This window comes from Leptosomus discolor, chromosome 17 (genome assembly GCF_034619465.1).
Source record: "Leptosomus discolor isolate bLepDis1 chromosome 17, bLepDis1.hap2, whole genome shotgun sequence".
NCBI classification, from domain to species: domain Eukaryota; kingdom Metazoa; phylum Chordata; class Aves; order Leptosomiformes; family Leptosomidae; genus Leptosomus; species Leptosomus discolor.
Genome location: NC_141407.1, coordinates 17,383,888 through 17,506,683, shown reverse-complemented (window position 1 = coordinate 17,506,683; position 122,796 = coordinate 17,383,888). Strand labels below are relative to the sequence as shown.

General features: G+C 64.5%; 10 protein-coding genes across 10 annotated transcripts; 2 read left to right on the top strand and 8 right to left on the bottom strand.

Annotated features, from left to right (window-relative positions):
- Positions 1-10,547: 10,547 nt before the first annotated feature.
- Positions 10,548-11,423, top strand: SOX12 (SRY-box transcription factor 12). Its single transcript, XM_009960088.2, has one exon. The coding sequence runs from the start codon at positions 10,548-10,550 to the stop codon at positions 11,421-11,423; it is 876 nt and encodes a 291-aa protein (XP_009958390.2).
- Positions 11,424-22,482: 11,059 nt separating this feature from the next.
- TBC1D20 (TBC1 domain family member 20) lies at positions 22,483-31,209 on the bottom strand. Its single transcript, XM_086474809.1, has 8 exons — positions 31,167-31,209; positions 28,526-28,711; positions 27,326-27,406; positions 25,755-25,941; positions 24,845-24,946; positions 23,858-23,999; positions 23,019-23,203; positions 22,483-22,865 (listed from the first exon to the last, which is right to left on the bottom strand). Exons 1-8 carry the CDS (start codon positions 31,207-31,209, stop codon positions 22,610-22,612), a joined length of 1,182 nt encoding a protein of 393 aa, XP_086330935.1. The 3' UTR covers positions 22,483-22,609.
- Positions 31,210-33,707: 2,498 nt separating this feature from the next.
- CSNK2A1 (casein kinase 2 alpha 1) lies at positions 33,708-55,593 on the bottom strand. The gene is made up of 13 exons (XM_086474913.1): positions 55,562-55,593; positions 42,714-42,913; positions 41,544-41,655; positions 40,541-40,642; positions 40,064-40,114; positions 39,261-39,320; positions 38,952-39,035; positions 38,432-38,542; positions 37,517-37,618; positions 36,543-36,643; positions 35,727-35,875; positions 34,447-34,533; positions 33,708-34,009 (listed from the first exon to the last, which is right to left on the bottom strand). Exons 2-13 carry the CDS (start codon positions 42,812-42,814, stop codon positions 33,894-33,896), a joined length of 1,176 nt encoding a protein of 391 aa, XP_086331039.1. The 5' UTR covers positions 42,815-42,913; positions 55,562-55,593; the 3' UTR covers positions 33,708-33,893.
- A 6,960-nt stretch (positions 55,594-62,553) lies between these two features.
- On the bottom strand, positions 62,554-65,121 carry TCF15 (transcription factor 15). Its single transcript, XM_086474835.1, has 2 exons — positions 64,645-65,121; positions 62,554-62,628 (listed from the first exon to the last, which is right to left on the bottom strand). The coding sequence occupies exons 1-2, from the start codon at positions 65,119-65,121 to the stop codon at positions 62,554-62,556; spliced, it is 552 nt and encodes a 183-aa protein (XP_086330961.1).
- Positions 65,122-72,171: 7,050 nt separating this feature from the next.
- On the bottom strand, positions 72,172-72,815 carry SRXN1 (sulfiredoxin 1). The gene is made up of 2 exons (XM_086474851.1): positions 72,561-72,815; positions 72,172-72,398 (listed from the first exon to the last, which is right to left on the bottom strand). The coding sequence occupies exons 1-2, from the start codon at positions 72,813-72,815 to the stop codon at positions 72,195-72,197; spliced, it is 459 nt and encodes a 152-aa protein (XP_086330977.1). The 3' UTR covers positions 72,172-72,194.
- A 3,591-nt stretch (positions 72,816-76,406) lies between these two features.
- SCRT2 (scratch family transcriptional repressor 2) lies at positions 76,407-79,661 on the bottom strand. Its single transcript, XM_086474847.1, has 2 exons — positions 79,538-79,661; positions 76,407-77,113 (listed from the first exon to the last, which is right to left on the bottom strand). The coding sequence occupies exons 1-2, from the start codon at positions 79,659-79,661 to the stop codon at positions 76,407-76,409; spliced, it is 831 nt and encodes a 276-aa protein (XP_086330973.1).
- Positions 79,662-83,762: 4,101 nt separating this feature from the next.
- SLC52A3 (solute carrier family 52 member 3) lies at positions 83,763-85,490 on the bottom strand. The gene is made up of 3 exons (XM_009955011.1): positions 84,463-85,490; positions 84,118-84,241; positions 83,763-83,975 (listed from the first exon to the last, which is right to left on the bottom strand). Exons 1-3 carry the CDS (start codon positions 85,488-85,490, stop codon positions 83,763-83,765), a joined length of 1,365 nt encoding a protein of 454 aa, XP_009953313.1.
- Positions 85,491-93,564: 8,074 nt separating this feature from the next.
- Positions 93,565-94,581, top strand: FAM110A (family with sequence similarity 110 member A). The gene has a single exon (XM_086474617.1). The coding sequence runs from the start codon at positions 93,565-93,567 to the stop codon at positions 94,579-94,581; it is 1,017 nt and encodes a 338-aa protein (XP_086330743.1).
- Positions 94,582-99,091: 4,510 nt separating this feature from the next.
- ANGPT4 (angiopoietin 4) lies at positions 99,092-107,620 on the bottom strand. Its single transcript, XM_086474616.1, has 9 exons — positions 107,300-107,620; positions 102,585-102,740; positions 102,216-102,337; positions 101,690-101,922; positions 101,198-101,313; positions 100,662-100,763; positions 100,411-100,577; positions 99,340-99,470; positions 99,092-99,252 (listed from the first exon to the last, which is right to left on the bottom strand). The coding sequence occupies exons 1-9, from the start codon at positions 107,618-107,620 to the stop codon at positions 99,092-99,094; spliced, it is 1,509 nt and encodes a 502-aa protein (XP_086330742.1).
- A 2,952-nt stretch (positions 107,621-110,572) lies between these two features.
- RSPO4 (R-spondin 4) lies at positions 110,573-117,613 on the bottom strand. Its single transcript, XM_086474849.1, has 5 exons — positions 117,535-117,613; positions 113,968-114,156; positions 113,481-113,624; positions 113,205-113,390; positions 110,573-110,646 (listed from the first exon to the last, which is right to left on the bottom strand). Exons 1-5 carry the CDS (start codon positions 117,611-117,613, stop codon positions 110,573-110,575), a joined length of 672 nt encoding a protein of 223 aa, XP_086330975.1.
- Between the last annotated feature and the right edge of the window lie 5,183 nt (positions 117,614-122,796).

Sequence of the window (122,796 nt, the reverse complement as noted above, 5' to 3'; positions counted from 1 at the left end):
TCGGCTCACCCTTCACCGGCTGCCCCGGCCGCTGACCGCTCTGCCTACGAAAGGCAGCAGCTCCAAGCCTCAGCCGTGCTCCGCGGCTCCATCCTAAACCGTGCTTGTGACCGAGCCCTCTGCAAGGCAGGCTGGGGGCTCGCTGGCCTGCCCAGAGAGGCAGAGCCAGATGTCACCCCCAAGAGGGAGCAGGAACGGAATTAGCCGCCCCTCACTCCATCCCGAAAGACAAACAGCAGCAGGGAAAGCCCGTCGGAGTGGCCAGGTAATTCTGCTTCCTCGCAAAGAGGGGACGAGGCGGCGAGCTGGGCTTGCTCCGAGCTGCGCTCACCCACCTCCGTCTCAGTCCAGGACAAACCGTGCGTCCGGAGCGCCCCCAGCAAAGGGCTGGGAGCTGCTGGTTTCCCCTGAAGCAAGAAGATTTTTGACAAGGGGAAACCAAAATGCGGATGGGAACAGATCCGCAGGGGGTTACAGCTCCTCCGGGCCAGCAGGAACCCTGCGCTCCCGCGCACCCTTACGCTCCCAGGCCGAGCGCAGCTCGTGCCTGATTTTGCTCTCTCGAGAAGTGGAGCCGGTGTCTGGAACCAAAGGGTTAATTAGAAAAAAACCAAAAGGGCTGGTGAAGTCGTGTGAAAAGTTGCAGGGAGGTCAGTGGGAAAGGGCCGAGGGATGGCGGAGAGGGCTCTGGCACGGGCTCCCGCCTGTCAGGGCGGGTAAGCACCAAATGCCTGACTTGTGATGTTACAGAAACTTTCCACTTGGGCCTTCCTGCTATTTTTAACTCTTCTCCCAGCCACCCTCAGTAACCCCAGCCCCACCAGCTGTCAAGGCTAATTAATTCCTTTTTTTATCTTTTTTTTTTGTTTAAAAAAATCAGAAAAAAAACAAGTTGCACTAATCCCCCACGCAGCCGCTCGCCTCCCCCTCCACTGTCTCCTGATGCGTTCCAGGCTTTCCTCCTGCTTCGGCTCGTGCCTCCGCAGCCAGACCTGGCTTCCAGCTGAAAGCCAGGCCCTGGGACGGGGGCTCCAGCCCCTCTCGTCCCCTGCACCGCCACCGCTTTCCTGGGCGAGCACCTGCTCGTCCCGAGGGATGGTATTTTCACGCCAAACAACCCCTGCGCGAGGGGCGGAGGAGCCGAGGGGCCGCCCAGCACCTGCGGGAGGTGGTGATGGGGAATGACTCCGTTCACGGGCGTCTCTGGGCCAAGGACCATGTTTGTGGGCAGCTGCTGTACGTAAATGCGCACCAGCACGCCCTTCTGCGCACCACTGGGGGGTTCAGGCTGCAGCACGCTCGAGATTTAAACACATTCGACCCATTTTTTTCCTCTTCTCAGGTCAGCAGCCCTGCTCAGCGGACGGCACAGAAAGCCGAGGCACCTTGGCCGCTCCAAATCGCTTGTGATTTTTGTGATTTGTCCTCTACCACGGGACAAGGGGCAGCGTCACGCCTTCAGCCGGCCGTGGGTGTAGTGGGAACTACTGGGAACTGTGCTTCGGTCCACAGGCTGGGCCCGTCCGGGTCTGTCCCTGGAGAGGAGAGCCCAGATTCCTGCGGTGGAGCTGGCCGGGCCTGCTCCCCAGCGATGCCTTCACCTTACGCTTTGTAATTCTTCTGACCAGTATCACGCTGGCGAGCGGCAGTGGGGATTACCCACAACCTCCACTCGGGAAGAAACGACCTACCGGAGAACTGGGGCAGGGAAAGAGCAGTGAGAAAGATAACAAAGTTTGGCTTTTTTTGCTGCCAGCCGACGCCACTAATGCTATTTTTTTTTTACATATTAGGGAAGTGGCTGCCTGACTCCGTTCTCCAGAGCGCCAGCGCTATTTCACACAACCAGCACGGCGGCTCTAGACGGGCAAGACCTGCCCTGACAGGGATGCTCCTCGGGAGCCAGCCCCTTCCCTCAGCGTTGTTTCCCAACCACAAAGGGAAAACAGCAATAAAGAGTCCCTGTAGGCACAAGGGCCTTGACGAGCTCTGCTGGTCCTGGCTGTCCCCGGCTGCAGCCACCGATAATCCCCACTGGCGGGCTGCGCAGAGCCCAGAAGAGAGACGGGATGTGACCGAGGATCAGTATCAGAGCTCGCCAAGGTTCCTAACTGCTCTTGGGCAAGACCACGAGCCCCTGCAGCCGCCTTCCCAAGCAGAACCCAACGTGACTGTGGGTTTATACCCCAGGCTGGGGGTAGGTTTAACAGTGACGTCCGGGGAAACGACGGGGGAAGGTTATGAGCGCTCAGTGCCAAAGCCTCTGCAGCCCCAGGCCGCAGAAAAAGGGCCGTGCGTGCCCACGGAGCAGCCTTACTCGGGTCTGCGGAGCAGAAGGTCAGCAAAGATCAGCTTTCTGGGGTCTCTCGCACTCCGGCGCAGCGTCCGGATGCTTCCCTTCAGCTCACCAACCTCCTCCTCCTCCAGGGCCTTAACAATCTGCACGAATGAGTGTTCTCTGAGAGTTCTCTGAGAGTTCTTTACTCCGCAAGCGAAGCAGGAATTCAAGTTTTAGAGATTCGGCAAACAGCGGCGCTAGAAAACGAAGTAAGGGCTTCCTGAAATCCCTGCTGGACCGCTCGTCCTCAGGGCGTGCAACAGCCCCCTGACTCCAGTGGGAACGGAGGGCAACGCACCCCCAAAACCCTCATGAAGGGCAGGGGCTGAGGGGGGCTGGCTCTGCTGCACCGCCCGGGTTCTTCCCCAGCTCGCCCACCTCCTTTCGCCTCGGTATTTCACAGACTGGGGCTGTTTATCACCGTCTGCTTCAGGCCGTCCTGGTGCAGCAGCACCTCGTGTGCGGGTGAAGAGAAGGAACCAGCTGAAGGGCCTCCGCGGGAACCACCAGCACGAGACCCCGCCACTGCCCCTCGGTGAGAAAACGATTTCTGCTCGAACAAGGCTTGGGTTCCAGCTCGAGAAAGAGACTGTCACGGAGGTCACACGGTGGTGATCACAGGACAAGACTGAGGAACTCAAGAGATCCAGTTCGGCTGCCCAGGGCAAGCTTATTGATACTGCTTGGGTGACTGGTGTCACCTGTGCTCACCAGTTCGCCTGTCAAAGGGCACAGCGGCTCTGCATGGGAGCAGGCTGTGAACGGAGTCAGTAATCAACATTCTGTTAGAGCTCTCAAGCTGCTAACCCAGCGCTAAGCACGTCCTGCGAGTAGGAACCGGGCAACAGGAGTTCCCCCTATTCTGGGAAAAGCGACAGCAGTCCCTGCTCTAGTGCCACGTGTCGTTTAATTTCCTCATGAATTTATTACAGACATGTGCGCTGCCACCGCGGTGTCACAGGCAATTAGTGAGGCAGCCACCTAAATAATGTAAGGAAACAGGGACCATAAAAGCAGGGTGAATGTCGGGTCACCGTGCACTCACCTCCTCGTGGCAAACCCTCCGGAGCGAGTCTGGGAATATTTCCACACCTCAGAGCACAGCAGCAACTCAGAAGCACTCCCTCCGTACCCCCCCAGCCCGCCAAATCGCTCCAGGACGGCACCAGGAGGGGGGCAGCACCCTCCCAGCCCACCAAACCGCTCCAGGACGGCACCAGGAGGGGGGCAGCACCCTCCCAGCCTGACAAACCGCTCCAGGACGGCACCAGGAGGGGGGCAGCACCCTCCCAGCCTGACAAACCGCTCCAGGACGGCACCAGGAGGGGGGCAGCACCCTCCCAGCCCGCCAAACCGCTCCAGCAGGGGGGCAGCAACGCTCTGTCACCCTTCGGGGGCTGCCTGCCCCGTGCTGTTGCTGATGGGCGACGCGTGGCAGCCCCCGCCTTGTCTCCCAGCTCCCAGAGATGGATCCCCTCTGCTGGGACATCACACGAACTCCACAAACTTCCACGACTTTCTGGAATAGCACCTCCTCTTCCACCCTCGCCTTCTCTTCCAGCTCCTCCAAGATGGCCTTCCCCGTTTCTTCGGTCTTGTCTGTCTCCTCCTGAGGACGGCAGAAGCGACAGGGGCGTTAGGTGAGGTAACTGCTGCTTTCCTTCCTCCCCTGCCCTCTTCTTCCTCCCTGGCAGCGCTGCGGGGAAGGTCTCAGCACCTGCTGCTGCTGCTTCAGTGTCTCGGTTTGAAAGACAGGTGTCTGCGGAGGAAGGCAGGAGCCTCCCTTGAAATGGAAAGTGCAACCCCCTTCCCTCCAAATTATTATAATTTTGAAATTAACGGGCCTTCAGGCAAAGATATGGGGAATAGGAATAACAGTTCTTTACTAATATATATATATATATATATATATATATATATATAAGACAAGGCAGGGAAAAAACCCCAACCCCCTGGTTTACACTGACAGAGTCAGGAATACAACCTGACCCCCTGTTAGGGGGGCAGTAGCAGTCCGATAAGATGCTGGCTGCAGTCCTCCTGAAGCGATGGATGTAGTTCTGTGGAAGCAGCGATCAGGTAAAAGGGTCTGGTCTTCCTCCGAAGGTCCAGTGGTAGATAGGTAGCTCTTGTCCTCTGGAACTCCAGTGGGGGGAAAAGCTCCTCTGGGAATCCAGTGGAAGAAAGGCTGCTGGGGTGTTGGAGATCTCCGTTTTTATTTAGCATGGACTGCTTGGCTCCTTCCCCCCGGGCGGAGCATCTCACCATGGGATGGGGAGTCGTGAGGCAGTTCCTTGATGGGCCATTAACAGGAGATAGTCCAGGAGCGAGTTATCGATGGGTCAGGCGATAAGGCATTGTTGTGCCCAGTAACAGGAGATAGTCCAGAGGGGGGAGGCAGGGAGCACCGCCCCACCTGGTCTCAACAGCTCCTGAAGATGGTAATGGAATACTTTTTTTTTCCTTTTGGCACATTTTACACTGTAACCCAGGACATTCAGGCTGGGGATGCTGCGCTGCAGGACTGCCTGGGCAGCTCGTTCCGGATAGCGCCCATCGGTGCAGGTCTGCAGGACGCCGGGCTCGTCCTGGAGAACCTCTGCCTTGGAGGTGACTTCATCCAGCTCCTGATGGAGCTCTGGTCGAAAGTCAAGGAGAAAATCTCAACCCAGGGGTCCCGGTGCTTCGCTGCATCACTGAGCTAAGGAGTCCGTCCTGCATTTGCCTGAGCCCTTCTCTCCCCGGAGATGACACACCCCGGGGGAGGCGGGAACGGCCGCCCCGAGCCAAACCACCTTGAGCAGATCCTGCCCCAACGGGACGGTGCAAACAGCCGCCCGGGAGCGATTCTTCCGACCCCCTGGGCGCAGGCTGCGGGTGTCACCGGGCTCTCTCCCTCCTGACGGGGAAGGCCAGCCCTGTGGAGCAAAGGGGATTCCTGCTCCGAAGTGGAATTGTTTGGCATTTGTAAGATCTTGAACCTAACGAGGTGGAAAGCAAAGGCACCACGGCTGCGCAGGCTGCACCCCACAGCAGCGTGAGCAGCTCCCTTCCCAGATTCTTTTCCATCGTTTTTTCCATTTCCTGGCGCTCTGCCCTTGCCGTATCCAGCCGGTTCTGATTCAAAGTCTGCACCGTGGCCTTCGCCCTCCGCACGGGGAGAAATCCAGTCCCGGCTCGTTCCACAGCGCTCTGAAATGTCCCCCTGCCCCATCCCTGACCTCCCCTCATGAGCTCCTGCTTGCATTAGCGGCACAGAGGAACCGTCGCTGGGGCCGGGGCCGGCTCGTGCACGGCAGCTGCTCCGGGGAGCAGCGCGGGGCTTCGGGAGGCAGCTGGGGCCAGGGACGTGATGGAGGGATGGATTTGGGCTGCTCCAGGGGGCACTACTGTGGCTTGGGACAGTTACAGCCAGGGTGCTCTCCTGGCTTTAAAACACAGGCGCAAAACAAGAGCACCCCACAGGATCTTCGGGCGTCAGGGAGCTCCCCCCAGGACCGGGGAGGTTCCAGCCCCACGTGGAGCAGTGGAAGGGGCTGGATGGCGCCTGACCCTTCTCCAGTCCTGACGAGTAACGGGATTCTGCTGCGCTGGGACTGTCAGCCAGCCCTAAAGCCTCACACCGCTGAGCAGGCTCCTGGCTCGCTCGGCAGGGCTGTCACCAGCGCGCGGGACGTCCCTCATCAGCCGGCGGTCGGTCTCTGCCAGGCGGGCACCGCGCTGCTTCAGCTCCTCGATGGCGTTTTTCTTCACATTGCCCAGATTCTACGGGAGTTTGTGGATTAAAGCGTGGCGGGTTCCACCCGTCCCACCTGCCCCAAGTTTTCTTACCGTCGTCTGCCGTCCCTGGGACACTCCTGTCCCACGGCGACAGCGGCCTCGCTGCCGAGGCACTCCGGCTTCCCCCTGCTCCCACGTTCCTTACTACCAGCTGCAGGATCACAGTCTCTCTGAGAACCACCTTTCCCCTGCTAAAAACCTGCGGTCATGTCCTCCACCGCCACCTTCTCTTTGCCAGACGGAGAAAATCTGATCGCGGCAGCCTTTTCTAACAGGTCACGTTCCCTAAATCTCATCCCTCCTGCTGCTACAGTCGGGACTGTCTCTTGGGTTCTCTTCATTTTTCTTGAGAGACAATACCCAGGTTAGATTTCACCAGCATTAAGTAGAGCAGCATAATTACCTCCAGTGTATTAATAAATAAACACGTGCCGTTTTGCAGGAGTGAGTCGGACCATGAGAATTTCCTCCACAAAGGCACCCGGGGTGACTATGGATTTGCTCCCTGCACCCCAGTGCTGGAGATCTGTCACACGTACTGTGGTAATTTTGATCTTTCCCAAGGTTTTAGCTAATTCAGCCTTCTTGAGTGCTAATGTCCTCTGTGTGTTTCTCTGGGGATGACGATGTCTCCGAAGGCAAGGGCGGTTTTTTTACCCAGCATCAACGCGACCGGTGAAACAAACAATCAAAAAGGCCTGTGCTTATTTCACGGTCCTCAGCGCTGTGCATCTACTCTCTCCTCTCATCTGTGGCTGAGAGAAACGTAAATAACAACCGAGAGACTGAACTCAAACCTTCTGCGGCCCCAGCCAAAGCCGCTCGCAGTCACAGGCCGGAGCCAAGCCTACAAAGCTCCCTGCCCTTCTCCAGTTCTCCCTCTTTATTCTCAGCGTTTCCCCACGGGTAATTTTCTTTTTGTGGCTTTTGCTGACCGTCTCCCAGCAGAAAGCGCTGGGTTAATGCAAAGGCAGCCCAGCGGGCAGGGACAGCGGGGCGGTGTGTAAAGGAATCTCTCCCAGCCCGGCTTGTTCTTCCCCCCTTTCTTCTCCTCCTCATCGGTGAGCGGTGGCAAAGTCAACCTGCGGGCTGGCGATTGCCTCTCCTCTGCTTCTGTCTTCTGCCCTTTGCTGTGGTCCTAAACTCAGCACGACAGTAGCACGGAAAAGGTGGGGAGTCAGAGGAGGTTTGTGAGCAGAGACCTCTCTGACCTGACCCACCCTTCTGACTCCTCTCTGCGACTCCTCTGGGGCTGCCACGTGTCCCCTCGTGCCCCTCACCAGCAGCAAGTCTCAGGCCTGCTCGAGAGACGCTGTGAGTGTCACGAAGCCCACGGGAACAGGAGACTTACCGCTCGCCCGACCTCCCTCTCCGGTGCTCGGGCCCAGGCCCGGCGCACCCATCCCCGCGCAGGCCCTGGAAGGAAAAAGCGTCACCCCAGGGAGGAGGCTGAGCCCCCCCGGGGACAAGCCTCCCTGGGTCCACAGTCAGAGCAAAGAGGCAGCGACACCCCCTGGGTTGTGGCACCCTTAGTGAACTCCCACTGTCACCCACCTCCCCTGCCCCTCGGGGACCCCCCTACCCATCCCCTGTGGGGAGCCCCATGTCCCACGGGGAGCCCTCCTGTCTGTCCTCTATGGGGAGACCCCCCGGGCCGCTCCTTTGTCCCATTGGGAGCCCCCCCTGCCCCCCAGGGATCCCTCCCCCGTACCCCATGGCTCGCCCGGGGATTCCCCCCTACCCTGTGGCTCCCCGCCATCCTCCTGCCCCCTGGGGACCCTCCGTACCCCATGGCCCCCCGAGGATCCCCCCGGTACTCCACGCCCCCCCGCCATCCTCCTGCCCCCCGGGGATCCCCCGTACCCCGCATCCCCGTCTGCCGGACCCGGTCGCCATGGCGACAGCAGGCGGGTACGGAAACCGGGCGGGGCCCACGATCACGGGAAAGGGCGCCCCCTGCCGGCTCCGCCCCAGCGCCGCACGGCAGGAGCCCGGGGGCAAAGGGACGGGATCCACCGGGACGGGATCCACCGGGATGGGATCCACCGGGATGGGGTTTGGGCGCCCGGGCCTGGTGGGAGCTGGGCCAGACCGGGCACAGCCCTGCGGGACGGGCCCCGTGGGATAGAGAGTCGGCTGCCTGCGGGGCGGCTGGGGCTGGGAAGGAGCAGAGCGGGGCGAGGGCCGGCCGCCCCGGAGAGCCCGGAGCAAGGCGGCCCCCGGCGCACGGCGGCGGCGGGCACGGAGCAGCCGCCGCACGGCCCCGTTCTGCGCTACGGCCGTTGCCGCGCTAACGCGCACTCACACGGTCCCACCCGCGGGCCCGGGCGCGAAGCCTTGTGTGCCGTGGGGAACGGCCCAGCAAGTGCACGGGGTCATACGGGCCCCTGCGTGGCCGGTGCCGGGCACGGCCTCCCCTCGCACCGGGCGGGAACGGCTTGGGCAGGCGCCGCCCGTAGGCCTCGTGTCAGGCCCAACGCGATGGGGAAGCGGTAGGGGACGGTTGCGTAGTGTTCCCCGGTCCAGCGGGGCTGCGGGGGGGTCGTGGGCAGGGCCCGGGGGCTCAGCCCGGGCCCGCGGGAGGGCAGGCCCCGGGGCAGGCCGCGGTGCCCGGGGTAGGCCGCAGGCGGCGGCGCGGCCCCGGGCCCCCGCTCGGGTCCCTGTTACCACAGCAACTGGCGGCGGCGGCGCAGCCAATGGGGGCGCGCCCTGCGGCGGGCCCCGCGCGCCGCGGCGGCAGCCAATGGGCGCGGTCCCTGGCGGGCAGCCCGCGGTCTCCGGGGCAACAGGGCCGCCGCCGCCTCGCCATTGGTGCCGCCCGCAGCGCCGCGGAGCGGGGTGGGGGGGCGTGGCCTGACCGGGAGGGGCGGGGCCTGGCGGGGCCGGGCCGCGCCGCGCCGCGCCGCGGGGGGACAAGGCCCCACTCGCGGTACCGGGGGGAGCAGCTCGGCCGCCCCGGGCGCAGCCCCCGTCCCCGCTCCCACACTCCGGGAGCCAAGCCCTGGGGAGACGCCGCTCCCCGCCCTCCCGCTCTGACCCTCCGGGAGCCGAGCCCCGGGGAGACGCCGGTGGGGCGGCTTGGGGGGGGGGGGGACGGGACACGCGCCCACGGAGTCACCGGCCTTCCCACACCGAGCGCTGTAGGCCCCAGCAGGACAGCACCGGGGGCTGATCCGGGCCAGGGTTCTGCCAGGCGGGACCGGGGAGAGTGGGCGCCCCTGGAGCCCGGCGGACAGGGAGGGGCGGGGTCCGGGAGCAACGTCCCCGGGGATGCTCGGCGTCCCCGTCGGGCAGAGCCGTGCCCGGGCCGGGGTAACGCTCCCCGGGGGTTGTGAGAGGTGTGGGGACTCCTGGGGGTGCCCACGTGCGGGTACCGGGGACACCGGGGTGCCCAGACCGGGGGAGCAGCGGGTACTGGCAGTAGCTGGAGCATCCCCGGGTGGGTACCGGCGGGCACGGGGAGGTACGGGGGTGCCCAGGCCGAGCAACCGGGACGCTCCTGTGAAGGTACCGGGGGTCACCGGGGGGGTGCTGTGCTGCTCAGGTCAGCTACCGGGGTGCCGCGGTGGCGGTACCGGGGGGTACCGGGGCGTGCCGCCCTGCCATTCTCTCCAGCAACCCCTCTCCGGAGGGCGCCCATTGGCGGAGCTGGATATTCCCCCCCCTCCCCACGGCCAATGGGCCGGGGGGAGGGCGGTGCCTCCCATTGACAGAACCGGCGCGGCGGTGTTTACCGGGGGCGGTGCGGGGGCGGAGCGGCGGCGGCTATAAGAGCGGCACCGGGGGGCGTGCGGCTCCTGGGCTGCCCGCACCGCCCCCGCGCACCCCCCCGACCCGCAACCCGGACCCGCCGCAGCGTCCCCGCACCGCACCCGACAGGAGCATCCACCGATTTAACCGGGGAACCATCCCCGGGACGGTGCGGACCGGGAGCATCCCCGGAGCGAGGCAGGGCGGTGCGGGGCCCCTGCGGCGTCCGGCATCCCCGGGGCCAGTGCGGAGCGTCCCCGGGCCGACGCGGAGCATCCCCGGGCGCGGCGCGGAGCATCCCGGAGCACCCCCGGACCGGTAAGGAGCATCCCGGAGCATCCCCGAACCGGACCGCTGTGGAGCATCCCCGAGGCAGAAACCGCCGCCCCGGCCCGGGATCCCTCCGGAGCATCGCAGCAGCCGCCGCCCCGGCGGAGCCACCCCCGCCGTGCGCCCCCGGTCCCCGGCGCAGCCCCCTCCGCCCCGCCCCGCCGCCGCCGCCGCCACCCGCTCCGCACAATGGGGGCGGCGCGGCGCGGCGCGTAGCGGCGGGCGGGGAGGCGGCGGCGGCGGCGGACGGGGAGGAGGAGGAGGAGGAGGAAGAAGAAGAAGAGGAGGAGGAGGAGGAGGAGGAGGAGGAGGCGGCGGCAGCGGCAGCGGGGGGGTCCCGGTCCCCGGTATGGTGCAGCGCGGTACACGGGGCCGGGGCGCGGAGGCTCGGCGGGAGCCCTGCGCCCCGTTGCCCACCCGTGACGCCGAACCGGCTTGGTGCAAGACGCCGAGCGGGCACATCAAGCGGCCGATGAACGCCTTCATGGTGTGGTCGCAGCACGAGCGCCGCAAGATCATGGACCAGTGGCCCGACATGCACAACGCCGAGATCTCCAAGCGCCTGGGCCGGCGTTGGCAGCTCCTCCACGACTCCGAGAAGATCCCCTTTGTCAAGGAGGCCGAGCGCCTGCGCCTCAAGCACATGGCCGACTACCCCGACTACAAGTACCGGCCTCGGAAAAAGGGCAAAGTGGGCACCGGCACGTCCCGCCCGCGGCTCCCGGTGAAGATCAAGCCCTCCGTGCTGGGCCGCAGGCAGCCCGCCAAGCCACCCGACGCCCCGCAGGAGCCCACGCCGGAGGTGCCCACCGAGGACTGCCCCACGGCGCCCGGTACGGCCGCCCGGCACGCAGCACCCACCGCGGAGCGCAGCCCCCAGGAGCCCCCTGCGCCCCCGAGCCCTGCTGCCGCCTGCCCCGAACCGGGGAGGTCCCCGGAGAGCGGGTCCCCTTCTCCCATGTCCGCTGGGTCCCCTCCCTCCTCCTTCAGCTCCTCCGATGAGGAGCTGGAGGAAGAGCTGCTGGGGGTCCCACCGGGGCGGGCCCCCACCGGTGCCGCCTGCAGTGCCCTGGACTGGTCCGTCTTTGACAAGGACCACGACCTCTTCCCGCGGGGCGGCTCCTCGCACTTCGAGTTCCCGGACTATTGCACGCCCGAGGTGACGGAGATGATCGCGGGGGACTGGCTCATGTCCAGCATCTCGGACTTGGTCTTTACCTACTGAGTCCCGCGCTCTGCAGGTAACGCTCTTTTTGTTTGGGTTGTGTTTTGTTTTTTTTTTTTCCACAATCAGGTCATATAAAAACAAAATAACAACAACAAAAAAAAACACAGAAAAAAAAAAAAAGAACCGAAACCAGCTGTTTACATGCAGGAATCAGGTATTTTGCCTTGAAGCCGCTGGAAGGCAGAGCTCCCTGCTCTACCCCACCCCCCCCGGCACACACCCACTCCTCGTCCATCCGTCTGTCCGGCTCCTGCGTGGCTGCCCGCCGCCGTTATTCGCCCGTGAAACGCGAGCGTTGAACCGGGTTTTCATTGTCAGCGCCCGGCCCCTTCCCCCCGTGGCTCCGGCCACCCCGGTGCTGCCGGCCATGGCCGCTCCCAGCTGCTCCCATCCCCGCCGGCCGCTGCCCCGCGTTCCCTCCGGCTCCCCGGGCAGCGGGAGCGCCCACGCCAGCCCCGGCTCTCTGTGTCCATCCCGCCTTCCCCATCCCTCGGGGAATGGCCGATCCCTTTTGCTTTTCGGCTGCGGTTAAAGCACGGCTTCGATTTTTTTTCTCCTTGTTGCAGCCCTCGGGGAGGGATGGCGGAGCCACGCAGAGCCCTCCCTGCCCGACGCCCTGTTTCGTGGGGGTCCCCGGCTCTGGGGGTTCGGGGTCCCGCCGGACCCGGCTCTTTCCCCGCCGCTCGCTTTGGCGAGAGCGAAGTTGCGCGCACGTGATCCGCACGTGGCCGCGGGAGGCTGGGTCGTTCCTCCCGCCGGGCGGTTGTGCGGAGGAGGCTGTGCCGCGGGGGGAGCCCGGGCCCGGAGCCACCCGGAACCCCAGTGGGGATGAGCCCTTCCCCAAGCAACCAGCCCCTGTTTTAGCCTTGGCCCCCGGTGCCCGTGCAGGACCCGCTCCAGGCTGGCTCGCCTTGGCCGGAGGAGCCGGGTCCCACCGGGCCGTGGCGGGTGATGCTGCCGGCATGGCAGGGAGCAGGCAGGGCAGGGTGGCTGGGGAGGGGATGCTGCGGGAGATCTGCCGGAATCGACCACCCACCCAAACGGGGCCGAGAGCCGCGGCAGCCGACGCCGGTGGGGTGTGGGCGATGTGCTCCTCCACGCAGCACCACGCCGTGCCCCGCTGCCGGCTGTGCCAAGAGCGGGGGCATCCCGGCAGAGCTCTGCCAAGGTGCTTCCCGGCAGGGAAGGTGCTGCCGCAGCGGCTCCTCCAGCCGGGTTTTTCTTTGCTTTTCCTAATGGCTCCTTCCTGCAACGAGCCACCTCCTCCCGCTGCTGCCGGGGAGCACGTGGCTGCAGCGTTGGCTCGGCGGCCGCCGCAGGCTGCGTTTGTGGGGCAGGGGCTGTGCTGGGGTATGGTGGGGACCCCGGCCACCCTGAGCTGCCAGACCAGGGGACGTGGCCGTGGCAGGGGCGAGGCAGGGACCGCTGCTTGAAGCAGCTTCTGAGGTCCCCTGTGGCCCCACTCACAGGGGCTCTGGGTGTGCGGGAGCCCCTCTGACCCTCCATGGGGTGCTGGGGGCAGAGGGGCACCCGCTCTCTGCGGCTCTGCCTCACCATTTTGGCATGGCCGGTTCCTCCGGTCGCAGGCTGCCCCGTGCCGCGGGGCCCGACAGGGCATCCCCCATCCCCAGGGGCCTGGTGTCCCCTCAGGGTGGCTCAGAGTTGGGGGGGGGACACGGACCAGCCTGGTCCCTCTGCCAGAGGTGGCCCTGGCTCAGCTGTGGGGACCGCGGCGCAGGGCGAGAGGTGTGGCCCCAGGTCCTTCGCAGGGATGCTGGCTGTCCCCCAGCCCTGTCCCCGGTGGCCTCGGGGTCCCCTCGAGGTGCCCCCCCGACGGCCAGCCGGCCATCAGCGTTGTAGACGTGTCGGTGTGTAGCGGTAGCTGTGCGTGTGTGTGTGTGTGTCGGCGTTGCGTTAGCCACGGTGTTTCGGTAGCCCCGGTGCGGGTGCCAGCCTGCGGAGGCAGGTGGGCGTCACGCATCAGACACGTGTTCCCCATATAGAGAGCGTCCCCGTCCCTGCCTCCCCCCCACCCCCCCCTCCCACGAGGCCGTTCCCCACCGGACCCAGCCCCATCCCAAGGTGGAAAAGCCAAATAAGCGCCGGGCCAGCCGCGGTGCTGGCAGCCTGCTCTCACCTCGCTGCCGCCGCTGCTGTGGGCAGGGGTGGGGGGGCTCTGCCTTCCCACCCCCGCCCCGGGCAGCCCCATGCCAGGAGCACCCCAAGCCCCCCTCCCATACGTGAGCCGGGTTTGGGGTTCCCGTGGGGTCCAGCGGCCCCCGGGGCTCTCCCACGCACACGGATCTCGCCCAGCACCTCGGTGCCTTCTCAGGGCGTGCGGCCGCCCCGCGCCGGGGCCGGGAACACTCCGGAAAGGCGCCGAGGCTGCTGGCTGCCCGCCCTCCATCCCCATCCATGGGGGAAGCCAAAGCCCCCCCACCCCAAATACCGGCAGGGCACGAGGCCACGGTGAGGGTCTCGCATCATACACGTGCTCTGCCGGTCCCGCAGCTCGGGGCTGCCTCTTCTGTCCCCAGCAGGGACATGGCGGGGCTGGCGGTCCCCTGTGTGCCGTCCATCCCCCGTGGGTTGGGGCCTTCCCTCCACGGACCGTCAGGCGAAACGTTTTCCTCAGGAGCAGGTTCTGGGTCAGCGCCAGAACCGGAGCCAGAGCCGGGGTCCCCCCCCAGGCCCTGGCCACAAGCACAACACCATCCGCTTCGTCCCCATCCCGTCCCCTCATCCCCCTCATCCCGCTCCTGCCCCTTCCTCCAGACTCGCTGGGTGTATCCGTCGGGGGAGAACCGTTGTGGACAGTGGTGGATTATTCTGTGCCGTGTGGTGGTAGTGCTTAGAGACCCCCCCACCCCCCCCCCCAGCGTGCGGCCCCCCTCTCCCGCTGCGCCCCCCCCCCGCCTCCCCGCCGCCCGGTGCTGGCTGGCATGCGTGTGCGAGCGTGTGTGCGTGCGCGTGCGACATCCCGTCATCACTAGAGACAAAGCGAATAATAATAATAATAATAATAATAATAAATGAATAATAAAAATAAACCAAACCTCTCTCAGGAAGAAGCCGCCCCGGCGGCGGCCAAGCGGGCCGGGGGTCCCCGGAGCTGGTGGGGGCCCCGGTGCAGCCTGCGGATGGGCGCCAGCGCTCGGGGTCACCTTCGTAGTGTCGTGTTAGTGAAGGGTTCCTGTATCTGTTGTCTTGGAGAAATAGGCTTTTAGGTGAGGGGCAGCCCCGGACCCCCCCTCCCGGCCCGATCCCGGGGGGGGGGTGCGACATGGCCGGCTCCGGCTCTGTGGAAGCTCGGCCGACGGTTATCCTGACTGTCGTGACTATGGAATAAAGTGTGTTGGTCTGCTGCCCGCGGCTCCGGCTCACTCCTGCGCCGCCTTGCTCCTCCCAGGGGGATGTGGGGTTCCCCAGGGAGATCTGGGTCCTCAGGGAGATCCGGGTTTCCCAGGGGGATGCAGGGTCCCCAGGCGGATGCGGGTCCCCAGGGGGATGTGGAGTTCCAGGGGGATGTGGGGTCCCAGGGGGATGCAGGGTCCCCAGGGAGATCTGGGTTTCCCAGGGGGACGCAGGGTCCCAGGGGGATGTGGAGTCCCAGGAGGATGCGGGTCCCCGGGGGGATGTGGGGTTCCCAGCGGGCAGTATCCAGCCCCCAGGCACGTCAGCGCCCACCCTGGTGCACGGGCTCCCACCCTGCCCCCTGGTTCCCCTGGTTCCCCTGGTCCCACCCGGGCCGTCCCCTGGGGAGGGCTCAGCCTCGGCCCCCAGAGCCGGCAGGACGTCCCCTGGGAGCAGCGCCACAAGTGGGGGGTGGGTGCACGTATGTGCGTGTGGGTGTGCATGTATGTGTGTGTGGGGGTGCACATGTGCATGTGTGTGTGCAAGTATGTGTGTGTGCACATGTATGTGTGGGTGGGTGTGCATGTATGTGTGTGTGTGAGTGCACATGTGCATGTGTGTGTGCATGTATGTGTGTGTGCACATGTATGTGTGGGTGGGTGTGCATGTATGTGTGTGTGTGAGTGCACATGTGCATGTGTGTGTGCATGTATGTGGGTGTGCACATGTATGTGCGTGTGGGTGTGCATGTGTGTGTGTGTGGGTGCACATGTGCATGTGTGTGTGCAAGTATGTGTGTGTGCACATGTATGTGTGGGTGGGTGTGCATGTATGTGTGTGTGCACACATATGTGCGTGTGGGTGCGCATGTACGTGTGTGGGGGGCGCACATGTGCGTGTGTGTGCATGTATGTGTGGGTGCACATGTATGTGCGTGTGGGTGCACATATATGTGTGTGGGTGCACATATGTGGGTGTGGGTGTGCATGTATGTGTGTGTGCACACATATGTGTGTGTGGGTGTGCATGTATGTGGGTGTGTGGGTGCACATGTGCGTGTGTGTGCGTGTATGTGTGAGTGCACATGTATGTGCGTGTGGGTGCACATATATGTGTATGGGTGCGCGTATGTGCGTGTGGGTGTGTGTGTATGTGTGTGGGTGCACATGTGCATGTGTGCATGTGTGTGTGCACATATGTGCGTGTGGGTGTGTGCATGTATATGTGTGTGTGTGCACATGCGCGTGTGTGTACATTTATGCGCATGCGGGTGCACGTATGTGCGTGTGGGTGCACATATATGTGTGTGTGTGTGCGCACACACACATATGTGCATGTGGGTGCACGTGTGTGCGTGCACGTGTGTGCGTGCACATATGTGCGCACGTATGCGCGCGTCTCTGCATCTCCCTGCACGTGTGTGAGCACCCGCTTGGCGTGTGGTGCATGTGCATGTGCGTGTGTGTGTACATGTACGTGTGTGCGTGTGCGCCCCCCGTGCGTGTGTGTGCAGGCTGCACATGTGTGCATGGCCTGTGCGCATGCTGTGGGGATGCACAGCGTGTGCGTACATGTGTGTACATGTGTGTACGTGTGTGTACGTGTGTGTACGTGTGTGTGCACGCCTGTGCTCCACACACGCGTGTGCTCCGCTCGTGCCCGCGCTCCGCGCCCGCGCAGCCCCACGGCTCCTCCCGGGGGGGTCGGGCTGGGGGCGCTGATCCAGCCCCGCAGGAGGGCCCCGGGGGAGTGGGGGTGGGGGGAGACACGGGGGGGGGGGGGGGGCACGCGCCACTTGCGTCACCTCCCCCCCCTCCATCCTCCCGTAGCTGTTACCACGGCAACAAGGGGAGCCCGGAGCATCCCCGGGTACCGCCGGCCCCTCCTGCCGAGATGCTGGGGATCGGGCTGTGCCCCCCCCGGGGGGCAGAGATGGCCAGGGGTGGGGGGGGCCGTGCTGCAGTGCCCCCCCCTCCCCATTTTCGCACGAGCGTGGGGCCGCAGCCGCTCTGGCCCAGCCCCCTGCACCCCCCCGGGGTGCCCCGGCCGCCCTCCCGTAGGCGCGGGGGGCAGCGATGCCCGGGCACGGCGGCAGCCCCCGGCCCGCGGCCCCAGGGTCCTGCCCCCGGGGGGCACCCTCTGGAGCGGGGAGGCCCCTGGGTCTTGGCCCCACCGCGGTCCCGGCTCGCCCCGGTCGTCGCCGCTGCCCTCCCGCCCTCGCCACGGGCCGGGGCCACGCGGTGGCCGGTGCTCGACGCCCGGCGCTGCCCGCGCCGCCACGTCCCCGCGGTGCCACCCGGGTCCCGGCTCTGAGTCACCCGTGGCGGCTGCACGCAGCCTCTCGCCGGCTCCGCAGGCAGCAGCGGCTCCCGGCTCTGCCCGCTCTGCCCGCTCCCCTCCGCCCCGGCACGGTCACCCCACGTCCCAGGGACGGTGCCGGGGCTGCGGTGAAGCCGGCGGGGGTGGTTGCCCACCCGTTGACGGTGCCGTGGGACCCCTCCCGGACACAGCAGAGGGACCGGTGACGGCAGTGGAACGGGAAGGATGTACTAAGGCCTCTGCCCCCCCAGAGGTAAGCGGGGAGCAGGCAGGGCTGGGGGGGGGGGGGGCAGGGGTGAGCCTGTGTGGGGACACATGGGGGGCTTCAGGGTGGGGGCAGCCCGGGGGAGGAGAGCGATGGGCACCAGGGGTGCACTGGGGTGGTCCCCAGTATGAGCCCCCCCCCCCCCTCCCCGCCCCAAACACTGGCAGCACCAGGCTGCCCCCCCCCCCCCGCCCAGACCCCTGTGTGCAAGAAGGGCCCTGCTGCTGCCTGGGGACGCAGGAACGAACTGGTCCCCAGTTCTGGGGATAGCCAGGCTGGGGCAGAGGGGCTGGGGATGTCCTGGGGGGGACAGCCAGTCCCACGGGCAGCGTGTCCCCCGCCCTGCGAGGGCTTTGTTCAGCGCCGCAGCCGGCACTGAAAGGGTCTTGGTACCCCCCCCCCCAGCCCCCGTCATCCTCCTCTGGGGTGACATTCCCGCACCCGTCCCCACGCACTCGCACCCCCTGGCAAGGGCCGAGCAGGCAGCTCCCCCAGCAGTGCCCCATCCCTGGGCAGGCAGCGAGGAGGGGATGTGGTGACCCCCCCCCCCATCCCTGCGATGGGGTGGCGGTGTCCCCGCAAGGCGGCGGCCCCCATGGCCACCCCAAAGGTGGCCACATCCCTCCCCGCCACCGCCCCTCCTTCGCCACCGCCGGCGATTGGGTGGCTGCCGGTGGCCTGATGTCGGGCCTGATCCTGCCAACACGGTGGCGGGGGGCTGCGCTGGGGCTGTGCCGGGGCTGGATGTGGCCCAGGGTGGGGGTTCCCTTCCTCCATCCCGTGTGGAAGCCCCCAGTGGGACAAGGGCAGCGATGCTCTCGGTCACCCCGAGGACGTGGCCTCGGCCTCGCTGTCCGGGCCAGGTCACGGTGGCCAAGACAGATCCCTGCGGGTGAGGAGGGGGGGGAGGGCGGGGGGGCAGCTCTTGGGGTCCCTCTTGGTGCTCCCTGAAACAGGCACTGGGTGCCCCCCGCCCTGCGCCCCAATGCGAGGGCAGGGGCTGACTCAGCCCCGCGGGTGCTGCGGCTGCGGGAGGGGAGAGGCTGTGGGTCTCGGGGTCCCCGTCACCGTCCCCACGGCCTGGCCCAGCCCCCCCCCCGTGCCCCCCCAGGACCGATGCCTGCCCGTGAGCCGGACTGCAGCTGCGGCCGCGGGCCCCGCGTGGCGCAGGGCAGGTGGTACGGGGTCCGCTCCTACCTCCACCTCTTCTACGAGGACTGCACCGGGGCCAGCCCCGACAAGGACGAGGATGGGTCCTCGCCCCACGGAGCCTGGGCCCCCCTCATCTGGAAGGTAAGCGACCCCGAAACCCCTTCCTCCCGCCTCCCCCCTGGAGATGCACCCCCCGCTGCCCGCACCCTGCGCGGGGTGCCGTGGCATTTGGGTGGCCCTGTCCCCAGGTGAGCCTCTCCACGGGGACCCTGTTCCTGCTCGTGGGGGCTGCCGTGCTGGCTGCCGGCTGCCTGGTGCCCCCGAAGCTGGAGGGGATCGGGGAGGAGGAGTTCGTGGTGCTGGACGTGCAGGCGGTGCGGCACAACCACGCGCTGGGGACGTGCCGGCTGGCGGGCACGGCGCTGTGCGCGGCGGCCGGGGTGCTGGGTGCCATCGGGCTCCTCTCCCGTGCGCTGGCCCCGCGTCGCCCCCGGGAAGAGGAGCAGCAGCTCTCGCCCATCCTCTGTGGCAGCCCCTCGCCGTGGTCCCCCACCGCCTTCGCCTCGGCGGGGACGGCAATGCCCTTCGGCGTCTCCCGCGTTCACGGCGTCCAGCCCCGGTGGGACCCCTGAGGCCGGGGAGGTGACGGGCGATGCCCGGCCCAGGGCCCAGCCCTGCTGCAGCCCGGGAGCCGCCGGGTCACCCGGAGCTGGTTCGTGGCGAGCACTGCGGAGCATCCCGCTCTGCCCCGGCAAGGCCGCCACGTCCCACCGGCCCCGCGGCCCCCGCACCGACGCTCAACTCTTGGACTTGATGATCCCAAAGGTCTTTTCCAACCCAAACCCCTCCATGATTTCACGATTCTGTTCCGCAGCCGCCGCTGCTCAGTAAAGACGCGGAGAAACCCCTTGGCCGGCGCCTCGGCGGCTGTTGCTGCGTCTGCGTCAGTTCGGTGCGGAACCAGATCAGAACCATCAACGAAACCATTTGGCCCAGTTTCCCTGTTGGAGGCTGCTAAGGCCGTGGCTGGCGGCTGAGCGCGGCGGGGGGCACCCGGGGGCAGGGGGCAGGGGCGGCGGCACGGCGTTCGGGGTGGATACGGGGCACACGGAGCCGTGGGCCCGCTCCGGCCAGCCCGGCGGAGCCCCGTGCGGCGCTTGCCTTGGCCACCAACATCTCGCCTCCCCTGGGACACCCCTGCGACACCCCTGCCTCCCGCTATCTGCACAGACCGTTTCCCCTCTTTTTGGGTCCGTAAAAGCCACATCACACGCGGCAGCTCTGTGCCGGCGGGCGAGGGACCCCCGTGGGCAGCTAAACCCCTCGGCTGGTGCCGGGCTCACTGTCCCGGCCCGCGGCAGAGCGCCGTGCCAGAGCTGGGCAGCACATCCACGCGCTACCAAAGGCACGTGGCACAAGCCAGGGCGCTCTGGGGGCTCTCCAGGTATCCCCCCGCCACCAAACCTCAGCCCTGCCCACCCCCCACCACCCCGCTGAGCCCCCAGCAGCCCTCCGCACCCTGCGCGTCCCTCCCGAAGGAGCTTCGGCAGAAGAAGCCCCAAGGAACCAAAACCAGCCCCGGTCCGATCCGGTGAGCGCAGCCACCAGCCTCGTGCCACCCAGCAGAGCCCGTTCCCAGCCCGGCTCAGCGGAGCACGTCCCGCTGCTGGGGGGGGGAAGCGGTGACAACTGGGCCCCTGCCGGTGGGCACCGTGCCCGGCCTCTCCTCCCGCAGCTAGGGGTGCCAAGGGGCCAGGAGGTCGGGCTATTTCCAGCCCCGCTCCGCCGCGGACGGCGAGGGCACGTCCCGGAGAGCCGGCGGCACGCGCGGGGCCTGGCGTGGGACCAAGGGCAGGCGGGTGGACGGAGAACAGGGAGCGCCCCTTGGCTCCGCTCCCGCTTCTCTTCCCCCCCAGGGCCGCGGGGTGCGAGGCCGGGCGGGTGGGTGACGGCAGAGCTGGCCCCGGCCACCCTGGGGATGTGCCAGCTCCGGGCCACGGGGTGCCAGGAGAGCAGATCTGGTGCCCGGCGGCCCTGCCGGCACAGGGGAGGGAAGGGAGAGCGGTTAGTGTTTATTTTACAGTCACAGGGTTTGTACAAATCTGCATTTACACTGTACACGTCTCTGTACAGAGGGACTGCAGCGCCCGAAGCGACCGGCTCCTCCCGGGCCCTTCCTCCCCCGGGGACAACGCCAGAACTAAAGTGCATCACGGCCAGAGAGCGGGGGGCAGGGGGGCTCCAGCCATCCCCTCCTTCGGGGCAGCGTACAGAGGGGTCCCAGGACCGCCGGCAGCGCCCCCAGCTCACCCCAGCCTCTCCTGCACCCCCAGTTTCTAAAGTGCTAAGTCCCCCAGCCCTTTGCGCCGCTGCTGCTGCCCCCGGGGGGGGGGGGGGGGGGGGGGGGAGGCGTGAGGGGCCAGAAACGGGCTCTGCCGGGAGAGGGGACACGCGGGCAGCCCCGGGTCTCACCAGCGGCACCGACAGCCCCGGCCCGAACCAGCCGCTGGCACCGGCGAGGGGCAGAGGGACCGTGTCTCGTCACCCTGCCCCTGCGAGAGCGGCTGCTCCAGATTTCGACCTGCCGAGGCCAAGGAAACTCCTCTGCTGGGCTGGGCACAAAGGCATGGCCACCCCCAGGGCAAACCAGAACCTCCCCCGAGGCGGCGGTGAGGCGGCAGGCAGGGGGCGGGGGCAGGAGGGTGCCGAGCTTTGCAGGGCGCGAGCCCCAAACCCCCAACTCTTCAGCCAAGCCCCGGTTTTCAGGCGCGCAGCCCCTGGGCACGACCCTGGGAGGGCGGGGGAGCTGGGGGGGAGCCGTAAGGGACAGGTAAGGGCACTTGCGGGAGGTTGAGCAGCTCAGGGGAGAGGTAGAGGCATAGAGTGTCTATTGGCTTTGTCTCAGTGGGACACCGAGCTGTCTAGAAGGGTTTGCTGCTTAGCTTGGAGGGTCGGGAGCGCTAGGGCCGGTGACAGGACTGGGTGGGGAGACAGGAGCTGCAGAGGGACCGGGGGTGGCCTTTCCAGGGAACTCCCTCACTTGTGTTACTCCGAGGGGCGACGCTGAAGCCTGCTCGGCTCGCGGGGGAGACGTTTGCCGTTTTCTACCTGCTCAAAGCACTTCACACGGTAGAAAAAAAAAAGCCTTTTCTCCGCGTTAGGAGCCTGTTTCCAGAGCTGTGAAACAAGAAAAAAAAAGTCTGCAGCGGGCGCTGACGGTGCGGCTAAGACTTGTGGTGACGTGACGTGGCACATACAGCACGTCCCTCCGGCAGGGCGAGCGGCGCTTCGCCTCGCACCTCGCTCCTGCGACCTGAGACGTGACCGCGCTCCCGCCAGCGGAGCGGCCCAGGAGCTGAGCTCCCTCCGGCCACCCCGCGGGTCTGCTCCGCTCCCCTGCCCGGGACCCTCCTGCAAACAGACCAGGCTGTGAAGATGAGGAAGCGCGAGGAGCCAGCGAGGGTCGCACGCTGGAGAGAAGCTCGTGGCAGGGCGCTGCCGGGGGGGGGGGGTCGTGAGAGGTTTGGCTCTCCTCGGGGGGCGCGGCAGGGGGAAGGGAAGGGTCTGACCACCGGCGGAGCTGCCCGCAGAGGGGAGCGATGCGGAGCCAGGGCTGCCCTGTTCCCGAGGGGGGTGACAGCCCCTCGCCCCCACGCTCCCCCCCACCGCCCGGGCCAAACCCGGCCGTGACGCTCTCCTCCAGGCGAGGCTCTGCCCTCGCTCACCCTAGGGATCCCCACCGGAGACCGCGGGATCGCTCCGGGTCCCCGCAGGGCTCCCCGCTCGTACGGTCACCTGGGCAGAGCCCGGAGAGCCGGACCCGGACTCCGGTTCCTCCCGAGGCGGCGGCAGCGCCCGTCCGCTCACCCCTGCGCGGGGAGGAGCCAACGAGGCGAGCGTGGGTGCGGGGCCCAATCCTGCCGGGCTGGTTCTCTTCAGTCTCTTGTCACGAAGGCCAAAAGCGTCGCAGGACGCAGCAAGAACGAAAAACAAATCTTCAGACAGGTCGTTTCCAGGCACGTCCTGGCATCGAACGTCCCCCCCCTTGGTGCCGGGGAAGGACGCGGCGAGAGGGCAAGCCCTTCCTCTGGCTTCAGGGGAAGATCTGCAGTTCAAACTTGGGGGCCCACTCCAGCGCGCTCCTCACCACGGCCAGGGCAGCTGCTCCCAGCGCCACCGTCAGCCCCATCACCGCCAGCTTGACAAAGCGGTTGGTCCTCGGCTTTGTCAAGGTGGATTTTGTCCGCTCCTCCCCTCGGAACCGCTCCCTGAAGCGCTGCCTCAACACAGTGTCTGGTCTCTGCTGCACCGACGCCAACTCAAAGTCCTTAAAAGTGGAAGCCGCGGTTCTGCAAGGGAAGAAAGGGGTCAAGGAGCGTCCCCCGCCCCCGGCTCGCCCTCGGGACCAGCCCCCCCGCCAGGGAGGAAGATCTTCATGAGGAAGCAAGACCTGGCGAGGGGATGCACAGAACCCGCGGGGACAAGGGCCGCCCTGCGCTCACCGGTCAGCCTGCTGCTGCGCCGCCTCCCGGGCCAGTTCGGAGGGTGGGAACTGGACAAAAAGGTCCCCAGCTCTGCTGATCAGGGTCTCGTAAGGAAGGTCCTGCGGGATTTGGGACAGGAGGTGGTGGACCGAGGCCATGTCGCATTCGCAGTCCAGAACTTCCTGCTCGCGGTACAGCACGATCTGCGGAGAGGAGCGAGAGCACTGAGGACCGCCGGGGGGGAAGCGGGGACGACGCCTTGTCCCTCGCTGGCACTCACTTCAGAGCCAGGAGAGAAAAACATTTCGCTTCCAGCTCAAAGACCTGCCCTTCCTCGAAGGGCTACACCGCAGGGAAGCATTCCCCGTCTGGGAAAAGAAATGCCAAACCCCTCCTGAGACTCTGAGGCCGTGGAAAGTCCCTTCCCGGGTAGTTACGTGTCTTCAGAGCCTGCTGCAGGTCAGAGACACGGGCAGAACCTCAGCAGGGCTTGACTCTGCAGCTTGCCCTCCAACAGGGGTTTGTTTGGACCCCCTCACAGGAGAAAGGGCGGACAGACAGACAGCACAGGGCTGCCCCCAGGCTCCCCAGCACCCAGGCAAGCGCCCAGCAGCGGGGCCAGCACATCAAAGCAAAGGAAAACACCAGGTCACGCTGCCTCCACGGCGCTGAACCAGATCTGGACCAACCCCCTGGCCGCCTCGAGCGCTTCTGGATCCCCTCTGCCATCGCCAAGGGCGTCGCTGGCCTCGGGGTTCCCCTGCAAAGCAGGGGACAGCAGTGGTGGGTGTGCCGGGCCCCCCCCTCTGCAGCCCCAAACTACTCCCAGTGGTTCAGTTAATCTGGCCAGTACCTACCACAGCAGCAAAATAAATGGGCATCAGCGGGTGGCAAGCCAGGAAGAAGTCATATAATCGCACGACGTGCCTGAAGTCGGACAGAACGTGCCCGAACCAGGTGATCAGCCAGCTGAGGGCAAAGATGGTGCCCACCTCCGCACTGCGCAGAGAGAAAGTGCTGTCAGACCGGCAGCCGCTTGGAAACAGCTCCGAAACGCTCCTGGGCGATCCCTGCCCCGCACTGGGAAGGGGGGATAGACCCGGCTGGCGGCAGAGCATTCAGAGCTCAGCCCGCACCCGCGAGCTGCACCTCTGCCACGACCCCAGGGCAAAGGGCCACTCGTCTCGCATCCAGTGGGGTCCACAGTACAGATCCAACTGGTTCAGGAGAACCTGGATGCGTGATGGACCACGTCACTGCCTGGCACGCTGCCCTGAGAACACCCCAACACCCTGGAGGCTCACTAACTCCTGGGAGTTCCCAGTCAAGCTTGGTGCCCAAAGACATCCTGGCCATGAAACGCAACGGGGACACCGGCCCCGAGGAGGACTCTGGACTGAAGCTTCCCAGTTACCTTCCCGCTCCTGACCTGATCTGCCCAGACTACACTCGTGCGTCCCTATCGCCAAACCTGGGAATCGTCCCCAGAACCAGCAACAACCTACAGCGAGGTGACACCGGCCACGAAAGTGGGCACGCGAGGCGGTGGTGGCAGCTGTGTACGACACCGTCCACACCCCCCCCAGCCCTTCCAATGCGGACTGCAGGCCACGGGGGCGGAGATGGCACCACGCAAAGCCCCCCAGGACAGGCAGCCTAGCTCCGTGTCTGCTTGGAAGCAGAGCGCCACGTGGCTGTCAGCTGTCACCGCTAGCTGGGGGTCAGCTGCTGACTCCCTGGGAGGAAGCCACTGTGGTGCTGGGGACACGCTGGTGCAAACAGCCCCGCGAACCAGAGAGCGGCAGGGGGGGGAGCTGGGGGGCTCCGAGGGAACGCCTGCGTACCTCTGCATGAAGTCGTGCACCTCAGGGTTCACCTGGTCGATGATGGGCATCAGGTAATTCAAAATGTGCTTGGTATTGTCCATCGTGGGGTCCATAAAATCCCTGAGGGAAGATTTGAAAGGAGCCTCGTCCAGCAGCCCCGTCAGCGAGCTCTCCCTCCAGGGGGGCAGCCAGCGGGTAAATAAACCTACTTGCAACCAACAGCTTCGCTGGCAGGGTGGCCCCCAGCCCCGAGGGACTCTGTCTGCTTGGGACAGCCCCCTGCCTACCCATCTGGGACACGCAGGGCTGATCCGCAGGGAAAATCCAGACCCAGACAATCACGCTGGTGTCAGCTGACCCTCCTTGTGAGCCGCAAAGCCTTTCCAGCACCCAAAACCTAACTCCCCGTGTCCGGGAGAGGAGGGGGAATCCCTCCAAACCGCCCCCCAGCTGAAGGCTTGTTCTCACGCCAGTGCCCAAACAGGAGAGTCACCCGACGTGGGGCTCGGGGCGCCGGCTGCGCAGACCACCCTCGGGGTGCAAAACCACCCGGGGCTGTTGAGGTGGGAGGCACGGTGCTGAGCCAGCCCTCGGGAGCCGGAGAGGCCCCCGCCAGAGAACGGTGAATAACGCACGTGCCGTTGGCTTTTTCACCATCAAGGGATGCTACAACCCAACGACAGCCCTCAGTGATCCCCCCCCCCCCGCCCCCCCCAGAGCACGGCTCCCTGCGAAGCCACGGGCTATCGTGGGGCCACGCTGCCCTCCCGCAGCACCCCTCCGGGCACGGACACGACGGGCAGCCGGCCCTAACCCCAGGCTCTGCCTTCCAGGCCCCCCTCCCGGGCCAGCCCCACCCGCAGAGGCGTCCCCGCGGCTGGAGGACAGGCAGGCGGCTCCTCTCCCTCCAGCTCAGCCCGCCGAGTACCTGAGATGGTGCGTCGAGAGCTTTTCCACCAGGGCCGTGGCCAGTCTGTCCCCCACCACCAGGAGGAAGGTGACCACGATGTCGTGGTAGCCCTGGTAGTAGTGCAGCTGGGGGTTGCGCTTGAGGACGTGGAGGATAATATCGATGAGCTCCTCCTGCAAACCTTCCCTCTGGTCATCCGGCATCCCTGCGGGGACAGCGCCAGGCACTTACCGACCCGCCTCATCCCCGGGGACGTGGTGGGAGGGGGAGGACGGGGGGTAAAACCAGCAGAAAAAAAACCATCCCAAGCCCTGCTCCTGCCCCGCCAAACTCCCGATGGCCACGCTGAGGCCAGCCAGTTGTGGGGCTGGTTGATTTTGAGGGTGTGAGGGGGTCAGCGGGGAGGACAGGAGCGGGGTTTACTGGTGTCCGCCCAGCGCTGCGAAGAGCGAACTGCACCGCACATCCAGCACCGCTAAGGACATTTTTAATCGTTTTTTTTTTTTTTTTTTTTTTAATTTCCCAGGGGTTCTGGGAAAAAACGAAGACAGGGCCCACTTTCACGGGAACGGTGCCAGCTGCGTCAGACCGCGAGGCCTCCGCCGCCACGACGGGGTGTCGGTCCCCGGCCGACAACGCGTGCTGAGGGACAGGGTGTCACAGGAAAAATCACTGCCCCTGCCACGCGCGGCCGCAGCCCGCTTCTGGCAGCCCTTGTCAACAGATAACGCGCCCAAAGGCCAAGCGGAAAAGTCCCAGCGGCGATCCTGCAGTGGCAGAGCTCTCCTTTCCCCCTGCTTCGCTAACATGCCTAAAAATAGGCAGGAGGCTGCCACCCGAGGGCAAAAAAGCCCGTGCCAGTAGAGCCTTCAGGAATCGGGCGTGCACACGGCCTCTGCGCTCAGGAATCGGAGCGAAATCGACTGTTTACACGCCATAAAAGCGGCAGAAGGGGGAAGCAGGCTCTGGCCAGCGCTAAGGACTGCTCCACAGTCAGAGAGCTGCTGGATTAAAGGTTTTACAAATAGCACAACAAGGCACCAGCCACCCAACAGAACGCAAACGACGGCGGGAACGTTTTGCTCCTAAAGGCTCAGCGTTCAGTTTGGTGCACAAACACCCTCCTGGGACCCTTTTGCCCCAGAAACTGCTCTAACCACGGACAAACCTGCCCCGGAGCTAGACCACGGTCTAAAACAAGCCGAAGCAAACGTCCCCGGTTCCCAAGCGCTCCGCCTCTCCTCATCTCACCCCGCTCCACCGCAGCGAGGGGCGGGCAGGGTCCGGGCCTCTCTGCGCTGCGACTGCTCGGTGGGACCGGCCCACCGAGGGGCTGAGGGGGGCAGGGGGAGGCTTAACGTCGGAAGAGCCGCCTCAAACCCCAGCTGAAGGGGAGCGACAGCCGCAGAACGGCTCTGCTGCTGTAAGCTCAGCGGGACGGGGCTTTCTAGAAGTCAGGCTCTGGGGGAGCAACGCAGCACCGCCTGCTGCGACCCCCCTGAGGGAAGGTCCGAGCCGGGAGGAGCCCCACGGCACAGACCTTCCCCCCCGCCCCCCCGCAGGGTGGGGAGAGGAGAACCCGCTCTCACCTGGTGGGAAACGGCGCAGGGATCGCCGCACGTCCAGTAACACTTGCTGGTAATCTTTGTTGTCCTCTCGCAGCTCCTTTCCTGCGGAGGAGAAAAAGGAACGTGATTACCAGGGGAAGAGAGCCGGGCGGGGGAGCCAGGAGAGAGCCCGCCGCCGGCAGGAGGCCGAGGCCGCACACGCAGGCACGCCACCCCGCCGGACGTCCCCTTTTTCGCACGTCACGCGCCAGCCCTGTCCCCTCACTCGCCCGTTCGGCCACGAACGGCGCTTCAGCGCGAGGAAACGAGGCTGTAACTTCTTTAAACAACAGATTTTAAAATGCCGAAGCTGACGGCGCTCCCAGCCTTCCTGGGAACGTCCCTGCTCTGCAGTTTTGCTGTGCAACTGGTTCAAAGCGCGCTCAGCAGCGGCAAGGCACGATGCAGGGCCGAGAGCACAAAGAATAGTTTATTAAACAGAAATAATTCAGAAGAAAACCCCCACCCACGGGCAGCCCAGACCGTTAAAGCAGAAGAGAAAAGAATCTGCTGGCACACTGAACCACCTCAGCGGCCACGTGAAGTTAAACGTTGCCTTCCAGCAGCTCTGATCACCCAACATAATCCAGCTCCTGGCCGACCGGGGGGATGATGCACACTTCTGAGCGGCCACCGATTCAGGAAAAACAACCCCAAAATCAGTCCCAGGGACGACGACTGTAAATGCTACAAGACTTGGAGCTTCTGCGTGGCTCAGGTTTAAAAACCACCCAGGTACCTCGTCGGGAAGGTCGTTTTCCCTGCTCTGACCAACGCCACGCGCGCTTCACGCAGCCAACTGCTTCACCTACGCCTGGAGGCGCCGCCTCGGAAGCTTTTTGGCCAAGGCAGGGCTCCGCACAGCCACCCCCTCTGGGGGAGCAACGGCTGCAGATGAACCTACATGCGCCAGCAGCTGCTCAGGGCCACACCAGCCGCTTCTGCCGGGAACGCATCCCCACGTCCGTCGCTGGAGATGACACCACGCTCGCGGCACAACCGAAACGCTGGGTTGAGGCGGTCGCCGATTCCCAAATCTGCCGTTTACGGAGCGGGAGGCCCCTTCGCGCACGAGCTTGGTGGGGAAACGGCCGGGCACCAAGCACGTGCTCCAACCCCCGCGACCCTCCCTCTGCCCAGAGGTCACCCAGCCCCTCTCCCAACGCCCGGGCTGTTCCCCACCTGGAAGAGGGGGCAGGTCGTCCGTATTAACGCTCAGCAGCTTGGGCCACACTTTGCAGCGAATCTCGTCCGTCAGGAGCCCCCCCTCGCTGATCGCCATCCGCCTGAGCGCGGCCACGTCGATGGGGTCGCTGTTCAGAGCCTGATAAATTTCCGCCACTTTTCGTTTCTTCCTAGAATCAAAGTCTGTAAGAAAAGCACCAAAAGGTGAGCTCATGGGCGCCGCTGGCACACGGCGGGGGGGGGGGGGGGGGGCGCAGCAACCCGGGCCGGGCGGGGGGGCAAAACCCGCTCGCGGTGCCGTCACAGAGATGGCACGGGACAGTCGGCAGGCACCCTGCCAAGAGGGGCGCGGGACAACCCCCGTGGGTGACCCCCCACCCCGCTGACTGTCCCCACCTCCGCAGGCATGGCAGCAGGGGCACCTCACGGCTGGCGGGACACCCCCACCGCTTCCCTGTCGACCCCGCTGCTCCCCCCGGGGCGGCTCCTCCTGCGGAGGGAGCCCTCGCCCCCCCGCACCCCCCCCCGACGGATCACGGCTCCGGTCAGGACCGCGACAGCCGCGCAAAGCCACCCGGCAACCGCTCTCCGACGCGGCCGCCAGCTCGGGGGTCACGTCCTTCCTCAGGCCAGGACGTTGTGTTCCCACCGACTCCCCGCTCCGGGATGCGGCCGGCCGAGGGAGAAGCCTGAGCATTTCCACCGACAGCACCAGCAAGGATTGCGATTACCCCAGAGTTAACGAGCCGCACGCCGACCGCCTTCTCTCCCGGCACAAACTCGCCGGCTATCGGCACACGTGCGGGTCAGCCAGCGGGAAACCAACCCCGCCGTTTTGCCGAGCACGTGGGCTCGGGGGCAGGCAGGGGATAACCCCCCAAGCACACGGTGCTCTGGTTTCAGAGGGGTTAAACGCCCTTACAGCGGACGGGAGCGCCGAGAAGGGCCAGCATTTCACTCTGCATCGTGGTGTTTGTCACCACCGCCTCACCCGATATCCCACACCCGATATCCCACACCGGATATCCCACACCGGAGGAGTTGCCACTACAGAGGCTTTGCTGAGCAGCCGCGGGGCTGGAGGGCAGGATGAGGCCACGAACGCTGTGGCCTTTACCTAAACGCTTTTCTGACAGATCCAGCTGCTCTCGGGATCCAAACGGGATTCGTTCAACAAGGGAGGTGTTCGGATAGGATTTGGGGCGGGAGGAATTGAAAGGACCCTGATGGAGAAACAGGGGTTTCTCAATGGGGAGCGTATTCCTCCGCCCATGTGGCACCTCCGGCGTTTTGGCACTGCCCAGGCCTTCTCCCCGCTCCGGGAGAGCCGGGTGCCAGCGCCTGGCTGGAAGCTTTCTGCGGCGGCTGAACGGGAGGCGGTGGGACAGCAGCTGCTCAGACACACGGACGCTACGGAGGTCAAGCGGCGGATACTGCCCGAATCCAAAGGACCCTTTTTAAACACTTTTTGGATGAAAACAAGCGGTAACGGCCTAGAACAGATCTCCAACTCCCCTCAAACACCGCGTTCCTGGTAACACTAAAGCTTCTAACGCTCACCCAGTGACCACAAGTTCCTTTTATTTCCTTTCCCGCCCCTTACGCAAGCAAAGTTATTTACACACGAAGAGCAACCAGCTCCGCTCAGCTGGCCGGTCCCGATCCCCTGCGACATGCAGCCACTGGGCTGCCACGTACCGAAGCCTCGGGAAGGAGGAGACAAAGTCTAGGGAAGGAAAAAACCCCTCCTGTTCGCCCACAAAGATCTCGCGGGGCAGCGGGAAGGAAGGAGGGTGTGTTGCGGGCTCCCCTTCTGAGATTTGCTAGCAAACACCCTGATATTGTCCAGGCACAGCAGACAAGAGCTGCAAGTATTAACCCCCCCCCCAACATTTCAAACCCTTTTTTTGTGCCCCAAAACCTCGACTCGCAGCGTCAGCTCTGAAGGAGAGATGGAAACAGGGTTTATCAGGGTGCGGGGGTTTATCGCACCGTAACTCACACCGTCCCGTCCCGATCCACCTCACCGGCTGCGGGGGGGTGGGTTTATGGTTTAATTCCTTCCCGCGGCTGAACGCAGCGCCCGGCACAGCTCTCACCGGCGGCCCCGAGCACGGCCCGAGAGGGACGCTCGGAGCGCGGTTCCACACCGGGAAGCTCCTCCGCGATCCCAACGGCTGGAACAACGCGCAGGCACCGGGCACCGGCACTTACACAACGCTCTTCGTAAGGCCGGGCCAGCCCCGCCGCTGCTGCAGAGCCCCCCCCGCCCCGGTCTCCTCCCCCCCCCCCGCCCCGGTTGCTGCCGTGATGGGCGGCCTGGAAAAGCAAATCCCGGAGAGCTCAAGGGCCCCGGCCCCGGGTCAGCCAGACCGCAGCCCCCGAGCCCGCGGCCTGGCGAGGGAGCCACCGAGGGGGCGGGGGGGCGAGCGAACGGTTCGGGTCCCCGTCGCCCCCCGCCCCGGGACACCCCCCACTCCCCCGGGACCTCCCCGGAGCGGGGCGGCTCCGAACCCCGCCCCGCCGCTAGGGGGCGCCGCCGCGCCTGCAGGGGGCGCTCCAGCCCCCCCCTCACCTGAGAGGAAGCGGCGACCCCCGCCCCACCCCCCCGCCCGGCCCGGCCCGCCCCGGCCCGTACCGTGACCACCGACACCGTTGCGCGGCGGGCTCCGCCGGGCCATGTTCCCGGGCGCTGCGGTGCATACCGGGCCGGAGACCGGACCGGACCGGGGCTCCGCGCTCCCCGCGCCGTCCGGTCCTGGCCCTGGCCCTGGCCCTGGCCCTGGCCCTGGCCGCCCTCCTCCTCCTCCTCCTCCTCCTCCTCCTCCCTCCCCCGCTCCGCTCCCCCCGCCCCTCTCCCGCGGGCGCGCGGGCCGGACGTCACCGCGCCCCCACGCGCAGGCGCAGCTGCTTGAGGCGAAGGACGTGGACCGGAAAAGAGGGAGGGGAAAGCGGCGCAGTTGCGCATGCGCAGAGGGCAGCGCGCAGCACGTGTAGGGGTGCCCCACCCCCCCCCCCCCCCACCCCCCCCCCGGGCCGGTTGTTTCAAGGTTTTTATTAAAATAAACCCCTCGGGCCTCGACGGCAGCTTCTGCCCAGCGCAGGCAGGGGCGGGAACGCGCCCACCCGCGCTGCTGCCGCCTCCTTTAATAAAAAAACGCCTTAAAGCCGCGCCCGGGGGCGTCCCGCGCTGGGAACGGGGGGCGCGAGGGCTCGGCCCGTCCCGGAACGTCCCCCCGCCTTCATGCTCCCTCGTACCACGGCCGAGGGGTCACCGGGACCGTCAGCCATGCGCAGTCCTCTCTTCCATATGGCTGATCCCCGTCCTTAAGCCAGGAGGGAGCAGGAAGCGCCGCGGGGTGCGACCGGCCTCCCTCGCCGGGGGCTGGGGGTCCCGGGGGGCTCCACCGCGGGCGAACACCCCCAGGCTGCAGCGGGGCCACAGCGGGTGCTTCGACGTTACAGCACGTTGAGGTTAAAGGTCAACGCGGCCCAGCTCTCCCCTCGTCCTTTGAAAGGTTAAGTATGACAGGTTTTTCACTCGATGACGTCACAGAGAAGGGCCCCCCGGCGCACGTGGAAAACCTCGTCAGAACGGGGCTGTTCCGGGTTCCGTGTCTCTCTTCAGGGGGTTTAACCCCCACGCTCCACCCCGCCTTGCAAAATGAACCGAATAACGTGGGAGCACGCGGCCATCACCCCCGCCCGGGGCCAGCGAGGGCCAGGCGCCGGGAGGAGGAGGAGCAGGAGCCGAAGCTCCACATGCTGAGGAAGAGGAGGCAGTGCCGGGACAAGCAACCGCCGCCATGGCCTTAGGACGGGAGGTCACTGGGAGGGACGGGGGCTGTTGTGCTCAGAGCTGCACCCCACAAGTCACTGCAGGGCCCCCAACAGCAACACACCCCGAAACCCAAGCCTCGGCTCAGCAGCTCAGCTCCCACCCTCAGGGAAGAGGAGGGGGGTTGGTTCTACGGCAAAACATCCTTCTCCCAAGGGACACTTTGGCTGGTGAGGTTTGTGCTCACCCCCTGAGGGGGACACGGCCTCCCGAGTACATGGGGGGGCTCTGGGCCACGCTTGTGTCCAAGTGTACCCCTGCCCCTGGGAGGCCTCTACACAGGGAACTTAAATCTAACCTCGATAAATAAAACCAAATGTTTATTTACACCAAAGAATTCCAACACTGGATCTTTCACATATGAAGGACAAAGTATATATACACAGCAAGGGGTAGCAGGGCTGTAACAAGGGTGCTTTTCCGTTGTCAATGATAATATTTGTCCACAATTACTGATCTACCATTTCAGGTTAAGTTAACGTCTGCTCACTCCTTCCTCTCAGTGCATATTTACAAGACTGTGAGGTAACTGGTATTCTCACCACATGGCACGTGAGGGAGGGGATGGTGGGTGAAGATGTGATACCGGACTTGGCGCAGTCTGATTTTTCCAGCTTTAAGTAGCCACCAGCTTGAGACCTATATAAACAATTTAAAAAACAAGATACCCAATAACAAACTAATTCCAGAGATCCGAGCCGAGCCAGGGCAGGAGGGACCCTCTGCGAGAAAGGGGCTGATGAGAGCGAGGGCTCGCTCTGCAGGAGCGCCTTCCTCGGGAGGTGGCGAGGAGTCCGGCTGGATCAGCAACTTCATCTTTTAAGACTAAAATTACATGCAAGGGGGGAGCTGGCATTCTGGTCGGCTCTTAAGGAGACAGGACTCGATCCAATTCGGGTTTCGCCCATTACCTGCACTGACTCCTCCTCAGCTTGTACCACCTCTCCCTACTGGAACTGTCTCCTCAGCGCACCCCGGCTGAGCCACGCGCAGGACACGGGGTTACAGCGAGGGGCACTTTAGGAATCCCCCTCCCCTGCCTCATGAAGGCTTGGTTTGGTAGTCTCTGGAGAACAGCACAATCCCCCAAGGTGTGGGCTCGTGGAGGAGTAATGGTGGGAACATGAAGAGAAGAGATTTCCAGCAGGATGCAAGAGCTTGGAAATGCTGTTGATTCACCTTTGTTCTTAAATGAAGAGTATTTTTGGGGGGGTGGGGGTGGGGCGAGGAGGAGGGCGGGGGGGGGGGGGGAAACTGTCCGAGAAATATTCCATCTGTAGGTCTTTTCAGGGAATCCCCTGAGTTACGAAAAGTTCAAGTAAAAAAAGAAAAATCAGCCTATAATAATTTTGTATATAATGACTGAACTACTATAAATCCACAAGCAACAGTTCAGACACGGTGCCTCCAAAGCGTCCACCCCCTCCCTTCCCCCGCCAGGCACGAGCTGCGGCCCGAGGAGAGGCGGAGGGGGAAAACCTCTTCCCCACCTGACCCAGCCCAGGCAGCAGGAGACGGAGCCCATCACTACTGCTGAGCGCCGGCAGCAGCTGGCACCGGCATCCCCAGCGTGGCGGTGGCAGAAATGACGGGGGAGCCTGCTAGAGGTCCGAGGGGGGAAGGTGTTGGCACTGAAGAAATCCCTGGAAGAGAGACAGGGAAGCGGGAATTAGCGCGACCAGCGCAGCGCCAGCCAGGACAGCCCGGGTTCCGCGACGACAGGTCAGTTTGCTGCCGCTTTGTTACGTGGTCAGAGCCGCCCAAAGGCGGCGAGATTCAAGATCTCTGTTCTCTGCGGCCCCCGAGGAGAGCGCAGGGCTGAACACACGGGCGGGCAGAGGTCCGGCAGCATCGCCCTCCTCCCCGCTGCTGCCCAAAAATCCCGACTGCAAAGCGCTTTTGCAAAGGAGACCGGAAAAGCAGGTCGGGCCGCGGCGAGGCCTTGTTTATCGCGCTCCCCCGCCCGCTGCTTGGGGCCCTCCTTGCCCTTGTCGTCCGTCCCAGGAGGCGGCCGGACGCCCCCCCACCTGCAGAACTCGCCCTCCTGGATCCTCCCGTCCCCACCGCCAGCAGAACTGACCTGACATCATACTGGCGCTGCTGACGGGAGTGCTGCCACCCGGCATGGTGGAGGAGCCCATCCGAGCTTGGTCTTTCACGATGGGATCTAGGAAGAGCACACCACCCCCCCTCAGGCGCCGACAGCACACGCAGCGGCGAGCTGCCTGCGCCCAACAGCGTCCCCCATCGCCTGCTGGAGCGCAGACGTTCCCACCGGCCCCGGTGGGGAGCGCCCAAGAGGGCGCCAAGGTAACGTCACCCGTGGAAAGTCGCCCCAGCGACGGGAGCTCGGCAGGGCTGCTCGACAGGAAGAAGGAAATTAAGGTGAAGTTGTTCTGGGCTAAGCAGCTGCCTAATTGCAGGGAGCCAAGCCCAGAAAACGGGTGTAGCAAGCAGAAAGATTGTCACTAATTACCCTCGTCTGTCACGTCTCTATACACATCCCATGGCAGCCTGTGAGTCGTAACGAGCACCACCGGAGCTCGGTGGCCTCTGAGATGTTCCCAACTCACCCACCAGCTCTTTCTTTTCAGCTGCGGGTGAACAACGCCACCACCGGCGCCGAGCCGACCCCCTCCTGCCTCCCCAGCCCCCTGCATCAGAGGAGGGAATCTCAAATTCTGCCCTTCCTCGGGCCGAGCTCGGTGCAACCTGTACCTCTAGTCGGACACAAGCTGATTTTGCTGTTTGTCCGACTCCCACATTCCAAGCTTTCAGCTTCACTTTAGGTTTCACTTCAACGTTCGCCCCAGGCACGAGGCAGATCTATAGTGTTTGTTAACAACACAACTCCCTGGAGCAGCAAGAAAACCCCCTGAGCAAACACCCGTATTTGGCGTCGCTACAGCTATTTCAAAACCTAAATATCAGGATTTGTGAAAACCAGCAAGCATTTAAAAACATCTCCTAGTGAAAGTTCCATTTTTGCTCGCAAAGCCAAAGACCTCAACACGCCGAGGTGCACGTTCAGCCACAAAACGAGTTACGAAGGCTTGTTTCTCAACAACCCAGAGTTTTACCAAGTCACAGGAATCGGCGTGTCCTGCTGAAATCAGCCCCGGTTCAGCGGCAAAGCTCCGTGAACACCGGGCTGCTGACGGGCTGGCTGACAGGGGCACGTAACCCGCCCTTCCCCCGGCGGGGGCAGGTGGCAGCGGCTTTACCTGCCGCGCAGACCAGCGGCCTCAGCGCCAGCGCGGCGATGTGCAAAGACCAGGCTCTTAGCACCCATCCGTGCAGCCCAAAGGAACGGGATTTCCCAGAGGAAGGCCTCTCGGGGCCGCAGCAGCCGATACTCACAGAAGTAGGGGTGTTCCATGGCTTCTCTCGCTGTGAGTCGTGACTGGTGATCGTATCGCAACAGCTTGTCTAGGAAATCCAGAGCTTCTGGACTCACCAGGTGTTGGTTCTCACTGTGAACAAAGCGCTCCCATCGCTTACGGGAGTGTCTGCAGAAAAAGAAACCCAGATCAGGCGAGGTAGAACGCCAAAATCCGCTTTTTTTTTCCCCCAAAAGCAGGAACTGCTGTGACAGAGCGCGGCCGCCGCTCGGTGCGGCAGAGCAGCAGTACACCGTGTCTCCACGCGGCGGCACAGCCACCACAGCCCCGGAAAGCTGGAGGGCTCCAGTTTGGAATGGATTTACAGGCCTAAAAAATTCCAGTTTCTGCTCTTCTCGTACGCCCCCAACATTAGCTCCTTGCAGTTTTGGTGTGTGTCACACAAAATAACTCCATGAGGGGAAAAAAATATGCAAATGCCATCTTCAGCAGCACTTGATTTTCTGCACTGTAATTCTGAGAAACATCGTTTTGGGTTCCCCCCCCCCCCCCCGCCCCGAATACTGGAGAGAGCATTTGCCCGTCATGCTCTACGCTCTGGCGGTTCATTTATTGCCTAGATGACATTTAACAACCTTTCCCCAAGTCCATTTGCAGATAAGGCACCACGGGAAGCACTGGCAAAAGGGATCAAAGGTACACAGTGACAGTTCTCAAGAATCTTGGCTCTGATTTCTCCCATAAGCCTAAGTTTTCGTTTGCTGCAAGGCCCGTTGACAAAGCAGCACTGCCCAGATTTTCACGAGCTTATGAGCTACTGTGGACCTTGGCTCACCTGCCCAAGATGTCATTGAAACGCGGATCCAGTTCGATGTTGTATTTGTCGATGTAGTCATACAGGTCTTCTGTTCCCAGCACCTTGGCTATCCTCACCAGCTGGGGGCAAACAGAAAGATCAGTTGCCGCTGCGGGGGGACGGTAATGCCAGAGCCAGCGTGAAGATAGAGCAGCACATTCCCTTGGGAGCTTGAACTTCATCTCAGGGGTCTGAACCAGCAGCCACAGGGTCATCCCATGGCTCCGACTTCCCCGGCCACGTCCCCTCCCAGGCACCATGAACGTGCCTCTGCTCACAGCTGGAGCCCCAGGCAGCCGCCGGGGGGCTGCACGCCCCGACGCCACTAAAGCCCGAGACCTTGCACCGCTTCCTCCCTTTGCAGCAAGAAACTACATGAAGCCAACAGGGAGTAACTGGTCAGAAAAGCCGAAACTGTTAACTTGCACGGGAAGGGCGAAGTCCCACCCTGGAGGGCTCCAGAAGGAAGGTCTGAGAACAGCAGGTCGCTGTTCTTGAACATCTGCACGTTAGTTCAAGATGCAGAGCACAGGTTAAAGTATTAAAGCTTTGGCCTAAAGGCAGCACATCAAAGATTTGAGAATCTATACAAAACTGTACCAAATCCACGGCTGCTATACAGAGGGGAGGCAGGGTGGACAGTGGCAGGGGCTTTCCACATACCACCACCTCAGGAACGGCCGATCTATGTACCAGAATGCACCAGCCTTGACAGAACTACGGCTAGAACTTTTTCCAGCTATCTACTGAGGAGCTCGTAAGTACAAAGCACTATAAATCTACTTAATTGGTTAGGTAATCTTGCACACTTGAGAAAAGGAACGTGGCTTCCAACCGAGCGAAGAAGCCCTTAGAGAAATGCTGAAATTCCTCTTCGGCTCCCTCGACAGGAGTGTGAGCAGGAAACCTGCACTGCGCCAAGAGAACAGAGACCGTACATGACCAGCTCTCACCTGATCATAGTTGTCATGGCCATGGAAAAACGGCTCCTTTCGGAATATCATACTAGCCAACATGCAACCCAAGCTCCACATATCCAGACTGTAATCATACATCTGTACAAAACCAGAAGGACAATTCAATTTCTCATGAATCAAGCAGAACAGGCTCCCAATACTAACAGGGTCCCCCCCCCTCCCCCCTGCGATAAAACCACGGGCACATTACGCTGGGAACAGACTGAAATGCCTTCATGCCCCTTCCTCACTAGACCACTGTTCAGCTCAGCGTTCCAGTTAGGCAAACTAGGATACAGCAACGAGCAGAACAGCAGGTATCCTATTTCCATCTTTGTCCATAAGGATTCTGAAGACCAGGGCCGCCTTCTGCTTCCACTGCAGCCTTCAACGTTACGAATCGTTGCGAAGGGAAGCGCCACAAGGAGCCACAAAAGGAGGCGACTCCACAGGGCACACGGGCAGGTGAGGAAGGGCCTTCATCCAGAACCAGCCCGCTCTGGAAGTCTCCAGTAACGCTGCTATTCCCAGCCCACAGCATTTCCATACAGAAACCTGCCGTCAGAGCCGGGGATGTTTTTACAGCTTAATTTAGAAGTTCCTGCAGTACTAGCTACTGCCACAGGGGCTTTGTTTCGCTCCTGTACCTTACTGCAAACGCAGCCTTGGTAAAAAAAATACTCAACGTTTGTATTCCAAGATCCAGGATGACAGTTCTGCGGCTCTTCCTCAGGTCCTCAGAATACTCATTAGTCTAATTCAGTGGCTCTACAGCCACTGCTTTCCGTGACACATTTCAGAACGGACTGTCTTTAGCTCCAGGTCTCTAGATATCTGAATTTCTGGTTTGCTACCTTGAAATGGCACAGACTTCCCAGATAAAAGTCAGGGATAAACCCTGGTAATTCTTACCTGATAATCTACAAGGAGTTCTGGTCCTTTGAAATATCTGGAAGCCACTCTGACATTGTACTCTTGGCCAGGGTGATAGAATTCAGCCAAACCCCAGTCTATTAGCCTAAGCTAGAAATGGTAGAAAACAAAGAAAGAAGGCTCAAGGGATGCTCCAGCTCTCCACTGGCTGAATGATGCTACAGGTGAGCTTAGTCTGAAGCTTTGTTTACAAGTCTTCTACTTTTAATGAATTTGAAGTTGATCAGAGTATCTGTTTAGATGTTCTGCCCCAACCCGTATCACTAACGGGACCAAACAAAGCACCTCTCCGTACCAGCCCTGTTCACGGTTACCTGTGACCCATCAAAACTTCAGAAAAGCAGCGTACAGAACTTCAGTTTACATTTCTCCCCACGAAGGAAGCGCAGTCCCCCTCGAAGATGTCTGCTAGTACCGCTACAGAGGAGCGCCCCAAAGGGATGCTAGCTTGCCAAGGGAACAGGAGAACCTCCCCCCGCCCTCCCCCGCCCCACGTCACCTTTCTGTGCTCATGGTCAATCATGACGTTGTGAGGTTTGACATCTCTGTGCATGATTCCCATGCTATGGCAGTAATCTAGGGCCTGCAGGGGATGCACAAAGAAACAGATGCTGGAGTCACAACAGCTTTTCCAGTTCAACCATATCCAGAAGTATTTCCACACGTACCAAGCCTAACTAGAGAGCAAGACTTTACTGTTTAGGGTTACAACCTGGGCTAGACTCGTGGACCACAGAAAACACCTCTACAGCCCCCTCACCAAGGGAGGTCCCAGCAACAACAAACAAACAGCAAAACACCAACTTACCTTCAAAATCTCATACATGTAGAATCGAATATCATAATCTGTTAATGTCTGGTATAATTGCTGTGGGACACAAACACATCGTATCAGTGTTCAACACCCAAGAACAACACCCCATCCCTGCCATTACCAACCACCCAGCCCTGCTCCCCGCTGCCACTGCGGTTCTCCAAACCCATGTGAAGGAACAGGAAAAGTTTCCCAAGTTACTCTGACCCCACACCCGACTGATCAGTCTGTTCCTCCCCCCTTACAAATCACACAGTTCACTTCCAGCTCTGCTCAGACAGTTCTGGCTCCTGTCACTCGCCCACCACCAGCACGATGCACTACGCCCGGGTCTCAAAACGACCGAGGGTGCTCTGCAACATTAAGCAGCTATCGCAGCTGGCACGGCACCTCCTGAGGCAGGTCAGCAGGGAAGGGGACAAAGAAACATTTAAATCCCTTTTCCCAGCAGTATGGAAAGCCACAGAAACAGCTGTCCACATTTAAAGTGGTTCAAGCAAATAGTTACACACTGAACACAAAAATGTTTCCAACAGGCGCTGGTGGTCCACAAGATGACAGATTAATTTGCTCTGAAGGACAGAATCTGGACTCTCATCTTGTAACTTCCGTGGCAAAACGGTACTCAAGGACTAGTTATAAACTTCTGTCCCAAGTGCATTTACCTCTAAAGTCAGTTACTACGTTGGAAGGAAACGATTAAATAACCTGCCCGCTGTGCACTTGCCTTCCCCCAGAAAAGCATTACGAGTGTCTTTCAAATGGAAAACACTCCCAGTTCACACCCCACACTGTACCTTAAAGTCTGTGTTGTTTACATGTTCAAAAACCAAAGCGGGTGTCCGAGACTAAAACAGAGAGAAAAGTGTTCAGCCGTGTTGAGTTGAGATAATACGTTTTCCTTTAGGATAATGAATTAAACCATTTTTACTCCTAAAACTGCTAGAAGCCCCTCTGCCTCAGCCAGCCTGATGATTCCCCTCGGACAGAGAAAGCAGAGCCAAAGCCCGCAGCCCCTGGCAGCGCTGTTTGTAGAATGAATTAACTTGTCTCCGTTCACTGGTATCTCATCCTCACAGAGCGAGGGGCTGGAGGGACCTGTGGGGGAAGGGCCCTCTCAAGGAAGTTAATCAGATTAAAAGCTGATCTGATTAAGCAATTCAAAAGCAGGCTAGAAGAGCAGGGGAAAACAAGCCGCCAGATCAGAGCTGAAGTCAAACACAGCAACTTCACCCATAACCCCAGCGCACCCTTTACGCCCCTCCCGTACTCACCACGGGATCTTTCACTATATCTGCAAGAGTGATTATATTGGGGCCGCCTCGCAAATTCTCTAAGATCTTGATTTCACGCTTGATTTTCTTCTTTTTAACAGGCTGAAGAACAAAAACCCGAAGTGTAAGACAAAGCACTCCAGTAAAGCGAGGCCAACAGCCCAACATCCAGACCACAGAGGTAGGTGACTGCAAGCCAGCAAACCACAGGGGAGCCTTGGCAAGGTAAGTTCACACAGCTCCACCTTGCTGTTACCGAACTGTGCCTCATTCCAGTGGGGGCTCAAACACCTGCAGTCTCCTTTCTAACCGTACAGCCCTGACAGCTACAAACATTGGTGTCACGTGAAGAGGGTTAGGAAGATTTCTTATTGTTTTTAAAGCTGTCTGAACAGGACGTGATAGTCCCAAACTTCTTCACTGGCAGGTGGTAAACGTGTAACTATGAGAAGCCATGAGCTCTCCCAGGGCCACTAAAGGAAGGTATTTCACCAATCAAGGCCGTGGAATAACCAGCATCCAGGAGACCCTGACTCGGCCTGGAAGGAGGTTACATCCAGAATGGCCCATGCAGAGTAGAAATGAGAATTTTAAGGTTAGCAGTCCCTAAATCTCATCAGCGGCTTTAAAGGACAACGATCCCATCAGCTCACAGGCCTCTCGGCACACGACGGCGCGCCAGGGCGCTGGTAGTCAGAGGAGGTGAGAATTTCCTAGTCAGCTGTTGAAGCGTTGCTTAGCTCCAAGTAAAAATGTGTTGCACATCAGGACTTCTCGAAGACAGAGGCTAATTCCTTACAGGCAGAGATCTGACTGAATAACCAGGCGCAGGGCTCCTACTAGGAGGCTCAAGATGATGGCCCATGTCATCGAAATGACACTCCAAAGCCAGACTTCCAGGATTTCAGTTTTAGAACACGGGACTTTTTAGACTAAATGCTGCACTTTCTGGCCTCCCAACCACCTCAAGACAGATATCACCTTTGCCCAACCCCCAGCTCACCTTGAGAATTTTAACAACTACTTTTTCGTTATTTGTAATGTTGATGGCTTCAAATACTTCACTGTATTTGCCTCGGCCTAATTTTCGAACTAGCTGGTAGTCATCTTGATTTCTGTGAAGACAAAAAGTCAAGAGTTCCAAAGAGCTCAGCCGTTTCCATCACAAATTACAAACTGCTCCTTAACACGACATCACTGCCTCACCTTCCAGACGAGGGGGATTAACAAGGGGCTTACGCCTCCTGAACGCAACGACTGAGAATTAGGAAAGAAACAGGAAGCTTCTACTTGCCCAAGTTGGATTCAATCCAGAACTTGTTTCTTCTGCAGTGGGTAACATAAGCCCAGATGCACATTTCAGCCTCAGCAAGCTTGAGCTACCCCTTCTGCTGCTCTCTCTATATTTGGAAGCTACATTTTAACCTGTATAATGCTGTTAAGAAATCCACAAAGCCAGGAAGACCAAAAGCTAAAGTGTGAGCCTGTTTAAAAGCAGACCAGGCACAGGCCAGCGCTCACGCTCGGCAGGCTCTGCCCATTTCAGAAACCAGGAACGGCCACAAAGCCGAGGGCAGAACTTCGTGTGGGCCCTGCAACACAACAGCAGGACGGCAGAGCTGGCATCCCTGCTGTCTGATTCTGGGACAGTTTAGTCATGAGCTCCATTTAGACACCTCCTTCCTTCAAAAAGCAGCAGACGTGCCTTGTCCAGGCACTCAGAGCGCCGAGCAACAAGTCACAAAACAGCAAGTGCCCACTCAAGCCTGCTGAGCCTCTTCACTCGCCCAAGGCGGGAGCGACTTCAGCTGCCTTTTCACTTCTTTTCAGCCCCACACCCCGGGCTGGTTAGGCTGTTTCAGATCAAGGTTTTTTTGTCCTCTGAAAGGACAAGTTTTCTGACTACCTGGCAAAAATTCTTCAAAACCAAACTCTTAAGGGAGCTGCTAAAAACGTTCTTGCACTGCTGGGGATTTAAAAATTTTGACAACAAACACTTTTCTGAAGAGAAGTCGTGCTCCTACCACTTGCCATGCACACTAAACATCGACCAAGGAGCACAAAAAAGCCTAATGCAGCACAGGGGCCTGAACTCCGCCCAGGCCCCACGACACCAGAGCCTGCGGGGATCGACGCCGGTCCAGGGGCATCCACAAGCAGCCCAGAGACCTACCCCCACTCGACGACGTGCGACTCATAGTCCCAGTACTCCCGGGGTCTGTGTGTGTTCACATCCGTGTAAACTCTGGCCCTGCTCGGCACGGGTCCCGACATATCAGACAGGTTGGCAGGCGGGAATGATGAGATGCCTGAGAGCAGAGGCTACCCGAACCGCAAAGCTGGACAGAGGATAGAGGCCTCAGATTCTTCCACCTGCAGACAGAAAATAAACCAGAGGTTAAAAACTCAAGATACCATAAAAATATTGAAGTTAATCATTAAAAGCTGCTGAGGAGGAGAGGCTGGATCCCAGCGACAGGCCTGGGGTCATTTGTCAGAGCTTAGAAACAATTTGCCTGCTCTCCCTCACGCAGGACGGGACCACTTGGCCCTGCGAGCCAACGTAACACCCCCCTACACACACCTTGCAACTTCCAGCGTGTAGTTTCCAACTCAGGGTTGCAAAGATAACCCTCCAAATGCAACGTGCTCTCTATCTGCAGCCTTGCTCCTTCCTTTCAGCTCCAGAGCGAAGGCAACAGCCACTGGCTGAAATCTGTCCCCACCCTGTGCCATCCCACGTCATCAAAACACTTGGTGGACTCGAGGTTGCACAACTATCCCCTCTCGCACTGCACGAACAAATGATGCTGCCAACCCAGCTGACAGGTCACCTGTCCAACCTAAATTAAGAACTTTCTGAAGTTTCAACTTCTAGAAACACCAATCTCCATTTAAATCAGAACTTTGGGATTTACTTGCAATTCGTAGAAGGACTGACACCTCCCATGTGCTCACACAGGAAGGTTTCTGTGCTACGCTGATTCATTCTGTGGAAAGGAAATAAACCCTGAACTGATCCCTCACTACTCTGCCCTTTCTGTCTGCTGGAAAATGCAGGCACCAACCGAAGCATTTCTGCACAAAGCAAGGCTGGTCAGCTCAGGAGCAGGCTCCTGGAGGAGCAGAGAAATCCAGGCACTCTCAGAGCTTCTCAGTTTCAAGCACCCGCTCACCCCTATATTGCTGTACAGGCTTGTCTAAAACAGCTCAGCGGCCTTTCAACACAATCACCCCTGCTGCTTTCCCCACAAAATACAAATTTAAATGTGTTCACCTGAAAGGAATCAGGACCAAAACGTTACATCCCAAGATAAAACTGCTGAAGTCTGGACATCACTCTGGGGATTTTCATACCGCAATTTTTCCCATCTCCACATATTCTGAAGGCGGCTTTTGCTACCCCGTTCAAGCCCTCCCGCACGGACATCTCATCCCACCACCTCACAACAGGCACCTTCTACATAGAACCCTCACTTGAAAGCGAGCAAGACTTGCAGAGCAGGCAGCCGCCGCGCCTCCTCTCCGGGCTGACCCGAGGACAACAGCAGCAGCTCGCGGTCCAACGCAATTAGGTCCCAGCACAGACACCAGCAGTCTCCAGGAGATGCAGGACATCTACAGTGATAAGCTACATCCACCCTAATTAGAGTATCATGAGGAAAACCAGCAGCGAGACAAGGACGGACACTGGGAAGACTTCACAGAGGCCAGCCATGACAAACCATTCAGGGATTAAGCGGCTTGAGGAGGCTCGAAGACTTCACGCCAAACCGAGGCAGCCAGAAGAGTTCTGCCGGGATGGGGCTCCAGGTTTGGTCACAGCTTTCTACAGTCAAAGACATTAAGTTCAACTCTCCAAAAGACAGTGGCATCTGTGTTGGATTACGATGCTTTACCCAAACACAAAAGGAAAATATCGCTGCAAGAGTCTAAAGATGTTTCTCTGGATTCTGCTTGGCCAAAGGATTTCGTAAGCACCTCTGCTTCTTCCTCCTTACAGTGTGATTTTAGCAAAACTACTCTGAAATTTTACCACTGTTCAAAAGTCAAATATAGTCAAAATAACTCAAAAGATTGTTGTAGGTCAAAGACTCTAATTTCTGAATATTTAAGACAACAGTGACTTACTATAATTTCATACCAAAGTATTTTCCTGCCTAAAACAAAAGCAGTGCTTTTGCACCTCTCCCGTCTTTCACCACGAGTGAAAGCTGACACACTCCTAACATTTAAGCACAAGGATCTCTTTGTCAGCTTTCAAAATAACTCGGAAGGAAGGAAGCCGTACCCGAGCATGAAAGAGAATTGTTTGGTGCCCAGCATCGGGCAGAGACTGCCCAGCCCCGTGTAGAGAAAGGCTCGCTCGGCGGCAACACCGTCATCCAAACGAACGTCATGTGTTTATTTGCTGCGCTGATCTGAACCCTCCTCAGCAAACGGGCAGCTGCTGGACTGCAGGAGGGAGCAACAGCCCTTGTTAATCAGAAAGACCAAGAAATCCGCTCAGAACAGCTGGCTCAGGCTACCAGGGTAGGTCAAGACTTGCAGAAGCAAACCCCTGCTCCATCGGCAGCGCCCTGTCGTTTACTGGAGGTCTGCAGCACTCCAGCCTGCTGCAAGGACCACGGGCTACGAAGCTGGGGGAGGACCTGGGGGACACAGGTCCGATGTCCTTCACCGTGGCACACAGCTCGACCAGCAGCTGGTTCCGCGCCCGGAGGCGGGAACGTGCGCGAGGTCTCTTTCTGGCGCGGCCTAAGCTTCCTCAGGGGGCAGGACCTTGGCAGAGCGGGTTATTTTTTGACCCACTGACACACAAACGGTGCTGAAGGCAGCCCCAGGTAGCCAGGGTCGCAGCAGCCAGCCCCGAGGGTAAAAAGGGACACGGCAACTGTCCCAGAGCCCACCACAGAGGTGCGACCGAGGCTCAGCCCAGCAAAGGAAGGATGGGGCACTTCAGCCAGGTGTTCGGCTAATGGAAGAATATGAAGTATTACTAAAAAAAAAATTAAAAATAGTCTATTCCCGCACAGAATGTTAGTCCCCTAACAAAATACACTTTCAGAAGACTGGGCAGCAATCATTTCAGACCTCAAACCCTTGCTGGGGCATGACTCAGACACTGTGAAGTGAGATGTGTCACCCAAAACCATACTGGGCACTGACAGAGCATGCGAGTTTACTGAACGCTTTCAGCACAGTGAAATTTATTAGATTTTGAAGTTTAATCACTGTGGTTTTGTTCCTCCTCATTCCATGTGCTTCTGGCAGGAGGTGCACTGGCTAATTTCCTCTGCCCCGTACTCCCTGTGTAGGAATTAACTGAACCTCTCTCTCTCTCTCAGATGACTTAGCAATTTTAATTTTTAAGCACAACTCGGTATCAACAAAGAACACGTGACTGCCCCACCTCATCCAGCTTCCCAAGATCAGTTTCAGCACAGAAAAGAATAATAAGCAAAAGAAAAATCGATCACATTATCTGAAGACAGATCAAATTTCACAGCGGATATTTTTTCTGACGCAGCTCTAGCACAAGCTGTATGTTGGAACAGGCTGCTCAGAGAAGGGCTTTTTCAGGAAATCATGGACTGTAGTTTCTAAGAATGGCACATAATGCCTGTTTGTGAAGGCAGGTATTATCGTTCTTCATCCAGGAAGAGGAGAGAGTCTGCACAGATAATTTGGTTTTAAAGCAAACAAAGTTACATACACACACAAACCTACCCTGCCTGAGAGCTGCTCACTCTCTCGGCTCAAAACTGCTCAGGAATTTGTATATATTTTGCTTTCACTGTCCTTACAGAGGGATAATTTTGCAGCAGATCCAAGCGCTTTGACAGAAGGGACCGACACAAATAGGGACAAATAATGGGGAGAGCCGCGGTCCGGCACAAGCCAGTTTCGCTTGCAGTTTTAAGGCAGAAAATCTACAGCATGAGCGGTGATTACACCTAGGTGAGATGAGTGTCCTGAGCTTGTTATAAAGGAAGATTCTATTTCTGCAGAATCCAAACAGAACATGTCCTTTATTAATTCCCGCATTAATGACAGAATCATAGAATAATTTATACTGGCAGAGACTGCTAAAAGTAATCTAGTCAAAGTAGATCTAATTAGATCAGGTTGCCATGCCCAGTCCTGAGCATCTCCAAAACCCACAATGCATCTCTGAAAACTTTAATTTCTCTGGCAGAGAAGCGCTTAACGAGGAATCACAACCCGGAGTTTGTAGGCAACACACCAGAGGTCACCGAGAGGAAGACAAAGCTCCCAGTTACGGTCTGGCACGCACTGTTGGATGCCGAGGCTCGCCTGCCCAAGGACAGAAAACAGCACTTCTGTCCCAGCGCCTGCGGGGACCCCCCGCGGTCAGACACGGCCCGACGGCGCTCAGGGGGCAGCTACGGCAAACGGGCACCAAACGGGCACTGCGTGGGAGTTTGGGGCTCGGTTCTCCCCCCTTGGCCTGCCCTTAAAAATGCCCTTTAAGGATCAGCAAACGGGTAACGAGCCAACCTCCTCCACAGCACCCTGACCAAGAGCACCCCACAGGACCCTGCTCACAAAAGCCACCCGAAGAACCCAGCAAACTGCCGGTACTACTGGTAATTACTCCGCAGGAGTGCCCGAGAGCCCCAGTCGAGGGACAGAAACAGTTGTGCTGCCACCATATAGGAATTTTTTAATTGGAAGGTCTATTAATTAAAAGAGATCAGTTCTTAAAAGTTTGAACTATTCTAACAGCAGCCTGGCAAGCCAGACTTTCTGTGCCTGAAGTTCAATAAAACGGTAAAAAGCCTCTCTCAAGGTTCACTTTGATTTTTAAAACATTTTCATTTAAACCACTTTTACAAACCCCCTCCTTTTTAAAAAGGGATTTTATCACCCGTACGATGCACTCCAATCCCAACGGCAACCCCTGCCCCCACGGAGGACTTGGTTTCTTGGGATGTATCCGTGCGTACAGCACCTCTGCCCGATGAGCCTGGGCAGTTCCTACGCCCTCCGTCCTTCCAGGTGGATCCACTCGCAGCAAGTGCCAAAAACACACGGCTAAGAAATCCACGCAAGGGAATTTCTGAGAAACACACCTACCTGGCCTCCAGTAAAACTCACCTCTCTTTCTTAGTCAAGAATACCTGAGGTACCGGGATCTTTTCTTCCCCCTTTGAAATGGAAATGGTTTTGGCACGGCGCTTCTCTCAAGCACACGGTCACTCACCCGGAACCTTAAACCTACGAAGCCGCACCAGTATGACGCAGCGCATGTCCAGACCCCCAGTGAGCTGGAAGCCAAGAGCTCCCCAGAAGCCTGGTGTCCTGAGGAACCTGCAAGTGCTTCCAAGCGATGACCTTTGTGGAGAAGGTTTAGAGTATAAATAATGTCCCCAAGAACACGAGCACCGCTTGACCCTGGCCTCGCTCTGGATTGCTGCGAGCAGCACAGCCTGCCCTCCGCGCCAGCAGCGCACCGCTGCGTAGTTCCAAGTTCACCCAGAGCAGAGCGAACCCAGTGAACTACGTTCAACACCACATAAACACAGTTATTACCGATGACCCGCCTGAACTGAGGGTCAATTAGCAGAAAGCAGTCCCAAAGGAGTAAGGCAGGCCACAAACTGCACCAAGCCAAGCTCAAAGAGCCAAGAAAATATTTCTGTCACTTCATCAACTCCAGACAGACCGTCCCAGACAACCTCATCCTCCTCTCAAGGAGAAAGCGAGCTGCACAGATCAGTCAAACAGGTCTAGAGACTCTCCTCTCACTTCCACTTTCCCCACATAAGCTCATTACCAGCGGCGACTGTGACAGACTGAGACTGTAAACAGGCTAAGACAGCCAGCAGCCAGTTCATTCTGAAAACAGAAAGCCCTCTGCCAGCTGAGAAGAGCAGAATTACAGCAAGCAGCCTGGAATCAAAAGGTTATTCCTCTCTTTCATCCACAACGGCAAGTAGGACATTACCTGTCAGAGTAAACGGTGCAAACCCAGCCTCTGAAATCACGAGTGTATGATGTGCTTTATTAGCGAGAGGAAGCGTTACAATTATCAGACCACACTGATGAAGATTTCCCTCACACAGCCCATTTATCCCTCGCCTGTAGCCTCCCAGGGCAGGAGCACTCATTTCCTCAGTGTTTGGAGAACATCTAGTTCTGGATAGACACCACTGAAATTAAAAGATCAAGACATGCTTAAGCACTACAGTACAGACTACTGTCAGCCAACATTTAAGCAACGCCCAGCTTACCTTTAAAAGAAGACATAATAGTAACCAGCTTTACAAAAAAAAAATACGCTCTATCTCACAAAAGAAATCTGACTCGTGTATTTTCAAGATGCTGGAACTGCAGCCACAGGAGTACGGAACAGATGACCTCCAGAAGTCCCTTGCAACCTATATTTTTCTATGATTTTATAGCTGAAATAGAAACAAGCCTCGATTAACAAACCTGACATTTTACATCCTTTCCTGGAGACCATTTACCTACTAAAGGGACAACTTCAATAAAAAAGCAGATTTTAAAATCTAATTGAGTTAAAAAAATAAAAGCTTAAGTTTGAAATCAAACTTTTCTCTTGGTAGTTTTTTGGAAGAGCAGAGTCTGGTCTAGCTACATTTTTCCACTAAAATTATTTTCCAGATTTCTTTTAAATAGCTGGCTGTGTCCGGCTGCGGAGAAATAACAACTCATGATATATAACGACCTCAACGTCCTCTTAAACGGGAACAGTTGTGGTTAATTCAAAACAAGACACGATCAGTCACCAGGGAAAACAGTTGACAGGTTTAGTTAAACTGGAAGAAACATCTTGGAGTAATTCTGCACTAGCAACGTCCTAAAATCGAGACTGGTTCTGCCTTCATCAGCTTTACCAATTCCTCCCCTGAATCCCGCGTGGTTCTTGCCAAGGAAGAACTCAGCCCTTGTAACGGGGATCACGACCCACACGGCAGGCACAGGACCGACCCCAAAGTGGTCCGACGGCAGCGCTGTATTTCGGGACCACCTCCACAGCCTGGGGGAGAAGGGGCCTCTCCTCCTTCACCAGCGCCAAAAGCAGCGTCTCTCACGCCCGCCGCTCGCCAGGCTGCCCGGGCAGTATCGCCGGGGCCCACGTGCTCCCCTAGCAGTTCTGCCACAGCCAAGGCTTCACTTTTGCTCAGACCTGCAACGGGTAAGTTTTAGCGGAGCTTACACAGGCCCTCCACAGGTCTCCAGCACCCCAGCCCAGCCGGGCAACTGGCCTCTGCAAAACTTGGGCGTTGGCACCAGCACGTGTACCTGGGGCAGAACAGCCGGGATCTTCTCCAGCAGCAGGAAGCTGCCAGTGACGGGAACGCTCCTCGCTCCGTCTCCTAAGGGATTTTGGACACCACAGTCAGCTTGGAAAGCTCTTCTCTTCCACTTCTCCCCCAAATCCATGGGCTCTCCCTTCTGTTTTCAGAGCTAAGCTAGTCCACAGCACACAGAGCAAAGGGAAAGCTCTTCCTACCACAACCACCCAAGACTCACCGGGGATGAGGCCGTGCAGCTGCAGCGGTCAGCGACACCAGCAAGACACCCAAGGCCCAGCAGCCGAGCTTCCCGGGCCGGCGGCTTCTCCTGCCTCCTCCCCCAAGTCAGCAGAGATCCTCAAGGCCAGCGATGAAGACTACTGACACGATCAAATCAAAACGGCTACGAACGTCACCAGGAATTGCCAAATTAACCGGCCAGTACGCACACACCGACGCAGAAACCGATGACAACGCTCTTCCGCTGGCATCTCTTCCCGGCCCGGCCAGTTCAGGGTTCGGGGGTGGGTTTTTTGGAGGCACACCTCTTTAGGTCTGACCTACAGCCAAAGCAAGAGCACTTGCAAGGACTTCAGTGGGAAGCAATTCTTTTTCTTTGAAGAGCATTAACAAAACTAAAGCTCCCACCGCTGGAGCTCTGGACAGGATTTTCCCAGAAATCCATTTCCAAAACTACCCTTTCTGAGGTCCCGGCAACAACCTTCTTCCTGAAGGCTCACATGGGGCAATGTTTCAGCACCACTACAGGCTCCTCACAGCTGACATCAGGTCAACTGGCAGCGTCCTCTGGAAAGTTCTACCCTCCTAATTACTGCCAAGTGACACAGTTGTTTTCCTCGTTAATTAGCACAGAATACCGGCAGGCCAATCGTTCAGCTCCTACGGTTCACCTACAGAGAGCGATTTAGCGAGAACTCAGACAACTCAACTGTACCTACCATCCCTAAAAGTTACATGTTTTTAATTGATCTGATCACACAATTCCTAGAGGCAGGAACAGTTACCAGAGCCAAAGCACAACCCAGCATACAGGGCAGCTAACTATTTTTTCAGGAAATCACCAAAATCAGCTGTTCTCACCAAGTGGGCAATGCACTGCAAACCACCTCTGCCATTCAGCGGGCATCCCGAAGCCTCAGCAAGAGACAACTGGTGCAAACCCCTGCCAGAAAGTACAAGTTCTAACATAATCCTCTAAAAATTCATCATTATTAACATAAGACAAACTTAGCTACCACCATTCCAAAAATCAAATGGAAAAAAACCAGTTTAATTAAACTCCAAAAATCAGTATCTGTTCTACACTGGGCACCCCAACACAGCACACCCAGCGCTGGGTTTATACAGCTACAGCCAGACAGGCAGCTTGCCCACACATTGCAGGTGACGTACGTGTGTTGACCAAGATTTCAGTATTTCACACCAGCGTGTTGGAGATTAACCGAAGCCTGGTGACAGCGTCCATCCCTCGGCATAACCCGGCAGGGACACGAATGCTGGACCCACCCTCACCGTGCCAAACCAACCTGCACCGCTCTCGGCCACATCCAAAGTCAAGAACTCAAGTTTATCCATCTCCACAGCGTTTTTCTTCACACCTTGCAATCACCCAGTGAAGCCACCGCACAGCATTAACTCGTGGCTTAGGACAAGCGTATATTTGTATGCGCATGTGGGACGTAGGCCTGGATGTCACAGGCTCCAAAATAACAAAACTTGTAAGTCTTCATTTGTAAACTCAGTTGAAATGAATCTGGATGCTGCACAACTTCCTCAGCAAGCAAAAAGCCCTCCTTTCTCTTCTGGAGCACGATCTGCAGAAGGTAAGGCTGTAATCTAACAGCCACTGGTAACAGAAAAACCTCTGACAAAGCGTGTGAGAGAAGGACCATTGCAGGAGCTCTTGCTTTTCTACACTGGAAATGAATTTGGTGCGTGTCCACGCTCATCCATTTTCAGAAGGCTAAAAATAAAGATTTACTGACACCTCACGCACGCGGGTGCAAAGACGCGCTGAGAAACTGCCTTCCCTGAGGGCAAGGACCCGGCAGAGGCGCCACCTCCCCTCCCCGGACACGCAGGAGCACTTTGGGGGCACTTCCCAACACGGTGAGACCTCTCCCCGCCAGTGTTCTGGCATATAATTCCGTGTTAACACCACAGAACACACTGGGCTCCCCCTGCACTTAATTAAAAAAAAAAAAGACTATTTTACCCTCTGGTTGCTGCAGAAGGGGCGAGGGCAGGGCCTACTTCCGCAAAACCGGACAGAACAGCTTGATTTTTCTAGGACTCCTGTTAACACTCGAAGACACGACTATCCAGTGGGCAACCTGCAGCCAAATTCCACCTTGGCCCCAAATGATTTTCTACTTCCCTCTAACACACATTTATTTGCCACTCGCTCCAAGTAAACGTCCATAACACAATCCAGCCGTTAGCTTAAGCAGCTGGACAGCCTCCCTGCAAATGGCAATAGTCCTTAAAAATCAGAAATCGGTCAGAAGGACATAACCCAACCCTCACAAATAAACTCCGTGGAAAATTAAAATTATTCAAACCGTAACCTTCCAAATACAAGTCTGTGGGGGTGTTGGCTTGAGCCCACATCAACAATTCCCATTTCTGATCAACCTTGGGTTGACAGAGTTGGCACCTTGATGGCAACGGGGTCCAAAAACCAGCCTGTAAAACCCCTCTGCTTTCAGCAACAGCCCTAATGGCAGATCAGAGAGCTGCAGTCTCCTCTTCAAAGCAGTTTTTCTAGGTCCAAAGGAGAACTCCCTTTTCTCCAACCAGGTTCTGTAAATTCCAGGAAAGACAGCTCTTGGAAGCCCCTGGAAGGAGATACCCGAGCTCAGAAAAATTATCAAAGAGTTGTCTTGCAACCAAACCCAGGTAACGCCTGTAGCTAGATTAAGTCACAGCGGGTCCTTCCTGACCTTAAAACCCCTGGGGTTTATTCTCTCAAGACCCTTATGGGACAATACAATCTATGATGGCATCAACCTCGCCCAGATAGTTTATCGAACAGATACCTCAATGTAATCAATTCAGTAATGGAGGAACAGTGGAGGTGACAGGTCTGGTAACCCAGAAACAAATCCCTGCCTCTCCAGAAATGTGACATGAAATTAATCACACCACCACAATGTCACCCATTTGCTTCTCCTGGCTTCCTTTCCCTGATTCCTCAGAGGACACGAGGAAAGATAAAAAGAGAAAATTAGTTCTGTAAGGAGAAATGCAGAAAAAGAACTGAAGTGGGAGGCATAAGGACACCTGCCATCTAATAAAATTGGGAAAAGTTACATCCCCAGCCCTTTTATCCAAGTAGAAAGTTTCTTCCTCTACAGCTCCACAAATCTGTAACATCCTTTCTTTGACAACTTTGACATCCTTTCTTCCCAAGACTCCTACCACGAACCCATTTCACGTCTCTGTACCTAACCTGCACCACTTGAAAATGCCCCGAATCTCAAATCTTCCCGTGTCCCACCTTCAGGGAACAGTATTTGACTTTCCCCAGTAATCCCCACTCACCGGTTTCCATCCTCATTCTCACGTTTCATCAGCTCCCAAGCAATCGAGCACCATTAACTGCCCCTGCACAAAACTAAACTCCGCTTAATGTCACGAAACATTCCACGATCCAATTCCCTCCGCGTTCGCTAGAAGCTACTGCCAACCTTACCGCCTCTCTTCCGAAGAGCCAGCTGCCCAATGGAACCCGTTTCTCCTCAAGCCACGAAGCCAGGGGCCCTGCCAAACCCAGAGAACCTGTTCTCCATCTCCCACTTGAAGTCTCTCCGCTTTCTCCAGAGGCATCTGAAGAGCTGGACTTCCAGCCATGAGACGCGGGAAAGCAGCCTGCCCTGCGCACGGGGTCAGGCGCTCCTCGGCCGGTGGGAGCCGCCTCCTATTCCAGTTTTCTTTTTCCAGCTACAGACACAGCGTGTGTCTCTGCAGAGGATGTACCAGTGCTGGTATGTCCTGCCCAGGCATGGCGTTGGGCTGTAAGAACTGGAACACTACCCTAGTCCTCATTTTAGGACTAATTAAGGAGCTGATCAAGCTTCATGCTTTCCCCAAACCCTGCCTGAAGTCTTCCCAAGCTCAGCCTCCCCTCTCCCAGCACAAGCTTCACCCTTTCCTACATCATGCTGACATGAACTACGCACAGGACGAGCAACTTCTCTGCACCTCCCCAGGCTACACGCAGGATCTGCGCTGGCAGAGTCGCACCCAACACCCCGGTCGATCGGCAATGCCGTGTGAACGCCAGCTCTGCTTGAACCTGGATATTCTGAGCAACTATTAGGTTTTTGAAAAGAGAGCAAATGCGTTCAAAGAGCAAATCAAATCTGCCCCAAGCAGAAACGCTGCTGCCTCCACGTGCCTCTCTCTCAAAAGACGCTGTCGCACCCGGTCACCTCCGCCGGGCGCTCACCCCCAGAGCGAGCCGCTCTCCCCAGGGGGTTTTGGAGCCCGCACGGGGAGCACCCAGCGCAGCCACCCCCAAAGTCACACACGCAGCACCCACTTCCACAGCCCGGCGTCGATGGTCAGTGCGGGAGCAGCTCTCCAAGACCCCGACCCGGTGGCAGTTCCGAACAGCCCCACGCCGTCGCAGACCTTTCTCATGGGCACCGGGGCTCGGCAAGGGCAGGGCCACGGCACAACCCAGGCTCAGGATCCATAAATTAAGCTCGCAGAAGTGAGGCACATGCCCTCATGAGTCTCTGCATAGATCAACCACTGCTGTCAGCAGAAAACATACCGATGACTGAGCGTTCATAATCCAAACTTTATTGGTTGTACCCAAAGCCCTTAGTAAGAAAGAATAAAGTAATCGGACAAACAACACACATCGGGTTTCATAATCTTATCTGCCCTTTCGTCTACAAGGCATATTTTACCAACAGCCACACCGCTTGTTGCCCCAAGGCACAATTAACCAAATCGCGGCAGAGGCGAGACTGACCACCACCGCTTCCAGAAGAGAAGAGCGACTGGTGGGGAAATCTGCGACCACCACCTTCCCCTCCACCCAGAAAGGCCCAGAACGGAGTCCCTGTGCGGCTGGGGGTGGGAGCAAGAAGAAACGGGCCTCTCCTTGCCCCCCTCCGCTACACCTCGCAGCCCCCTGCTTTTTTGGGCAGGGCGGGGGAAAAAAGGCGAGACGGAGCCTTTTAAGTAAATAACACCAACACCGCCTGAACGTGCGAGGTCGGAGAGCCGGGGGGAGGGGAAGGCTACCCTTCCGCGGGGCCCTGCCCTTCCTGCGTGGCCGGGGGCAGCGGGCAGCCCCACAGCTGGTCTCAGGCCGGGCCGAGAGCAGCCGAGGCGGCCCCTCCGCAGCGCCCGGTCCTGCTCCCCCGCCGCGGGAGCACGGAGACCCCCGCCCCGGGCAGGAGGCGGCTGGCCCTACCCTCCCCGCTGCGCCGGGCCCGCCTGTTCCCTCCCCCCCCGCGCCGCCACCGCCCGTTCCCCCTCAGCGTCGCCGGGCCGCCCACATCCCCCGCCGCGGCCCGGCTCTCCTGAGGGGCGGCCCCGGCCCCTCAGCCCACACCGTGCCCGCAGCGGGGCGGGGGGGGGGGAGGGGGAGACGGGCGCGGAAAACGCGGTGACGCCTCCCCGCCGTCGCCCCCTCCGCCCACCCCCGCCGCGGGGCCCCAGGAGGGGCACCGGAGCCGCCGCAGCCCGCCGGTACCTGCCGCGGCCGCCCGCTCGCCGCCCGCCCGCCGGCCGCACACAGACAATATGGCGGAGGCACAAGGCTCGGCCGCCAGCCGCAGGGACCAGAGCGAGGCGCGCCGGAAGCGGAAACCCCGCAGCCCGCGGGCGCGCGACGTGCTGCGGAGGGGCGTGGGCGCGCATGCGCAGCAGTGGGGAGAGCCCGCCGCAGGGTCTTATGGGGGCTGTAGTCCACGATGGGGAGGGCGGTGCTACCGGGCGGGGAGGCCCCGGGGGGGGGAGGCTCAGGCCTTGTCCCCGCTCCGCAGCCCCGGGCCGTACCCCGGCACGGGCAGCTCAGGCCGCCCCGTGAGGGGAGGCGGCGCGGCCCGGCCCGCCCCTGTCGGCCTCCTTCGGTCTCCGCGAGAGGCCCAGCCGTGCGCGGCGGCTTCCCGGGCCCGGACCCCTCGGTGGGGCTCCCGAGCGGCCGCCCCTCAGCGGGGCTGTACGCGGGGCCCGCCGCCAGGTGGCAACTGCGGCCTGCGGAGCCGAGCCGGGCCCGCAGCAGCCCCCGCCTCCTGCCCGCCGGCCCGGCCGTGCCCCGCGGTGGTGGGGGCGGCCCTTCCCCCGGCCCGCCAGGCCCCGCGGCCGAGGCCCTGGGGAGGCTGCTGAGCGGGGGTGCCCCGCACCGGGGGATCCCCGAGCCATGCGGGTGCAGGGGCTGTGGCGGGGGGGGATGGAAGGGGCTCTTCCCCCCCCCCCCCCTCCCCCGGTGTTAGCAGGGCCGGGCCCGAAGCTGGGCTGAGCCCTGACCTCTTCCAGCGCCCGGTGACCTTCGCTCCCTGCTTTTCACGTTTTTAGCCCCAATTTCCTGTCGTGCAGCCCGGGAGATTCGATTTTCCCCCAAGGGCTGGCCAAAGCGCATCATCCCCAGACCCCTCTATGGCAGGGGAGACCCCAGGGAGGAGGAGACGGTTCGGGGCACAGCGTGACCCCTCTGCCGCTGCGGCCGGGCTCCGGCCAACCTGGAGCTGCCCAGAGGCAGGAGCGGGGTTTGTGCCGAGCTGTGTCCGCGCCCCCTTCCCCCGCAGCCCCCTATGCCCTTCAGCACGCGGGTGTGTGGCACAAGCAGACAGGAGCCAGCCTGGCTCCCCCTCAAAGTCTTCCCCCCCCCCCCCCCCCAGCCATGGCCTCATGGAAAGGCCACGCTGCTTCCCCCCCCTTCTGGTGTGGGAGTCAGCCCCTCGGGAGGGGCCGCTGGCCCAAACCCCACAGCCCCTCACCCCGGGTCACTCCCATTAGGTAAAGGAGCAGCTCGTCTTGGCGGGGGTATCTCCCTCTTGTGCTTTCCTTGTATTGTACGGGCCTGGGTCATCGAGGAAATCTTACAGGTCCTTCTGCTGCCGAGTGGTCATGGGGGAAGCCCGGCCCCCTTCCCCCCATTGTCAGCGGCCGGGCCGTATCCTCGCTCCGAGCCCCGGCCCCTAAAAATAGTTCTTTGTCAGGCGATTGTTCCGACACCTTCACGGCGGCATTGACGTGGGCCGGAGCAGGAGAGCGGTGGGGTAGGTGGAGGGGAAGGGCTGGAGGTCCCCCCTGGGATCGCTCCGAGTATTCACCGCTGATAACGGCCCCTGTTGGGGGGAAATGGGCTCCCGGCGCACGGCTGCGTGCCGAGGGCCTGCCCCCGCCGCTGCCCGCTGGTCACCTCTCCCCTACCTGTCCCGGCCCTTCTGCCAGCTCTGCACCTGACCCCCCACCCTGGCACCCCCAAATAGCGGGAGGCCTCTGCCCAGGGCACATGGGGAGGATGGAGCCCTCCCGAGCCACCAGCTCAGACCCCGCAGGGTGGGGGTCCAGCTCCACACCCCCCCAACCAGCACCCTGGGGCTCCCCGTGTGCCCCTGCCCTCCTTGCCCCAGTGGGGCCAGGGCAGGCAGGGGTCTGCCCTGGGGGGTTGGGGAGTGGGGTTGCTGGTGGGCGGGAAGGCAGCCCAGGCCCCCACCGTGTTTCGGAGGGGTTGAGCTCAGCCCTGCAGAGCTGTCCCTGCCCCAGCTTCCCACAGGGGTGACCCACAGCACGGTCCTTCCCCATCCCCCCCCCCCCCCCCCCCGAGACCCCCATCTCGACTGATGGTGCCTGTTCGGTTGAGCCCGGGGAGCCGGCACCCCCGCAGGGCTCGTGGTGGGGAAGGGGCTGTGCTGTGGCAGGACAGGGCTCAGACACCCCCCCCCTTCCCCAGCCCCGCTCCCCCATGTCTCCCAGGAGCTGCAGCGCCCACAGCCCCCCCATACCCGCTCAGAGGGGCCCTTCGCACCGCGCAGCCCCAGCACGGCCCCACGCAGGAGAGACACCCCCCGGGGAGAGCCCCCTCCGCTTGTCCCCCCCTGCCACCCTGACCGCTGTCAGCTGGAGGTGACTGTCCCCCCAGGGCCCTCTCCTGCTTGGCCATCCCAGCTGCAGAAACAGGATTTTATTTCCCATGAGCACGAGCAGGTCGGGATTAAAATAACCTCCTGGCCCAGATCCCTGCTCTGGTGTCGCAGGAGATGCCGCGTTTGCCACGAGCGCTGCCCGGGGCTCTGCTGAGCGCCCCAGCCTCGACCCCCCTCCCATGGTGGGGACGTGCCCATCCCTTGCCCAGCCCGTGGGGACATCTCGCTCTCCCAGCTGTGCCTGGCCATGCTGGCTCTCGGGGACGCTGGCCCCACTCAGTAGCCATCCCCACGCTGGGCTGAGCCCCCCGGGGGCCACTGACCGTGGGGCAGGGCGCAAGGCCAGCCTCGCTCTGATTACCCCCAGCGCTTTTTCCTTTTTCTTCCTTAATTTACTGAGTGCTAAATCCAAATATTACAACTTCCCCTCCATGCCGCTGGTTACGCAGGCGGTCCCCGGCCGGGCATTGTCTTATTGTTTGCAGAGGGAAGCTCCAGCGGGAGATTAACCTGGCGTTCACCCCGCGCTGCGGCTTCACACCCTGTCCCTGCCGGCGGGGCCCGTGTCCCCAGGGACCATGGCTGGCACGGGGTCCCGGCGAGGCGGGCAGCTCCGAGGGGTCTGGTGCACGGGGCGGACGTGGTGGGGCGGTGGCACCAGGGGTGCTGGGGGCTGGCGGCCCCGCACCGGTGTCCCCTGCGGCCCTGGGACATGTGGGACCTCGAGGCGCTCAGGCTGCGCGTCCCTCGGTGACTGCAGAGCCACCGCTGGTCCTGGTGGGGTGGTGAGGAGAGGGTGGGTGTCCTGGGGGTCTCAAGCAGACCCTTTGCCCTGTTCTTTCCCCAGGGACCCCGGCAGGGTGCTGGCGGGGTCAGTACGGTCTGTGTCTGCCGGCACGGCGAGGCAGGGAGTGCCTGGCACCCCAGCCCGGGGGCCATCACGCTGGCCCTTGGTCTGCTCATCCCATCCCATCCCATCCCATCCCATCCCATCCCATCCCATCCCATCCCATCCCATCCCATCCCATCCCAGTGTGCCCATCACACCATGGTTCACGGCATGTCCATCCCATCCCCACCTCTGCCTGCCCATCCCTCCCTGCTCCTTCCCCCTGCCCTGTCCTGGGGGAAGAAGAGGCCTGTCCCCCTGTCCCCCTGTCCCCACCTGCTGCCATCTAGACCTTGGGGTTCACTTCACAGCCCTTTGCCCCCAGGTCCGACAGGGCCGGGGGTGACCCGTGGTGCTCGGTCGATCGCTGCGGTCACCGCAACAGGGAGGATTCCCCGGGCAGCGAGTGGCGGAGCTTTGCTCCGGTGATGGTGCAGGACACGTTGGGGTCTTTGTCCCGGGTCTGTGCTCCAGGAGGAGCCCAGGGAGGGTGACCCAAAGGCACTGCCAAAGGACAAGGCATGAGGAGAGCTGGATCCCTGGGCTGAAACCTGCCTTGGTGTCCCACACCCCCAGCTGGCTCCGCTTGCTCGGCTGGCACAGGCTCAGGCTCAGGCTCAGGCTCAGGCTCAGGCTCAGGCTCAGGCTCAGGCACGACTTGACCCCACTGCCCCATCCTGGGGGTCTCAAGCAGACCCTTTTCCCTTTGACCACAGGCTCTGCCCTCCGTCCTCCCGCACCCCCCTGGCCAGACGGACCCTCCCAGCTCCCTGTGTGGCGGTGGGGTCCGTTTCCACCCACCCCGTGCACAGCAGTGCCGGGGGGCTGTGGGGTCCCGGCCCCCCATCACCAGGGAGTGACCCCTACCCAAGCCCCCTGCCTGTGGCTCTGGCAGCCCCTGCCTGGCCAGACCCGGCCTCAACCGTAGGACCAGCGCGGCGGCTTTCGGCACCGGGTGCAGCCCTGCTGCATTCCAGCCTCTCCGGCCCAGCAAGGTTAAACTGCAGAGAGGCTGAAATATTTGGGAGGGGAATGGAGAAGGGAAAGGGGAAAAAAAAAAATCTATAAAAAGAAAGTTTAAAAACACAAGTTAAAGAAAAAAAATACCAGGCGCGGAGTGCAGCTGCGGTTCTGGTTCCAGTTCCCAGGTGATGTCAGGCCTGGAGCCTCTCCAGCCCCGGCCCCTCGGAGACGGTCTTTGTGGGTTCAGCACTGAGTGTTTTTCCTTCCTGAGACTCGGGGACACCTTCCTGTCTCAGAGAAAGCGGCCAAGAGCCTTTCCAAGGGTGTCCGAGCGCAGGAAGGGGAGAGGATGGGAGGGGAGCGCGAGCGAGGCGGCGCGGCTGGGCTCGGCGCGGGGCTGGGGCAGCCGGCGAGCCGGCAGCATCCATGGGCGATCCACCGCGTTCGCCCCACGCGGGGCAAAGGGGCGCCGGGCTCCCACCGTCCCGGCAGGCTCCGGTGCCTCTGAGTCACCGTTTCCCTGTCGTGGCGCTGGGAGGGGCTGGAATGTACTGGGACCCCGCGGGCTTGGCACCGGCATATGCTGGGACCCGTGGACTTGGCATTGGGATGGGCTGGGACCCGTGGTCCCACTGCTGGGACATGCTGGGATCTGCGGCCCCAGTGCTGGGACGTGCTGGAATCCACAGCCCCAGCACTGGGATTTACTGGGTGCACAGCTCCTGTGCTGGGACATACTGGGACCCGTGGCTGTTATGTTGGAGCTTGCTGGGGCCCTAGTCGCTGGCATTGGGATGTGCTGGGACCCACGGCCCCAGCACTGGAGCGTGCTGGATTCCACAGCCCCAGCATTGGGACATACTGGGATCCATGGCCTTTACATTAGAGGCTTGCTGGCGCGCTAGTCCCTGGCACTGCGCATGCTGGGTGCACAGCTCCTGCACTGGGACTTACTGGGACCCATGGTCTTTATATTGGAACTCACTGGGACTGTGGTCGCTGACACTGGGACATGCTGGGACACTCGTGCTCGACCCTGGGACACACTGGGACCCATGGCCTGGCAGCTGGGACACGCTGGGACCTGTGCACCCAGTGCTAGAACCTGCTGTGCCCCCAGGACTGGGACCACCAGCCCTCGCTGGCCCCCCGGCGGGGCTCTGGAGCCGCCGCTTCAAGGGGACGGTCCCCTTTCATGTGGGGGTCGGGCTGTTGGCAGACCGCAGCCCCCTCCCCACCACCGCCACCCCTGCCCCTCGATAAACCCGGGGGCAGGGATTCTGTGTCCCGGGCTGTTTGGAGAATCTCACGGCTGTTTAGTGGGGTCTGGGACACATTAGCCACGCTGAGAACAAACCTCTCCCACCCACCCCGGTCCCTGCCTGGGACCAGCTCTCACAGCTGCGCCGCGCTGTCAGCTCCATAAATCAACCCCGGGGGGGGGCAGGGAGCCCGGGGCAGGCTCGCCTCGGCCGAGCCGGGGGGCCAAAAGGTGCCGGTGGGCTCCCACCTTCACCCCCTCCCCGGGGCAGCCTGGGGGAGGCTCCCACGGGACCCCCAGGGTGTTCTCCCTGCTGGTTCCAGGGGACGCGGGGCAGGTCTGGCCCTGCGGTGCTCTGGGGGCGGGGGGGCTGCCCTGGGAGCGCCCCCCCCCCCCCCCCCCCCCGGCCACCCCATCTGCAGCTGCCTCTGCTCCGCGGGATCCGCCGGCCCCTGGGAGCCGTGGGCCCCGGCACGGCACCTTTCCCAGGCTCGGTGCTCCCCACCGCCCGGCCCAGCCTGGCCCCCTGCCCCGAGCAGGGTCCCTGTATGGGGGGGTGGGCCTGGCCTGGGAACCCCCCCCGCGTCCCCACCTGACCCCTGCGCAGGTGCTGCTGCCTGCAACCCTGCCGCGTGTGGCCCTGGGCGGCCGCCGTGGTGGCGGTGGCAGTCATGGCGGTGGGGACAGTCCTGGTGCTGGTGGCAGTCGCGGTGGCGGTCGTGGCGGTCGTCACGTGCCAGGCGGAGGGGAAGGCGCAAAAGCAGCGACGCCAACACCGACCCCCGGCCCGGGCGCTCCCGGCTGTGGCACAGGGCTGGCAGCGCCGTCCCCGTCCCGCGGCACGGCACGGCGCAGACCGCAACGGGGCTCCCACAGCCCTTGTGGGGCCAAAGCTGTCATCAGGGCCTGGGGACACGGGGACAGCGTGTGCCTGGGGGTCTCGCCCCACGTGGATCCCACCGAGGCCCACGAGTGCACCCATGGGGAGAGCCGAGGCGGCCGCACTGGCTCCAGCGGCACAGCGCAGTGGCGGGCGCAGGGCTGGGGGGCCTGGGCCGTCTTGGGGACCCCACGTGCCCCCCACCTGCGACAGGCAGGCACGGGCCCGTCAGAAAAATAAGGTTTATTTTCCAAGCGGCTGCACGTGCACAACCGGTGCCCGCGGGGCCACGACACCTTCCACCCCCCGGAGCACCTCGACGCCGGCCGCACACGGGCCCCTTCCAGTCCAGCCCCGGGGCGCGGGGACCCCCCTCCCGGGTCCTGCCCCACACGGGCAGCCTCGGCCACGGGAGCGTCCTCCCGCCCCGCTGCCGGCTCCGGGGCCGGTGTCGATGCGGTCCCAGCCCGCGGCCTTGGGCTCGGCTGCCGCCACCTTGGGTGGGCATCTCCCTCCCTCCCCGCTCGGGTCTCTGGGGCTGGCGTGCGCGGGCTCCGGCCGGCTCTGCCGCTGTCTCAGGCGGGTGCTGCCGGACCCCGGCTCATCTCCGTGACACTCGCAGCGGGGTCACCCCCCGCACCTTCAGGCAGTTGCCCCCGAGGTCCCTCCGGCTGCCCTGCAGAGAGAGGAGGGGAGAGCTGAAGGCACCGGGGCAGGGGGGGGTGTGTGTCCCAGCCAGGGGGTGCCCTGCTCCTGCCCACCGCTGCCCCGTGCCAGCTCTGCACGGAGGGGTCGCTCCGAAACGGCTGGTGCCGCAGTCCCGGGGTGTCTCAGCGCTGCCTGGGGCGGACAGATGGGGCTGAGCCTGGCGAGCGGCTGGGTGGGTGGCTGTGGGGTGGCTGCTGGCAGGGGACCACCCATGGCCCCGTCACCCTACAGGGACACGGCCCCCGTGGCTGCTCGGTGCCACCGTGCTCAGACCCAGGGAGGGCTGACGCTGCCTCAGGACAGACCCCCAACCCCAGGACAGACCCACAGTGTCAGACAGACCCATGGCCCCAGGACAGACCCACAGCCCTGGACAGACCCACGGTGTCAGACAGACCCATGGCCCCAGGACAGACCCACAGCCCTGGACAGACCCACGGTGTCAGACAGACCCACAGCCCAGGAGAGACCCACAGCACTACTGGGAGTGAGGAGGCTCAACCTCACCTCCCAGCACAACTTCAGCCCAGTGCCACCTAGTATAACCCAGCACAGACTAGCATGGCCCAGCTCTAGCCCAGAACAGCCCAGTATAACCCAGCATAGCTCAGCAGAGCCCGGGACAGCCCAACCCATTTCCAACCTAGCACAACCCAGCGCGGCCCAGTACAGCCCGTTTCTAGCCCAGCCCATTTCCAGCCCAGCCCATTTCCAGCCCAGTCCAGCCCTTTTCTAGCCCAGCCCAGCCCATTTCCAGCCCAGTACAGCCCCTTTCCAGCCCAGCCCTAGAGCCAGGAGGCGCAGAGCCGGGTCCCAGCCCAGATCCTGCCATTGCCCCCAGGGTCCTGGGTACCACAGGAGCTCCCAGAGCTGGTGCCTCCGTGGGGTCCCCTGGGGGGGGGTTCAGCCTCCCCGCCCCCCTTGCCCTGTCTCTGTCCACAAGGAGCAGCCCAGGGACAGAACTCAGCCCTGGCTGGACGGTCCTAACTTTGGGGGCAGGTCTGCCAAGGACCAGGGCTGGGGGTCCCCTGGGGAGGGCTGGGCAGGCTGCAGAGTCCAGCCAGCGAGGTGGGGGGGGGGGACACGGGAGCAGGAGGAGCAATTAAAAATGGAAATCAAGAGCCCCAAGGGCTGGAGTGTGGCCCACAGCCACACTGCTCAGGGTCACATATGGGACAGCTTGGGGGTCTCATGGGGATGGTGGCAGGTCTGGCAGCCCCTGCCCACCGCCCTGCCCGGGGGTTCCCCTGGGGCTGGGAAGCTGCCAGCCCCTCATCCTGCACGGCCCATCCCAGGACAGGGGCACCCAGCACCCCGGCGTGGGCAGCAGAATGGTGCCCCCCGAGCCGCAGGGTGCTGGGGAGGGGGCAGCTGGCCAGGCAGGGCAGGGCAAGGTGGGGGTCCCCAGCTCATGCCCCTGTCCTGAGTGGGAGCTGTGCCAGCACCACCAGCAAATCCTGAGTGGAGCCATGGGACGGGGACCCCTGCCTGCCCCCCCTCCCCATGCGGGGTGTCTGCTGTGCCCTGACTGTCTCCATCATTTCGGGGTGCTGCCTGGGGCAGCCCGGCTGCAGCACCCGGGGGGCGCTGGCAGGATCGGGGGTGGGGATGGGGTCAGCCTGCAAGCTCTGAATTCCGCCCCCGGCACGGCCAAGTGCCCCCGGCGCTGGGGTGACTGTTTAACCTCCCGAGACCTCCCGGCCCGGACGGACGTGGGGGAGCAGCCCTGCCCTCTGACGCGAGCGGGAGCTGTGGGCGTACGGCTCCGAGCAGGATTTGGCCAGGAACAGCCAAAATCTCCGGCGGGGGCTGGAGCCAGAGCCTGCGGTTCTCCTCGGGACGTGCCGAACCTCCTGCCCCGCTCAGCCCAGGCACGGGGCTGCTGCCCCCCGCATCCCATGGCGGGATGGGATGGGGGGGGGGGGGGATGCTGAGCCTAACGCCCCGCTCAGCCCAGGGACCACCGTCCCACCGCCCCGCTCACCCCTTTCCGCTGGTTGCTGAGGCAGAAGGTGCAGATGCTGCGGGGCTGCTTGCTGTCCAGGTCGCCCTTGGCGCCGTAGATGGCACTGAAGCAGGGCTGCCCGTCCTCGCAGCCCTCGCCCAGCAGCAGCACGTTGGCCAGGTGGGAGATGTAGCTGGAGGCCAGGCGGAGGGTCTCGATCTTGGACAGCTTCCGATCCACCGGCTCGGTGGGGATGAGGGTCCGCAGGGCGGTGAAGGCCGTGTTGACGCTTTGGGTCCTGTCCCGCTCCCGCGCGTTGGCCGCCTGCCTCTGCTTCACCATCACCATCGGCCCCGGTTTCCGCGGCAGCTTGCGGCGAGCCTCGGCGCCCTCGCAGCAGCCGAACGACTGGTCCGACGTGTCGCTCTCGCTCCGGTTCTCCTCGTCCTCCGAGAGGATGCTGAGGTCAGGGTAGAGCATGCGGGCGGCCACGGGACGCAGCATGGTGAAAGCCATGGCGGGGTGCCCACCCACGCCCCCGGCCCTGCTGGGGGGACCCCCCGGGCTGCGGGGAGCCTTCCCCCACCGGCACGGTTGCGATGGCCGGCTCCGGACGCCTTCCCACTGCTGCTCCGCTCCGGCGGCCGAGCGGGGCTGGGACGACTGTCTGCGGGGGGAATCAGGATTTATATGGCCGGGGAGGGGCTGGCGCCGGAGCCCACCCCCAGCCGGCCCCCCGAGCCTCCGGCCAGCGTCCAGCATCCTCGCCCCAGCCTACAGGAGCCAGCGCTGGCTCCGGCCACGGGCCTGGCCCTGCTCCGGCACGCCGGCCTGGCCGCCGGCACCTTGCACCCAGGGCCGGGCTCCAGGTCGTGCCCGTGGTGGTACCAGACCCTGGCAGTGCCACAGACAGTGCCAGAGCCACCGCGTGGTGATTTGTTCCCCCCCCCGTGCCACATCCCTCGGCTTCTGGTGCCCACGGAGCGATGCGACACGCGGTGCCAGCCCATGGGCAGCGTGTCCCTGTCCCCTGCCCGGCTGTCCCCTGCCCGCCCTGGGTCCCGCACAGGGTGGCACGGGGTGAACACGGGGTGTGGGAGCCAGGATGAGAGGAGGCACCCGGGAGCGGGTGGCACTGGTGTGGTACCCGGGGTGTTTGCTGGAGGGGATGCCAGCGGGGGACACGTGCCCAGGAGGATGCCCGGGGCGGGCAGGGAGCGGCGAGGGTAGGCAGCCCCGCAGGGATGCTCTGCACCCCTCGCCCCTCTGTCCCCAAGGCCTGGCACCCCGCCTGCCCGCTGTGGGAGGGGACATGGGGACTCGGGCACATGGGCAGGGGCACGGGCAGCGTTGCAGGCAGCACTGCCAGGCAGCCAGGAGCGTTTCCTCCCACCGGGGAGGAAGGTGTGCGCCGGCAGTGGAAACACGGAGTCTTTTTCCTGCGAAGGGAGAGCTGAGCTGGCAGCGGCGGGAGCCGCCGGTGTCCCCACAATCAGCTCCTGGTCCTTTCTGGGCACCGATACCACAGGCGATGGCCACCCCCTGCTCCTCCTCCTCACCGGGGAGGTCTGTGTGGGTCCTGCTCTGCCTTCACCCCTCCGACCCCCAGCGCAGCGAACCCCTGGGAGCAAGCAGGGGGGTGGCCAGCTGAGCCGAGCAGGCAGGAGGTTTCCTGCCTGCCTTCCTCCCCGGCAGCTCGGCGATGCTCCGGGCACGGCAGGTCAAGCAGCAAAGGCAAACACAGGGCAGGACCCAGCTCCCGGCGGATGGCCCCAGGGCTACTGGGGACATGGCCCCGGGGCCTGGCGGTGGCCGCGGTGCAGGTCCGTGCCAGCCGTGGTCCCCATCTGGCTGGCAGCCCCGCAGCCGGAGGGGGATGCCAGGGAAGATTTCCAGTTAATGAGGTAAAAAAGAGCCGGTTCAGGGGCTGGGATGGTGGCCATGGGATGTGAGGTGGCTGGTGGTGGTGAGGGTCTGGGTGCCACAGGACGGGGTGGCATCACGTCCCGCTGTGCCCTCCCCGGCCAAAGCCCCGTGGCTCCAGGACTGAAGCCCACGGTGCAGTTCCTGGGCTGGTGGGTGCTCCCCAGTGCTCTCCCAGTGGTGCCAAGGCTTGTTGCTGCTGGGACGGTGGCAGGGGTGGCTGTGCTGCCTGGCACTGGCACCGGCGCTGGTTCGCTGCCCACCAGTCCCTCCGGCTGCGAGCAAACGGCCCCTCTCCCCCCCCGTGGGGCACACGCAGCCCCTCGCCGGTGGGACCCCCCCTGCCCTGTTTTCCTTCGCCATTTGTCCGCCTGCGCAGAGCCTGTAAATCACGCGGTGGGGGGGAGAGGGCTGCACGGGGGGGGGGGCTGGAGGTCCCGCTGGGGCTGGGGGCGTGCAGGGCTTCTCTGGGTGCCCTCACTGCCGTGGGGACGTGTCCCTTGCCACCTCCATCCCCTGCCACCCCTTGCTGCGCATCGGTCCCCACACCCCCGACCCTCTCCTGGCCCTGGCGGTAGCTGGGCACAGACCGGGGGCTGTTTCTACCCCTGCAGCGGTGCCCGGGGCAGAGGTGGGGATGGGCAAGCCCTTGGCACGGCGGGCAGGGAGCAGGCAGGTGCCTGCACGGAGAGGGGAGCCCCTGCTCTCACCCCGCTCTTGCCCCGCTGTCCCACTGGGCTGGGGCTGGGGAGGGGGCTGCAGCAGCCCCCGGCCCTGACAGGCGGCAAGACGGATGGCAGGGGCTGTGTACTCAGCTGTGGCCACCCCACACATGGCCACCAGCTGACGGGGACGGGCTGGGGGGGGGGGGGGAGAGCCCCAGCCGAGGGGCCCTGGGGTGTTTCGGGGGCGGGGGGGGTCATGGCCATGCGTGGGGTGCTGGCGGCCTGTGCTGCTGCGGCAGAGGTTGGGGCACTTGGGGACACGGGCAGGGAAGGAGCAGCAGGTTTTGGGGACGGCTTGGTGCGGCACACGCGTGTGCATGAAGGTGCGTGCGTGGATCTGCACGCGTGCGTTGGCACGGATGTGCAGCTGTGGGCACGGATGTGCACGTGTTTCCACACGTGTGTGGGCACGTGTGTGTGGATGCATATACCCACGCATGTGCATGCAGGATATATGTGAGTATGGGGGTGTGTGCATGTATGTATGCGGTTGCACACGTGTGTATGTATGTGCATGTGCATGCACATGTGTGCTGGTGCGTGCACCACCTCTGTGCCTGCAGGCTGCCACGTACACCCCGACTGCCACCTCCTCCCGCTGCAGAGAGCTCCCAGGCCGGCACGCGTGTGCGTGTGTGACCACCGCCCCGCCAGACCCCGCACACGGACGGACGGACGGACAGAAGGAGCCGGCAGCCCTGGCCAGGGGAGCCACGGGAGCCACGGGAAGCCGCGAACGCCACCGACTCCCGGCCTGTCCAGCCGCCTGCGGATCCTGCTGCCGCTGGGGCGGGAGGACACGCAGCAGCAGCCGGGTTTTCCGGGTGGGACAGGACGTGTGTCCCCATGCCCAGACCCTCCCCCGACCCCCGACACTGGACCCCTGGGGTCTGACTCAGCCGGGGGCTGCGGCATCGCGAACCTGCCGTCGGTCGTTGTGCCATGCGGCCGCCTTGAGCGGGCGCCAGGACACGGTTGTGTTTGGCATCGTGGCTCTCCCAGCTGATTCGGCCAAACAAACCGGCCGCCGGGCCGAGGGCTGCCGTCCTGGCACAGCGGTGCCACCCTGGCACAGCGGTGCCGTCCTGGCACAGCGGTGCCGTCCTGGCACAGCGGTGCCGTCCTGCACAGCCCTGGGCATGGAGTGGGCAGCACTGGGCGGTGGGTCAGGCATGCATGGTGGGCAGGGGCAGATGGGACCCTGTGGGGGACACGTGGCATGAAGGGGACATGTCCTGAGCGTGGGGTCGCAGCCGTGACCCCAGCCCAACCCTCCAGGCACCCCCCCAGGTGCAGGCTGGCCAGTGAGGGGGGCATCCCTGGGGTCAGGGTGCTGGGCACCCGGAGGGCTGGGTCCTGCCTCCCCTGGTGGGGAAATGCCCCCTGCCCCCTGCTCCGGGGAGTGTTTATCTGCGAGGTGATACTTAAGTGTAAGAAAATAAACAGGGAGCAGATGGGCCGGGGGGCCAGGGCTGCCCCCAGCCCCGCGGGGCCACTCCGGCCCTGCTGGGAAAACACCACTGCCGGCGAGGCAAATGGATTCCAGACCCGCGGCAACGCCGGCACATGTGGCCGCCAGGACGTTGGGACTGACCCTGCTGAGCCTGGACTGACCCGACCGGTCCCATCCCATCATATCCCATCCATCCCATCCATCGCATCCCATCCCACCCCATCCCATCCATCCCATCCCACTCCACCCCATCCCATTCATCCCATCCCACTCCATCCCACCCCACCCATCCCACCGAGACCCCCCAAGGGTGCTGCCTGGCCCTGCTCGCCCGCAGCCCCTGCCCAGCCTCCGGGACTGTCCCCCCCTGCCTGCAGCTCCCCAATTTTGGACAGTTCAGGCCGGCGAGGCTGCAGCCCTGCGGAGCTGCCCCGGTGCAGGGGAGCTGGGGGAGCCCTGCCCTGGCTGTCCCGGTGTGTGCAGCATCCGAGTCCAGCTGCTTTGTGCTGGGACAGGGTCTCATCCAAAGGGTGGTTGTCCCTGCTTGCCAGCACAGGGAGACTGGGGCCAGTAAACCTGGGAGCCCTTGGACCCCCCCCTGGGTGGGGAGGAACAGGGTGAGGACAGGCTCAAGGGGAAACGGGGCATTGTGAAAGGTTTTTGGGAAGCAGGAGCGTTTCCCCACGAGAGCAGCCCGTGCCCTGAGAGAGGTCCCTGCCTGACCCCCGACAGGGTCGGGGCTGTGCAGCAGGGGGTCCCAGTGGGTCCCCAGAGCAGCGTGGGGAGCCCCAGGCCCCCTCCGCCCGCCAGGCTGTACCTGGTCTGGAAGGCATTACACGCCTGTCGCGTGGGGATGTCTGTCCCAGTTCCGGAGCTGGGAACCCCCCCACTCAGCCCGGGCTGGGGGGAGCCCACAAAGCGCCTTTGTTCCTGCCCTGGAACGAATGGATTGGAGGCAGCCGGCATCGGCTGTCAGCCGACGACACCGGAGACCCTGTGGGTCAGGCAGAGGGAAGGGGGACAGGTGGAGGGACGGATGGACGAAGCCAACGCAGAGATCGCCGGCTCTGGTGAGACCCGCTCTGTGCCGGCCGGGGGGATTTGGCACTGGCAGCACCGGTTGTGGACCGGCTTGTGCTGCCTGCACCGTGCCAGCCCCGGGGATGTGCTGGTCAGCCCTGGAGATGCTCACACAGCCCTTTGGACGTAGTGGCCGGTCCTGGCTCCCAACCGGTGCCACCAAGCCCTGGGAGCGGTGTCACAGGGCACCCACGGGGCCGGCACGGATGCCCTGGCACTGTTTGCAGGGGATGGAAATCTGGAAGAGCAGATCCTGCAGTGAGTCTCCCAGCTGGAAGAAGCCCCCATGGGATGCAGGGAGAGGGGCTTGCAGGATCCAGGCAGCCTCGGTTAAGCCCCACTCGTGGGGTCCCAGCTCTGCTGGGCTGCCTCACACCCAGCTCCCTTCGTAAGGGGCACAAACGGGGTGAGGGCAGGAGCGGAGCCCGCAGGAGATGCCCAGAGCCTGGGCAAAACCCAGTCCCTACCACGGGGACACCCATCTGAGGGCACACTGTCAATGTCCCACACTGCTGCAGGAGCTGCCACCTCTTCCCTTCCCCCACCCCTCACCCCGCTGTCTAACAAGAGGAAACTTTTTAGCACGCCACAATTCTTCGGAGAAATTTATGGCCCATCAGGGAGCTGTGGGCCAGGGCTGCTCTCTCCGTGAACGCTTGCAGGGCTTCCTCCCGGCGGAGAGCGGCTTTGATGTGGCACATGCAGCTCTGCCGCCCCGGAGTCTCCCTCCAGCCCCTTCCCTCGCCTCTGCGAGGAAAGGAGATGGAGGGAAGCTCCGGCACAGCGTTCCCCAGACCACCCTGCCCTTCCTCCCCAGCGGCTCCTGCGGAAACGCCGCGCTGGCAGGCGCTGGCAAAGCGTGCCCTGCCTGGTGGGCAGCACCGCCAGCTCCCACCGTGCATGCTGCCCTGCAGAGCTGCTGCCCAGGGGGGGACGTGCCCTCCTCCCAGACCCTCTCCCCAGCCTGTTTCTGCCCTGGGAAGGCAGGATCCGTCCGGGGAGGAGCATGGCCAAGGGGGCAGAGTGAGGGCAGAAGTGTCCGGCTGCGGTTCCTGTCCCAGTCCTGCTGCTGACTCACAGCGCGGTGGGGTGAGTCAGTGGCCTTTCCCCTCCCTGGACTGAGGTTCCCGGCTCAGAGGGATGCCAAGATGCCTGGGGGATGCTCGGGGCGGTTTTTCCAGTGAAGACTGGAGTGACGGCGACGTGGCGTTTGCAGAAGTGACGGCATCCCAGCCTGGCGAGGCTGTGCGAGCTCCCACAGCCGGGCGAGAGCTGACCCTGACTTCAGACTGGTGTGGTCTGGCAGGGCATCCGTCCCCAGCACAGCATCCATCCCCAACACAGCCCCCATCCCCTCACAGACCCTCCATCCCCCAGCAAAGCATCTGTCCCCTCACAGAGCATCCATCCCCTGACACAGCATCCGTCCCTGTCCCGTGTGCCCGCAGCCACCGCACTCACAAGCACCAGGCCTCCGTGCCGTGCCATGCCATGCCATGCCATGCCGTGCCGTGCCGTGCCGCCGCATGCCTGCTCCCGACCCCAGCATCCCCCAGCACCAGGCCACAGAGCTGTGGGGGTTTCATCGCCTTTATTCCAGGTGTGGCAGTGGGTGTCCCCACCCCTTCGGAGATGCCCCCCACGGAAAGGGGGGATAACTGGCTGTGTCCAGGGATGGGGGGCAGCTGGTTTTGGGGCAGGCACAGCCCAGGGTCCCCCCGATCCAGGCACAGGGTGAGCCCCGAGTCGTTGTGGTCCAGGGTCTGGTCGTGCCCAGTTTGGCTGTGCTTCCTCCCAGTACGGCTCTGTCCCGGTACAGCTGTGTCCCGATTTGGCTGTGTCCCGGTTTGCCTGTATCCCTTCCTGGTTCAGCTGCGCTCTGGATGGGCTGTGACCTGGCCCAGTTCCAACCTGTCCTGCTTCAGCCTGTCCCGGTTCAGCCGTTCCTGGTTCAGCCGTGCCCCGGTTCAGCCTGTCCCGGTTCAGTCATGCCCCGGTTCAGCCTGTCCCATCCTGGTTCAGTCCAGCCCGTCCTCAGATCATCCCGGCCCATCCCGTCCCGTCCCGGTCCATCCCAGTCCATCCCGGTCCATCCCGGTCCGTCCGGTCCCCGCGGCCGCCCGGGGCGGCGCAGCGCGGCACAATAGCGCCACCTGCCGGCCCCGCCGCGCCGCACCGGTACCAGCGAGACCCTGACCCCATCCCGGCCGGAGGGGCTCGGGGAGACCCCAGCCCCGCAGGAACCCCGGGGACCACCCCCCCCAGTGCCCAGAGCCGGGGGACTCTGACCCCATCCTCACCGGAGGCTCACGGGGGCCAAGGGGGACGGGAGGGGGGGGCCTACGGGAGGCTATGGGGGGCTACGGGGGGCTACGGGGGGGGGTCCGTGCATCCTCCGGGGCGGTGGGCTAGCGCAGGTGGGGCGTGGAGGAGCCCAGGTAGGTGCGGAGGTCGCTGAGGGTGGACGGGATGATCTTGGCGGGGATGGTCTCCCGGTTGAGCGCCCTGTGGGCGGCGAAGCGGTGGCAGCCCCCGAAGGAGTAGAAGTAATCCCCCCCCTGGCTGCCCTTGATCCAGAGCACGTCGATGGGGGGTACCCGCTCGGGATCCTCCTGGGAAGGGAGAGACCCCCGAGAGCAACGCACGCCCCGGTACCCACCGACCGCGGTCTCGATGCTGCCAACTTCCCCAGCAGCGACCCCCAGGGTGGTCCGGGTGGGCACAAGGGCGGCTGCCCCGAACACCCTGGGGAGGGGGAGCGGGGCTGGGCTCACCTGCAGGGTCTCCACCAGGCTCTGCACCTTGGCCGGCTCCAGCTCCGCGGGGATGGGCCGGATGAGGACCCGCATGGGCACGTCGTGCACGGCCGAGATGTGCTGCGTGTGGATGCTCCGGCCCTCGGCCATGGCTGCTGCTGGCACCTGGCCTCGTCCTTCCTCCCGCCCGTCCGGCCGAGCCCCCCGCTCCACCCCAAGCAGCACAGCGCCCAGACGGGCCCCTCTGCTTCCTCCTCGCCCAGCCATCGTCATCGTCACTGCCACCGCCCCGCTGTTTTGCAGAGTCACAGTGAAGGGGCAGGACAGGCTACCGGGATGGATGCCAGCGCCGCCTGGCCTGCTGCCCGCCGCTCTCTGCCCCGGTGAGGCTGTGGTCGGGGCTGCCCTTGGCTCTCCGTGTGAGCAGGAGACCCCTTGGCACTCGGCAGCCGAGCCCCCCACTGGGGGCTGCTCGGTGTGCTGGGGGTCCCTGTCCTGCCCCCCACCCTGGGGGGGTGTCTCTGCGTGGCCGTGACGGGACACTAAGCATCTGCCCGCAGCTGGGAGCTGGGATGTGCCCCCCTCCTGCCTGGCCATGTCAGGACCCTGTGCCCACCCCAGAGCCCCCTCCCTGCCGCGCTGGTGCCCGTGGGGTTGGGAAGAGGTGGCACGGAACGGCCCCGGGGCTGAGCAGTGAAGCAGCTGGTGCCGACACCAGCCCTGAATCTTTCTAAGGTTTTTTCTCCAGAACAGTGTCCCAAATGGTGGGAGGGCTTCCAGCAGGAACTGGGTCTCCCACCCCACCGGCTGCTCCAACCGGGGCAGCCTGGCTCCATAGCAGGGCCGTGGTGCCGGCAGATGGCTGCTCCTGGTCCCCTCACCCTGGCTCCTGGGGGACACGGAGGGTCCCCAGCCCCAGCACTGATGTGGAAACACACCGGCAGGACAGAGCACGCTGGGTGACTCACTGCCCCGTGCGAGGGCTGGTGACAATGACAATCAGGGACGGGTTTACAAGGCTCCAGGATGAGCTTTTCACAGGGTGAATCCGGCGATGACTTTGCAGGTGGATGATTCCGCTCTCGCCTGCGGGGTGGCACCGATGTCACGGGGAGTGCAGGGCTCAGCGAAGGCTTTGCTGATGAGCTGGAAGCCAAAAATAATTTGCCCTCCCCCTTCGGCACCCGGGTGTGGGGAAGGAAGGCAGCGAGAGGGGCGGGGGGGGGCAGCCTGGCTGCCCCCTGGGAGCGGGGGCTCTGCTGGGTTGTTCCCACCGCCCCAGACACGTGCCTGCGTGGGAGGGAGTGGATGCGAACGCGACAGCAGTCGAAACAAAATCTGCTCGCCGAATTCTTCCCGTCTGGCACGGGCGAGCCCCGGGGGTGAGGCTGGGGGTGCGTGAGCATCGCTGAGCACCCCCCTGGGCTGCCCGCCGGGCTCCCCGCCCCGCTGCCGGGATTTCACACGGCGCTTTACTTCCAGGTCAGTGCTCTGCCGCTGCTCGCAGCCTCCCCGGCGCTGTTGGCATGACCAACCCACCGCTCGCCGCGGCAGGGGGTTGTCTGGCTGCTGCCCGCCGGCTGCCAGGGCTGGCGAGGCAAAGCGGGCAGTGCCGGAGGCGTCAGCCGCCCCCCTCCAGGCTGGCTGCCGGGGCTTCTCCACCCCTTGGGTTGGGGCGCAGGTTTTCTCCGTGACACTCGTGCCCCCAGGATGGGCAGGCCGACGGGTGGCTTCTCCTGCCCGGCGCTCACATGCCACCACCCGCCCCCACCTCTACAAATCCCCTGAGACACAGCGTTAGTGGCAGAAATCCCTTTTATATCCCTGAATTGCGTTACAAGTAATACTGCAGGCGGCCAGTTCTCAGTAGACTTGTCTTACTGGGGGCGGTCGAGTACAAAACCTGGCAGAAAAAAATCTATCATGCACGGAAAATTATTGCTGTAGTGTCTGCTATTTACAGTATAGCCGGGGGCAGAGGCGCGGCGCTCTGTGCCGGCCCGGCCGAGGGCCGCGGTGCTGCCGCAGAACGGCGCCGGCATCACGGGGAAAGCCTGAAGGGCTGCGTCCTCGCCGGTGGGGTGCCGGCGTGGCCGGGGCGATGCTCTTCGCACCATGCCACGCAGCGAGGACCGTGACAGGGACATCCCCAGAAGGCGTCGAGCCCACGAGCCGCAGCCGTGGCCACGCGGGCACCGAGGCGGCGGGAGGAAGACGGTGCAGGGAGGAAGACAGAGCAGGAAGACGGTGTGGGGGGACGCGAGCGCGGCCCCGCAGGGTGCCGGGCTGAACCCCCGAAGGTGTCGGGGACCGGCAAGGGGCGATGGGGCCGTGGCAGCTCGCGGCCCGAGGTAGGAAGCGGAGGCGCGGGTCGGGCCCCGCTCCGGGATGCCACGTGCGCAGCGCTCGCTCCCGGGGCCGGCGCGGGGATGCTCCGCCGGGAGGTTGCATAGAAGGGCTGGTTGGTCCCCGCTGGGCTGGCGCGGGGCAAGGGAAGCAGAGCAGGAGCCTGCGGCAGTGAGGAAGACGAAGGAGAAGGGGCTTTGCCTTCGGGGGAGGCTTTGCAGGGCGCGGAGCCTGGGCTGCGTGGCCAGCTCGTGGTCTCCCGCCTCTGTGCCCGCCGCACGGTCCGCTCTCGGGGTCCCGTCCCCGTCCGTGTCACCGCGGCTGTGTCCTGGGCACGGCGGCTCTGCTGCAGCTCTGCCGCCTCCTGCAAGCCAGCGCTGGCACGGCCCTGCCGGTCTTGGCAAATAAATAGTGAAAAGCAGAAGTTATAAATAATATAAATAAGAACATTTAAATAGACTCACCCAAACTTTACGGCTACACTGGCCCCCTCCTCCTGAGCGCAGGCGGGGGGTGATGGTGAGGGCGCCGGCCCTGGGGGGGCTCCGGGCAGAGGCTGGGGGTACGTGGGGGGCGGTTGGAGGTTCAGATGCTGCCCCAGGGCTGGGTCTGCAGCCCAGCTGCCAGCCTGGCTGTCTGCACGGTGACGGGAGGGCTGTACCTGCCCAGGGGGGCTGTACCCCGGCCCATCACCGTGGCAGGGGCCAGTCGTGCCTGACCAAACCAGGAGCCGGTGGGGGACATGTCCTGTGGGTCTCTGCCGGGCACCCCTTGCTCTTCCCCTGACTCTGCGGCTGCGGAGCTGCAGTGCCAGGGTGAGCACCGTGCCATGGGGCCGTGTCCCATGGGACTGTGCTGGGCAGGGGGGCACCTGGGTGCCCGACTGGTGGGCTGCACGGACCCCAGCCTCCAAGGGTGACTGACAGCCCTGCCCTCCCGTCAGCCGCACCGTCCGTCAGTCCCGCCGAGCCGTCCGTAGCATCAGCCCGTGGTCCCATCAGTGTTAGGGTCAAGGTGAGGTTTTGCTCCTGGGGGGGGGAGGAGCAGAAAAGTGTCTTTTCTCCCCCGGGATCCCCCGGGAGGAGAAGCAGCAGCTCTAAATAAATAATAGTAATAAATTAAATAAATAGAGGTGAAAGTCACGAGCTGGGGGAGGAAAGTCTCTCATGGGTCTGGAAGAGGTCCCCAGGCGAGTCCCCCGCAGAGAGACCTGCCTGGCTGCGGGGGGGGCTGGGGGACCCATGGGCGAGGCGCCGGGTCCCACTGCGGGCCCGGACGGATCCGGCCCTTCCTGGGGAGCGCTGGGGCACCCTCCTCCGAGGTGGAGAGTGAGTCTGTGGGGATGTGTCCTCCAGCCACAGCGCAGCCACCAACCGGCCGGCTGCAGCTGCAGGAGTGCTGGCGCGTGGACTGGGACGGGGATGGGGATGGGGATGGTGACGGGGATGGGGATGGGGATGAGGATGGGGATGGGGGATGCGCCACGGGGCGGGGGAGGGGGGGGGGGGGGCTGGGGGGCTAGTTCCCTATTGCACAGCTGTGTTCGGAGCCCTTGAAGCAGGCAGACTCGTAGTGCTTGTTGAGGTACGACTTGAGGGCGAAGGTCTTCTCGCACTGCTTGCACTTGTAGTGCTTGAAGGCGGAGTGGGTCTGCATGTGGGCGCGCAGGTTGGAGCGGTCGGCGAAGGCTTTCCCGCAGTGGGAGCAGCCGAAGGGCTTCTCCCCGGTGTGCGAGCGCATGTGGCCCTGCAGCAGCCAGGGCCGGCTGAAGGCTTTGCCGCACACGTCGCACTTGTGCTTGAGGTTGTGGGTGAGGACGTGCATGGCCAGGGCGGGCATGGAGACGTAAGCCTTGCCGCAGGTGGGGCATTTCCTCGCCATCTTGCTGTCCAGGCTGCGGTGGGTCTGCTTGTGCCGGCTGAGGTTGGAGGAGGTGGCGTAGGTCTTGCCGCACTCGGGGCAGGAGTGACGGTGGCTCCCGCGGCGCTGGCTCTCGCTGCGCCGGCGCGACCGCCCGTCCGTGATGAAGAAGGCATCCATGGAGTAGCTGTCCGTCACTGCTGCCTCTCCGTTGAAGTAGCGGGCGGAAAAGCTGGACTGGGGGCTCTCGGGGTCGCTGTACTCCTCGTGGCCGGGCGCGTAGGCTGGGTCCGGCGGTGGCGGTGGCAGACCCTGCTTCTTGTCGGTGTCATAGCCGGCGGGTGCCAGGCAGTGCTGGAGGTACCCTGCGGGGACGACACAGCGGGGTCACCATCCCTCCAGGCCAGCCCCACCAGGGACGGGGGAAAACCATGAGCCAAAAATGCCCATTGAGGGCGCAGAACCAGGACTGCCCCCCCCCCCCCCCGCACCAGTGCCTGTCCCCGCTCAGCCCAGGGGGCTGCCCCCGAGCACCGGAGCTGCCTCATCTGCCCAGGGGCTGAGTCTGCCCTGGCTCCTGTCCGCGCCAGCCGGCAGGATGGGTCCCATCCCACGGGGCTGCCCTGGGTGGGAGCCGGGGATGGGGCTGCGGGACATCCAGCTGCGCCCACCCGGGGGCTGCCCCGCTGTCCCGGCTGCAGGCAGCCCCCGGGGGCCATTAGCTGCCAGACAGCTGTCAGTGCCGGCAGCCTCATTGTTCACCGGGGCAGGCGTCGGTAACGAGCTCTGCTCCATCCATCTCCTCGCCTCTTGAAACCCAGGGCAGCCAGTGGGAGGGGGAAGGGGCTGCCCTGGATTCCCTTCCCCAGCGAAGGGGGTAGGAAAAGCCCCCCGCCTCCCCCCCTGTGCCCCACAGGGGCTAATCCCCAGTGGTGGGGGGCAGCTTCTGGAGGCCAGCAGCAGTGCCAGGGCCCCGGGCTCCTGATGAGGAGAGGGACCCACAGCCCCCCAGGTGCAGACTGGGGCTTGGGTGCCACTCCAGTGGTGTCACTCCCATGTGACATTGGTGCAGGTCTGCTCACAGCCAGGGTCTGGGTAAGGGGCTCCTGACCAGTGGCAGAGTGGGGGCCTCGTGGGCATCCCCATCCCTCCGTGCTGGCACACGAATGTCACCGTGGGAGGAGCAGCACAGCCCTCTCCCTGCTGGGTCAGTGACCCTGTGGGACATGCTGCCACCCCAGGACCCCCAAACTGGTCCCAGTGCCCTCCTGCCTTGTGCACACTGGCCTTTGCCAGCTGCTTCAGAGGACACATCCCTGCTGTTGGTGACAGCGGGGGGCTGTTGGGGGCCCAGGGTCGGTGCATGGCCAGACCCACCCGTGCATGCCAGCAGGGCAGCGTGAACACCCCACCCCAGCTGCAGCCAAGCATCCCCCCTAAATCCCGGCCCCCGCTGCCCACGGGACCCCCTGCCCAGGGCGAGCGGCTGCTGCCGTTTGTCCCACGGAGGCTGGGGGTCCCTGCGGTGGGGAGGGGGCTGCGTGGTGGGGGCAGAGCTCGGCCGCCCCCCCGTCCCCCCCCGCACCGTGCTGACAGCGCGGTCGCTGGGGCTGTGCGGAAAGCGCTCTGCTCAGCAATTTCTCACGCTGCCTCCGAGCATGCAGCAAGGTTATTTCCAGGAGAGCAGCGTCGGCAGCTTCTGCCCAGCTGCAGCACATCCCTCCCCCACCGCCTCTCGGCTCCTGATGGGGAGGGGGAAGCAGAAGACACCCTCCCCCCCCCCTACCCCGGGGCCAAACCGGCCTCGCACCCCTGCCCCCAGCAGAGAAAGCCCAGCAAAGGCCGAGCGGTGAAAAGGGGGGCAATGTTGGCTTGCGCGTGGCTGGATCAGGCCCATTCCCGCATCCAGCTGAGCCTCCCGCTCCCCAAGCAGCCAGGATACCCCAGTCCACGGCCCAGGACAGACCCCCCCCACCACCACCCGCCCCCAGCCCCCTCTCCCAGGGCAGCTCCCTGGGCCGCCCCGTCGGGGGGTCTCTGCCGAGCCCGGGTGACTCCCAGAGCTCGCCCTGGTGTCCCCCGGCAAGATGGGGTTCCGGGAACCCCAGCCCGCACCCCCTCAACCCAGGTCTTCGCACCTCTCCCAGCGTTGCGGGGAGGGGGCTGCCCCCCCCTCCGCTTCACCCCCCCCCCGCCTGCTCCGGGTGCCCGGGGGAGGCGACGGCCCCCACCGCGCTCCCGGAGAGGGGGCGGGGGGGGGCTCGGGGCACCGCTGCGAACAATGAAACCCGCCGGCACGGCGAGGCTCCCGCTCCCCCCGCCTGTCCCCGCAGCCCCGTGCCCACCCCCGGCCAAAAAAAACCCCCAAGTTGTCGTGGGAAGGAGCCGGCGTTGGGGGGGGGGGGAGGGGGTCGTGGCCGTGGGCTGCCCACGGGGGCCGCAGCTGTCACGGAGGGGATGTTTCCCCAAGGACCAACTTCGGCAGAAGCCGGTGGCCCCGGCGCGGGGGACAAGGTGAGGGGGGAGGAGAGGACCCCCCCCCTGCCACCCCGCTGCACCCCCCCCGCACGGCTGCGGGACACGACACCGGGAGACCCGTCCTGCCCCGTGTCCCCCGCATCCCCCCATCGTCGTCTTGTCCCCCCCACCCCCCTCTTTCCCCGCTCTCCCCGGTGCCCCGGCGGGCGCACACACAATAGCACCGGTCTCCCAGCACCCCCCCCCCCCCTCCCTCCCTCCCCGGGACCACCTCCCCGGGACACCCCCCCCCCCCCCGGTGCCGCACTCACCATCACCGGCGGCGGGGCCGGGCAGCGCGTAGGGGGGCTCCAGGGGGGCGTAGGGGTGCGCGGGGGCCCCGGCGGTGGGGAACGCCTCCGCCTTCAGCTTCTTCACCAGGAAGGAGCGGGGCATGGCGGGGCCGGGCCGGCGCTCTCAGCACTGGACAGCTCCGGTACCGGCACCGCCACCGGCCCCGGCCCCCGCCCCGCCCCGCCCCGGCCCCGCGCTGAGCCCGGCGCTCCGGCCCCGGCTGTGCGGGCGGCGAGGAGCGGGGAGCCGAGTGCGAGGGGCGGGCGGGCGGGCAGGGCGGCGAGGAGGAGGAGGAGGAGGAGGAGGAGGAGGAGGAGGAGGAGAGGGGAGGAGGAGGAGGAGGAGGGGAGGAAGGCAGGCGGCCGCGGTGGGGGTGGGGAAGCGGGGGGGGGGGGGGGGGAAGGGGGGTTGCTCCGCTTGGTCGCACCCGGAGCAACCCCCCCCCCCCCCCGGAGCCCCCCGAGCATCACGGCAGGGTGGTCCCCTGTCCCTCCCCCAGGTCGTTTTCTTCCCCCCCTCACCCCCCCCCCCCCCCCCCCCCCGGCCACGGACAATGGGGACACGCGGGGACGGGGGGGTGGGACACACCGCTGCCTCCCACCGCCTTTGTCTCCCTGCCGCCAGCCCCCAGGGCCTGGGAAGGATGGGGCTGCGGGGTGAGGGTCCCCATCCCTGTCCCTGTCCCCATCCCAACCCCTTATCTCCACCCCTGTCCCTGTTTCTTGCCCCTTTCTCCTGGCCCTATCCCTGTTCCCTGTCCCTGTACCTGTCCGTCTTCTCTGTCCTCAGCTCTGTCCCCTGTCCCTTTCCACTGACCCCTTTCCCAAGTCCCTTGTTCTCTGTCTCCATCCCTGTTCCCTCTTCCCTGCCCTCATCCCCGTCCCACCTCTGTCCTGTCCCCATCCTTGCCCACTGTCCCTTTCCCCCTCCCCATTCCTCTTCCCTGTCCCTTTTCCCACCTTCTCTCCCTTTCCCGTCTCCCTGTCCCCATCCCTGTCCCCGGGGAAGCGCCGTGACCTTCGCAGCCCACAACAATAGCCGGGCTCGTGGCGGTGCATTGTTCCCTGCCGGAGCCCCCACTCCCCCGCCTCCCCTCGCCCGCGCTCCGCTGCCACCCTCCCCGGAGCAGGATGAGGCCCTGGTCCTGCAGGCAGTCGGTGGCCCCCAGGGTTGCCTCTCCCTGGGGCTGTGCCAGCTGGGGGCTACTGGGTGACACTGGGACCTGGCTGGCAGCGGGCCCTGCTCTCCCCGAGCCCTGCGCTACGCTGAGAGCGTCGCAGCACTTCACTGAGGGCAGCCCCTCATCTGTCACCGCCGGCAGAGCGCTGTCACGGCTGGTGCAGGGCAGCCCTGGGCACCCCTGGGCTCGGGAGGCACCAGCCCCTTTGGCCGGGCATGTGGCATCAGGCCTGGGGGCCAAAAGCAGCACCCCCGTGGCCAGCACGCTGGGCCTGCCTGCTCACAGCCGTGTCTGCTCCTTCTGTTGTGCTCAGAGCCAGGGCTGGGGCCATCCCTGCATCGCATCGGGCCGGTGTGCCCCCACTCGTAGCCCTGTAGCCCAGGGTATCCCATAGCCCCCAGCATCCCCCAGCATCCCCCAACATCCCACAGCATCCCACAGCCCAAGACATCCCATGGTATCCCACGGCCCTGAGTATCCCATACCCCATAGCTCGCAGCATCCCACATCCCCCAGCATCCCCCAGCCCAGGACATCCCCCAGCATCCCCCAGCACCTCCCAGCCCAGGACATCCCACAGCCCAGGACAACCCCCAGCTTCCCCCAGCCCAGGACATCCCCCAGCATCCCACAGCCCTGAGTACCCCGTAGCTCACAGCATCCCCCATCCCCCAGCATCCCCCAGCATCCCCATCCTCCAGCATCCCCCAGCATCCCCCAGCACCCCACAGCCCAGGGCACCCCGCAGCCCACCCTGCCAGGCCTACTCCAGGCGCTGGGGAGGGGGGATGGCTCCCAGGACTACTCCCCACACGGGCTTGGGTCTCGCCTCCCCCTGACTCCCGCAGCGCTCGGCCGGGGCTCGCAGGCAGCGACACGAGTCCCATCTGGCCCCGCAGCGCTGCCCTGACGTCAGGCCTCTGCCAAGTTCAAGGTCACCTCTCCCGGAGGACCATGGTCCCCGGGGGGGGGGGGGGGGGGTGGATATGTCGCTTGCTGGGCTGCTCCTGGCGTGTGTGTCCCCCCCCTCCTGCCCAGGGCTCCCGGCCTCCGCTCCCTGATTTATTTATCCGCGCGTGTGCCTGTTCTCTCCTTGAAGGCACGTTGGCAGAACGGGCGATTACTTACGCCCTAGTTGGGCCGGGCCTGCCTGCCTGCCTGCCTGCCTGCCCGCCCGCTGCCCTGGGATTTTGTCTCTCTTCAGGCTGTGGTGTAATAAGGGAGGTAATTAAGTGTAAAAGACAGGGGGAGGGAGGGCTGGGAGAGGGGGAACAGGAACCCGGCTCCTTTCAGAGGCAGGGGACTGAGATAATGTATGTTAATAACCTGCAATCAGTCCTGCCGAGCTGTGCTAATATTGCTGACTGCAGCGGCTGGGCGCAAACCCACCTCCCCCCCCCCCCCCCCCCCCCCCAGCCCCCCCAAACCTGCCCCCGCCGCCGTGGGGAGGGAGGGGAACGGCAGAAGAAAGGCTGAGCCTTTCTCCTCTGCTGCGGCCGGGGGGTTTGTGCCTTCCCGAGCAGCTGTATGGAAATAATTCCCATTGGAAGCGATTGTTTCCCCGGCGAGGAGGAGGGGGCTGCGGGTGTCTGGTGGGCGAGGGGCTTTGGGGGCTCCCGAGGGTGGGAGCATCCTCTCAGGGGGCAGGGGGAGAGGGTCCCCGTTTCATCTCCCAGTCGCCGCGCACGGGACGCATCCTGCTCCACCAAACAACCCACCCTGCAATGCCCCTGCACCTCCCACTGGTCCTCGGCCCCCGCCCCCCCTTGTCCCCCATGGGGCCAGATCCTGGATGGGTGGTGCTGTGGGGTCAGCCAGGAGCTAATGGGGGGGGATGCCCGGTGGTGTTGGGGGGCAAAGCCCCCTGCCCTCTCTCCTGCCCTCTCCGCTGCCTCGACTGTGGGAGACCGGGACCCCCGCCAGGCTCGGGGGGCTGCTGGCCATTAGCTATTCCAGCCGCGTCCTTGCCGGAGGCAGCCGGGCCGCAGCCGGAGCCCCAAAGTGGCTCCAAGCCGTGGCTTTGAGGCACGACAGGCTCCGGGAGCAGATTGTCAGACAAAGGGCCGGGGACAAAGGCCCGGCTGCCTCGTGCCCCGGGAAAGGGGCGCAGGCGCGTGCGGCGTGTGGGTGCCAGCCTAGCCTGGGGCTCGTCGCTGCCCCCCAACCCCCTGTGCCCACCATGCCCCCGGTGCCCACCCGGCCCTCACGCTGGCTGGCGCGGCCGGGGCGCAGTTGGGTACCAGGTGGCACAGCCCTGGCACCGGTCCTGTGCCACCTCGCCCCAACCAGTGCCGTGCCTGGCGCTGCTCGGGGTGCGGGGCTGTGCTGTGGCCCCTCTCCGGCTCTGCACCCCCAGCGCTGCCCGTCTCGGGGTGCAGCAGGGCTGGGAGAGGGTGCAGCGGAGCACAGGGCTATGGGGAGGGAGCAGAAAGCACGGACGGAGCCACAGCAGAGGGTGGCGAACGTCCCGCAGGTCCCCCCCCTACTCCCACCGTGCCTCAGTTTCCCCATCTGCAATAGGGGCCCTTGGGAAAGCCCCCTGCCTCGTGTCCCCCCCACAGTCCCTCTCCCCACGGCCAGCCCTGCCCAAGCCACCTTTGTCCCTGCTCGCCGCAGCTGGCTACAGGGCCGGGAACACCACCGGTGCCACCCGCGAGGTCCTGGGGGGGGGTTGAGGCACGATGCCAAGCGGCCCCAGACCCCCGCAGAGCCAAGTGGTACCCAGGCGGGGGGCACCGGCACAGGCAACCCCTCCGTGCCCACTGGGGTGACGGGATGGGGGTCGTGGGCAACAGAGAGGCCAAGGGCTGGACAAACACCTTCTATTGCTTTGAACACGACGCCCCGTGCCCAGGCTGGGGACAAAGCCACGGAGCTGCTCCTGCCCGGGGACCTGGCAGAGCCCAGCGGGGAGATGTGCCCGCAGCTACCCCGGTCCCAGCGCTGCTTCCAGGCCCCCTGGTCCTCGCTGGTTTTGGGGGTGCATGCCGGCGAGAGGGGCTGTCCGGGCGTGCCCGCCCCGCTCACACCGGGCACTGCAGGCTGCAGTAGTCGGCGGATTTGAAGAAGCCGTAGATGTTGACGAGGGGGAACATGAGCAGGGCCCCGAGGAGGGACCCCAGCTGCTCCACCGCCCCGTACCAGACCAGTGCGCTGTGGCTGTGGCTCCGCAGGATCACCCCAGCCATCACCTTCACGTAGGAGAGCGTCCCGGTGAAGAGGACCCAGGAGAGGACCTGGCGGTGCACAGGGGTGGGGAGAGCGGTTAGCAGGGCTCGGGAGGGGGTCCCCACCATGGGGATGGGGGACATCGTGGCAAGGCTGGAGCTGGGGGTGGCCCCATAAACCTCCCCAGGTGTGAGGGACCCCGTGACTTACGATGATGGCATCTCCCCACTGGGACTGCTGGAGGAGCGGGCAGGGACTCATCACCGCGATGGCCATGTTGTAGGCGCCAAAGCACGTCCCCACCACGGTGAGGGTGCCCAGCAGGGCCAGGGACCTGCAAGGGACATGTGAGTGCCACCGGCGAACGCTGCCAGCCCGTCCCACGCTGACTGGCTCCGTGCTGGCTCCATCCTCCTTTCCCGGGTTGTCTCTGCTGCCAGGGCACGGGCAACCCGCAGACCCTCTCCCCCAGCCCCATTGCAAAGCGGGGGCCCTTCTTGGTGCAGAAGCCCCGGGAGTGCACCCCACTGCGGCCCTCAGCTCCCTGCTACCCACCTGCCGGGCAGGACCATGGCCATGATGCAGGCAAGGGGGTTGGCCATGGAGCTGAGCGTGGCCGCGAGGTGGTAGGCGGTGTTGCCGTAGGGCAGGCAGGAGTAGGACTGCACGGATGGCAGGACCCCGTTCATCAGAGCCGTCACCCAAGCGATGAGGAGGTAGACGAAGATGAGCTCGGCCAGCGGGTAGGAGATCTTCTCCGGGTGGATGTCCCTGGGCCTCATGGCATCCTTTGGGTATGGGCAGCCTCCACTCAGCCGTGAGCCAGCTCCCTCGTCAGAGATCTGGTCAAATGAGCTCAGCATGATGCTGCTGGAAAACAGCTGCTGCTGGGAGAGCTCCCATACCTTGGGCTGCCTGGTGAGGAAGAAGAAGGCCAGCAAGCAGGCCAGCATCATTACAGTCATGAGGAGGAAGAAGAGGAAGGGGGAGAACTTGGTTGGGAGGTATTGGGTCTCCAGCTGGAAGACGGTGGTCTCCACGGTCTCGTTGCCCATGGTGACGTTGACCACGCGGGTGACGTTGGTGCAGCTGGAGATGCCGGAGCCCTGGCCCAGGGCGATGAAAGCGGGGATCAGCCCGCTGAGCCCTTCGCCTACGAAGAAGGTGGTCAGGTACTGGGGCTGCAGCTGCATCATGAAGGGCAGGAAGGTGACGGAGGAGGTGCAGTCCACCAGGGCCAGGAAGAAGGTGAGGAGCAGGAAGGCAGTGCTGTGGGGCCTCCCGGCGATGGGGGATGTGTAGTTCCAGAAGAAGGCCAGAAGCAAGCAGGACACGGCGCCCATGGAGACAAGCACGTAGATCACAGCCACCTCCTTCAGCAAGCCAGGCCGAAAGCGGTGCATGAGGGTGATGAAGAGCGGCCCTACGTTGGCCATCTGGATGATGATGGTGATGTAGGAGGGCAAGTCCCACTGCTCCGGCAGCACTGTCACCAGCAGTGGCAGCTCGACCCACAGCCCGTTGATGGCCACCCAGGAGCCCGTGCCGAAGGCGCAGGCGAGGAGATGGGTGAGCAGTGCCATGGCTCAGGGCTGGGGGCCCGGGCCCGCGGGCGATGCCGCCGTGCTGCAGGGAGAGGCTTTGATCAGCGGCGGGGTGAGACCTGAGCCCCCCAAGCCCCAGCCCTGGCGTCCCACAACCGCTGCCTGCATTCCCCCTCCTGCAGGCAGGCAGGCAGGCAGGCAGGCAGGCACAGCGGCTCCTCTCCCACACTCCATGGGGCTATGGGACTCGCAGAGCAGCCCGCCCCCCCCCCCTTTGCCCCCTGCAAGCCCTGAGGACCCCCCTTCTCCCCCCAGGCAATGGCGCTGTGCCCTCCTGCACCGGGTGCAGGACCTGCTTGGCTTCTCCTGGGCACCATCCTGGAGAGCCGGGGCTTGGCAGCAGAGGCGAGATGGCACCCGTCAGGGCATTGAACCTGCCCCACCTCACGGTGCAGCCCGGCACAGCCTGGCACGGGGTGAAGATGGGTCTCACCTCGGGGCTGAGAATCTTGGGCAGCCGCTGTGCTGGGAACGGAGGCCTCGTCCCTCCCACTGCATCCGCAGCAAAGCAGCGCCCGTCTCCTCGCAGCCGGGTCCTGTGCAATCCCGGCAGGCTGCGGGGACTGCGGGGAGAAGGATCCGGGCAGCTCCACCTGCAAACCCGCCTGAGCTCATAGCACTGAGCTGAGTCAGCTGGAATCCGGCTGCATCCCCTGCCAACCCCCTGGGCACCGCTTCCCATCCCGCTCCCTGCAAGGGGGACCCCCACGTCTCCCATGTCCCCACGTCCCTGCAGCCCAGCAGAGCCAGCTCCAGCCCTTTGCCGCAGCGCTGAGCCTCGGCGGAGGGGGAAAAAAAAAAAGGAAAAAAAACCCCACGTCTCCCATGACTGAGCTTGGCGGGTGCCACGACCCACCCATGGCTCCGGCACCGCGTGAAGGCATCAAGGACTCTGGTATGGAACCGGAGCCAAGAAGGAAGTTGGCTCCCGGTCTGACCAGTCCCTCGGCAACCTCCCACGGGAAAACTCACTGCGCTTTGGGGAACCGGCAGCAGCACGCGGGCGGGAGCGAGTCCTGGCCGCCCGGGCAGTGACGTGAGGCAGGCGCGTCACCACCTCCGGATGCAGACGGGTGGCGATGGCCTGGCCCCCGCTCTGCTCCTCGTCCTCTTGGTCCCAGCTGGCAGAGTCACCGGGTCAGGGGGTGGCCGTGGGGGGACAAACACCCACGACCCCACGCCCTCCTGCCACGTGCTTGTGGTCCAACGTTGCGTTTCCGGGTGCCTGTCGTGGGCGAGAATGGGGGGGGGGGGTGTCTCAATAGGTCCCAGGGGGACACGCGAGCGGCGGGGTTGGTTGGCCGCCGGCACAGGGTGTGACGAGATAAAAGCGATAAGAAAGCGTAAGGAAAAGCTCTGAAGTCCTTGGAGGGATGAAAAGGGGGTCCTGCTCCCGAGGGGACCCTCGTGGTCAGAGGGGACGAGTGCTCAGGGACCAGAGGGTCCCTGCCCTACCCTGGGGGACACTACTGGCCCCCCCCCGTCCCCGTGTACCACGGGTGCCAGGGACAGCCCTATGCCTGCTGCCTGCCCGGCCATGGTGTGGGGTGCTTGCCGCGGCGTCGCCGCTGGCCCAGTGTGCCCCGGTTTGGCCGGGGGCCAGTGATTATTCTTGGCGGTGTCCTGGACTTCGCCCTTGTCCCCGGCTACACTGCATCCCACCGATTTCAGGCTGCTCCTTGCAGGTGCCAATGTCACCCAGTGACGGTGCCTGTCCCCACCAGGGATCTCTGTAGGGGCGTGGGCTGGGATAGCGCCCTCAGGGACCCCCAAAAGTGGGTGCAGCGTGGCTGCCCCACTGCGGGTGCGCTGCAGGGCCAGGCACCTCTGACCTCACGTCCAGCGAGATGGGACCAGGCGATCAGCAGAGCTGGGAGCCGGCAGATGAGTCCTTTGCACTGGCTGGGAGGTGACACGGGTGGTGACAGAGGACAGGTGACCCCCCAGCAGCACAAACACCCCCCCCGCCCCATCCCATCCCAGCACCCAGCACCCCGGGATGCCTCACGGCGGCTCTTCCCCCAGCACCCACCGGGTGTCGCTGGGAGAGCGGGCTGCAGCCCTGCGAAACCTGGGGCTGCCTTCTCCAGTGCCCTGCCTGCCCTGCCTGTGCCCTGGTGTCCCCCCTGGGGGGAGGACAGCCGGCCCCTGCACCTTGCCCTGCTCCTGGCTGTGTCCCTGCCCCAACCATGGCGTTGCAGCGGGGACAAGGGGGTCCCTGCGCCCCAGGGTGGCAGGGCTCCAGCACGCTCAACGGTGACTCGGGAAGGCAAATGCCGTCACTCCAAATATCCTCCCCAAATATCCTCCCTTCTTTCTTCTTCCTCAGCTTTTTATCGCTGAGCAGGACACCTGACAGTCTGGGATATGCCTTGGTCCCATTTTTGTCCCCTCCCAGCTCCTTGCGCACCCCCAGCCTGCTCGTGGGTGGGGTGGGGTGAGAAGCACTAAAGGCCTTGGCGCTGTGCAAGCACTGCTCAGCGATAACCAAAACATCCCTGGGTTATCGACACTGTTTTCAGCACAAATCCCAACCAGTTCCATACCAGCTCCTACGGAGAAAATTAACTCTATCCCAGCCAAAACCAGTACAGGTGCTCAGAGGGACTGGGGGGTTGGGGAGCAGGTCCAAAATGCTGGAAGAAACCAGGCACGGGGGGGCTCGGGCTGGTCCCCGTGCATCCACGAGGATGGGGACAGGGAGGGGACAGCGAGGGGATGGCGCTTGTCCTGAGTGCAATTTGGCAGCGCAAAGGTGGGGCGCAGCTGGCGGTGAGACCCTTCCCAAGGGCGAATGGCTGCGGCGCAGGGGAGCCCGAGGGGGTGCTGGGTGTGGGACCCCCAACGCCGCCGCTTCACGCTCCTCACCCAAATCCCCCCGACACGTGCTGCCTGCCCTGCCTGCTGGGCCTCCCCCGCCCCCTCCCAGCGCTGCAGCTGAGCCCCCGGCCCCCCGGCCCCTCGCCCCTCTGCACCCCCCGGCAGATGCGAGCAAAGACCCCAGGGCAGATGGCAACATTTGGTAGCCGAGAGGTCCCTGGCCACGGCACTTTGCCGGCCTCTGGTGACCGGCCTGCCATGAAGCCCCCTCCCCATCCAGCCAGGGCTGGGGACCCGTCCCCAACCGCAGCCAGCGCAGGGCAGGGTGCTCAGTGGGGGTCCCCGGGGTGGGCGCGCTGCCCATGCCACCGGGGTGCCTGGGCAGCGGGAGGGCATGGGGGGGGGGATTGGCAGCCCGGGAGAGTGGGGGTCACCCCAGCAAGGGCCATCCCCCAATATCTGCCTTTCGCTGAGAGCGGTGGGGATGGTCTTCCCGGGCAGAAGAATGCTGCTCCATTGCTGGGGGAGGGCAAGGGGGACCCCCGTTATCCCAGGGACCGCCCCAGGCGAGTGGGGTATGACCCCCCCCAGACTTGGGTTGGGGACCCACTGGCAGGTCACAGCCGCTGGCCCCTGGCAGCCCCCCCACCCCCGGCCCCATTTGCAACCCATTTCCATGTGAAAGGAGCAGGTCAAGTTGAAAGTTGAAAGGCTGGTGGGGGGCGGCGGGGAAGGGGCCGCTGTCGGAGGTGAGACCCTGACAAAAGGGCCGGATCCCCAGGGCCCAGCGCTCGCCTGGCCACGGGCTGCGACCCCGGCCTCGCTGGCAGCCGCCATCTGCGGGTCCGCGCCGCCGCGCACCACCGACACGGTGCAGACAAAGGCCTCGTGCCTGGCATGTCCCCATCTGTCACCTCCCCGAGCTGCTGCCTTCGGAGACGTGCAGGGAGACCCCGGGTGCGGGCAGCATCCTTCCCTCTACCCGCGGGCGGCGGCGAGCAGGGCGATGCTGAGCCCAACCAGAGCTTCGCCGTCAAGTCCCTCGGAAAGCTGCGCCCGCCTGGCAGAGCTGCTCTGCAGAGCCCACAGCTGGGGAAACTGAGGCAGGGGCAGGCGGTGGCTCGCCCCAGGGTCAGAGCGTGTGGCGCAGGGGCCGTTGCCTCTGCCCAGGGCTGCGCCCAACCCCGGCCTGGCTGCTCCGAGGGTGCTGCTGGGCACCCGCAGCCGCCTCCACCCAGCACTTCCAGGGGGGGATTTGGCCTCTCGGCACATTTTTTGCTCGTTCTTGGCTAATCTTAGCTCCAGGGAGGCCCTCGAAGTGCCATGGGGGGGGGACAGGAACTTCTGTGAGAGCAGAGCCAGCGCCAGCACCCGCCTGTCCCTCTGTTTCCAAACACCATTCCCCCGTCCCTACCCCCATCCCCTTTTACCTGGGTGGGCTGCCCTCCCAAAACCTGTCCCGAGATGCTCCCAGGGAGGGTGAGGCTCCGGGGCGCTGCCTGGCTCCAACGCCCCGCTCCGAAAGCACCCGGCTGCCCAGACGTGCCCGGGCAGCTGCCTGCAGCCCGCTGCCTGCACCCCGCGCCGCCTCGGCGGCCGTGGGGGGACGCAGCCCGGGCGGGCAGGTACCTGCAGGCTCTGCCCTCGCTCTCTGCACCGGGCAGTGTTTTTCCAGCCAAGCTCGTTGCTTGGCTCCCCCTTTGCCGTTGCCCAAGCGGGGGGCAGCCCCGTGGTACCCGGGTGGCTGTTTTCCACGTGCTTCGCTCGGCCCTTCTCCCTCCGCCGGCTCCTTGTCTTGCTTCCAAGAGCGGCTGGAAAAGCGCACGGCTGTAACCGAGCTCCGTGCTGCACGGCCCCTCCACGCCGAGATGCCCGTACCATGGGGCGGGCAGCCCCTGGAGCCACCCCAGGGCTGGGTTCAGGCCAGCAGCTCCGCGTGGCTGCGGGCTCGGCGACCCTGCTCCGTTCTGTCACCTCCCTTCGTGCTAGATCTGGGTTATTTTGCAGCATTACGGAGCTGATTGCGGAGCGGGCACGGGGAAACGAGGCGAGGTCTCCAGAGCAGGGCAGGCCTTGCCAGCGGCACCCAGGGAGCCGGGCGGCAGCTCCCTGCCTGCAGGAGGGCTGGGAATTTTCCCTGGCAGGGCACCAGGCCCCTCTGCCCGCAGCAGGCAGGGGATGTCCAGAGGCGTTTTGGCTTCGGCAGCGTGAGCACCTCGGGCCGCGCATCCGCGCTGCCCGGCCGGCACCACGGGCTGAACCGGCACCCGCGCCGGGACGTCACCGGCTGCAGTCACGCTGCGTGACGCAGCCTGGCATGGAGGAATTCCCCGTGGTTTTGATCCCATGTGAGCGCTGAGCTGCCTCCGAGAGCGTCCTCGCCCGGCGCTGACTCAGCCAGGAGCAGCCGTGGCACCACGGAGCCGCTCCAGCGCCCCGCCGGCTGCCGTCCCACGGGGAGAAGGGGAGGCCGTGGCTGGGGAGGAGGAGGTGCGAGGACATCGGGACACCCCCGGGGACGAGCACGGGGAGAGGCAGCGTGGCGGCTGAGCCGTGCCGAGGAGGCTCCCACGTCGCGGGGCCGACCCAGGTAGGTGGCAGAGGTGGTGGCGGAGGTCGTGGCGGAGGTGGTGGCGGTCCTGTGCCAGCAGCGTGGGGCTGGGTGACCCGGTGAGGGGGTAGGCACAGCCGCACACCTCCCGGTACGCCTCTCCGGAGCGGTTGCCTCCAGGCAGGAGGTGATCCGCTGGGCCAGGCGAGCCCGGCTGGGCTGCCCGCACGCGGAGGCAGAGGAGCTGGGGCCACGGTTGGGCATTGCCCGGCATGAGCGAGGCTGTTGGATCCCCACGCCCTGGCCGGGCTTGGGGCACGGGACAACGTCACTGTGTTTTGGGGGCTGTTCGGAGGGCGGCTCAGCTCGGCTCGGTGCAGCCCGGCTCGGCGCCGCTGTGCCAGGGCAGGAGGCTCAGCACCGCAGGAATGCGGAGCAGCAGGTTGTGCCCGGACAGGCTGTCCTTGCCGACCAGGCATGGGAGGGGAGCCCACACCAGCCACAACTGGGGAGCCCTGTGTCCTTGCCCTTGCACCCCAACAGCCGTCCCCTCCGTGGCTTGGCCCTGGAGTTGAGCCTCTGGCACCGTGCTGAGCTCCAGCACCCGACGTGGGGACACGTCCCCGCTTTGCCTTGCCTGGGGGAGGGGGTAAGGTTATGTTTGCACCCCTGTGCCGGGCTGGGGAGCCCTCCCTGAGCCTGGAACAGGGTACGAGGGCAGCGGGGCCAGCTGTCGGCAGGGTGCTGCTGCAGGGTGCAGGCTCTGGGCAGCGTGGGACCCGAGGGGTGCTGCTGCACGGGCACCCAGCTTGCAGCCAGCGCTCCCCACCATCCCGGCTCTCTGCTGACCAGCTGGGCTGCGGGGCCCAGCTCTGTCTGTGCCTTTGTGCAGCACCGAGCACAGCCTGACCCTGTGCAAGCATGCGGGGGGGGGGGCGGGGGGGGGGGGGGCCCTGCCTGCCCTGCCTGTCCCTGTCCTTGCCCAGCAAGGACAATGGTGCCCTGCACTGCTGGCTTTGTCCCCAGGTCGCCCCTGCACTGGGCTCCACGCAGAGGGGTGCAGAAAGCCACCCCTGGGGGGGGGCAGGAGGGTCTATGCTGGTTCTGGGACCATCCCCAGCTGTCCCCATGCCTGGCTGGCCCCCTGCAGACATTTTCCAGGTCAGAAGGCAGCGTGTCCCCCGCCCCGGGGCAGGGGACAGGGACAGCCAACCTCCCCCAGGCCACTCGCCCCGTCACATCACATCAGGCAGATGCACCCTGTGCCGTGGGGGCGGCTGCTGCGCAGGGACCCCGTTGGGGTACAGACCCCGGGGGGGAGGGGGGCTGGGGCCGACACGCTGGCGCATGTGGGCTCGCAGCCGTGGCTCGGCGTGCTCGGGGTGCTGTGGGTGCCAGGGGCTGGCTCCCGCCGCCAGCTGCCAATGCTGGGACGGGCCCTGGGCTGCACCCAGGAAGTCGTGCACGCAGGCGAGCGGCTGACGTGACGGCAGCCTGCGCGGGGCCCCGGCACACCGGCCACCATCGTGCCCACCACCGTACCCGGTGAGTGCTGGGGCTGGCTGTTACCCCCCCACGGCTCACCTGTGTCCCGAGCTGGGGACCCCTGGGGGGAGGTGGGGTCAGGATCAGGCCCCACATATCCCCCTCCTGTGCACCCCAGCATTGCCTGAGCCCCTCTGTGTGTTGAGGGCGCCCCCCTGGGCTGTGCCCACCCCTGGGCAGGGTGCTGCAAAGGGGTGCAGGGGTGGTTTGCCCCCCCACCCCCCTCACCCCTGCCTTGCTGTGGGCGGGACGGCGGTTCTGCACGACCGTTGGGGCGGGCGGCTGAGCTTGTTGGGGTTGGCGGGGGCCCAAGGACACGGGGCGCACGGGGCCCCAGCACAGCTCCTGGCACACCTCGGCTGGGGAAGCATGGGTGGAAACCCCCACTGGTGCTTTCCAAGGGGCTCGAGGAGGCGGGGGCGGTGGGAGGGGGATGTGTGTGTGAGTGGGAAGCCTGGGAGCAGCGCGGGAGCCTGCGAGGGGGCTGAGAGCTGAGGGAGCAGCAAGGAGCACAGCCCTGAACCCCCCAGCCTGCTGGGGTGGTGGGTGAGTGGGGCAGGTGAAATACCCCTGGGTGTGGGTAATGCACCCCTTGGTGTCGGCAACGCACCCCTGGGTGTGGGTAATGCACCCCTGGGCATGCACGATGCACCCCTGGAGTGGGCAATGCACCCCTGGATGCAGGCAACGCACCCCTGGGCACGGGCGGTATGGGCAGAACATTGGTGAGGGGCTGCCAGGCTCCCGCCACCCCTCTCCGCTCCAGCCTCGCTCCTCGGGGTGCCCCTCGCCGAGGCCGGGGTGTCCTCCCCGCCGGCCCTATTGGCCCCGGTGCAGTTTGAAGCAGGCTTGCTCCGCGGATTGGCCAGGGGGACGGTTCGGGGAGGCCTCGGTGGCAGATGGAGGCGTGGTCCTGGCCTTCAAATAGGAATCCCGGCGCGGCCGGCGCAGACAGTGCGGCACCGCACAGCCCTGGGCAGCCTTTGTCTGCCGGGGCGCAGGCAGGGGCCAGGCAGCGCCTGCCACCCACCGCCGCCGCCCTTCACCCCGGCCCCCTCTTTGCAGCCGACGGCACGTGAGCCCCTCGCTACCCGTGGTGGCCGCCCACCCCGTGCCCACCCGGTGCTGGCACGGAGGATGCCCATCGAGGCGCTGCAAGCCGGTGACGCCATGAAGGGGGTGACGGTGACGGCGCCCTTCACCTCGGCTATGCCCGTCCGCATCCTCCGCAAGGGCCCCGCGTATTTCCGCCGGCGCGCCGAGCCGGGCGCCGGGAAGCCCAGCGCGGTGGAGAGGCTGGAGGCCGACAAGGCCAAGTACGTGAAGAGCCAGCGGGTCGCCAGCACCAAGCAGGAGCCGGTGAAGCCGCCGCTGCTCAAGCAGCCCCTCTTCACCCCGGGGGTGCGCCGGGTTGTGCTCACCCCCAGCCGCAGGGCACCCCCGGGGCCACGCCGCGCTGAGGCCGGCGGCCCGAAGACTTCCCTTGACCTGGAGATCCTCAACAATCTCATCAACCTCTGCGACAGCCCCTTCCCCAAGGCGGAGAGCCCGCTGGGCCGGGAGCACAAGTGGAGGACGGAGGCGCCGGCGGCGCCGGGCAGCGTGGCGGAGGGTGCTGGCAAGCCGCCGGAGAGCCCCGCTGCCGCCAAGCCCGCCGGCAGCGTGGCCGTGCGGAGGGTGGACGTCCATCCCTGCGGAGCTCCGCGGGGCCAAGTGACACCGGTGCCTGCGTCCCCCGTCCCCGGTGGGCTGCCCGCGACGCTGGCACGGAGCTCCCCTGCCCGCCCCGAGAGCGCCCGCCGGCAACCTCTGCTGCACCGCTCCAAGTCAGACCTGAGCGACCGGCTCTCGCGGGCCACCGCCGACCTGGAGCGCTTCTTCAACTACTGCGGCCTCGACCCCGAGGACGTGCAGGACATGGGCGCCGAGCGCTTCGCCCGCGCCAGCTCCGACATCGTGTCCCTCAAGTTTCACAGCGTGAGCACGGCCAGCTCGGAGGGCGGCCGCTCGCCGCCCAGCGCCGCCACGCCGGAGGGGCGGCCGGCCGAGCGCGTCCCCTACGGCATCTCCGTCATCGAGCGCAACGCCCGCGTCATCAAGTGGCTCTACGGGCTGCGCCAGGCCAGGGAGCCCCAGCAGGTCTCCGACGTGTAGCGGTGCCGCGGTGGCGGCAGGCGCCGGGGACGGGTTGCTCACGAGCGGGCGATGCCGGATGGGGAGGGAGCGCAGGCTGTGCCCCAGGAGGAGCCAGGACCTCTTGGCGGTGACAGGACCCTCGAACTCAGCCCCTTCCTCTTGCTTCCCTGCCCTCTGTGCCACAGCGGCACTGGCAGAGCCCTGGTGTGGTGGCCGGGCACCCTTCCCGCTGGCTCTGGCTCTGTCAAACCACCGTGCCGGCACTGGAGAGCCTGTCCTGCTCCTCGCCAGCACCCATGGGCGGGGGGTGAGGCGCTGGTTCCCCCCTGCACGGGGCAGGGACACAGCCCCGGGGAAGGAGCTGCCCTCCTGCCGCCTCCACCGAGGGGGCAATGCTGCCCGGGGAGGGGGGGACTGCATCCTGGTGGCCCCCATCTTGATGCTGAAGGTCTGGCAGAAGTTTTTTTTTTTGGGGGGGGGGGGGGCAAACCCGACATTCCCCCCCGACTTTGAGCAGCCCAGGGCCATGCGTGCGTGCGAGTGTCTGCGAGTGCTTGTGTCCCCTCCCGGGTGCCAGCGGGCGCACAGCCCCGGGCACGCTGGGCCCCGGTATTTATGAAGATGATGGTTGTTGGTCTTTTCCTCATTTCTACTGTTTTTCCTGATGTTTGGTTTGTAAATAATAATAATAACACAGCCGGTTTTATTAAATCTCTGTGCTTTGGAGGCTGTGCCCGTCGCTGTCTCGAGGTGGTGCAGGTCAGGATGGGGCAGGAGCCCTTGGGGTGCCCGCGGCTCAGCAGGGGCTGGAGATGCCGAGCAGCCGGGTGCCGGCGGAAGCGATGGGTGCCAGCGCGGGGCCCAGCGGGCACGGCTCGGGGCGGCGGTTGGGTCCGGCAGGTCCCGGCATAGCCCCAGCCGGCGGGATTCCCCTCTGTGCCGCAGCCAGCGCCGTGCCGACCGTGCAGCCCTCCCCTGGCTCCTCACCCTGCTCCGGCAAAGCGCCGCTGAGCTTGGCCTAATCCTGTCTCCTCCGGGACTGTGAGATGGGGGCGGCGATAGCGCAGACCTCCCAGGCGGGCTGGGGAGGCGCGAGGATGAAAGTCGGCGCGGGGAGTTCTTTGAAGATGAAAAACGCCCGTGCGTTATCCCCGGGCGGCCTCGCGCAGCACCGCGGCCCCCTGGCACCGCGGGCGCTGCCTGCGCCGGTGAGGTCCCCCTGCTCCTTGCGGTGCTGACGCCTCCCGTGCGGGCAGGCGGCTGCTGGGGAAGGTGGCGTCAAAGCCACCGGTGCCTGCACCCAGGGGACCCTGCCTGGCCACCGGCCCTGCCGCTGCCTCCCTCTGGCTCCAGCCGCGGCGGTGGGACCGTGGCCGCAAATGGCTCCACGCGTGCAGGGAACCGTTCCCCCTGGTGCGGGCACCGCTCGGCAAATGCCACACGCGTGGCAGCGGTGACAGGCCAAGGGACGTGGTCCAGCTGCCCACCCAAGGCTGCAGCTTCCATTTGCAAAGGGGCCAGAGCTGCTGCCACCCCAGCCGGCGCTTTCCTCTGACTCAGGGGCTCCCCTTGACCAGGGCTTCCATCCAACGCTTGGTGTCCCCAGAAAAGCGCCCATGGGGATGAAGCATTTCCCACCCCAGCGCGGCTCCTGCACCACGCACATCCACCCAGTGCCACTGCCCAGGGCGCAGGATCCGTCCGGCTCCCACTGGGGTACAGGCAGGTCCGGCTGCCTGGGATGTGGCGGGCAGGAGGCAGGGACCAGTATCTGGCCCGTGAGTCAGGCTGACACAGCGGGCTGGGGGGGGAACCGCACACCCGAGGGACCCTTAATGACGGCACGTGGGGTGCTGGGTGTCTCCCCAAAGAGCTGGAAACCAGGCGGGTGCCGGGGACCCCGGGCACCCACTCAGGGACAGGCTTCACCCTTGGGGAAAGCTCTGCGGGAACCGGATCCCTGCAGGTGGCCGGGACCGGCTGCGCTGCCGGATTCCTCAGCCTGGCGTGTCCCAGGGCTTGGTCTAAATTTGCTGCTGTTGGCGAGGACGGGGAGGGCCCCCACCAGCCCCCGCCGCCAGGCACGGGGCCGAGCAGCCAGAGTGTCCCTCCAGGCGCTCCTGCCCCTTGGCTTGGTTCTGGCGTCCCACGCCCCGCGTGGCCGGGACCCGCGGCGGCTGCGTGGCCGTCGAAAGCCCCGTGAGCTGCGCGCGTGATCGTGTGCGTGTGCCTCCGAGCGTGCACGCGTGTCGGTGTGCGTGCAGGCGTGCGCGCGCGCGTGTCCACGGGCACATGCGTGGCCACGCGTGTGTGCAGCTGCACGGGCGGGAGGAGCCGCGTTCCCAAGGCAGGAGCCTTCATCTGACCCCGCACCCGTGGGACTGCCTGCACGGAGCCCTGGCACAGCCCCAACGTCCCCCCCACCCCCTTGGCGTGTCCCCGCTGGGGACAGCGGGACGGCCCCAGCGCTCCCTATCACTTTCCCTGGCAGCTGCCTCTTGGCGGCTCCGGTTTCGGTGGGGAGCCGCAGCTGAGCCCGTCTGTTATTCCTAGGCAGGAGGCTTGGCCGGGGAGGGGGGGGTCCACCGCCCTCGCTCCTCCATGGTGGGGTCTCCCATGGGCGCCCCATGTGCAGGCAGGAGCTGCAGGCAGGCAGCCGGGAGACAGAGAATGAGAGAGAGAGAGAAAACCAGCAGCACCCCAGTGTGGGGAGCCAGGCCCAGCACCCCAGGGTGGGGGCAGCCCCCCCTTGCCTGGCACGCAGCCCCCCCCACCCAGGTGCAGCCGCTGGCGAGACGTGGGGGGCCAGGGCCCGCCGCCGTGCCGGGACGGTTTGCTGCCTGCAGTGCTGCTGGCTGGGAGCGGGGTGAGGCTCCTGGGCAGCCCCCACCCCCCACCCCACCCCCCCCCAGCCTGTATTTTCCATTTTTTAATTATTCCGCGCAGCCCCACTGATGACTGAGCATCTTCTGGAAGCGCCAACTACGTCACGTGCTTTAATCACTGTTAATTAGCGAATGCCTCGGGCCAGCGTTGAGGGCAGGGCAGCGGGAGCCTGTGTGGTGCCAGTGCCAGCGCCCCGCCAGCGGGTCCCACCGTCCCGAAGGGGAGGACAGCGTGTCCCTGCGTCCCTCGCCCCACTCTGGGCTACTGGCCCTGTCCCCTGGGACCTGGGGTTAGGTGGCACTGGAGGGTCCCCTGGCGCCTCTACTCCTCCACTCTGCAAGGTCTCTGCGGTCGCCCACCTGGCAAACCACTGCCTGGGGCGAGAGGGACCCATTTTGGGCAGGGAGGGATGGGGGGGTACCTGGGTGTCACGGAGGCAGTGGGTCCCTGGCAGCTGCCACTGCTGCCACTGGTCCCCAGGGCTTGGGTACCAGTGGGACAGGTGACCTGGGGACCCAGTGGGGCACCCCTGTCCCCCAGGGGGGTGAGGGTGCTTTGGGGAGCTGCCACCAGGCTGCGGGGGACGTCTAATGGCAACCAGGATGAGGGGGACAGGGGCTGCAGGGGGACAGGGACACCTGTAGAAGGGTGACAGGGACGGGCTGTGACCCTGCCCTCCCACGGGCTCACCCATGCACCGAGCTGCCCAGGGCTCAGGGTCCCCTGGGGATTCCCGGGGTCTGTCCTGCCCTGTCCCGCAGCCCTTCTGCCCACCCTGTTGTCCCAGTCGCTGAAGCAGGGGGACAGGGCCCTGCCCCAGGGCGATGGGGTGCAGGGACCCCCCCCGCCCCCACCCGCTCCCACCCTGCCGACCCTTGGAAAATAAATATCTCCTAGTACAAATATAAAAGCGCCTCCAGCCCAAACTGCGGCAGCCAAAGCCATCCCCAGGGCCCTTCCCACCACCTCCCACCCTCCAGCCCCATCTCAAACCACAGCCCCCTCCCCACCTGCGACCCCTCAGCCCCATCCTGCCCTTCCCGGGGCTCTGCCAGCCCCCCAACAGTGCAGCCACCCCCCCCCAGCAAGCACCTTCCAGCATGGAGGCACCAGCCATCCCCCCCAGGGTCCCTAAAGACACCCCCCGCTCCTCCCGTTCACCCCAGGGGCTGGAGGCGCTGGGCCCCATCCTGCGAGGAGCAGTGCCTGTGCTGCTGTGCATGGGGACAGCGGCTCGGGCCATGCACGTGGGAGGGGATGGCCCATGTCCCCCTGCACAGCCGTGCCCGGGCGGGAGGGGAAGGAGGGGTGGCACCAGCCCCTCACACTCCTGAGGATCCCCATCGCCCCTAATCCCGCAGGGAAAGCGGGACGGCGGCGCCTCTGCAATGCCCCAAAACCAGAGCCCCTTGTCACTTGCCCACGGGTCCCTCCGGCACGGCCGTGGTGCCACTGCCCCTCTCCGTGACGCCCAGGCTCCTGGAAGATGGGATAAACAACACCAAAAAATACAACTGGGGGAAAAAAATCTTCCCTTGCAGCGGCCGGGAGGGCTGAGCCTCCCCCAACTCTCCCTTCTCCCGGAGCCCTCCCTCCGTGCCAGGCTGGCACCGGTTGCGGTGCCGCCCTGACCGCCGGCACGCTAGAAGCTGGTGGGTCGTATCAGCATGCGGGTGCCCTTCAGGGAGTAGCTGGGCCCCTGGAAGTGGTGCCAGCGGATGCCGTTGAGCTTGCGGATGTTGTGCCGGGCCGGGTAGTAGATGCCGTTCAGGTTGGAGAGGCCGCAGGCGTCGAACCACCAGCCTGCAAAGAGGGAGAAGGGCAGGAGGGTGGGCATCCGCGGGTGGGCACCCATGGGTGCTGCGTGGTGGTCCCCCCACCTCCGCCTACCTCCCGACAGCATCTGGGCGCACTTGCAGAGGCAGTTGTCGTTGTCGGCGTCGCGGGTGCTGAAGCGGGTGCCCTGCAGAGCCATGCCGCTCTGCTGCCCGGCCGTGCCGCTGTAGTCCTGCAGGGACAGCCTGCCGCCCGGCACAGCGTGGCACAGCCACGGCCACCGTCAGTGCCGGCTGGCTGCTGCTGCTGCTGGGGGCGGGGGGGGAGTTCACAAAGCCCCTCAGCCCTGCCCGGGGTGAGGGGTTGAAGGCCATGGGATGCCACAAGCTGAGCAAGGGCCGGCACGAAGGGGTGCCGGCAGAGATCCTGCAGCTCCAGCTTGGCCTGGGTCTGCGGGCTTGGAGGGCCTGTGCTGGGGGTCCCCAAGGGTGGACGCCATGCTAAGCTGGGGCAGAAAGGACCCCCCCCAAGGGCTCCTCTGGTCCTCTTCGCTGGGCATCAGCTCCGTGCATGCATGGGATGGACGGTACAGGGGTTGCCCAGGGCCTGGTCCCATCTCCTTCCTGCCCAGCACCAGGGCACCCAGCTGCCCGCCACCCCTCCTGCCCGTGGCCAGGCTGAGGTTCCTGGGAGCACACGCCGTCCCTGCAAGCCCAGCAGCTGGGTTGCAGCATCCCTCCCCGGACAGGGGTGTAGCAGCCTGGGGATGCTTGGCATCCCCAGGAGTGCCTGGTGGCCATGGACATGTCACCCCCACTTGCCCAGTGGTGGCCATGGACATGTCACCCCCACTTGCCCAAGCAGCGAGCCGTGGCATGAGCACCCCGGCTGCCTGCTGGCACTGCATCCCGCTGCCTCGATGCAAATTCACGCGTTAAAAATCTACTTCTCAGGAGCAGGAGGAGAGAAGAAGGGGGTGGCACAGCAATGTCCCCCGGCACCTGGGGAGGAGCTCAGCCAGGAAACCTCAGTGAGGGCCCTGTGACCTTGCACCCCCCTGGGGCCACACACCTCCCTGGGGCACCACAGCCAGCCCTTGCCCACGGCCACCGCTGCCGGTGGGGCTCGGGGGCACCCAGTGACGGGGAGGGCTGGGTGGCCGCCCCCGCTGTGCCCCTCTCCTACCTGTAAAGCTGCCGCTCGCTCCCCAGCTGGAATTTCCCATAGTGGGCATAGACCTGGCCGCCCTCCCAGTCCCGCAGCTCGACGCGCAGGGCGTAGGGCGCCTGGCTCGTCAGGAGGTGCACGGCCTCGTTACCCAGCCAGTACTCGCCCGCCGCATCCCCGAAGCCCTGGGTGAGCAGTAGAGTGGGTGAGCACAGGGGTGCCCGGGGTGTCCCCAGGGTGCCCCCCGCCATCCCCGCGTGGCTGCAGACCTGCTTGTACTCCCTCCAGCTCCTCTGGAAGCTGAGGGTGCCGTTGGTGCGGAGCTGGATGACGGTCCAGCCCCCTCGCTCCGTCTCCATGTCGCAGTACGCCTGCAGCGGGGAGAGCCGGCGCGGGCTGCAGAGCGGGACGACCAGGGCTGGCTCGGGGTGCGTCCCCCCACCCCGGGCTGGCCAGCTCGGTGTGGGTGCTGAGGGGCTGGCAAGTATGTGCCGTGCCCAGCACCTGGCTGGGGGTTGTCTCTCCTCCTTCCGTGGCCGTGGGCAGGGGCTGGGGCTCACGGGTGGGCTGTGGGGCTGCCTTTAACATCAATTTTATCCCCCTCCTGCCCTTCACTCCCTCTGCAGCCACCGAGGGAGATCACTCCCCACGGCAAGGCAGGGGGCACTGCCCCGGGGAGAGGGGCTGGGATGTGCCACACAACAGGGATCCCCACTCTGGTCCGGGGCTGGTGCGCCCTGGGCGGCACTGGGGTGGGCAGCACCCCGGGGTGCCGCGGTGGGATCCGTCTCCAGGCCGCGCTCACCTTTTTGGGCTCGCTGAGGTTGGCGATGTGGAGGGTGTAAACGCCGCTGGCGTGGATGCCCGCCCGGCGCACCTCGGCACAGTCCTGGAAGAGCTGCTCCTGCCCGGGCAGGGGGGCTGTGGCAGAGGGGACGGTGAGATGGCAGAAACCCCACCAGTCCCGCAGCCCTGCCTGGTTTTGTTGCCTTCCCCCCTCTCCCTTTCGATGCTTTTGTGCCCACGGATCATTTTTCTTTCTTCCACCCCGTCTCTTGAGGGCTGGGTGAGGCAGCCGTGCTGCCTGGGGCTTTGCTGTGGCTGGGGACGGCGTCGGGCCACGGACCCTCCCCTGGGGGCTCGGAGCTGCTCCTCAGATGCAACACGGGGCTCGTTTTTGGGGTGAAGTCACCCACGCCTGAGCTGAGCGCAGGGGCTGGCACAGCACCCTGGCACCCTCTCGGGAGGGTGAGGAGCTCTCCCGCTGCCTGCACCCTGCCTGCACGCCCCGGCTCACCTCTTCCCTGCGAGACGAGGCGCACCAGGCTCTGCACCGACTCGAGGAGCTGGAGCTGCTGGTGCTGGAGCAGGCTGGTGTTGGCGCTGGCGGCCAGCAGCGACTTCTCCAGCTCCTCGATGGTGCCGCTCTGCCGGCTCACCAGGTGCTGCAGCTTCTCCTTCTCCGAGCGGGCCCCCGCCAGCTCCGCCTGGTGCTTCGTCTCCATCTCCAGCACCCGCACCTCCAGGATGCTGCAAGGGGGAGACAGCGGTGATGGGGGGGGGGGGGGCTATGCCAGCGCTGAGCAGCCGGCCAGGGACCCAGCGCTGTCCCCATCCCCTGCCACACCCACCAAATCGCACCCTGCCTGGCACCTCTGGGTGCTGTGCTGGGGCTGCGCGACCTCCCAGGGACCCCAGCCAGCCCCTGGAGGAGTTCAAGCCCACCCCAAAGCGCAGCCGCGCTCCTGGAGTGGGAGAGATCAGCCTCTCCTCCCTGGAATACGGGGGGGCTGCGGGGTTCCCTGAGCCACCCCGGGCCCTACTTGTTCCTGTTCTGCAGCTTGTGGATCTCGTTCGTCTGCAGCAGCAGCTGCTTCTCCAGCTTGGTGGTGGACAGGGAGTTCTCCTGCAGCTGCAGCTCGATGCGCGACGTCTGGTTCAGCACCTGCCCCGGGAGCGGAGGGGAGCGTCGGTGTGAGCAGCCGGGGCCGCACCACGTCCCCGGTGTCACCAGGCTCGCGGCTCCCCGGCACCCAACCCCGGTACCTCTGCGCACCGGGGCGTTAAACCCTGCTTCGCCTCGGGGAATCGCCCCGCTTCGAGCAGCAGAGAGACGGTGCAGCCCACCGCCATCCCAGGGGTGGTGGGGACGGGGGGACACGTGTGTGCCGTGCGTCCCGGCCACCCCCTACCTGGGCCTCCACGTCGGTGAGCTTGCGGCTCTGCTCGGCGCTCTGGTTGAGGAGGGTGCTGCCGATCTCCAGCATGGTAGCGGTCTGGTTCTGCACCGCCGTCTGCCGCAGCTGCGCCATCTCCGGCTTCATGCTCGTCTGGATGTAGCTCTCCAGCTGCGGAGGGGAGCGGGAATGTGGCGGGGCATTCAGGGAGCTCGCTGGATCCTCCCGAGCTGAGCCCGGCACCGCTCGGCACATCCCTGCGAGCGTGGCACGACCCATCTCGGGGCCCTTCGAAGCTGAGCGGGAGGACGGAGCAAGCTGCCCGTGGGCTGCGCTGCCGCGGGGGAGCACCCTCAGGCCCTGGCGGCCAAGATTCCTGGGATTTGGCATGGGCTTGCGTGTGCCCAGGTTGGCGGCAAGCTGGGGCTGCTGCCCAGCCAGGGCGGCCTGTGCCGAGCAGCCTGGCAGGGCATCGGCATCGGCATCAGCTGCCAAGCCCCAGCCATCGGTTTCCCAGCGTTGGGGACACGGACAGTGGGGGCCCACCATCGGCTGGCGAAGGTGGGTGTCCGGTGCCCGGTGCTGCCCCGCCACGGGGAAGCGCTCGGGGCTGGGAAGAAGCCGGCTGTGGACACGGCGGAGATGTCGCCTCCGCTTTCCCAGCCCGCGGGGGAGCCGCCTTTCCCAAAGGCTTTTCTATTTCTGGCCGCCCCGCCGTGAGCTTCCCATTCGGCCTCTGACCGGGGCGACAGCCTCGGCGGGGGCACGGTCCCGCGGCGGGGGCCACGGGGAGCGGAAGGGGCCGCGCTGCCGCCCACGCTGGGAAAGCAGCCCCATACTGGGCAGCCCCCGAGAACGGGAGGGGACGAGGGGCTGCCCAGCTCCCTCCACCCCACGGATCCCACCGTCCCCACACCGTCCGGTGCACCGGTGCAGGCAGAGCCCCACGTCGCCGTGCATCTCGGTGGGGTTGCGGACCAGGCGGGACCGACGGGGGTGGGATGCTGCTCTCCCGGGTGGCAGGGCGGGCAGGCAGGGGTGCTGGGACGCTCAGCACCGGAGCGGGGCCAGCAGCGGGCCGGGGCGTAGGGCTCCGCTCTGCACTTGTTTGCGCATGATGAAATCGCGCTGGCAGCAGTGGGGCCTCGTTCCTTCCTCCCCAAACCCCGGGGAAGCGGTGAAACGGTCACCCCACCTCAAGCACCCACGGGGGGACAAGGAAGGTCCCAGGGCTGGGCACCCTGGCCGGCGTTGCCTGCACCCCGCTTCCCCAAGGGTTTTCCCTCTCGGGAACGCGCTCGCGCGGAGGAAGCGGGGAAAGGTCGGAGAGCTGCGTCTGGAAAACATTTCCCCGAGCTGAGTGATTGCTGGAGAGTTTCCCTTTAACCACGTCGTTAATCTTGTTGCTTCACAGGGCTCGGGGAGGCCTTTTCTCTCTCTCAATCTTGTTCTTTTTTTTTTTTTTAAATAAACATATCTCCGAGCCCAAGGGCAGTACATACCCGTGGAAAAGGTCAGGCTGGCACAGGGAGGGCTGAGCGCAGCTGGAGAGGGAGCCCCAGCCCTGGCAGCTCCCTGGGAGCAGCAGGGGCTGGAGGGGGGCACAGCGCCCCTGGCTTCGGGTGGCACAGGGGACCCAAGCGGGAGACGGTCTGTGCAGACACTGGGAAACTGGGATCGCCCTCCCTTCACCCCACGGGTGCTGAGGCTCACCTGGGCTTGGAGGGGTCCCACCACCCTCGTTCTTCCTCAAGAAGGGCAGAGCAGCTGGGGTGGGGGGGACCGTGGTGACACGGGTCACCCCAAAATGCTGCCCTGGGAGCAGGAGGGACCCCGGCCACCCTGTTGTCCCAGTGCCAGGGACCCATTGCCCACATCTGTGCCACCTTCATGCAGCCGCATCCCTCCCCTCTCTCCATCCCCAGCCTACCCCGGCATTTCTAAGCATCCCACAAGCACTGGCTGGGGGGGTCCCTGGGCCAGAGGTGGGGGGAAAGCCCCCCCCCCACACTGCCTGCACCCCTGCACCCATGCCAGGGTGAGCAGCACCGGCCCCGGTGCCGTGGGAGCCCCAGAGCTGCCAACCTGACGCTGCCCCACTGGGGACCCCATCCTGCCCCGAGCCCCCCCCACCCCCAGACCTGGCGGCACCATCAAATGTTTGTGTTTGAACTAAAATTAATTCCTCCAGAGACAGGAACGGCCGAGGGGACGGCGAGCAGAAGCCGCACGTCCTCGTGCTCTGGGTCCTCGCCATGTCCCTGTCCCTCCTGACCATGGGGGGGCCGCACATGGGGAGGGTGAACCACCACCCCCGGGGCCACTGGTGGGGTTCCTGGGGGAAGCTGGGGGTGCCGCAGAGGGCCTGGGCGGTCCTGCCGGGTGTCGGAGGTCCCGCTGATTCTGGCAGGTCCCCTGGCACCCGGCAGGGCTCCTTGGGCCAGGGCAGAGCAGACGGGGATGCGACGTTGTTTACAATCTGTCCACGAACCTGATGCCTCCTTCGAGCCCTGGTTTGTTTGTTCAGGCCTGGAGTCCGACCAAGACAAACCTCCCTGGGCAGCTCGGGTTAAATTAGGAAAGCCAAGGAACAGCAGAGAAAAAAAATAGCTGCGAGCTGCCTCTAAGCAGAGCGATATGCTGCGGGATGGGATGGGATGGGATGGGATGGGATGGGATGGGATGGATGGGATGGGATGGGATGGATGGGAGGGGATGGGGTGGGATGGGATGGGATGGGATGGATGGGATGGGATGGGATGGATGGGAGGGGATGGGGTGGGATGGGATGGGATGGATGGGAGAGGATGGAGTGGGATGGGATGGGATGGGATGGATGGGAGGGGATGGGGTGGGATGGGATGGGATGGGATGGATGGGATGGGATGGGATGGATGGGAGGGGATGGGGTGGGATGGGATGGGATGGATGGGAGAGGATGGAGTGGGATGGGATGGGATGGGATGGATGGGAGGGGATGGGGTGGGATGGGATGGGATGGGATGGATGGGATGGGATGGGATGGATGGGAGGGGATGGGGTGGGATGGGATGAGAGGGGAGGGGACGGGGTACCACCTGGCCAGTGCCCCAATTTGTCCTGCTCCTTGGGGCTGCGGGGTGAGCCATCGCTGCCCCCACTTTGCCTGTGGCTGCCCACTCCGGGGCAGGGCCATGTGCACTTGCAGTGGGGCCTCCCCCGGCCCCCCACCTTTCTCAGCCATACCCAAGGCACAGGAACACCAAGGCTGGGACCCCAGGACACAGGGGTGCCAGGGAGCAGGGACCCCGGGACGCAGGGACCCAGGGCACAGGGACCCCAAGAGCGCAGGGACCCCAAGGGCGCAGGGACCCCAGGGCTGTGCAGGCACAGCAGACCCAGCAGGTCCCACAGGAGATTCGCTGCCACCAGCCAGGTGGCGAGTGGTCCCTCTGCGACACCCCGGGCTGCTTTCAGCAGGGCCGTGGCTCGGCGTTTTCCCAGCTTTTGTGGAATTTGTTGTCTAGGATGGCTGAGGGGACAGGGGACAGCCCTGCACGTCCCTACTGCCCACCCTGTCCCCCATGGCCAGGGCGCAGGCCACCCCCCAGGACCCCCACGTAGGGGGGGACAACTCAGCACACACGGTTTCACAGCGCCGCTGGCCTTGCTCAGCCGGGGGCATCATCCAGCAAATCGGGGTGCAGAGGCACACAGGTCCCGTCGCACCCCGAGGGGACACCGCCGGGATGGGGATGCGGCTGTGCTGGTGATGCTGCTCGGTTGGAGGCTCGGTGACGGCTGGGGACAAGCCACTCGCCCTCTTCTCACCGCAGGCACCCAGGGTCACGCCCGTGGGATGCCACCGCCTCACCGGGGCATGGGATTTATGGCCCCCCGGGGAGGTGTCCCCCGGGACGAGCCGGCCGGGAGCTATTCCTGGGTGTGACGCAGGCGGCCGCGCTCGGCAGATGGGGGCTCGATCGGGGCTCGGGAAGGAAACGCCGCTTCCTGCCGTGGGCGGTGGGGATGGGGTGAGCCGGGGTGGGGGGCTCCCCCGTGGGCTCGCAGCCCTTCTGGTGTGGCACCCTCCCACTCGCCCATGGGCCACGGGGCGGCCCGGGGGGGCCGCGGGTCTCACTCAAAGTCCCACCGAGCGCCAGGAGTTTTTGCAAAGCCCGTAAGTGGGAAAACGATGAAGTGGGAGAGGTTTCGGTGGAACCCTGCCCTTAGGTCCCTCACTCCATCTCCTGCCAAAACCCTTCCCAAAAAAACCCTGCCAAAACCCTTCCCTTTCCCTTCCTTTTTCCCTTCCCAAAGGCTTTCCAGCAGGGCTGCATCCTGACCCAGAACAGGGGGGGCGCTGAGCCCCAAGGAAGCCCAGCCAGCCCAGCTGGGACCATGAGGAGCCGCGGCAGGGGGATACAGCCGCGGCGGCCAGCACCGGTGAGCTGCGGCACCCGTGATCTGCAGCGCTCACAAACCGCAGCACCCGCGGCGCCAAGCGGCACCCACCCCCTCCGAGGAGAGGTGCCGACAGGCCAGGATCAGGCCCAGGCTGCGAACCTGCAGGGGGGACGCTGACCTGGCCGCAGCTCTGCTGCGCGGGTGGGCACGAGACCCCCTGGCAGCCAGCTCTGCCGGGAGCCGGAGCGGGCAGCCGGTACGGCGATACGGCGCGCTTGGGTGCCGGGGACAGACCCCTGGCCGCCCCACCCCGCTGCCTGTCCCCCTGCCGCCCCGCACCCTACCTTCAGCAGCCACTGGGTGCTGTTCTCCAGGATCCTCTCGAGGTGCCGCAGGCGCTGGGTGGCCCCGTGGCTGGCGTGCGCGGCGCCGGCCGGCGAGTCCCGCTGCAGCAGCGCGTTGGCAGGGCCGGGGGCGGCGGGCAGGGGCGGGCAGGGCGGCGGGTCGGCCTCGGGCAGCACGAAGGTGTAGCTGCAGTGGCCGTGCTGCACCCGATGGTAACGCCGGCGGCCACCCCCTTCCAGCGCCCGGCGCTGGGCTCCGGCGGCGCACAGGGCCGTCGTGGCGCAGGTCAAGGCCACGAGGCCGAGGTGAAGCGCCCGCATGGCGCAGGGGTGGCGGGGCGGCGGGGGGCGAGAGCGGGGTGTCGCGGCCAGGGGATGCGCTGGAGCTTGCCGGGGGGCCGTGACGCCGCTCTTTGCCGGGATGGGTCAGTGGGCGCTCGCCGCCGAGGCGAAACGCCGCAATTTCAGCATTTCCTCCCTCTGAGCCGGCTCTGGCCGCCCCGGCCTTTTATCGCCAGGCGGCCGCAGCCCTCGCAGGGGGAGAGGGGAAAAAAAAAAAAAGAAAAACAAAGGAAAAAATCTGTTTAAAAACAATACTGCTATCTTTTTTCTCTCCTCCTAGCCCGCTGCGGGGAGATCAAGTTTCACACGTGATCTATAAATGTCTCGCACACACACACACACACACACACACATTCGCACACGCAGCCCCCGTCCCTCCCCCGGCTGCACGCACCCACCAGCCCCCCCCCCGGCCGTTCTCTGCGCAGCTCATTGCACCTCCCAGGGTGGTCACCACCGTGCCAGCGCGGCTGTTGCCCGTGCCAGCACTGAGCCCTCCCACCCTCCGGCATCCAGCGAGTCCACCCCCACCCCCACCCCAGACAGCACCCACTGGGACCCACCGCCCCCAGGGCACCCCCATCCCAGGGAGCAGAGCTCCCTCCCTGCGTCCCGGTTATTTATAACACTGGAGGGAGCCAGGCCTGGATTTGGCCACTCCGGCTGCCGGACAAGCCCGTGGGGACCGGGACGGGGGCTGTGTCCCAGGCGGAGCTTGGCAGAACCGAGCCGGATCCTGCGCAGGGCTTGGGGTGCCCAGCTCCTGGGCTGGGGGTCCGCCGGCGACTGGGATGGCTGCGTGTGATGGGCACCCACCAGAGCCAGGGGCCACTGTGGCTGCCAGCCTCCGGGTTGGGATAGATCGAGGCTGGGTCCCCCAGGAGGGGACGACGACAGAGGTGGGCACAGGCTGGCACGGGGATGCCCAAGCATCTCAGGAGAGGGTGGGTTTCTCCCAGCCTGGGGGGCAGTTTTCCCCACATGCCGGGATGCTCACACGGCTGTGGGGTTGGAGAAGGGACCCCACTGCCACCCGGTCGCTGCCGTGAGCCCCGGTGCCGGAGCCGCCGGCGGGAGCCCCCTCTGCAGCCCGGTGAATGGGGGGCTCCGGCCTCCCGAGGGAAACGCCGGAGCTGCCGCGGGGCCGGCGTGCTGCGGTTGTGCCTTCGCCGGAACCGCACGGTGCAGCTAGGCTCGGCCATCGCTGCGAGCGGGTCCCCGTGACACCCGGTGCTCTCCGTGCCGTTGGCAACCGGCCCGATGAGCCCCGCGGTGCTGCCCGGTGGCAGAGCCGAGCCCGGGATACCTGCGGGGCAGGGGTCCCGGTGATCCTGCTTGCCGCTTGCTCCAGCCGCCGGCGCGGGCACCGAGCGATGCTGGCGATGCTTTAAATAAAACCTTTACAATAAAACCTTTCCCCGGTGCCTGGGACCGGGGCAGGGTGCCCACTGGGAGCCGTGCTGCAGGTTACGGTGGCTGCCTTTCCCCTCCGCTTCAGGGTCTGGGTCCGTCCGTGTGCCGGAGGGGATTTGGGGGGACACAGCTGCTCCCGCACCCCCGGCAGCGCCGTGAGCCGGCGCAGCGCCAGGCTGCTGTGCCCACCGCCTGCTCCTGCCCCAGCGGGGCCGGGGGACGCAGGGGTAATGCTGTGTCCCAAGCCCGTGTCCCTGTCCTCCCTCCGGCAGCGCCTCGTGGAAATGAGGAAAACAGGGAGGCGAGAGGGCTGCCGGGGGGTTCATCCGTTTATTTGACGTGAAGAGAATGGAGGAGCTGCCGCGGGGCTTCGTGCCAGCTCCTGAGGCCGGCTCGATGCTGACACCCAGCGCTCTCGCCCTGAAGGGAACATCCCCCCCCGCAGCCCCCGCACCCCACTGCCAGCCCTGGCGTCCCCCTGCCAGGAGCAGGGACAGGGGGGCTCTGACCCCAGGAAGCCCCCAAGCGCAGAGGTGCCTGCAGCTGGGCCAGCAGCTTGTGCCAAGCGTGCCGATACAGCCCTCCGTGCCGCACCGGCGTGCACGGTTTATTTCTGCAGGCAGACGGCTCGGAGGGATGCACCGGCACAAGGGCAGGCTCAGCACCCCCAGGGGACGTTTGGGAGGGGGCTGTGGTGGCTGCTGCCAGCCCGTCTCGGCTGGGGGACGCAGGAGGCAGCAGCATCCCCTGCCTGGGCTCGCTCTGGCCCTTGCATTCATGGGGGACTGGACCGAACGTGGCCACGGCCACCCCAAATTCCTGCACCCACCTCCAGCCGGGGAGAGGAGCTCCTCCAGGCCCTCCGCAGGCTGCGAGCCCGAGGACGGCAGGATTTGGCCCACGGTTGGGCCAGCGGGGATGCTGAGCACTGGGCTGGGCTGCCGTGAGCAGGGTCCCAGCCCGGGGGTCCCACCACCCTCTGTGCTGGTGGTTGAGGATGGAGGATCCTATCCGGCACCCGGAGCAGCTCGGTGACACGCCGTACACCCCAGCACCCCCGTGCAACCGAGACACGGCATCTCCCAGCCCTGCGGGATGGTACCCAGACAGGGATGGGGTCCAACCCCGGGATCAACTCCATCCCACCCAGCTGGAGCAAGGGAAAGGACCCAGAAGGCTGGAGGGGGGGAGAGGGAAAAACCAGCAAAATAAAGGCGCGACCCCCTCCCCCAGCCCCAGGGCATTGCTTTGGACACTGCACATTAGATTTTTTTCTGAAAAGGAAATGTTTTACAGGCCATAAATTGTCTCAAAAGAAAAGGCGGGGGGGGGGTGGGGGGGTGGGGGGGGTGGGGGAGAAAATTGTGTAATTTTTTTTGGGGGGTGGATGGAAAAATGGGGGGCCTGGGCAGCGTGGCGGGAGGCGGTCGGGAGCTCTCCGTGCCGCCGGCACGGCGGCACGGAGAGCTCCCGACCGCCTCCCGCCACGCTGCCCCGGTTTCCATGCCGGTTGTGCCGCTAGGTACCCACTTGTGGTTCTGTCTTCGGCTTCTTCTGTCGCTTTTTGCCTTTATTTTTGGGTTCGTTTTTCTCTGGAACAGAAAAAGGAGAAGAAAAGGCAGGCTCGCTCGGCGGCCGGGCAGCAGGATCCAACCCAAACCCCAGCCACAGGATGCTCATCCCGCATCTTCCCCCCTTGTGTCGGCACCCTCCAGCTCCCGGCTCCGCTGGGCGAGGGCTCGGCGCCGAGACACCAAACCAGGACGCAGGACGAGCCCCGCCGTGCCGCGGGCTCCGACGGGGACCCCACGCTGTGTGCCCCGAAAACCTGGCAGCTTCGCCTCCGCTTCTACTCCTGCGCCCCGCCACGAGCCCTCTCAACCCCAAGCTGGGCGACACGGCGTGGGGACCGGTGCTGCTGTCCCCAAAGAGCCCCCCCCCCCATGTGCGAGGGAGCACGACCGGCCGGTGCCGTGTGTGCCAGCGCTGATCCTTTCCGAGGGCTCCAGCTCTTTTCCCGCCCGGCTCTGGTTTTCGGCTCTGCTCTCCCAGACAGTTGCCACCCACCAAGGAGAGGGCACAGCACGAACACCAAGCGTCTGGCGAGCGCGGCAGACACACAAGGCAGATTTACAGCAGCGCGAGGGGGTTTGTGCCTCGGCCAAGCGCGGATGCTTCTCCCTTCCAGCTGCCCGGGGACGGCTCAGAAGTGGTGGCACAAATCTCTCATCACACGGTCGGGTCCTGCTGCCTTCCCCGGCTCGCTGGGGCTGGGGGTGTCTCAGCTGCATCAAGTGAACCCGCCGTCCTCCTCCAGCATCTGGATCCCATAACCCCAGCGCTTGGCCGGGCGGGCAGGAGCCTGGGAGCGCGGGCAGATGCACGCTCCGCCGCGGCGGGGACGCCGGCAGCCAGGCTGGGCTGCCAGACACGGAGGGGCTGCCCTCTCCTGCCTGCCCGGCCGGGGCAGCAGGCAGCGGGGACGGCGCATGGGGCACCGAAGGGATTTCCCTTTGCCTTCTTGGGGCCAGACCTGTCTCGGGAGCTGATCCCAGACAGCGGCTTCGAGAGAGGATCCCCGCCATTGCCTGAGCCCATCACCGTGGCCTCAGGGCTCCCGGCTTGCAGGGCGCCCGAGCAGAGCTGGGAGGCCAAGCGCTTTTTCGGGGGTGCCATTGCCTTTCCAGTCACCCCACGAGATAAGGCAACTCCAAAGCGCCAGCCCCACGGTCCCCACCACCGGGACCTGCTGGGCGTGGGCACGGCACCGCGCCGTGGGACGCCGCGCTCCGGAGAAGCCTGCCCTCCCGCGCCAAACTTGCCGCGTCAAACTGTCACCAGCTCTCCGGGTCTGGAGCTGGCGCAGCCCGGCAGGGAGGGGAACGTCCCCGAAATCGGTGCCACCTGGCACCCCGAAGCTGCGAGTCGGGGCCTGGGTGGGGATGGAAATCTGCTCCTCCGTGCTGTCAGCAGGAAAATATTATTTATGATGGATGGCGCTGAGATGAAGCCGCTCTCCTGGCTCCGTGGGCCCAGCCCCAGCACGCACGGCTTCTGTAATTGCCCCCCCCCCTTTCTCCATCCTTTTTCTCTTCCCCCTCTCACAGCCCTTTTCTCCGCTCCCCTCAGCCCTCGCTGTGCCGGGCAGTGCCGGCCGGCGCGTCCCGTGGCACACAGCGAACCCGCAGCTCCGAGCCGCAAACCCCTGCACCGCTGGGGCCGGCGGCTCAGATCTCCTTCCAGGCCCTACAGATCGCTATCTCATGCAATCCCCCTTTCTGCCAGTTATTAAGCGGAGATTTATTAGAACAGCTTCGGCCCAGCTGGTTGCATCCAAAAATGACATCAGCCGCCTCCTGGTTCCCATCGCCAGCCACGCACCCGCGCCTGCGCCGCCCAGCCGGCCCCCGTGCCAGGGCTGGGTGCTGTGAGACGTGGCAGGGAGCCCCCAGCCTGGAGGACGTGGTGCTGCTACGGTGCGAGGAGGCGCAGGAGCAGGGGCAAACATCTGGCCGGGTGAGCCATGGAGGACAAGCCTGGCCCGGGGTGTCTCCCAAAGCTTTGGCCATCAGAATCGCCCCTGCGTGATTCCCTCCAGCTCCACAAGCGCTCTGGGTATTTTGGGGGCTCAGAGGGGGTTTTTTTGCAGGAACCTGCCCTGCAGGTCTCAACCCTCCTTACTCACGACCGCGGCGCAAAAAGCCTCAGCCGTGACTTTTCCTCTGCAAACGCGGAGCCGGAGCTCGGCAGCCTCGTCCCACCACAGCGGCTCACGCCAGCGCCCGGCCCAGCCCGGTGGTGGAAGGGGACGCCAGCCGGTCCCAGGCGGTCTCGGGGGCTGCCAGGTGGGAGCCGCCAGCCCGACACGCTCCCCGCAGGTGTCCCCGCCAGCCCCACAGCCAGCCCCAAGCGCCGGGGCTGCTCAGCACATGTGCCTGAGACGGTGGCTTTCTCCGGAACGGCACAGTTGCAGCCACCGGCCTCAAAATACTTGGCAGATGACAGCCAGGCTCGCCGGCCACCGCTGAGCCGTCCCCTTCCCGCGGCGAACCTCGGGGCTCGCTTGGGCAGGGTGCGAAGGCGGCCCCGGGGTTGGCAGGCGGCGCGGCGCGGCGCGGTGCGGTGCTGTGCGGTGCGGTGCGGTGCTCACCTCCCGGGCAGTGCTTCCTCATCCGGCACTTCCTCGTCTCCAGCAGCGCGGGGCAGGCGGCCCCCTCCTCCCGGGTGGTCCCCGCCACCTCCCGGACCCTCGTCTCCACACCCCACTTGCAGCCACAGGTCCGGCCCTCGTGGGTGCAGGCGCTCCACTCGCTCCACGGCCCCGGCTCGCACGTCTCTGCGGGGGGACAGGGGGTGCAGAATGGGGAGGGTGACCACGCAGCGCCAAGCGCGTCCGCGGGGATCACGGGCACGGGGTGCTGCTTACCTTGGCACTCGCGGGTGCCAGGCTGCGCCGCGGTGCTGGGGGGGCACTGCCGAAAACACTGGCCCTTGTGCAGGTAAAACTTGTCTTTGCACTTGATGCAGAAGTCTCTGCTGAAGCAGCTCTCGCAGCTGGGCGACCTGCACTCTGCCGGGAAGGAGGGCTGGTCAGCCGGGCGAGCCCGAGGGCTGGCACTCGGCAAGCCCGGAGCCGGCAGCCCCGGTACCCATCGCGGACCCAGGTACCCATCGGGGACCCAGAGCCCTTTGCAAACCGGCGGGGTCTGGGCTGCGACCCTGGGCCAAGGGAAAAGGGGAGGAAGCCCCACGGCCTGGCTGTCCCCAGCTCTCGCCGCTGCCCCTGGCTCCGTGCCGCCGGGGATGCTACGGGAAACGCAGCCGTTGCCCCTTCCCGCGGCGCTGGAAGGTGGCGAGGGGACACGGGGGGCGCTGGGAGGAGCCGTGGGGGCCGCGGCTGGCGCGGGACGTACTTGTGCATCTGTTGACCTCCAGCCCCCGCACGCCGAAGTAGCCGGGGGGGCAGGTGTGGACGCACATCCCGTACTGGCGGATGCCGTCCCTCCAGATGAGCAAGAAGAGCCGGTGGTGGCAGGTGATGCAGCCGTTGTCCTCCGAGCACAGCACGCAGCCCGTGCAGTTCTCCAGCAGGCCGGCGCTCGCTGCGGGGACAAACGGAGGAGAGGGGCTGCGGCACGGCCGCGGCACACGTGGACGGCACGGCCGAGGTGCCCGGGAGGGTCCCAGCCCCACGGCAGCCTCTCTCCGACCCACGGGGGGGTGACAGCATTGTCCTGGGTCGCTGCAAACGCCTCCCCACCTCTCTCTGCTGCCCAAATCCCCCCCTCTCCCTGGGCTGGCAGCTCCGGGACACGCAGAGCCGTCGCTCCCTGCTGCACCCAGCTCAGGCCTCACCGCCTCCGCCGGCCCAGGGTGCAGGGCCGAGGGTTTGCCCCATGCCCAGCTCTGCCCAGGGGTGCCAGCCTCGGCCCTGTCCCTACGCCAGCCGTGCCCATCCCGTGGGAAGCATCCCAACGGGAACTGAAGGATGGGTGGGTAGAAATAGGCTCTGACCTGGATTAATTAGTTGATGCCTGTTAAGCGTCAGGGGACAAAGACCGTTTTGGAGACGCTCAAGACGAGCCGAGATAAGGATCTGTCTGGTTGCTCAAGAGGCTCTGCCGCCTCCCTGGCTGCCTTTGCTGAGCTCCCGACCTGCGTGACGGCCGCTGGGCTCTGCTCCCAGGGACGAGGACGGGTTGCCAGCCCCTGCCAGCCTGCAGCCCCCCGGTGGGGCCCACGGAGCCCCTGCCAACCGCTGCTCCTCCCCACGCCAGCTCCCTGCGCCGAGAAACGCAGCCCAGAGAGATGCTGCCAGCACTGGGGCGCTTCGGGAGCCGGGTAGCTGAGCCCTGAGCACTGGGGGCTACCCCTGACCCAGTGTCTTTTTGCACCCCAGGAATGACGGGGCACCTCCGTGAGGGGCCACCAAGCTGCTGCACACACGGGGCCGATGCCTCTGGTGTGCCCGGCCGTGTCGGGAAGCATTTGCTCGGCTCCGGCACCGCAGGCTCCCCCGGGTGCTCCTGAGCAAAGGCTCGGGTTATGCAGCCCTGGCAGTGCCAGCGGCGTCGGTGCTGCACGCTCGGGCCCCGGGCTCCATCTGCCCGCAGCTCTTAGAGCATCGAGATGTTTTTTCGAGCGCAGGGAAGGCCTGAGGAGGCGGCTGATGTAGACCCCCGGCTTGGAGCCCTGGCAGGTGCCTGGAGGGACCCGCCCCAGAGCAGCTCCAGTCCCTGCAGAGCCAAACGAGCCGCTGTGCTGGGTGAAACACGGGTTTCGGCCCCGGGAGCGATCCCTGGCACTGATCCTCTGCGACCCCTGGCAGCAGAAGGGCCCCCACGGCTGCAGTGGCTGGGGCAGAGGGGCTGGTGGAAAGCAGAGGTCGGTGCTGGGGGAGGTGCTGGCAGAGGATGCCTTGCCGCCCTGCGTGAGGGTCCCCGGCACAACTTGCCCTGGCGCAAGCCAGTCCCGGGGGCGGCGGTGCCATGTTGGTGTCCCCGAGCTGGCTCATCCCTGTCCCCTCGCTGAGGGCACGGGGACTCGGACGGAGGCACGGGGGTGGCGTGGCCAGGAGGCTTCGTTAGGGCTGCGTCGGCTGGGAGCGTGCTAACGAAGCACCTTGGATCCATTAAGTTGTTATGGTCTCCGTTACATATTTACCAAACGCTGACAACATTTGTGTTCCTGGCTGCAGCTGGAGCAGCTTCCCTGGAGACCCAGGGATTTACGAGCCTCTTTCCCTTCCCTAATTCTTTCTGATGATTTTTTTTTTTTTTTTTTTTTTTTTTTTTTTTTTTTTTTTGCTGCTCTCCCTCCAACCCCCATCTGGGGCAGGGAAGGTGGGGAGCCCCGCGCCAGCTCCGAGGCCTCGCTCCCATCACCAGCTTTAAAAATAACCCCGTGGTGCGGAGCCAGGAGAAGGCTCGGCCAGACGGGTCCCACACCTCTGCGCTGCGAGGCTCGGGGCCACCGGCATGGCACACGCCTCTGCCGCCGGGAGCCACGCCGGGGAGTCGGCGGAGGGCTGTGCCGCACGATGGGACGTGGTTCGCGCTGGGGAACGGGGAAATTAGGGACATTTGGTGCGTTCGCCTCCCCCTGCCCAGCAGCAATGGCAGAACTGGGGTGCAGGGCCGAGCTGAGCTGGGCACACGGGGTGCCCCGGTGGGTGCTCCCTGCCTGGGCTGTGCCGGACGTCCGTGTGACAGCACCCATCGGTGCTCACCCCGAGCCCAGCTCTGCCGCCGTGGGCTCTGCAGGCACCGGGAGACTCCCGGGCACTGGGCTGCCCAGACTGTCCCTCCGTGGCAGCGGGGCACGGCCAGAGGCAGATCCCAGGGGCAGAGGGGTGGCTGTGGGGTGCTGCAGCATCCCCAGTGGCTTCCAGCCCCTGGAGACCGTGCTGGCCCTCCGGCACCGGTTGTGCCAGGAGATACAACACGTGTTTGAGGCGCAGAGCCCCGGCCAGACCCCTGGGTGCTGCCAGGACCCAAGGCCCCTGCGCGTCCCGTAGCATCGGGTCACTTGGCATCAAGCGCCAGCGGCCGGAGCCCCCGTGGCACCCCGAGCCCCTCTCAGTGCCAGGTCGTTTCCGACCAGAGGCATTTCGGCTGCCAGCCTGGCCACCCGCAAAATCACACGTGCCCGCTGGCTCCGCATGTCTTCAACACGCAACAGCCGCAGGGAAAGCTGTCCCGGCTCCAGCCCCAGCCCCCCGAGACCCCCGGTCCTGCCAGGTCCTGTCCCTACCCGGTTCCAAAACCGACCTGCTCCTGAGCCGAGCGTCACGGCCGGGTGGCACCTCCTGGCACTGCCCAGAGAGGGGACACAAGCCGGTGCCCCACGGAGGGGTGCACGTGCCTCGGCACAGCCCCGGCGCACACCCTGCCCTGTGCCCTGGCACCGAGTGGCGCCTCAGCTGGTGCCTCTGCTCCGGGGAAGGACGGGGTGGGGGGACAGGCAGTGCCTGCCGTGGCTCTGAGCATCCTTCCAGGAGGTTTTACTCCCCACGCACTTGAGGTGTTAGGCAGAGAAGGGAAATATTGGAAAATCAGCCCGTTCTGCACTATCCCCGCTGTGCCTGGCTCTCCTGGGGTTTGCAAAGCTGGTCCCCACGCCAGCCAGCGTCCCCCTGTCCCCTGCCAGCCCCGAGGGCAAGGCTGGCATCGGGCAGGCAATGCCACGGGGCTGGGCGCTGCCTTCTCCACGCACCTACCCTGAGCTAGCCCCGTGCCACGCACCGAGAGGGGAAGGCAGCCGGTCTCCAACGGGTCCCGAGGGGCTGGGTTGGGAGGACGCTGGTTCCTGGCACCTTCCAGCCCCGGGTGCAGGTCAGCCCCGTTTCACACCTCCTGCCCGCTCTGTGCAGGCAGCACCGGCAGCGCCGGCGCTGGCAGGGGAGGCAATGGCCAGTAGCCCCACGTCCCCGAGCCACCCCGTGGTACCTGAGCAGGACGAGCCGGCCACACGCACCGTACCTTGCTTCTTCCATCGGTTCTGCGTGAGCATTTCCATGGAGCTGATGAATAACAGCAACATGAATATTATCCACTGCATCTGGGCAGGAGTAATTTCGGGCAGGGAAGGAATCAAATCATCCAAGCGGCTGGCGGGCTCGCCTCCCGCCAGAGCCAGCCGAGGGGCGGTGGGAGGGAGGAGAGCGGTGCTGGGCTCACACCATCCCACCCCAGCGCTGCCGCAGGCGCTCAGCCCCGCTTTAAGGTGGCATGAGCCGGCGAGCCCCCGGGGAGGCAGGGGCTGTCAGGCCAGGGGAGCGCTCATGGTGATGGGGAAGTGCTGGCTGCTCCGGGGAGCTCTGCCTTTATAGCCGGTGCCAGCCCCCCCTTCCCTCCTCACCACCACCCCCCCCCTTCCCCGTCTTCAAAATAATAATAATACTCAAAAAAAAAAGAATTATCCCTCAGCAGCAACAAAGCGACTCGCAAACAAATTGGCTGGAGAACCCCCACCGGAGCGCTCCAGCCACCACCTCGGCTGGGAACCGTCCCACTGTCCCGCCGCGGTTCGACTGTCCCGCTGCCATCCCAGCGCCGGGGTCACGGCGAAGCCCCCCCTGTGATTTAGGGGGGTGGGGAAGGGGGGGGGGTGTGGGGTGGAGCCAAGCGGTTGACGCTGCCTGCCCCAGCCCAGCCCCAGGCTCAGCCCCCCGCTCCCAGCTCCAGGGTTGGGGGGGGGGGCTGGTGGCAGCCCCCCAGGCACGGCTGAGCCCCCCGGGCAGGCCGGCAGGGTTGGGAGCCGTGGTGGGTCTTCGGCAGCTCCGGCGGCGTCTGCGGATCTGCCCTTGTTGTCCCCCAGGATTGGGGCTGACTCTGATTTTCCGAGCGCCTCGTAACTCACCTCCCTCCGAGCTACGCTGAGCCGAGCCGAGCGGTGCCAAGCCGAGCTGTGCTGAGCCCAACGGTGCTGTGTCGAGCCGAGCTGAGCCGAGCCGAGCTGAGCCGAGCCGAGCCGAGCCGTGCTGAGCCACACCGAGCCAAGCTGAGCTGCGCTGAGCTGAGCCGAGCCGCGCTAAGCTGAGCTGCACTGAGCCAAGCCCAGCGGAGCTGAACTGAGCCGCGCTGAGCTGCTCCCAGCTCCCACGTGGCCACCCACACCCCTCGCCCCATGCACTGCTCCCCAAAACGCGCCCCGAGGGGTCTCGGTGGGCTCAGAGGGGGGTGCAGGACAGGAGGGGGAAGGGGCTCGGCTGTGAAACCTCACTTGCCAGGTGCTGCGGGTCCCTGTCCTGGGAACTCCATGGGCTCACCCCATCGTTGCTGGCACATGCCGGCCCCATGCCAGCAGCCGTGCCCTGGAGCAGCTTGCTGACTGCCCCGACCAGTGCTCCAGAGCCACTGGTGACAGCCCCAAGGCAGCCCTCAGCATCAGCAAGTGCAAACCAGCACATTACGACCCTCTCCTCCCCCCCCGAGAGGGCACAGAGGGGGCTTCTTGAGCGCACAGGACCCCCCGGTACCCATGGGACAGATGCTGACCCACCCGCCCATCCCACAGCCCAGCCAGCTCCAGGGTGCAGGGAAATAAAAGGGCCAAGCATTCTCTCCCATCTTTTGGGGGAAAACCCCAGCGTTTCTGGAGCTGTGCTCAGGTGGCTCTGCCAGCACACCCCGCTCACTCCACGGGGAGGTTTGGGTTTGGACCTTGGTGGACCCCTGACAGCTTCCAGTTGAGCAAGGGGGAGTTTTTGCTCCTTCACCCTTGCAGGGTGTACAGATTTTACTGGGATTTGCTCCTGCGGGCAAGGCTGAGGCCAGCCGGAGCGGGCTCATTCCCACCCGGAGCTGCTTCACCTGGAAGGGACAAACGGGTTGAGGCGCTGCTGAGCCCCAGCAAACTCATTGCACTGGGGAGGGCCACCCGCAGGGCTGCAGTGGATGAGTCCTTCAGCGTCCCGGGGCACCCAGCCGTGCCCAGGGAAAGCATAGCGGCGTTCCTCTCCTCTCTACCCCCATGAATCTCTCTCTCCCGCTCCCTCTCTGCCCCCCAGTCTCCCTGAACGTCTCTCCCCACCGCTCCCACCCGGCCCCACGGCGCGTCAGTCCCGAAGGGTTGATTCAGCCAACAAAGGAGCCGTTTCAGACCCCTTGGGCCTCGCCATAGGAAACCAGGAGCCATAACGGCTGGGATCGCTCCAGTTGGTTTTTTTTTTTTTCTGATGCCAATATGAACTAAATTGAAAAATTACCCGTAAAATGCCAGTTTTCAGCATCTGGCTCAGCCTGGCTTTCCATAAACAACCAACCTGCAACACAGCATCGCCATCGCGGCGCTGTGCGGGCTGGGGGGGGGCCCGTGTGGGCAGGGGCACGGTGAGGCCATCCCGGCACGGGAGCTGAGAAACATGTGGATACGGGAACGGCGTTGGAGCTGCAGGCGGCTGCACCGGTGCCTGCAGGTGCTGCCGGTGACGGCAGGTGCTGCCGGTGACGGCCGGCCGTGGCGCGGGGGAGCTGGGGGTGCCCGGCTGGGCTGGAGACCTGGCAGGGCTCGTGGCAGCTCCTCGCCCCACGGTGGGGCCAGCCCGGCTCCCCAGGAGCCGAGCGGGACTTTGCATTGTCCAGACCTGGCAGGAAAACGCTGTGCGAGGGCCAGGGAAGCGCCTCATCCCAGGTCACACTCTCGGGCTGCGAGCGGCTGTCGGGCCGAGCCCTGCCAGGGTGAGCGTGTTAATTAAGCGGCTCTCGTTAGCGCGGCGTCCTCGGGGATGGCACGCGGCGATTTGCTCGGCTCATCGCTGGGCCGTGCCGTAGCGCAGAGGCTTTGCCAAGGCCAGCAACGCTACCGGTCCCGAGCCCTCACCAGTGGGTGCCGGGTGTCGCCGATGGAGCAGGGAAATCCTCTCATTTGCCTTAATTCGGTTATTTATGACTACTCCTCTGAAAATTGCAGTGGGAAGGGATGATGTGTCGCCCGCTGGTTAGTCAGGAGCCTGTTACCCCTCTGCTGTGACGGGAGGTGTTTTGGGGGAGCTGCCGGGGAGCTCAGCTGGTGGTGCTGGGGCGGCAGCCGCGGTGACTCACGGGTGATGCCGGGGAGAAGCAAGGCTGAGCCCACGGGTGCTGCTGGCAGCTCCCAGCTCCCTCACGCAGCCCTGCTCCACGCCAGCGTAGAGGGAATGAAATGTTCCTCCTCCGCCTTCCAAAATACCGGGGACAAAGTGTCCAGGAAGATAATTTGGAAAGTTTGTTTGACACTTGAGCACGTTTTCATCTCGGGAAAAATCTTGGTGACCCTCCAAGGCAGCATCGCCTGCTTCCCAGCACGGCTGGCGCCCCGGGGCACACACCCATGGCACCAACCCAGGGATGCTTTTGGGATGTCTGGGGCTCCAGAGGGGACAGCGTGGTCCTGCCGGGGCCGCAGGTCAGCCAGGGATGCTGGCGCAGGGCTGCAGGCACCAGGGACGCTGGCACAGGGATGCCGGCACCAGGGATGCTGGCACCAGGGTTTCAGGCACCAGGGACGCTGGCACAAGGATGCTGTCACAGGGATGCTGGCACCAGGGATGCGGGTACCAGGGTTGCAGGCACAAGGATGCTGGCGCAGGGATGCAGGCACCAGAGATGCTGGCACCAGAGATGCTGGCACCGGGGATGCAGGCACTGGGGATGCAGGCACCGGGGGTGCTGGCACCGGGGATGTCCCTGGCCAAGGCAGCAAAGTGAAAATGGAATGGCTGGAGCTGGCTGGCAGCGGGGGGAAGGAGACAGCACGGGGTGGGAGCGGGGTGGCGGGAGCCCCCGGGCGAAGGCAGGGCTTTCTCCCCAAGTGCAATGAGCTTCCCGCAGCCGGGAGGGCTGGAGCAGCCGCCCGGAGGGATATCTTCTCCAGAGCAGGGGCCCTCGTGCATCCCAGGCGATGAATGTGGGTTTGATCAGGGGAGGGTTTGAGCGGATGGTAGTGGATAAGGAAGAAAAATATTTGGCATTCCTCTCCCATCATAACAAGCCCAGATGCTTGGACGGTGGCAGCCCACTTCCCACAGGAATGGAAAGTCACAGCCGCTCCCCACGCCAGCTCGGCAGAGGCCCTTTCCCCCGCGCTTATGAAATGCCGGCTCCACCTAACGCCGCACCGTGGCCCTCGCCGGGCATCCCGCGGCACGGCCACTTCTGTCACCCAGGACCCCGGCGGTGGCACTACCCGTGACCCCCGTTCCGGGGAGGGAGGAAGAGCTTGGAGCTCAGCAGATGCGCAGGGAAAACCGCTGGGAAAGGCCAAACCGCGGGAGCCTGGTGCGGCCGGGCTCTCCTCCCTGCGCGCCGGCACGTTGGGAACACCTGGGCCAGCACAACCCTGCGAGGCAGGAGAGCTCCGGCGAGGCCAGTGCCGCGGGGAGCCGTAATGGGAAGCAGCTCCCCCTTGGCTGGAGCCGGTGGGAGCAGCTGGGCTCCACGCGGTGGGAGGCAGCGCCCACCTCCCCGGCAGACCCTCTTGCCGGCACGCAGAGCCGGGGAGGCCCCTCGGTGCCGGGACGCCGTCGGCTCTCCCAGGCAGGGAGGATGGCGTGAAGGCGGCCGACTTCAGCGCCGGCACCAGCCGAGCGTGCCGAGCAGCCCGCAGCACGCTCGCGGCATGCTTGCTCTCTTCCTCCTCCTCCTCTTCCTCCTCCTCCTGCCACGCTCCAGCTGGCCCTGGGTTTGTCCCGCTGCTCTCAGAAGCGTGCGGCACCCCGAGAGGGCTCAGGTTTGCCTTTTTAAGGTTTGCCTTAAATCAAATCCTTCATCCCGGTGAGAGGGGCTGGCTCCCGCTCCTCTCCCGCCAGCACGGCTCCTCCGGCTCGGCTCCGGCTGCCGGCGCGGCTGCGCAGCCTCCGAGCGCTCCGGCTGCCAAAACAGAAGCAAAGCCCGAAGACGGAATTGGTGTCGAGCGGCGCCGAAGGCCGAGGGGCAGCGGGGAGGAGGAGAGGGAGCCGGGCGGAGGAAAAGGAAGGCGAGCGGTGAGGTGGGAGGGAAGGTTTGGTGTCGAAACCGAATTCCTGGTCCGTGCCAGCCGAGCAGATTTCCAGTGTTTATTTTATCTCTTTAGTTGAGCCCCTTTGAGGCAGAATATATTAAATGGCTTGACTTTATATAATGAAAATAATTGAAACAATACTCCTGCTTCCCAGCCGCAATTTGTCGTGATTTCAGCCAAGAGTGGCCAGCCTCCTCTAGGTGGTGGGGACAGCCGCCGCCGTCGGCGCTTGTTCGCTGGTTATTGTTGACACATGTCAGCGT

Coding starts and splice junctions, on each gene's coding strand:
- FAM110A (XM_086474617.1), top strand. CDS start 93,565: ATGCCCATCGAGGCGCTGCAAGCCGGTGACGCCATGAAGGGGGTGACG.
- CSNK2A1 (XM_086474913.1), bottom strand. CDS start 42,814: ATGTCGGGACCCGTGCCGAGCAGGGCCAGAGTTTACACGGATGTGAAC. Junction 40,643..41,543: donor TAGTTGTTAAAATTCTCAAG/GTGAGCTGGGGG, acceptor TTTGTTCTTCAG/CCTGTTAAAAAGAAGAAAAT. Junction 38,543..38,951: donor TTGACCATGAGCACAGAAAG/GTGACGTGGGGC, acceptor TACCATTTCTAG/CTTAGGCTAATAGACTGGGG.
- TBC1D20 (XM_086474809.1), bottom strand. CDS start 31,209: ATGGCCCGGCGGAGCCCGCCGCGCAACGGTGTCGGTGGTCACG. Junction 28,712..31,166: donor CAACGGTGTCGGTGGTCACG/GTACGGGCCGGG, acceptor CTTTTCTTACAG/ACTTTGATTCTAGGAAGAAA. Junction 25,942..27,325: donor CCTGCGCCGTTTCCCACCAG/GTGAGAGCGGGT, acceptor CTGTCCCCGCAG/GGATGCCGGATGACCAGAGG.
- SCRT2 (XM_086474847.1), bottom strand. CDS start 79,661: ATGCCCCGCTCCTTCCTGGTGAAGAAGCTGAAGGCGGAGGCGTTCCCC. Junction 77,114..79,537: donor CGGCCCCGCCGCCGGTGATG/GTGAGTGCGGCA, acceptor TCGTCCCCGCAG/GGTACCTCCAGCACTGCCTG.
- SRXN1 (XM_086474851.1), bottom strand. CDS start 72,815: ATGACGATGGCTGGGCGAGGAGGAAGCAGAGGGGCCCGTCTGGGCGCT. Junction 72,399..72,560: donor GCCTGGTGGAGACCCTGCAG/GTGAGCCCAGCC, acceptor CTCCCTTCCCAG/GAGGATCCCGAGCGGGTACC.
- SOX12 (XM_009960088.2), top strand. CDS start 10,548: ATGGTGCAGCGCGGTACACGGGGCCGGGGCGCGGAGGCTCGGCGGGAG.
- TCF15 (XM_086474835.1), bottom strand. CDS start 65,121: ATGGCTTTCACCATGCTGCGTCCCGTGGCCGCCCGCATGCTCTACCCT. Junction 62,629..64,644: donor TCAGCAACCAGCGGAAAGGG/GTGAGCGGGGCG, acceptor CTCTCTCTGCAG/GGCAGCCGGAGGGACCTCGG.
- ANGPT4 (XM_086474616.1), bottom strand. CDS start 107,620: ATGCGGGCGCTTCACCTCGGCCTCGTGGCCTTGACCTGCGCCACGACG. Junction 102,741..107,299: donor GCACCCAGTGGCTGCTGAAG/GTAGGGTGCGGG, acceptor TCCCCTCCGCAG/CTGGAGAGCTACATCCAGAC. Junction 99,253..99,339: donor CGCCCAGATGCTGTCGGGAG/GTAGGCGGAGGT, acceptor CCCTCTTTGCAG/GCTGGTGGTTCGACGCCTGC.
- RSPO4 (XM_086474849.1), bottom strand. CDS start 117,613: ATGCAGTGGATAATATTCATGTTGCTGTTATTCATCAGCTCCATGGAA. Junction 114,157..117,534: donor GAACCGATGGAAGAAGCAAG/GTACGGTGCGTG, acceptor TTGTCCCCGCAG/CGAGCGCCGGCCTGCTGGAG. Junction 113,625..113,967: donor GGAGGTCAACAGATGCACAA/GTACGTCCCGCG, acceptor CCTTCCCGGCAG/AGTGCAGGTCGCCCAGCTGC.
- SLC52A3 (XM_009955011.1), bottom strand. CDS start 85,490: ATGGCACTGCTCACCCATCTCCTCGCCTGCGCCTTCGGCACGGGCTCC. Junction 84,242..84,462: donor GCCATGGTCCTGCCCGGCAG/GTGGGTAGCAGG, acceptor TGTCCCTTGCAG/GTCCCTGGCCCTGCTGGGCA. Junction 83,976..84,117: donor AGTGGGGAGATGCCATCATC/GTAAGTCACGGG, acceptor GTGCACCGCCAG/GTCCTCTCCTGGGTCCTCTT.